The sequence below is a fragment of the Melanerpes formicivorus genome, unplaced genomic scaffold (assembly GCF_026170545.1).
Source record: "Melanerpes formicivorus ecotype bairdi unplaced genomic scaffold, bMelFor1.0.p_v2 SCAF_154, whole genome shotgun sequence".
NCBI lineage: Eukaryota > Metazoa > Chordata > Aves > Piciformes > Picidae > Melanerpes > Melanerpes formicivorus.
In genome coordinates this window covers 395,841-540,019 of record NW_027142506.1, presented here as the reverse complement: position 1 = coordinate 540,019, position 144,179 = coordinate 395,841, and the positions used below count along the sequence as shown (strand labels likewise).

General features: G+C 47.8%; 1 protein-coding gene across 1 annotated transcript; it reads right to left on the bottom strand.

The window, feature by feature from the left end:
* Window positions 1-41,156: 41,156 nt before the first annotated feature.
* WARS2 (tryptophanyl tRNA synthetase 2, mitochondrial) lies at window positions 41,157-108,039 on the bottom strand. Its single transcript, XM_068168679.1, is given in 7 exon segments — window positions 41,157-41,435; window positions 41,437-41,696; window positions 45,426-45,544; window positions 48,325-48,410; window positions 51,421-51,501; window positions 70,696-70,953; window positions 107,904-108,039. Coding segments are annotated over 7 exon segments (1,044 nt in total). The 5' UTR covers window positions 107,958-108,039; the 3' UTR covers window positions 41,157-41,249.
* Window positions 108,040-144,179: the final 36,140 nt, after the last annotated feature.

Sequence of the window (144,179 nt, the reverse complement as noted above, 5' to 3'; positions counted from 1 at the left end):
TGACAAGCATATATTTGAAGTAGAGGGAGAAGACTGAGTTATGTATAGAGGCTGACAATCCCAAGTCCAGCTTAATTACTTCCTTAAGAATGAGAAATGTGCTACGCGCGATTTAATTAGCAATTAGAAGTTTGCCTCCAGGTATACCTGTATAATAAATAACCACCCTCACTGCAATGATGACTAACACGTTCTCTCAGGCAGCTAAAAAAATCTTCTACATGCCAGCAATTTCAACATTCGTAATATAAAGCTCTGAAATACCTGGTTTTACGGAGAGCGGGGATCAATGGCGTGCTGCCAACGCAACTGCATCATAGAACAGACTTAGCTACACACGCAGTAGCTATTGATTACCCCAAAAAATAATGAGGAAAAGGCAACAGATAAGAGTTTAAATATTGCTCTTACAAAATCTCCTAGAGCTCACCACAAGAGAAAATAGTTCATCTAGAAAAGCCTTTCTAATTTTTTCCTGAAACTCCTAGATTTTTCACCTCAAGCTACGGATCGAAAAAGGCCACAGGAGGGAATTTCGTTCTTCTACCTGAAAAAATTCTGCTTATTGGAGAGGTTTTTCCCTTTTTACTCTCCCACATCTCTTACATATCTAAGCTACACCAAATAGCTGTGCTTGTGCCACGCTTTTACAAATTATTTTGGACAGTAGATTTCATCTATAGTAACCATTCATTACTCAGGGGGGAAAACAACAACAACAACAACAAACAAAAGCAACATACAAAAGAAGCAAAACCCACCAAAACCATCCACAAACCAAAAGAAGTCAGGAGGGTACCCAGATGCAGGAAGAAAGTCTAAAAATAGTTTCTAGCCCCTCCTCATGCCACAAGCAGCCAGTGAGTAGGCAATGAAGCCCTGCACCACTCCCTTTCCTGCCTCATTCTCCTCTTCCCTTCCCAACCACAATCCCCTTTTCTGCCTAGTTTTCTCTTCCTTTGCCCATGCTGTCTCCTCTCTTTCTCATTTCACCACCATCTCATCCCCAGGAGGACAGTAAGCACACACAACACTAAAATGAAGCTAACAGAAGGGTAACCCAGTGTGTTCACTGATGCGCTGTGGCCCTTGTCCCCACCAAGTGAGGCCCTCAGAGCAAAACAAGGCAGCCAGTCCTCATCCAAACGCAGCTACAGTACAGCTATCTTTTACTTTACAAGCTGCATCAAGGGAAGTTTAGGCTCGAGGTGAGGAGAATGTTCTTCACCAAGAGAGTCATTAGTCATTGGAATGTGCTGCCCAGGGAGGTGGTGGAGTCACCGTTCCCGGAGGTGTTCAATAGGGGTTGGACGTGGCATTTGGTGCCATGGTCTAGTCATGGGTCTGTGGTTACAGGTTGGACTCGATGATCCTCGAGGTCTCTTCCAACCTTGGCTATACTGTGATACTTGCCATTCTTCCACAGCTTCTCAGCCCAAAGGCAAGCCAGGCTCTACAGAAATCCAGGGACATCCTAGTCCCTGCTTGTGTCTGAAAGCACAACCAGTGGTATTTGACACAGCAAAAGAGAGGCAACAGATGCACCAAACTTTTTCCATCCCTTTTTGAGGCCGAACTGCTTTTCCTTTCCTGTGTCCTGTATGTGCTCAGACAAGGTTTTCTCTATTATTTTTTTTTCCTAAATAAATTATTCCCAAATTGCCCTTGATTATTGATGCTCAGCACCTTTAGGTAACCCAAGCAAACAGTTCAAAAGCCTTGAAATATTTTTCATAAGCAGTTGCTTCACAACGGGGTCTTTCATTCCAACAAGCGGAACAGGGTGGACTTCCACACCCCCGGAAGCCACATTATATGACTCTGTTTAGACAAAGGCTGCTAATTATTACTCATTTCTATAACAGCACACCACTAGTTACTTCCACAGCCTTTCTCCAGCTCTGAGCACCATTTCCTGAGTTAAGAAACAAATAGAATTGCTATGCACAGAATAACCCCAGCAGTCTCTAACGTGGCAGCGTTAGCTCTCTGACATGCCATCTGCGTGGCAGGGGCCTGGGCCACAGAACTGTGATGGAATGGAATGGAATGGAATGGAATGGAATGGAATGGAATGGAATGGAATGGAATGGAATGGAATGGAATGGAGTGGAGTGGAGTGGAGTGAAGTGGAATGGAATGGAATGGAATGGAATGGAATGGAATGGAATGGAATGGAATGGAATGGAATGGAATGGAATGGAATGGAATGGAATGGAATGGAGTGGAGTGAAGTGGAATGGAATGGAATGGAATGGAATGGAATGGAATGGAGTGGAGTGGAGTGGAGTGGAGTGGAATAGAATAGAATAGAATAGAATAGAATAGAATAGAATAGAATAGAATAGAATAGAATAGAATAGAATAGAATAGAATAGAATAGAATAGAATAGAATAGAATAGAATAGAATAGAATTAACCAGGTTGGAAGAAACTTTTGAGATCATCAAGTCCAACCTATCACCCAACACCATCTAATCAACTAAACCATGGCACTAAGTGCCTCATCCAGTCTCTTTCTAAACACCTTCAGGGATGGTGGTAGTACAGTCTTACATAGCAACCCTCCCAAGCACTGAAGCCAGCTGCTGGGTCAATGGAGACTTTGCTAGGTTTGTTTGATGGCAAATGAATAATATTTTTTCCTTTGCTCCAAGGAGCCTGACACAGGAAACACCCAAATCCTGTAATAAATCTCTGGTTTACCTTTCAAATCCTGGAGCAAAATAAAAACCATTAGATACCCACAACCAGGTGCTGTATTCTGTATTTTCCACAAGCTTCTGCCATGAAAAGATTGTGTTTTCTGAAGAAGAAAACTTGGCTTAAAAATATCAGCCTCATTGTCTTGCATGGAGCACTGTTGTATTGTATGAGACAATAAAAGGGCAGGAACTCCTTGAAATTGCCAAAATGGGCAAAATTTAGGAACCTGTATCTGGTCCAACCTGATTGTTTTCATACAATCATGAATTTGCAGGAAAATTGAAGGGCATAGAAAAAAGCATTCCTCCTGTAGCATAAAAATAGCTCAGGCATTAACCTCCCTTATGTGATTTTCTTCATATAGAGTGAAACTTATCCAGCAGATAAGAAGAAGAAATCATAGAATCATAGAATCAGTCAGGGTTGGAAGGGACCACAAGGATCATCTACTTCCAACCCCCCTGTCATGGGCAGGGACACCCCACACTAGATCAGCCTGGCCACAGCCTCATCCAGCCTGGGCTCAAACACCTCCAGGGACAGGGCCTCAACCACCTCCCTGGACAACCCATTCCAGGGCTTCACCACTCTCATGGGGAAGAACTTCCTCTTCACCTCCAGCCTGAATCTCCCCACCTCCAGCTTCATTCCATTTCCCCTAGTCCTATCACTACCTGAGATCCTGAGCAGTCCCTCCCCAGCCTTCTTGTAGCCCCCTTCAGATACTGGAAGGCCACAATGAGGTCACCTGGGAGTCTTCTCTTCTCCAGACTGAACAGCCCCAACTCCTTCAGTCTGTCCTCACAGGAGAGGTGCTCCAGCCCTCTGCTCATCCTCCTGGCCCTTCTCTGAACAATCCTGACAGTCATTCTAAGGAGGAGGCTACTTTCTGGCTATTTCTGTCTATTTAGGGAATCTCAGAAGAGAAATCAAGTGAAATCCCTACGGAGGTGGATAACCCCCATCACTGGAGGTGTTTAAAAGACACAAAAGTATGGTACTCATAGACATGGTTTAGCACCACCCTTGGTAGAGTTACAGAACGTTTGGACCCAATGATCTTGAAGGTCTTTTCCATACAAAATAATTCTATGATTCTAAGATCTCCATGGGGATCACACATCCTTAAGGCCACTGAAAAATAAGGTTAAAAAAAACCTGCATCCTCAAAAATTGGCACCATGAGGTCCTTTTGATACACAGATTCAACCAGTGGGATTGCTTCTGTTAGAGCCTGAGGAGATACATGGGAATACTCAACAGCTCTTCCTCTGCCATTTTTTTTTCACCCTAAAAAGAAAGGCTACTTAAAGCCCAATAAAAATGCATTTGCATTTTCTAAGTACATCTACATGCAAAGCTGAAAGAGAGATGTCAGGGCAGTGATGGAGTAATTCCTGCATGAAACCAAGCATTGGTTGTGTAACTGATGACAACAGAACCTATGCACACTTAACAACTGACTTTCTAATAAGATCCTGGTGTAGCAAGTAGAGGAAGACAGTATCTCCCTAAACCTCCCAGCTTATTCCCAAGGTCCATTCTTCCCCAGAAAAGTGTGGGGTGTCCCTGCCCATGGCAGGGGGGTTGGAACTAGATGATCCTTGTGGTCCCTTCCAACCCTGACTGATACTATGATACTATGAATTTATCTGCAGGCATTTCAGGAATAAAACAATGAAAACCTGTCTTTGAATATTGCCCAACCCTCTTTGTGATATGCACCACACATTGCTAAATATTCTCACGTGCTATACACTCTCCTTAGAATTATCATTATTATTTAGAGGACACAGTCTTAAGCTGTGCCAAGGGAGGTTTAGGCTGGATGTTAGGAAGAAGTTCTTCACAGAAAGAGAGATTGCCCATTGGAATGTGCTGCCCAGGGAGGTGGTGGAGTCACCAGCAGTGGAGGTGTTTAGGAAGAGCTGGGATGAGGCACTTGGTGCCATGGTTTAGTTGATCAGATGGTGTTGGGTGATAGGTTGGACTTGATGATCTCAAAGGTCTTTTCCAACCTGGTTTATTCTATTCTATTCTATTCTATTCTATGCTATGCTATGCTATGCTATGCTATGCTATGCTATGCTATGCTGTTCTATTCTATTCTATTCTATTCTATTCTATCTTCTGCAAGCATCCACATGGTCAGTCACCACTTTGGTGGCATATTTAGGGATACCACAGCTGGCTGTTTCCAACCGAAACAATTCTATGATTCTATCTCTGCCCCTGTACTCAGCACTGGTTAGGCCACACCTCGAGTCCTGTGTCCAGTTCTAGGCTCCTCAGTTTAAGAATGACATTGAGACACTTGAATGTGTCCACAGAATGGCAACAAGACTGGAGAGAGGCCTTGAGCACAGCCCTGTGAGGAGAGGCTGAGGGAGCTGGGGTTGTTTAGCCTGGAGAATAGGACACAGGGGAGACCTTCTTGCTGTCTACAACTACCTGAAGGGAGATTGTAGCCAGGTGGGGGTTGGTCTCTTCTCCCAGGCACCCAGCAGCAGAACAAGAGGACACAGTCTCAAGCTGCGCCAGGGGAGGTTTAGGCTGCAGGTGTGGAGAAAGTTCTTCCCAGAAAGAGAGATTGGCCATTGGAATGTGCTGCCCAGGGAGGTGGTGGAATCCCCATCCCTGGGGGGGTTCAAGAGGGGATTGGATGTGGCACTTGAAGCCATGGTTTAGTTAGTCCTGAGGTGTTGGGTGACAGCTTGGACTTGGTGATCTCTGAGGTCATTTCTAACCTTATTGATTCTATGATCTTCTTAAGAAGTCTATGACACAGTAATTCTTTACTCTCACTACAAGAAAAGACATTCTGACGTCTTCAGCTTTTCTCCTAAGTTTCTAAGGTGGAATTTTGAGAGAGCTCTCTATTTCCTGGAGCTCCTGAAGGTAGAGGCTGGCTTTGTAAATTCATTGGTCACAGGAAAAAATGTTAAAGCTAGCCAAGAGCGTGGCAAGATCTTGAGTGAAGTCAGAGAACTGTAAGTCATTCATCTTTATTCTGTGTGCCCCTGCCCACTATTTTGCAATCAATTTTTGCTGTGGCTGCCTTCCTCTGAGTGCTCTGGTTATTAGTGTGATTCATGTCAGGTCCTAACCACGTGGCGAAGTACTCTTTAGTAAACATAAATTGGTTCTTTTACAGGTTATTGGCAATAATTTCTTCCCAAACTCCTTTCTCAGAGCTACAAGTGTGTACACTGCTGAAAATGCTGGTTTAACAATAATGGAAGGTTTCTATTCCAATAAACCAAAAGCTTTAAGAGGAGCAAACAGATCCGGATGCAGCACAGTGAAACTGTGCACTGTGACAGGGACTGAATTCTACTGTGTAAGAATTCAGATGAACTTTTGGGGGTTTTATACAGATATAAATAGAGAGAGATAGAGATAGAGATAGAGATAGAGATAGAGATAGAGATAGAGATAGAGATAGAGGTAGGTATTAGATATGGATATAGATATAGATATTAGATATGGATCTAGATATAGATATTAAAGAGAGAGAGATAGGAATATATATTAGATATTGATATAGATATAGATATTAGAAATAGAGATGTTAGATATAGATATTAGATATAGATATAGATATAGATATAGATAGATATAGATATAGATATAGATATAGATATAGATATAGATATAGATATAGATATAGATATAGATATAGATATAGATATAGATATAGATATAGATATAGATATAGATATAGATATAGATATAGATAGATACACACATATATATATCATAGAATCATAGAATCAATAAAGTTGGAAAAGACCTCAGAGGTCATCAAGTCCAACCTGTCACCCAACTCTTCATGACAACTAAACTATGGCTTCAAGTGCCATGTTCAATCCCTTTTTAAACACCTCCAGGGATGGTGACTCCACCACCTCCCTGGGCAGCACATTCCAATGGCTAAGAACTCTCTCTGTGAAGAACTTTCTCCTCACCTCCAGCCTAAACCTCCCCTGGTGCAGCTTGAGTCTGTGTCCTCTTGTTCTATTCTATTCTATTCTATTCTATTCTATTCTATTCTATTCTATTCTATTCTATTCTATTCTAAAGGTAGGCCAAAACCAAAGTATTTTTTGTTTCTCAACAAAGTAGGGGGAGAAAAAAACAGGTCTTTAATTCAGAGTCTCACCAAAGTCACAGAAAGAATGGTGGGAGTGGGTAGGGACTTCTGAAGATCATCTAATCCAATTACCCTTCTAGAGCAGAATCACCTAGAGTAAATCACACAGGAACACGTCCAGGTGGGTTTGGAATCCCTCCAGAGAAGAATACTCCATAACTTCTCTGGGCAGCCTGTTCCAGGGCTCTGCAAGGATTATTTTTCCTGATGTTTATGTGGAACCTTCTGTGTTCCACTATGTGTCCATTGCCCCTTGTCCTGTCACTGGACACGACTGAGAGGAGTCTGGCTTCATCCTCCTTATACTCACCCATTAAGACCCCCCAACAATCATATCCAAATGCTCCCTCACCGTCTCCACTTTTACACAGCTCAATCTTCAAATGGAAAATCCTCCTCTAAATATCTCTGATGCTGCAAATTACCGTCTGCTGGCCTGAGACATTCAAGTTGCACCCTGGGAGGTTTAGGTTGGAAAACAGAAGAAACTACTTGACTGAAAGGGTTCTCAAACACTGGATCAGGCTCCCCAGGGAGGTGGCTGAATTCCACCCCTGGAGGTGGTGTAGAGGTGAAGAGCTGGGATGCTGAGGGACATAGTTTAGCACCTGACATGGTAGAGTTAGGTAATGGTGGACTCAGTGATCTTCAAGCTGTTAGTCAACCAAAGCAATTCTACAATTACATTTGCTAGGCACAGCCTTGCCTCTAGCAGCTGTAAATTTGCATTTAAAAACAGACAGCAAACACGGGACTGCCCACTTGTCACAGAGCTTTGACTTCTCCTCAGTTTCTCAGCACTGTCAGATCAATAGCTCAGCTGAGTAAATGGCATATGGAAATACCACGGGAAATATTTTTGCAACCAGTGCTTTTGTCACTTCTTGGATGGATTTGCTGATCCATTGTTTCCTGATCTTGCAGAATATGCCATTAGAGGCTGCCCCTGGCATGGATAAGGCTGTGAGAGCTTCAGCTGGTGCTAAAGTGTGGCCAGCAGGAGCAGGGAAGTCATTCTCCCCCTGTGCTCAGCACTGGTTAGGCCACACCTTGAGTCTTGTGTCCAGCTCTGGGCCCCTCAGTTTAGGAAAGATGTTGAGTTGCTGGAAGGTGTCCAGAGAAGGGCAACAAGACTGGAGAGAGACCTTGAGCACAGCCCTGTGAGGAGAGGCTGAGGGAGCTGGGGTCGTTTAGCCTGGAGACCAGGAGACTCAGGGGAGACCTTATTGCTGTCTACAGCTACCTGAAAGGAGGTTGTAGCCCCAGGTGGGGGTTGGTCTCTTCTCCCAGGTAACCATCACCAGAACAAGAGGACACAGTCTCAAGCTGTGCCAGGGGAGGTTCAGGCTGGATGTTAGGAAGAAGTTCTTCCCAGAAAGAGAGATTGGCCATTGCAATGTGCTGCCCAGGGAGGTGGTGGAGTCACCATCACTGGAGGTGTTTAGGAAGAGACTTGATGGGGTGCTTGGTGCCATGGTTTAGTTGATTAGATGGTGTTGGGTGATAGGTTGGACTCCATGGCCCCTTCCAACCTGGTTAATTCTATTCTATTCCATTCCATTCCATTCCATTCCATTCCATTCCATTCTATTCTATTCTATTCTATTCTATTCTATTCTATTCTATTCTATTCTATTCTATTCTATTCTATTCTATTCTATTCCATACATTTCCTCCAAGAGTTTTAACATTTCTTAATCTGCTTTTAAAGCTACTCCAATTTAGCAACACAGTGTTCATGTTCCCCAGCCCTCTTCACCAGAGCACACTACAGTTTTACCCACAGCAAAGGCAATGGGATTACATTTTGAGATAGCAGGCTAGTAGGAATTGTAACCTCTTTTGAAGATTACTGGGAATAAGCAGCAAAAAGCTACACTATTTTTGATGTTTTAAAAGGAAAGTGTCTAAGTACCCAGTACTCTTAAGCTGTGATAAGTCTAGTTAGAATAAGAAGTCATAACAGACAAATATTTCCATGTTCTGGTCTGCAGAGCTCCTCTGGGCAGTATTGGGCACTGGAATGTTGGGAAGCTACCAGCTGCCTTGCTTTTCCCTGCACACACAGGTGCCCATTTCTGCTCTTCCCAGTGGTGCCTCACACTTCCCAGGCTGGCAGATATTGACTCACTCCAACTTTGCTGTCAGGAATTATATGTAGCTCCCCACCCCACTGCTGCAAAGTAGCTGTTGTTCAAGAGGATATCTGAGAGCTGAGGGCTAAGGGCTAGCATTCCATTAACAGGCACTGGCAAGCTCAGTCTCTCCAGGAAACTCTACTGATTTGGGGAATGTCAGGTTTGGAGAACTGAGGCTTCTTTCATTGGACTTGATTTTACATCACTAGTGTAAAATACAGGCACTTGGAGTGGGCACTTGGAGTGATTTAGATTACACTTGAATAGCTCTGTCTTGCAACAGGAACAGAGGTAAATGTCACATGAGCTACTGTCAGTATCTCCAGGAATATTCCAAGCACTCTCAGACTGATATTAGTTGTTAGCCATTGGAATGGGCTGCCCAGGGAGGTGGTGGAGTCACTGTCCCTAGAAGTGGTCAAGAGGGGATTGGATGTGGCACTTGGTGCCATGGTTTAGTAGGCATGAGGTGTTGGGTGACAGATTGGACTTGATGATCTTTGAGGTCTTTTCCAACCTTGTTGATTCTATGATTCTAGTCTAGTGCATTTTTTAAACTGATTTAAGCTTCTTCATCTAGATCAGAAGGCAGGGGGGAAAAATGGACACCACACTCCTTGGCCTCTGAGGACATAAAACTGCAAGCAAAGATTCCTAATTTGACTGATTAGAATAGGAGCAGTAACCTGTGAGAATAAAGGTGCCTTAAGTGGCCCTGACTGTGTTGCAAAACCACACAAACGCTCTTTCCTGAATGTAGCACTCTTGGAAGTCACCTTTCAACTCTTCCAGCTGAAAAAAGCATCAGTTTTCCTTAAAGAGAGACACAGATAAAGCAGGACACTTCTGCCTGAGGAGAGGCTGGCCGGCCTGATATTTGATATAAGAACTCAGTCCCAAGTGGGAGGAGGGAGAAGTGATTGATGGTTTGTAAGGAATTACTTGACTTTTTCTTGTAACAGAAGCTTTTTTGGATTCTCCCAAAGTTCTTGTCAAAGACAAGAGACAGCTTTTGAAATAGCAGCTTTCCCCCTGCCCAGCAGATGTGTGACAAAAACACACCGTGGAGTTAAAATACTTAGTAAAGAAGGATGGAGAAAAGGAAAGCCAGAAGATGTTGTCTGACATGCTGCCTTTTTTTTTTTCTAGCCCCTCTGCTGTTCTGTAAAGTTTGTCCCTGTTATTCTAATGCCTGCCCTCTTTAATACAGCATGAGCACTTCACCTCCCTGCAGGAAGAATTTCACACAGCCAGCAGCAGGAGTTCACCCATTCAGTACATGTATTACAACAGAGACAAAAACTTCTCGCTCCCTGTCTCCTCCAGATCCAAGGTCAAAGTTGTATGAACTTGACCAAGGCAACCCTTTCCTGAGTGCCCCCATGCCCAGGGCTCTCCTGGCTCTCATCTGGACAGCTCCATCTGCCTCCTGCAACTGTCTCCCCTGAGAAAGGAGGCGAGCATCAGCTCTGTAGCCAGCATATGAGGGTGAGATTTGGGCATTTCCTTCCACTGCACACGCAAGACAGCAATGGACCTGAGCTCAGTATCCCCTCTTTAGGAGGCAAACTGATGATCTAACAGGTGGAATAAATTCATATGACCCTTGTGACACACATATTTGCTAGACAGGCATTGCATCAATAAATCCTAGTCCCAAGCACTGCTGCCCAAGGCTATCTTACGCTTCATTGCTACAGAGCATTGTGCATCCACAAACCTCAAGGATCATTCAAAGGAGACTGTGTAGGCATCAAGAAAGAATCAAGAAGAAGTTCTCTGGCCACTCTTGAAATCCTAGCCCCATCTACCGAGCACTCAAACAATAGCCAAAGCAAGCAACCACACGTGGAATCAAACGATGTCGCTCCCCACTCCCAAGTTTCAGAGGCATTGCTCAGAAAGAACATAATCAAAGAGTAAGGATTTTGTCACTCTGAGCACTCAGAAGCAGTGGTATAAGGAAAGAAATTTCATTTCTCCTTCTCTTCAATTGTGTTTGCCTCTCCAGAGCGTCAGCAGGCTGCGCAGCTAGGGCCACAAGGACAAAAAGCAAACTCTTTGCAGCAGAGAGGGATGGGAATGGATATTCCTGCCAGAATAGGTAGGAGAACAACACACCATGGTAAAAAAAAAAACAGAGGTTTTACTCTTGCCAGCCACGGGAGAAGGCTTTGCTGAGCATTTGGGTCTTAACCTTATGGATAAGCAGCAGTGTTAGAGATGTTGCAGGTCTCAAAACGTTCTCCGTGTGGGGTTTTTTTTCCCTCTCCTTGCGAAACTTTGGAGTAGTTGGTTGATGTTGATTTAGAACAACATTTACAACACAAAGCCTTTTGCAGACTGGCAAAAGGAAAAGCCTCTAATACGGTGTTTGGGTTGGTCTGGTTTGCTAGGGGGGGTTTTAGCTGATGCATGCAATTTTAATACATGCAACAAAAATACAGATGGGACGTATGGTGTGAAGACTGCACTGGAGAAACGTGTTTAAGAAAGCTCTTGAATGTGCTCCTTTGTGAGGGACAGGATGGTCCCAAAGCTGAGAAACTCCATGTTGTTAGCCCCAAAGCTGAGAATTTCCATATTTTTGGATGCACATTTTTGCTTTGCCTCTGCAGTGCCTCGTGTAGCATCTCGCCATGCTGAGACCTCAGTCGCCTAAGGGAGAAGCCAGAGGGAGATGTCCCCCTCCAGAAAAAAAGTAATAGATCTTAAATTTAAACTGAGAAAAGGAGCAAGAAGGCTCTGCCTGGCTCTGTCTGGCTCTGTCTCTGTGATTCTGGAGTGGCAGAGAGAAAGACCAAGGAAAGCCACCACTGTAAACCACGGTAAATAATCTGCACATCCAGGCAGGCAACGCCTGGGCCCGCAGTGACCTTTTCTGCTGCTCAGGTTTGGTCTATAAATACCCAGAAGATATCCGAAGCCATTGTTTTGCTGCCCTCTGAAACCAAACCTGCCAAGGGGACGGAGTTCGAGCCGGGATGGGAGGAGAGAGGATCTCCCGCCGACCCAGCCTCGAAGCTCGCCCCGTCTCCCGGGAAGATGCGGCGGTGAGAGGGGGAGGGCGTGACTCTCGGGCACTCGATATCTACTGAGGATCCCAAATATCGTCATTGAAAGGTTCGGGCACGGCTGGCAAATCGCACACAGGGGATGAGGGGTTGCGGCAAAACGAAAAAAAAAGAGGAGCACTGCCTCCCAAGACATCCCCCGCCAGGGAAGGTTGGATTTTGCGGATGCCCAGCGCAAAGTTGTACCGAGAGCGGTTTAGCCCCTACGGCGGGGTCTGAGCGGGGCTGGCCCCTCGATACCCCCTCTCCGGGGCACCGAGAGCCACTCACGAGTACGGGGACGAGGGGAACATCCCCCCAAGACGTGAGGAGAGAAAAGAACTGCCAAAAAGAGAGCGAAGCCTTACTCTTTTCTTTCCCTTGGAGGAGTTTGTTTGTCGGCGGCGCCTGGTTTTCCAGACTGTCCCGAGCTTAAGTGGAGGTGGGGGGTAGGGGTTTGTACGGGAAGATTTAGTTATCACACACAAAACCAACACACAATTCCCCGGTTCAGACTGTGATATTTGCACAGTCATACCACGAGCAGTCATTTTTCCTTTCCCTTTGCGTGCTTGAGGGCAGCGACTTTGAGGCTGAACCTTTAGAACGCTATAAAAAAAAAAAGGGTTTTCTTTTTCCTTTTTCTTTTTCTTTTTCCCTAATTTTTTGTTGTTGTTGTTGGGGTTTTTTTTTATATCACCAGAGATTTGGCAAGTTTAAAATACTTTAGGTGTAAAGTTTTGCTCTTAATTGGCTCTTGTAAAGATGGAATTCGGTGGTCGCTCCAGAGCCGCTAATCAATTTTCACCCGGCAGCAAAGGTGCACCGCCGAGGATTTGAGTTTAATGAAGTGACTGCGCAAATTACCACCGCGGACTTTATTTAAAGTCTATCAAGCCCCTGAAAATTATTCCTCAAACTGTTCCTGATTTCCTTTTCTTTATGGAAAACACCACCTTTGCCTTTCTAAGGTTTCAGGCATTAGAAAGCCGTTCTCTCTTGTTCACCAGTCCGGCGCAGGGAGAGGACTTTTCCCTTTATTTTTTGGTGGGTTTGGGGTTTTGGTTTTGCTTTTGTTGTTGTTGCCGTGGCTGGTTGGCTTCCTTTTTAAGTTATTATTACTATTATTTCCAATTAATTAAGAAATGGGGAAATTAAACTTCTAAAGCGCCATGAAAGTGTCCGATTGTGGCTGAAAGATGACGGGAAGCGGTTCGAAAAGAAGACGGTTGATGCCCAGATCTGCTCTGTTAAAAGCGGGGTTTCGTTCCCTTATTTAGGGGAAAACTCGGACAATTTGAACTATATTTTTTTTAGGGGCTGATATTTTAATATTTAGATGATTTCTATCCGCTCTCCTTTGCGCCCGTGAGCTCCAGGCAGCCAACTTTACCCTCTTTTCCTCCAGGATCCGCAGCGGAAAGAGCAAATTGAAATGCGGATTCCTGGAGAGAAGAGGGAGGCGAAGTCCGCGGAATTCCGGAGGTTTTCTTCACTCCTTTCCAAAAGAAAGAAATAAAACCTAAAATGGTTTGGGGAATTTTTTTACAGTCCGTCATTTTTACACCTCGATCTCTGATTCTTTCTCCATTTGTTTTTGCTGGGTTGGATTTTACTTTTTGGGGGGTGGGGTGGTGGTGTTTGGTTTTGGTTTTGTTAGGTTTCGTTTTATGTCGGGTTTTGAGGAGCTAATATTTATTATAGCGCGGGAAATAAAAATGAAAAATAAATAAGAATAGTGTTTTTTTTCTCCAAGTGAACTTGGAAATTTCTGTCCTTTATCTTAAGGGGTTGTGCACGGAAATTGTTTTGGCCTTTTCTTTTCCTCCCGACTATTGGAAAAAAAAAATGAAACTAAGATAAATTACCTACAGCTAGCTTTCTACTCACGGTATAATTGTGAGAGCGGGGATTCTCCTCCGTCCCATTTTAAGGCGCTCGGGAGTGGGGTAGCGGAGGTCGAAAAAGGCTGCCGGTGCACCTCCCAGCTTCCCCGCTGCTTTTGGGGGACCGCTGTTTTAGGTGGGAGCGAAAGGGCCGGCGGGGGTGAGTGCATCAAGGGCTTGGCTTGAGCCAAATGGTCCCTCCGAGCTACCGCCTCTTTTTAAAGGAGAATAAAGAAGCAAATAATAATTTGAAATTAAAAATAGAGATACCACTGAGCTTCCTCTCCCCAGATAACCAAAGGGCGCCGGTGCGGATCCAAACGCCCCAAATTACTGAGACGTGCCAGGCTCGGTAGCGGGGGTCGGACCGCTCCGAGTGCCCCTTCACCCGCTACGGGTTCAGATCCTTTTGCCTGCCGGGAACAGTATCCATGGGTGAGGGGACGTGTCCCTCTGCCATCCCAGGCCAGGCCTGATCCGGAGGAAATGGATCAAGCCCCCAGCTCCTCGCTGTAGCTGTTTTCGGGTAGGAGCTCGCCGCGGGGCGTGGGTGCTCCTGGGCGCAAGGCTGGTATTGCGTGTCCCCTTCCTCGTCCTTCTCTTCCTCCTCCTCCACCTAACCTTCCGGTTTAGGGTGGCACGGTCTTCGCAGAGCGGACCCTGGGTGGCGGCCGGTGTCTCAGAAAGACGCAGGGAAGAGGGAAAGGACGACTCCTCCCGTCAGGACACCAGTGTCGTTCCCCCGCTCCTGTGCCCCCGAACCCATAAGACATCCCCGAGATCGTCGGGAAGCTGCGGGACGAGGCGAAACTCGTGTCCCGAAACACTCGAGAAGAACTGTGGCAACCGGCCGGGAGGAGAGAAAAAGAAGGAGGAAGCAAGAAGGGACACGCTACTCTCCCATCCTGGGACATCATGGAGTTATAGGAGGGAAAGAGCCGCAGCGACGAGGAGAAAGCTTCCCGTAAAACTCCGAAAAATAATTCAAACAAAACAAAACCAAAAAAAAAAGGAAAAAAAAAAAAAAAAAAAAAAAAGGAAGAAAGGAAAGATAGAAGCAAGGAATCTCCGCAAAATCCGCCCTTCACCCCCCCACACACACCCCCGGCCTTTTCCTCTACCCCCCAGCGCCGGATGTTTTCCGGGATTCGGCGGGCAGCTCCCGGCCAGGGCTCGGCGAGCGGTGGCGAAAGGAGCGAGGCTGAGGGACTGGGGGGAGTGTTCCAAAAAGAAAGGAATTGCACTAACCGGGGTTGAGGTCCAGGCACTGAGTCGGGTCTTCATTGTCCCCTAGCTGGCCATTGGGGCTGAGGCTTTCCATGGACAAATCCAGCCCCTTGTCCTCCCAGTCTCGCAGTTTCCTCTTTTTATTTGTCCCGATCAAGGCTTCCACCGAGAAAGCGTGGGCTCGGGAGCTGAGGGCCACCGCCGATCTTCTCCTCTCGCTCATCTTATTTCCCCCCCCCCAAAAAACACACGCACAACCCAGACCCTGGGGCAGAAGAGCGAGCAGTGGGGCTGGGAGCGCAGCAGAGCTCGGGGAGCAGAGGCAGAGCCTCTCGCCTCTTTCTCTCTCCCCCCACCCCCCCCCACCCCCCCACCCCCAACCCCTCCCTAGCTGCACCCCCCAGAAGAACCAGCCCTCCAGTCTCCTTCAAGGCAACTACATGAGGCTGCGGATACTCCGGAGGCAGAGCCGGGAGGGTGTGTGCTCAAAACCAGGTCCCCACCACTTGCTCAGAGGGGCTGCAGGCTGGATTTCATCTTTCTCTCTCTCTCTCTCTCTCTCTCTCTCTCTGGTTTTTTTTTCCCTTTCCCTTCTCCTCTTTCCTTCTGTCTCTCTCTGATTGATCCAAACTTCTGGGATTTTTATTTATTTATTTATTTATTTATTTTACCCAAGACTGAGGCAGGCTGTGTGCGCCTGTCAAGGGGAAAAAAAAAAAAAAAAACCCACACACACCAACAAAAAAAAAAACCACCACCACCACCAAAACCTGTCCCCGGCCAATGGAAGGGAGAGATCGGGAGAGACCCAAAAGCTGCGACCCAATGGGGAGGGAGACTCTCGGGCTTGAGGGTGAGGAATTTTTGGCCATCTGAGTCCTGGAGCACTGGCAGGGAGAGAATTAACTCTTTGGAGAGCAGGGGGAGCAATAAGAAACCCGTAGCCTTAAATGCAGAGAGGTAACAACTCCCCTACTTCTCTCCGCCGCACCCCGTGTTTCCCGGGGGCTACTGCTAAACTAATCCCCACTCACAGTACCTGAGAGGGGCTTTAAGCGCCCCAGGGAGGGTGCTGGTTGACGAGGGGGTTGGGTGTTTAGAATGTCATTCATGCCATGTATTAACTTGCGCTTGCTTAGTGGAATCGGTGTTTGGCTGCGGCAGCAGCAACGTCTCCTGGGGTGGGGAGGGGGTGTTGAAACTTCAAAGTGCTGCGTGTCCGTGGAGTGGAGAGGGTTGAGGGGGCTGCGTGGGGACCCAGGCAGCTTCGGCTTTCTTTTGGGGAAGGAAAATAATCAAAATAATCCTTGTGGGGTTTGGTTTGGTTTGGTTTGGTTGTTGTTTTGTTGTGGTGGTGGCGTTGGGTTGGTTGGGTTTGGGTTTTTTTGACTATTCGCCTGTTCCCTCTGTCCCGAAAGCCTCCGTGTCGAGGAGGTGGCTTCCACGCTCCTCGGTCGTGCGTGGAGCGGGGGGTGGGGCGGAGCTGACAGTGAAAAGACACAAGGACTGCGTTTGGGAAAGCGAAGGAACCGCTGGGTGTTTTCGTTAGCTGGTGGGAGAGAGAAAAGAACCAGGGAAATGCTAGGGGAAATAGAGCGGCGAAAGCTCCATCCCGAGAGGTAATACATGCTCAAAATCTACTGTCAATGATTATATATTAAATGAGAGAATTAATCTGGCTGGAGACAGGGTGGGAAAGCGGACGAGCATACACACCACATCCCAAGAAGGGACTATTTTTCGGGCGGCGTTTCTCCGGCGTTCCCCTAAGATGCTTCCAGGAGCTATGGGAGGAGAGGGAGATTTTCCTTAGGCAGTGGGGCTGGACACGTGTGAAAGGGGCACGGAAAAGGATTTCAGGTGAAAATAATAAATAAATACATAAATAAATAAGTAAATAAAGAGAGAGAGAGAGAAAGAAAGAAACAAAACGTTTCCCTAGGAAATCCCGGCAAAGCCAAACCTTGTTATTTAGGCCAAGAAGCAGGTTTTTATGCATCCCCATCACCCACCCGCCACACTCTCTCACCCTCCCCCTCCTCACCACTCCTTTCCCTCCCCTCCTCTTGTACATTGGCTTTGACAGGTCACTCGTCCCGAGACTCAGTGCTGGGTAGCGTGGCATTGTCGCACGGCTTTTCACGCGTACGTGTCCTGGATCTTCCCCGCTTCCCGGCTTCGGGAACAACGTGGAAAAAGGTTGCGGGTTTGGAGGAGCCGACGAACGGGATTGACTGAGGACCTGGGACCTGGAATGGGTTCATTTTTTTTTTTCCAGCGGGTCGTCTTGCCCCTGGCTGTCTGTGCTTTGCCCGGCAAAGGAATGTCTCCCAAATAAATGTTTTCTTCAAAAAAAAAAACCCCATTAAAATCCTTATTTTTGAAAGCCTTACAAACGCTGGTCTGGGAGACAGACAGCAAGGAGGGGGGGTTTAAGTCGTTGGGAGGAGGAGGGTTAGAAAAAGAGCCCAGGACAACAAGATTATTTACAGAGTTTTAGCGAGAGGCAGGGCAGTTTAAACGAAAATCGGCGGGGCGGGGGGGTGAGGGGTGGGGGGTAAGGCTGATGTAAGACAGCAAGGACACTTTTTCTGCAGCACTAAGTGTGGGTTTAGGGGTGGACAGCTTAAAACAGCCCCGTCTCCTTTTCGGGGCTCTTACCGCGGTGATCTCCGCGCTGCTCCCCGAGGTCTGGAAGCAGCGTTCGGACCCCGAGTAGCGAGATACAGCTTCGACAGCAGCAAAGGGAAACACGGATGAACTTCCATGCCTATATGGCAGCTAAATAGAAGACCTCAGCGAACGGATGCTTTTGTTAGGGATAGGAGTGCCGTTTCCCCACATTCCCGATGTCAGGGGGCTGCGGGGACATACAGCCGCTCCCTTCCCTCATCCTTGCCGCTTCGCTGATGCCCGGGTGATTTAGGGAGAGTTCACCTTCCTTCTGCCTGTCTGTGCCAGGCGTTGGAAAAGCCATCAACACAAAATCTTTACTGCTTCTCTATGCAAGTGGAGAGAAGGGACAACCCTCGCAGCGACCCTGCGGCCCCTGAACACACAGGGATGCGCTGGGGAGGAAAGGGGAGGGATGGGGCTGGGAGAGAGGTGGATGGGGGGGGGGGAACCAACACTGGCCCTTCGCAGGGATCTCTGCCCTTGTCTTTGAGAGGGAAGCCCACGCTCCTCGAGCAGGGGGATGGGGATTTCGGCTCAGCTTTTGCCCGAAAACCTCGCTGATCAAAGTAAAAGGCAGCCGGCACCTGATCCCCGGGGCTCTCCTCGGCCAAAGCGATGCTCGGGACCGAATCCCCGCTCCCCATGGAAAGTGGCGTAAAGCTGGAGTCGGTCTGGGATTAATCTGGATCCGACTCTGACCCCCGGCAGCCGGAGGTGAATGCGTTCCCTTTGCCTGCTCTTTTCTTCCAGACCCTTACTCGCAGGGGTAGCTCCCATTAAATCCAGGAAACTGCTCCCTGGAATAAAGTGGCGGGAGCAAAGGGTCGCAGGGCCAGGCCCTGGGATTTATAAAGAAATCATTCACTCCTGCTTTTCCAGTTGTGGCAGAGAGAGTCTGAAAATATTTGTTTATATATGGAAATATTTGGGAAAGAAAAAAAAAAGTAAAAGAAAAGAAAGAAAGGAAGAAAGGAAGAAAGAGAGAGAGAAATGAGGGGAGCCGGCTGCGGGGAGGGAGTGCTGTCCAGATGTGCAGGAGCTGAGCCCAGCCGTTTGCAAATCTGCTTCCACACCATGGAAAACTTCATCGAAGGTCTTTTAGCCAGACTTATCCCGGGGATTTATTGTTTTGTTGGGTGTTTTGGTTTTTTTCTAAGTTAGTAACTGGGGGGGGAAAAAAATGTTAAAACAGGTCAGTGGGTGCAGGCTGGAGGCTGTAACATTGGGAGCGAGGGAAATTTACTGGACTTTCAAGGCAGCATCGATTCACTTTTAAAACGGATCTGGGCGATTTCGAGGCTGGAGCTTTCCTCAGAGGCGAGTTTAAAAGCGAATTGGAGCGAGGTGATGTTCCCGGGCTGTGGGGGCTTAGTTGTTGTGACTGCAGCAAACAAAGAAATAAAGACGCCTGCGATTTATTTTTACGGTCTGCACAAACGGTATTGTCGAGCATTATTAACTCGTTCATAATTATATCCCTATTACACCGCCGATTCTTTCCCGCCCGGGTGTTTTTTTGTCGCTCAGGCTTTGAGAACTGAACCACCGCAAGATATTTACGGTCTGAAGTGTTTTTTAAATGGGCTTTGTTTGCGTTTTTAGGGAATAAAAAAATTCTCTATTAGCGTTTAAACAAACACCATGCCAGTCTCTTAAGCCTTCCAGATGTTTGCAATAAAATGTCAGGTTTTTGCCTTTGGGACCCGAAATAAAATTTAACTACCTTCACTCTGTAATTATTCTCTTAGCTCTCCCTTCATAAATTTATCTGCTTTCTATCAGGAGAGAGAGGGGGGAGAAAAAAAAATCCGATTATACACTTGAGCTATAAAAAACAGCCACTGCTTTCCCTCCATTTCTTTCAGGGTTTCTTCCCTGCTTGTTTAAGGCGCCAAGGCGTGGACATGATTTTTGTCTCTCCTATTTTCGGTGCATCAGAAGGCGACCAGGCAGAACAGAATACGCATCGGGAAGTTTCCTGAGCTTAAGGCAACCAAAATCCCCCGCGTCCCCAAGCCCGCACACTCAGCCCTATCTCCACCCCAGTGTTCCCGAAGGGAAGGCGAATCGGGAAGCTAAAACTGACGCTAACTTTCCTCCAGCTCCGGGAGTCGCTTCTCCGCAGGCACTAATCAGACCTGGAGCTGTTTCAAAAATAGGGAATTAAGAGAATCATAGAATCGTTTCGGTTGGGGAAAAAAACAACCCCAACAACCTTTAAGATCATCTAACTCTACCAAAGTCTGGTGTCATGAATAATTAAAAAATAATTAAAAGTACTCCCCCGGCAAACAAAGAGGAAAGCCCCAGCTGGAGCCCCCTTTTTGTCTGCTCTGCTCCTAACTTGGGACAACACGGGCAGAGTTAAGAGCCACCCAGATTGTGTTTACCAAGCCAGACTTCACAACAACCTGAAAGGATAAAGCGTGTGTGTTTGTCTGTGAGGTTCTAGGTGAGGTCTGCCTTCCTTTGTCGCCTACAAGCTTCCTTCGCCTAGTTGGCCCCAGGGTCGCGGAGTTTCTGTGGCTTTCAGCCTCCCGGTCCCCTCCTCGCTCCCTGTGTCCTTGCAGTCTCCCAGGACACCTCCCTTCACACCCACGGGAGCCTCCCAACCCATTCCTGCCTGGCTGCCACTGTTTCCCGCTTTTTAATCATTAACCTGATTTTCCTTTTCCTTCGGGAGAAAACAAAAAATGCCCTTTGCAGATTTTCTCCCTGCCTTGTGCGGAGGGCTCTGCTGACAGGTGAATTGGCTTGAGGCAGGAGCAAAGGTCTCCCCCCCAAAAAAAGGCTTCGCCCTCTTCGGCTCCTCTGAGCGGAACGACGAGGAGGTAAATAAGTGTCTAAGCAACCACGGCAGTATGTCCACAGCTCCCCATCGCCACGTCGCCTTCCTGACATCCATACCTACTCCCGCCCTGCTCCTGAGGTGGGGAAACTGGGTGAGGTCGCTCACACGGGGAGGCTGGTGCCGAGAGGAAAGGGAGGGTCCCACGTTCAGCGGGTCATAGAATCCTATGATCGTTTCAGTTGGAAAAGAGCTTTTCGAGGTCGTCGGGGTTCCCTGGAAGCCTCCTTTTTCTCCACACACCCCCCCCCATCTCCCCCCTCTGTCCCCCCAGCCCCCTCCCCCCCACATCGTTTGCAGGTGGACTCGGGGGTAGTGTTGGCCAGCGGGAAGGGGATGAGAGAAATCTTAAAGCGGTTCTTGGCGGGGGGGGGGGGGGGGGGGAGGGAAGGAGGGATTGCATTTTTTTGTTTGTTTAGGATTTTGCGGTTACTTTGCTTTGTTGCTTGGGTGGTTGGGTTTTTGTTTGTTTGTTTGTTTCTGTTTGGGGGGGATTTTGTGTGGTTTTTCCCCAAGAAGTAAATCGCCCTTATGGGATTTGGGAGGAGATGTGGAGGTCTGGGATAGCTCAGAAAGAGCCGAAGAGATGAGGGGAGCACCGGGAAAGCCGATGACTGCTCCCAGCCGAGAGCCCGGCTCCATTTTTCCTCCGGGAGAGAAAAAGAACTCGGTTTTACATTGGTAGCAAACAGCATTTATGTGAAGAACGGTTGGACTTGATGATCTTCGAGGTCTTTTCCAACCCAAACGATTCTATGATTCCATAATCCTTCGCAGATTATTGATGCTGTTTGTAATTTTGGGTAGATTGAGAGGGGTTGAAATTTGGGGAAGTTTTTTTAGGGGGGTTGTTTTCATTTATTTCCCCCATCCCGGACGAAACCTTCTGCGCCCCAAACCTCTGCAGGATTGCAGAGATCTGGGGCTTCACCCACACACCGAGACGAGATCCAAAGTTTGTATTCCAGGGAAATTGGATACCGAAGTAGGCACAGCATTTAAATGCATGTTCAGTAAAAAAACCAAACCCAAACAAACATAACCCCCCCACCCAAACCCAACCAACCAAAAAACCCCAAAAACCCAACACCCCCAAACCCTAAAGACCCAAACAAGAAAAAAAACCCGAACAACCTCCCCCCCACACACACAAACACAAAACAAGTAAACAAAACCCCCAGCAATACATATCTGTAGAATTTAATTACATCCTTTTTCTCTTCAAGGCACAGCTCTTTGAACCAAGACACTCCTGTGCACTCCCTTTCCTCGTACAAGATATGTTAGATTGTAAAACAAGCTCGTTTAGGGCTGATCCTAAAAAGCAGCGGACTTTAGCGGGATAGTTCCGCGGGATGAACCCAAAAGGATGAGCGATGTGATCGGTTTGCTATCGAAAACAGAGAGCAGATCCCTCGGACCCCGGGCCGGGCTCCCTTTCTGCATCGCAAACCTCGCCAGCTCTTGCTCCGAGCCCGCAATTTATCCAGATTAATCATTAAGAGACTTTTTTATTAGTTTCTAATATTGTTCTAATTAGTTTCTAGTAACAAAAAAAGCTGCAGGTTACTGGGCTATCTCAGGATGAAGTTTTGGGGTGCTCTGCCCTGATGTGCTCTCTGCGCGCCTCGCAGTGGTTTTTGTTTTGTTTTGTTTTGTTTTGTTTTCCGGCTGCAAGATGGAAACCTTGGAAACGATTTAGCCGTGAGGTACCTCCTGATCCATCTGCACCTTCATCCTCCGCCTCGGTGAAGCCTTCTCGGCTCCCCACAGCCCATTACCATCCCGGTAATTCCCAGCAAAGGCGAGGAAACCTGCAAAGGTGCCCTTCCCTGCATCTCCCGCCTCGATGGAGGCTGCTTTTCTGTCACAATATTAATGCTACGGGTGAATCTCTCTCCTCTCTCCCTGCCCAGGAACAGACGGGCACCCACGAAGGATGTGCGATGTTCCTGTCGAAAATCCTCTCCTTGTCCCCTTGCCCACCCACATGTCCCTCGCCCTCGTCGGAAAGGAGGGGAGGAAAGGGGAACAGTGTCGCCCAAGGTGAAGAGAGAGACGTGTTGCGTCCCCGGAGGAGGACCCTGAGGGGCGAACCTGCACCCCTACTATCGCCACCAAGCCGGGGAGAGTTGAAAGATCCCTTCCCAGGATTTTTGGGGCTGGGGCAATGAGGTCGAGCATTGGGCTCAGTAGCCTCGGCGAAGCCGGATCGGGGCAAGGGTGGAAGCGTCAGGGGCCATTGGAGGACAATGTTTTTAAGGGTACGAGGGGTGCTGAGAGTGTGGGCAGCTGCCATCTCCTGGGGACTGAACGACAGAGACATCCCCGCAGCAGGGGACACGCGGGTTTAGTGCAGGCAGCCCCAGGCCGGCAGCGTTTCGTGAAGCTGTCCTTGGCGCTGGAGAGAATCCACCGGGAAGGTTGTTGCGTGTGGACCCAGCATGGTACAGCAACTGGCCTACAGAGGGGGAAGCGCAACAAAAGCAGATTTAGAGCTGACTTTGGACTTGGGTCAGGCGGGACCAGTGTGACGAGAGCGGCTGCACAGCAACCAGACAAAGCCAGCCTGTGCCACACTGCAGCCGCTCTCCGGGAATGGGGGATCTGCCTTTGGAAAACAACAGAAAAAAAACTAGAACACAATAGCAATTAAGCGCTCATCTGAGTGTGACTGCTCGTTTGGCAGGGACTGTCTGGAATCCAGAGGTTTTCCTCTCGCCAGCACACACACTTGCCCCAGTTTTCCCTCCTCCGTCAATGCGAGAGGCGTCCCGCACCGGGACGTCCTGCAGATGGAAAACTACGGGGATGAGACCCTCAGGCTTTGGGTGTCCCCAAAATCCCATGCTTAAGGAGGACAAGTGTGGCCTCTTTTAAAATAGCAGGGCCGAGCAAACAGCCTCAGAGTCGAAAAATTCCCGTAGCAACCCCGAGTGGAAGTTCTCTCCTTCACAGATGTCAGTCCATTCATAGGAGAGAATCACAGCATGGTTTGTGTTGGAAAAGGTTTTTAAGATCATAGTGTTTAACCATTATCCAACTCTACTAAGTTTGGTGCTAAACCATGTCCCTCAGCACCACATCTTTGCGTTTTTCAAACATTCCCAGGGATAAGGATTCAGATTCCGCCCCCTTTGCCTGGATAATCCTTCCCTGCCGCATTTGCTCTCTCTGCCTTGATGTGGTTTCCCCTCTTTTGCCTTTCAGGATTAGAGAAATCTCTATCCCTTCCTCTTTTCCCTGCTCAGCCAGGTTTTGGAAGAACGTTGGCTAAAATTTCCTCAACTGCTGCCCTCATTCCCCCGCGATGGCAAAGTCATTCGTAGACTTGCAAAGGCTGCATCGAGAAAGATTTCGAGGCATTTTATTGTTTGTCGGCATCCCTTTGATGCGGTCTGTAGACACCAGTATGTTGATGTTCCCCTGGGACTCAGCATCTCCTTTCTATCGCTTCTTTCCCTTGCCCCCATTCCACTATTCCTGCCCTTCTTAAAACGTGAGTTTGGAATGGTCAGGACGGATCCCACCAACTCAGCCGGGGATCACTGCGATCCCCTTTTCCCGAGGGAGGGCAGCAAGGAGCGGGCGGGTCGGTCTGCGGCGGGGCTGGACCCGGCTGCTCCCGGGGTTGCCCGCGGGTCACAAGCAAACTCACGCAGGGAAACAGCCACTCACACATGATACTCCAGCCTTCCTCCTATTTGATTTTTTCCTTGGCAAAATAAACCCGCGACCTCCACACGCGTGGGTGCTTCCCTGGAGTCCAGACGGATGGCTTGACTTACACAGGTGTAAAGACCAGGATGCCGGTCCAGGAAGGACCGTGCAGGGGAGGGGCAGATGCTGGCTGTGCACCAGCGAAACCATAGGGCTCGCCCTCTCCTCCCGTCTGCTCTGTCCAAGAGGGACGGGACCTTTCTCGCCTTTGCAATGTCCCCAGATACACTTTTTAACAGCTTCTGGGCTCCGCGCCACCCGACACAACAACGCCATGAACACTCCAGGCTTGGGGAAGAGTGGCTGGAAAGCTGCCCGGCAGAGCAAGCTCGACAGCTGGCTGAATATAAGCCAGTGTGTGCCCAGGTGGCCAAGAAAGCCAGCAGCATCCGGGCCTGTAGCAGGAACAGTATGACCAGCAGGACCAAGGGGAGGTATCGTCCCCCTGTACTCAGCGCTGGTGAGGCCACACCCTGAGTCCTGGATTCAGTTTTGGGGCCCTCACTACAAGAACACAGTCCAGAGAAAGACAACGAAGCTGGTGAAGGGTCTCGAGAATAGGTGTTGTGAGGAGCGGCTGGGGGAACTGGGGATTGTTTAGCCTGGAGAAAAGAAGGCTGAGAGACCTCTCTACAACTCCCTGAAAGGACGCTGGAGTGTGTTGGTCTCTTCTCCCTCCTAACAAGTGATAGGAGGAGAGGAAACGGTCTCAAGTTGCAGCAAGGGAGGTTGAGATTAGATATTAGAAGGAACTTCTTCACTGGGGGGGTATCGGGCTCCCCCGGGAAGTGGTGGTCACCATCCTTGGAGGTATTCAACACCCGTGGAAACATGACACTTCGGGACCTGGTTCAGTGGGCATGGCCATATGTGGTCGACAGCTGGATTTGATATTCCTAAAGGCTTTTTTTTTCCCCCCAGCCTTAATGATTCTATGATTTTATGACCTATGCTCATCTCTCTGCTCAGCATCGTGTCCCTTCACCAGCACTGAGGCAGGCGCAGGGAGCGGGGAGGTCCTGCTGCACACACTGGCAGAAGCTTTTCCCTTGTGAACGAGCTGGGCTGGAAAGCCAGCCCTTCAGCAGATTGCCAAAGGCCCGTTTGGAGGGAAAGCCCCTTCCTTCCCCACTACCCCTCTCGCTGTTGCCTCCTTGGGCCCTCCTTGCCCCATGAGCTCATTCCCAGCATGTTTGCCATTACACTCGGAGTTATTCGACCATTTTTATACAGATAAAAAAAAATAATAATAACAACACAAAAAAATCGCTGCTTTGTGAGATCAAAGTAAGTCTTTTCTGGTGCATCTGGAAACTGCAGAAGAGAGGGAAAAAAATTGGAGCAGCAACAGTTGTGCAACTTCAAAGTGTTTGAGGGTTGTTTTTTTTAACACTGATTTTTTTTCACCCCCCCCTTCCTTCTTCTCCTCCTCCCCGATCTTTCAAGCAGCAGATAAAGACCGTCGTCTTTATTTCATCGTCGTTATTTCCAAAGAAATAACCTGCTTAAAGAGCTGTGCAAACCCCGGAGGAGGCAGAAAACACCTTACACGGCTTTTTTTTTTGGTCTTTCCGTCAAATGGAAGTAACAGGAGGCTCATCTTTTCTGCCAGCCCCGTTCCCGGCGCTGCTAAACAGCGGGATGTCTTCTAACGTGTAGGGAAACGAGTTTCAGGCTCGGGCGGTCACTAAAGGCTTGAGTTTTTTTGCAGAGGTTCCTAACAACCCAGTGCATTCCCCGTACAACACAACAGCCGAATGTAAACCAGCAACTCGCAGAGGGAGGCGGTGAGGTGAAAGTTCCACCGCCAGATTCCTTCTAGCTGACAGGGGTCTGCCCGGGGTGGAGGGAAGCAGAGTCCCGGGAACGGCAGAGCAAGGTTTGCTCTGCTTTTTAGGAGGGATATGCCCGTTCTGGGATCCTCGGGATTACGGATCCCAAGAAGGGAGCGGGAAGAGAAACAGAGTTTTCCTCCAGCCCCGCTTTCCCGGCTGGATCTCTTCTTCGGGAGCTCGGTGGCCCTCATGCGTGTGCCATCTCTTTAGTGATTTCAAAGAGAATTACCATGACATTTCCTTTCCCCTCCCCGTTGTCCCTTAAGTCCCTGGGTCCTCGTGGCTCAGGAGGCTTTAAATGGTTTCGACCCTGCCCGTCTGACCCAGTGCCTCCCTAGTATTTATCCCTTTTGTCGTCGTCGTCCGATCCCAGTCCCCCCCCGCCCCGTTCCCCTCCTCCCCCCCAGCCGATTTCAGGACCGTGCCTTTGAACTTGGAGCAGCAGAGAAGGAACCCCCACGGGCTGGGCGGTTCCCTGCCAAAGAGAAAGAGCCGACCGCGACTCTTCAGTGTCCGGAGACATATCCTGGAGACTCCCGGGAACAGAAACCTTGGTTATGTTGTTCAGACAAGAAGAGGAGTGACCCAGAGAGAAGCGCTTTGCTCTCTGCTCAGGACAAGAGCGGCTCCCAGTCTCCTCTCCTCCAGCACCGAAAAAAAGAGGATGAGCTGGGAGTTACCCAGAGCAAAAAGACCCCAGAGTTGACACCAGAGGCAGGAAATCTAGGCCTTTAGTTTTGGATGTGTGATCCTTTCCCTCCTAACACACCGGCGGTAGAGCTCCGTGACCCTCAGTTCCGTTTCGTGACCGTGGCCTCGCCGGTGGATCGGACCCGGCTGAGTCACACACACCTTCCTCCCAGTGAAGGTTTGACGTGACCCGCTTTTTATTGCAGCTGCACCTTCTCTGGTTTTCGTATAGGGGTTTTCCCACCTCCCCAGTCCCGTCCCGACCCGTCCCCCCCGCCTCATTTTTAGTTTTTAAAGGCGCGGCTCGGGCGCTGTGATATTGATTAATCATCTTTGCTTGCTGTAAAGACTTCCAGGCTCCATATCCCCTCTTTAGGATTCACAACGGATCCCGGTCTCAAAAACGACGCTTCCAAGGGTCTTTCAATTTTAACTGCGGCTGTGGGAAAACGATTTAGCAAAGACTTACCCCACCCCTAGAGACTGGGACTTCGCAGAAGCCTTGCTTGCTGGGGAGGACACATCGGCAGCACCTCATCAGTCGTGGTGTCCTACCAAGGTGCTTCTTGGCCAAAGTGGAGGCTCTCAAGATTTTGTCTTTACAGCACGGTCCCCTTAGGGCCGCAAAACCGGAGCAGAGCTGCAATAAGAACTGTGATATTCGACCTTCCCTCACTCGCTACGAATAATCGTCGCCAATGGCTCGGGATCGGGAACTCCACAAGCTCCAAGAGCTTCCCTCCTCCAGAGCGAGCTTCAGAGCGGCTCGTCCTTTCGGAGAGCCCTTTTGCTTCAGCATTCTGCCCTTTCTTAAATAGATCACTCAAGAAACAGAGCTTGGGGTAGGGGCATTAACTACGCTCTTTCTCTAACCGCCATCCCGAGATTTCCAAATCCTTCGTGTCCCGTTCGCAGCGGCAGCTACGGCCACAGAAAAAAAGGGGGAAATACGAGGGAGGGGGGGAGGAACGGTTTCAGAAACGGGCTCACGTTGATTTCTGGAGATTAAGGGAACCAGACAACAAACCCGTAACCTATTTTAAGTGTGCCTAGAAGAAGATGAATGTTATCTCTTTACACACAAAACACCTCCTTTTCACGCCAAACACCTCCTTTTCACACGTCGTTTGCATGCTAATGAGGCTCGGGGGCTTTTTACTGGTTAAGGTGTATATATCTAAATAGAAATAGGCTCCCTTCAAAGAAGCCGCCTGAATTTTAATCGGTCTGAATGGGTTTTGGCCTTGGCTGTTCAGGAGGATATGTCTCGCTCCGGGGGACAGGCTGGGGGGGAAAACCCCCACAAACCAATCTGATTTGACTCTCCCAGAACGCCCTGCCCCAAAGCAGACAGATAGAGGGACAACGGGCAACGGGCAGGGATGCAGATTGTGATAGTTAGAAAAGGAGTTTGACTTCTGCTTGGAAAGAGTGATGCGGGGTTGGGGGTAGGGTGGGAGAGCAGTTGAGAGAGTGGAGTTCACTGGGATTTATTTCCTTGGAAGGACACATGGCTTTTGCAGGCAGTGTGGAATCAAAGCCACACCGATGCTTCCCTGTCAAGTGCAGAGGAGGAGGGAATAAAAGCGGAGTAAACTTCCTGAGCAGCAGAGGATAGAAATCACACTCCAGCCATGATGGCCTGGCAGCTCTGATACGGCACAAATAGGGGGTTTACAACCAGGGGCTACAACACTCATACTTGTCCCCTCTGCCTTGGCCAGTGGGTTGTGTGGAGACCAGAGACAACTCTTCTAGATGTCTTCAACAGAAAGCAGGCACAAACATGGCAGCCTAATGCATCCACACACACAGAGGATCCTCCCTCCCTCCATCCCTCCTTCCCATTTGTCCCCTCTTGTATCAACCACTTCACACATAGCTTCCTTCTCTCTGTTGCTTATTTTTCTTTTTCACACAAATCATAGAATCAACAAGGTTGGAAAAGACCTCAGAGATCATCAAGTCCAACCTCTCACCCAACACCTCATGACTAACTAAACCATGGCTTCAAGTGCCACATCCAATGCCTTTTTCAACACCTCTAGGGATGGTGACTCCACCACCTCCCTGGGCAGCACATTCCAATGGCCAATTACTCCTTCTGGGAAGAACTTTCTCCTCACCTCCAGCCTAAACTTCCCCTGGCACAGCTTGAGATTGTGTCCTCTTGTTCTGGAGCAGGTTGCCTGGGAGAAGAGAGCAGCCCCCACCTGGCTACAACCTCCCTTCAGGTAGTTGTAGACAGCAAGAAGGTCTCCCCTGAGCCTCCTCTTCTCCAGGCTAAGCAACCCCAGCTCCCTCAGCCTCTCCTCACAGAGCTGTGCTCAAGGCCGCTCCCCAGCCTTGTTGCCCTTCTCTGGACACGTTCAAGTGTCTCAATATCCTTCTTAAATTGAGGGGCCCATGGGATCTTAACTCTTATTCCTGACCTGCTTGTCATGGCCAGCAGCCACTCCATGCTCATCTTGTCCACAGCAATAGCAATAACCATTTTTCCAGAGCATTTTTGTCTTAAGGACAGACTCCCTCTGCTTTAAAGTACATTCACTCGAGATCTGGTCTAATCCCTGTGCCTAAACACACCTCCCAGACTACCCTCAGCACTTTAGAATGTGAAAGGAGTCAAGCATGTTATAAAGATGCCTTTCCCAGCTCAAAGCTGCCCAGCTCACAAGAATTGGGGGGGGGGGGGGGGGGGGGGGGGGAGTGGTGCAGGGGATGGAGAGAGAACCTAAACCATATGTGTAACAACACCACATTGTGCTCTGCACTGTAAGGTAAAGAGTTTTGCATCACTGATTCCATGGAAGTCATTATCAAAGAAAATGAAACCCTGGGAAGATTCTCTCTGTGTTTGCCTCTGCAAGACTGGGAGTTTTGGGGAAGCTGAGATAGGAGATATCCCACTCAGGTGAGCACCAGCATTGTAAGGGGAGGGAAAGTGGCTGCTCCAAGCCACGGGAGTGATGTGCTATCCAAGCCCTGCTGGCTACAGTGCTCCAAGCCTCAGCTGGAACTGCTGGAAGATTATTGGGATTATCACCCAGGAGGAATGATAATGATCAGTGGGATTTAGCTAAGGCAGCCAGTCCTGTACCCTTCACATTGGAAGAGTTGCTGGGTGCTATGGCTTCATTTCTGCAAACATGTGAACTCTCAGATTGGTTTCTCTTTAATTTTCCTCCTTTTTTTTTTGGTGGGGAAGTTGCTGTAATTTTTCCTGCTGAGATGCTCCAAAATGAAAGAGCCTCCCTCCCACCTGATGAACATTGCCTCTGGGGTATGTTCAGGTGAACCTGGAGTTTAGAATAGAATAGAATAGAATAGAATAGAATAGAATAATAGAATAGAATAGAATAGAATAGAATAGAATAGAATAGAATAGAATAGAATAGAATAGAATAGAATAGAATAAACCAGGTTGGAAGAGACCTTCAAGATCATTGTATCCAACCTATCATCCAATACCACCTAATCAACCAAACATCTGGCTCATCCCAAAGAGCTCAAGCCATGGGGAATGTTACATGTTGGGCTGCTCAGCAGCTCACAGATTTATTCCCTGGCCTCAACACAACAACTTTGGGGCCATTCTTGTTTCATGTCTTTATCAGTGATCTGAATGAGGTGATTTAGGCACCCTTAGTAACTTTGCACATGACACTAAGTTGGGAAGGAGTGTTGATCCACCTGAGGGGAGGAAGGCCCTGAGGAGAAGCCTGGACAGGATGGATTGATGGGCTGAGGCCAGCTGTGTGAGATTCAACAAGGCCAAGTACCAGATTGTTGTGACTTGGGTCACAACAATCCCACAAATGCTCCAAGCTTGGGCTAGAGTGGCTGGAAAGCTGCCCAGCAGAGAAAGACCTGGAGCTGATCAACAGCTGGCTGAACATGAGCCAGTATGAGCTGAGGTGGCCAAGGTCAACAGCATCCTGGCCTGTATCAGGAATAGTGTGACTAGCAGGACTAGAGAAGTGATTATCCCCTTGTATTTCAGCACTGGTGAGGTCACACCTTGAGTCCTGAGTTCAGTTTTGGGGCCCTCATTACTAGGACATTGAAATGCTGGGGTTGATCCAGGGAAGGGCAGTGAAGCTGATGAAGGGTCTGGAGAGCAGGTCTTATGAGGAGTGGCTGAGGGAAGTGGGTCTGGAGAAGAGGAGGCTGAGGGAAGACCTCACTGCTCTCTATAACTCCCTGAAAGGAGGCTGGAGCCAGGTGGTTGTTGGTCTCTTCTCCTGAGGAACAAATGATAGGAGAGGAAATGGCCTCAGGTTGCAGCAGGGGAGAAGTTTAGGTTGGGTATTAGAAGCAAATTCTTCACTGAAAGTGTTCTCACCCACTGGAATAGGGTCCCCAGGGAGGTGGTTGGATCCCCATCCCTAGAGATGTTTCAAAGAGGCAGAGGTGTGGTGTTGAGTGACATGGTTTAGCACCAGGCTTGGCAGAGTTAGATAATGGTTGGACTCAATGGATCTTAAAGGTCTTTTCTAACCCACATGATTCTGTGATTCTACAACTACCCTGAACTTGGACAGGGTCTGCCCTGTTTTCTGCTCAGAGATCTGCAGGAAGGTGAGGAAAGATCCCTTCAGGATGCTAGGATGTCAGGGTGACTTTCAGTGCTGGGATTCTATTCCATGCAGTGAGCAAAAGCATCGGTCCTGAGGGAAGGGAGGAAGAGGCCAAGGGGCTTGGGAAAGCGACACACAATTTAAGCATTAAGATAGCCTCCTGTGTGTTTGTTGTGAGGTTTTGGGGAGGCTTGGTGAGTGTCCAGAGCTTCATCCGCTTGTATCACTCCCCTCACCACAGATAGAACAGCAGGACAGGTGCAACAGCAGCCTCTGCAAACCATGTTGCTAGGCTAGGGGGTCCTTGCTGAGCCGGGGAGATGGAGAGGATGGAGATGGGGCTGGAGATGAGGCTGTGCTCCCTGCCGGAGCCAGCTCCCCGACCCCGTGGCTGCCGCCTGGTGGCTACCGCCCGGCACTGCACCGGGCCGCTGCCTGTCTTGGGGGTCCAACCCGGGATGCGGTTTTCCCCTAGCGAAGGGAAAGCTCCTTCCCTGCTGTCTGACCCCTGTGACACCATTCCCCATCAAACCTGTTTTTCCCACTGGTTGTTTTCCGGGTGGGAGGAGGCTTGGCAACGCAGGCAGACAGGGGCATCCCACCCCAGTGACATCCACCAGGAGAGCAGAGGAACCAACTCCTTGAGAAACACAAAACAAACCCCAAACAACCCAAACAGTTTACTATTCAGGAAATTCAGTAATGATTCCCCCCCCCCCCCGCAGGGGCATTACCCTTCTTTTGATATTAGATCCTTGCTGGAGGCCCTTGCTTTCAGGCAGCAGGGAGGAAGAGGTGAAGATTAAGGAGCTGTGTAGAGACTGTAGCATGAGGTTTTTAAAGGACATTTCCAGGCATTTCACAGTGGAACAGAAAGTATTGAGCTAGAAAGTGAGAGCCTGCAGGTTTCTGTGAAGCAGATGAGTTTGACCCATCACTCATGACTCTGGATTGAAATGTCTGCCCCCTAAGCATATGTCACTGCATTTGTTCACTGCTAACAGAGCATAGTTTCATAGTTTCATAGTTTCATTCAGGGTTGGAAGGGACCACAAGGATCATCTAGTTCCAACCCCCCTGCCACGGGCAGGGACACCCCACACTAGTTCAGGCTGGACAGAGCCTCATCCAGCCTGCTCTTAAACACCCCCAGGGACGGGGCCTCGACCACCTCCCTGGACAACCCATTTCAGGGTTTCACCACTCTCATGGTGAAGAACCTCCTCCTCACATCTAGCCTGAATCTCCCCACCTCCAGCTTCATTGCATTCCCCCTAGTCCTATCACTACCTGAGATCTTGAGAAGTCCTTCCCCAGCCTTCCTGTAGCCCCCTTCAGATACTGGAAGGCCACAATGAGGTCACCTGGGAGCCTTCTCTTCTGCAGACTGAACAGTCCCAACTCCTTCAGTCTGTCCTCACAGGAGAGGTGCTCCAGCCCTCTAATCATCTTTGTGGCCCTTCTCTGGACACGTTCCAGCACCTCCACATCCCTCTTGCAATAGAGGCTCCAGAACTGGAGGCAGTACTCCAGGTGGGGTCTCAGCAGAGCTGAGCAGAGGGGGAGGATCACCTCCCTTGCCCTGCTGGCCACACTTCTCCTGATACAGCCCAGGATCTGATTGGCTTTGCTGGCTGCAAGTGCACATTGAGAGCTCATGTTGAGCTTTTTGTCCCCCAGCACCCCCAAGTCTCTCTCCTCAGGGCTGCTTTCCAGCCAGTCCCTGCCCAGCCTGTATTTGTGCCTGGGATTGCCAGGCATCTCAGGATGAAATACTGCAATGGTTTAGTACCAGCCTTGGTAGAGCTAGATCTTGGCTGGACTCAGTAATCTTAAAGGACTTTTTCAACCAAAATGATTCTATGACTTAATGCCAACTGAAGGCATCAACTGGAATGCTTAAAATACTTAGCAAATACTAGAATAGAATAGAATAGAATAGAATAGAATAGAATAGAATAGAATAGAATAAACCAGCTTGGAAAAGACCTTTGAGATCATCAAGTCCAACCTGTCACCCAACACCTCATAACTACTAAACCATGGCACCAAGTGCCCCATCCAGTCTCTTCCTAAACTCCTCCAATGATGGGGACTCCACCACCTCCCTGGGCAGCACATTCCAAAGGCCAATCTCTCTGGGAAGAACTTCTTCCTCACCTCCAGCCTAAACTTTCCCTGCTGCAGCTTGAGACTGTGTCCTCTTGTTCTGGTGCTGCTTGCCTGGGAGAAGAGACCAACCCCCACCTGGCTACAGCCTCCCTTCAGGTAGTTGGAGACAGCAAGAAGGTCTCTGAGCTTCCTCTTCTCCAGGCTAAGCAACCCCAGCTCCCTCAGCCTCTCCTCACAGGGCTGTGCTCCAGACCCCTCCCCAGCTTTGTTGCCCTTCTCTGGACACATTCAAGTGTCTCAATGTCCTTCTCAAATTGAGGGTCCCAGAACTGGACACAGGACTCAAGGTGTGGCCTAACCAGTGCTGAGTACAGGGGCAGAATGACTTCCCTGCTCCTGTAGGAACTCAGCTATGGAAACATCAGTGGCTGATCTAATCTGCTGCTCTGAACATACATCTAACCAAGAGGCAGTACTAAAAGAGCACCTTCATTATGTTCAAGAACCAAACCCACCTGGGGCCATCCTGTTGCTATTGCCAGTTTTGTCACGCTGCTCAAGCCATATGGGTGAGTAGAACATGCATCAGAGCAGTAATGAAGTAGATGAATGAATCATTCAGAATGGACCTCTGGCTTTTACCTACCCTACAGTAACCACTGAAATTGGTACTGCAGCTTATCAATCCCAAGCTGGTTGGGGAAATCCTCCTTTTGGAGTAACATTCAAAGGCTTTTGATCTGAGGATTGGATTTGGCTTTGGCTAATGGTTTCCAAACAGGTTTCTGATGACATAATAGTCTAGCAAACTGCACAGACCAGAGGAGTTAAAATTTCATGTTATAGTCCAATCCTCAACAAATCATAAGCAGAGTTCCTACATCAGCTGACATAAAGGCTTGCAACAGCAGCATTTACAGCTGTGCTGTTGTCAGGGTTGTGATGGCCCTAACCAAGGATAAGAAAACACTTACTCTGATAGTGTATAGTCCCAGAACCTTTAGATACAGGCCAGTCCTTAAGGCACTCATTGCACTGTCCTTTCTCAGGGCTCACTCATATAGAATGGAATGGAATGGAATGGAATGGAATGGAATGGAATGGAATGGAATGGAATAGAATAGAATAGAATAGAATAGAATAGAATAGAATAGAATAGAATAGAATAGAATAGAATAGAATAGAATAGAATGGAATGGAATAGAATTAACCAGGTTGGAAAAGACCTTTGAGATTCTCAAGTCCAACCTATCACCCAACACCATCTAATCAACTAAACCATGGCACCAAGTGCCTCATTCAGTCTCTTCCTAAACACCTCCAGGGATGGTGACTCCACCACCTCCCTGGGCAGCACATTCCAATGGCCAATCTCTCTTTCTATGAAGAACTTCTTCCTAACATCCAGCCTAAATCGCCCCTGGTGCAGCTTGAGACTGTGTCCTCTTGTTCTGGTTCTGCTTGCCTGGGAGAAGAGACCAACCCCCACCTGGCTACAACCTCCCTTCAGGGAGTTGGAGAGAGCAAGAAGGTCTCACCCTGAGCCTCCTCTTCTCCAGGCTAAGCAACCCCAGCTCCCTCAGCCTCTCCTCACAGGGCTGTGCTCCAGACCCCTCCACAGCTTCGTTGCCCTTCTCTGGACACTTTCCAGCAACTCAACATCTTTCCTAAACTGAGGGGCCCAGAACTGGACTCAAGGTGTGGCCTAACCAGTGCTGAGTACATGAGCAGAATGACTTCCCTGCTCCTGCTGACCACACTGTTTCTGATACAGGCCAGGATGCCCTTGACCTTTTTGGCCACCTGGGCACACAGCTGGTTCATGTTCAGCTTACTATCAACCAGTACCCCCAAGTCCCTTTCTGGCTGGCTGCTCTCCAGCCACTCTGACCCCAGAACTACCTAACCTTGAATGGAGGCAACCACAACCCTGTGAAAGAGTTTTGCTTGAAATCATAGAATCATTTTGGTAAGAAGAGACCTTTAACATCATTGAGTCCAACCATTATCTAACTCTACCAAGGCTGGTGCAAACCTTCTCCCTCAGCACCACATTTCTGTGTCTTTAAAACACCTCCAGGGATGGGAATTCAACCACCTCCCTGGGGACCCTGTTACAGGGTTTGAGAAAGCTTTTAGTGAAGAAGTTTCTTGTCATATCCTATGTAAACCCTTCCTGCTGCAACTTGAAGACATTTCTTCTCCTACCATTTGTTCCTATGGAGAAAAAACCAACACCCACCTGGCTCCAACCTTCTGTGGAGTTGTAGAGAGCAGTAAGGTTTTCCCTCAGCCTCCTCTTCTCCAGACTAACAACCCCACTTCCCTCAGCCACTCCTCAGACCTGTTCTCCATACCCTTCACCAGCTGTCTTTCTCTGTACCCACTTCAGCACCAAAATGTCTTTCTTGTAGGGAGGGCCCCAAGACTGAACACAGGATTCAAGGTCCACTGGCCTCCCCAGTGCTGAGTACAGGAGGATGATCATTTCCCTGGTCCTGCAGGCCACACAATCCCTGATACTGTTGTCCTTCTTGGCCACCTGGGCACACTGCTGGTTCTGCAACTACCTGAAGGGAGGTTGTAGCCAGGTGGGGGTTGGTCTCTTCTCCCAGGCAACCAGCATCAGAACAAGAGGACACAGTCTCAAGCTGTGCCAGGGGAGGTTCAGGCTGGATGTTAGGAAGAAGTTCTTCCCAGCAAGAGAGATTGCCCATTGGAATGTGCTGCTCAGGGAGGTGGTGGAGTCATCATCCTGGAGGTGTTTAGGAAGAGCCTGGATGAGGCACTTGGTGCCATGGTTTAGTTGATTAGATGGTGCTGGGTGATAGGTTGGAATTGGTAATCTCGAAGGTGTTTCCCAACCTGCTCCTCCCCTCCCCTCCTCTCCTTTCTCCTTTCTTTCTCCTTTCTCCTTTCCCCTTTCCCCTTTCCCTTTCTCCTTTCTCCTTTCCCCTTTCTCCTTTCTTTCTCCTTTCTCCTTTCTCCCTCCTTTCTCCTTTCTTTCTCCTTTCTCCTTTCTCCCCCTTTCCTTTCCTTTCCTTTCCTTTCCTTTCCTTTCCTTTCCTTTCCTTTCCTTTCCTTTCCTTTCCTTTCCTTTCCTTTCCTTTCCTTTCCTTTCCTTTTCCTTTCCTTTCCTTTCCTTTCCTTTCCTTTCCTTTCCTTTCCTTTCCTTTCCTTTCCTTTCCTTTCCTTTCCTTTTTCCTTTCCTTTCCTTTCCTTTCCTTTCCTTTCCTTTTCCTTTCCTTTCCTTTCCTCTTTCCTTAAAAAGCTGTTGTAACTCTTCTGTGTTACTTTGCTAAAGCAAGTGCTACTGCAGTACACCATCTACAATGCCTGTGTACAGACATGTTCTGAAGAGGAAACAGGCAGGTAGAAAAGCAAAGAGATTGCAGTAGCTTGCTCTCAAAGAACTTTTACTAAGAGCTGTGAGTGCACGCTGCTTCAAGCTCAGATCCTGCTCGCCAAACTCTTCCCAGATGCCAAGTAAATGGCTCAAGGAATGCGAAGTGGCAGCCAGCCTAGGTCCAGCTAGACTCTTAACCTGAATGCCAAGATGGTTAACTTCCCAGAAAAGCCATGCTCTAAGAAAACTGAAATGGGCAGCAGAAACCTGCAACTAGCTACATTACAGCTGTCTCTTCTCTCAGGGGACTCTGATGACCATGGCTGTTAGTGGGACTGGGATTACTGCACTGGGCCAAGGCAGCCTTTATTTTGAGAATTCCTCCACAGGAACTGCTGAAGTAACAGGGCTAAGGCAACAGGCAGTAGGTGGACATACTCATTTTACACAAGTTGAACTTTCCTGAAGAAGACAAAGCAGGCACATTCCCTCACTTGAAAGGCAAAGAAGATTTAACCGATATGGGAAAAATCCTCATCATGTCTTGAGGGAGAGAAAAGAGTGAGTCTGATTTAAACTCTGCTAAACACATAATGTATCAAACCCCTGAAGCAGAGAAAGGGCTCTTTGAAGATCATCTTTCCAGCTTCACCTATGTGACTGCCTGCAAAAACCTGACAGTTTTGGAATGATCTCTCAGAACAGTTTGGGCAATGAGCCAGAGTTGCTGTGTGTTAGGTGACTTGAGTATCACAAGTGTAAACACCTTGAAACTATGATTTGTCTTCTAAATACATGCTCCTGTCTTTGCTAGTGAAAAAGTGCGGGGTTCTGCACATTGGCCACAACAACCCCATGCAGCGCTACAGGCTGGGGTCAGAGTAGCTGGAGAGCAGCCAGGAAGAGAGGGACCTGGGGGTGCTGATTGATGGTAGGCTGAACATGAGCCTGCAGTGTGCCCAGGCAGCCAAGAGGGCCAATGGCATCCTGGCCTGCATCAGGAACAGTGTGGCCAGCAGGACCAGGGAGGTCATTCTGCCCCTGTACACTGCACTGGTTAGGCCACACCTTGAGTCCTGTGTCCAGTTCTGGGCCCCTGAGTTTAGGAAAGATGTTGAGTTGCTGGAGCGTGTCCAGAGAAGGGCAACAAAGTTGGTGAGGGGCTTGGAACACAGCCCTGTGAGGAGAGGCTGAGGGAGCTGGGGTTGCTTAGCCAGGAGAAGAGGAGGCTCAGGGGTGACCTTATTGCTGTCTACAACTACCTGAAGGGGGGTTGTAGACAGGCAGAGGTTGGTCTCTTCTCCCAGGCAGCCAGCACCAGAACAAGAGGACACAGTCTCAGGCTGCGCCAGGGGAGGTTCAGGCTGTAGGTCAGGAGGAAGTTTTACACAGAGAGAGTGATTGCCCATTGGAATGGGCTGCCCGGGGAGGTGGTGGAGTCACCATCACTGGAGGTGTTCAGGAGGAGACTTGATAGGGTGCTTGGTTACACGGGTTAGTTGATTAGGTGGTGTTGGATGATAGGTTGGACATGATGATCTTGAAGGTCTCTTCCAACCTGGATATTTCTATTTCTATTTCTATTTCTATTTCTATTTCTATTTCTATTTCTATTTCTATTTCTATTTCTATTTCTATTTCTATTTCTATTTCTATTTCTATTTCTATTTCTATTTCTATTTCTATTTCTATTTCTATTTCTTCTATTTCTATTTCTATTTCTATTTCTATTTCTATTTCTATTTCTAAAGAGGACTGGATAGAAATCAGATACATTAAAGATTCCCAGTCTCTTCATGAGTGTTTGTGTAAGGAATGGTATGGAATTGAATTAACCAGGTTGGAAAATATCTTTAAGATCATCAAGTCCAACCTACCACCCAACACCATCTAATCAGCTAAACCATTGTACCAAGTGCTTCATCCAGTCTCTTCCTAAACACCTCCAGGGATGGTGACTCCACCACCTCCCTGGGCAGCACATTCCAATGGCCAATCTCTCTTTCTATGAAGCATTGCTTCCTTACATCCAGCCTAAACCTCCCCTGCTGCAGCTTGAGACTGTGTCCTCTTGTTCTGATCCATGAATACACTCAACCACCAATGAGGTCTTTCTGAAACTATTAAAATTCCTAATTGCAGTGCACCATGAATATTAACTAAGAGTTTGTAGCATGAGCTTAAATGGAGTCTTTGTCATAGATGTGGTGCTGAGGGACATGGTTTACCACCAGACTTGATAGAGTTAGAGAATGGTTGGAGTTGGTGATCTTAAAGGTCTTTTCCAACCAAAATGATTCTGTGATTCTGAGATGAGTTGTCTGTCTGTAACAAGATCACATGCACAGCTTGAAATGATTACAAGTCTTTCTGCTAGATTCTTGTTTAGCCTGGAGAAGAAGCTCAAGGGAGACCTTACTGCTGCTTACAACTACCTGAAGGGAGGTTGTAACCAGGTGGGGGTTGGTCTCTTCTCCCAGGCAACTAGCACCAGAACAAGAGGACACAGCCTCAAGCTGTGCCAGGGGAGGTTTAGGCTGGAGGTGAGGAGAAAGTTCTTCCCAGAGAGAGTTGTTAGCCATTGGAATGTGCTGCCCAGGGAGGTGGTGGAGTCACCATCCCTGGAGGTGTTCAAAATGGATTGGATGTGGCACTTGAAGCCATGGTTTACTTAGTTATGAGGTGTTGGGTGATAGGTTGAACTTGATGATATTTGAGTTATTTTCCAACCTTATTGATTCTATGATGCTGGTCACTTTGCCTGTATCTCAGCTTCTTGCAGTGGTCAGTATAAAACTCCAAAACCCCACTTGGGCAACCTTATATTCTGTTCTGTGGGATTTCTTTATGAATTGTGATTGCTTTTGCTGTCACTCTCTTGACTACTCAGACAAGCTCAAAGCTGGGTGTATGAGGACAGGTTAACATGGCATATATTAGAATGAGTTAATTGGGACATGCTCCACTGTTGGCCTACAAATATTCTCCACTGAGTAGGCAGACTATGCTGCTCTGAGATAAGGAACCAGCAGGAGGGAGTCTTCAAGGCAAGGCTGATGAGGAGAGCATGCAAGGACAATTGGGAAAACAATAGCTGGAACTTTAGTACCCTCACCAGTGTCTGTGGCCCCCCAAACCTAGCAGATGCATGTGCAGGAACTTTCAGTGCTATGTACGTGGTGGTGGAGTTTGGCACCTCTCTCCACAACGTGCAGGGACTGGGGCTGGACCACCATACAATAACAGGGGCCAGTTCCCCCCAGGAGCTTGGGTGACTGTAAGATTGAGGGCCTACATCACCCCCACAGTATCAGAGTATCAGAGTATCAGAGTATCACAGTATCGCTTATGTTGGAAAAGACCTCGAGGATCATCCAGTCCAACCTATCAACACAGACCCCATGCCTAGACCATGGCACCAAGTGCCACATCCAATCCCCTCTTGAACACCTCCAGGGTCGATGACTCAACCACCTCCCTGGGCAACCCGTTCCAATGACGAATGACTCGCTCGGTGAAGAACTTCCTCCTCACCTCGAGTCTAAACCTCCCCTGGCGCAGCTTGAGACTGTGTCCCCTTGTTCTGGTGCTGGTTGCCTGGGAGAAGAGGCCAACCCCTTCCTGGCTACAATCACCTTTCAGGTAGTTGTAGAGGGCAATCAGGTCACCCCTGAGCCTCCTCTTCTCCAGGCTAAACAACCCCAGCTCCCTCAGCCTCTCCTCATAGGGCTTGTGTTCAAGGCCTCTCCCCAGCCTTATTGCCCTTCTCTGGATACGTTCAAGTGTTTCGATGTCTTTCTTAAACTGAGGGGCCCAGAACTGGACACAGTACTCAAGGTGCAGCCTAAACAAAGCAGAGTACAGGGGCACTATGACCTCCCTGCTCCTGCTGGGATCCCACAGGGATGCCTATGAAGAATCACACCTACTAGCCTCTGATCAGCACAGATGCAAGGGGGAAAAGCAGTAGCACCTGGACCCTGGCTTGTATAACTACACTGGGTGTGGGATGTGTTTGGGAATCAATAAGGGCACACGCTGAAGGCTTTGCTTCTGTAAGTGTGTGAGTGCCTTTGTCCATGGAATCCGACTGGTCCCACTAGAAATATGAACACTTTTTCACACTGGCTTCCTGATAAATTTTTAATGCAAACCCCTTCAATATCCTATTGGATGTTTTTCCCAGGAAAAAAAAACCCAAGGTTTTGATTCAAGAGAAGATGCAAATAACAAAATATCTGTCCCAGGAAACACAAGTTCTGTAGCTGCTCAGCAGTTTCTACTGAAATCCCACCAGTCTTCTGATCTCTTGATAGATGGGGGCAGCCAGTTCCTTGGCTTTTTCTGCCCCATCCTCCAAAACTTTCATCAGATGGGATTTGTCTCCCTGCAGTTTCTTGATTTCGCTCCTGATCGGCGCGAACTTCTGGATAACCGACTCCGCCACCACCATTTTGTACCGCGCGGGTGTCAAGGCCGAGAGCTTGGTGCAGCACTTCTGTGATGCTAAGTCCTGTCACTGCAGCATGAATGGACACCAAATTGGAGACACCAGGGCGGGTGGCTGGCTCGTAGCTCACCTCAGAGGTGAAGTCAGTGACGGCTTTGCGGAATTTCAGCGCTATCTCGTCGGGGCTGTCCGCAATGCTGACCGTAGCTAACTTCTGCGGGTCTGACTTGGACATCTTCACTGTCGGGTCTCTGAGGGATTTTATTTTGTTTGTACCTTAAAAAGAGAAAGGGAGAGTTATAGAATAGAATAGAATAGAATAGAATAGAATAGAATAGAATAGAATAGACCAGACCAGGTTGGAAGAGATCTTCAAGACCATCGTGTCCAACCTATCATCCAACACCACCTAATCAACTAACCCATGGCACCAAGCACCCTATCAAGTCTCCTCCTGAACACCTCCAGTGATGGCGATTCCACCACCTCCCTGGGCAGTCCATTCCAATGGGCAATCACTCTCTCTGTGTAAAACTTCCTCCTGACCAGGCGTAGGCAATCATTTCTTACAACTGCTAAGAACACTTTGAGGCAGCAAGATGATGAAGCTCTCTGTTTTACCCTTTCTCATAAGCTAAATGAAAGCCTGATCCATTTCTCCCCTCGTGAAACAGAACTTCTGCTGGGACACTTCCCAGAGGGAGTCATTAGCCATTGGAATGTGCTGCCCAGGGAGGTGGTGGTGTCACTGTCACTGGAGGTGTTCAAGAGGGGACTGGATGTGGCACTTGAAGCCATGGTTTAGTTAGTCCTGAGGTGTTGGGTGACAGGTTGGACTTGATGATCTCTGAGGTCTTTTCCAACCTTACTGATTCTATGATTCTATAATTTCCTAACACTTTTGGTAGCTGTTTTTCCCTGAAAACAATCTCTTCCTTTGTATTCCTGGCACTGGGGACAAGTTACCTGGAAAGCCTGGACTGCACATGCCTGAAGGGTTCTGAAACAGGTGAAGTCCACTGCTATAAAAGAATCCCACAACAGTTAATCTTCTTACTTTAGGAAACTCTTCCACCCCAGATCTCTTGGCAATTTTCATAAACAAAGACAGTTATAAAAACAGTTATATTCAGTCCCTAATTGAACACTACTTAGCTCTGTTATAAGGGAAAGCACTGTTCAAACAAAGAAAGGTGTGGGTGTTGTACAAGAAGGGGGCCTACAGGAAGGCTGGGGAGGGCCTTCTCAGGATCTCAGGTAGTGATGGGACTAGGGGGGATGGAATGAAGCTGGAGGTGGGGAGATTCAGGCTGGACCTGAGGAGGAAGTTCTTCCCCATGAGAGTGGTGAAGCCCTGGAATGGGTTGTCCAGGGAGGTGGTTGAGGCCCTGAACCTGGAGGTGTTTAAGCCCAGGCTGGATGAGGCTCTGGCCAGGCTTATCTAGTGTGGGGTGTCCCTGCCCATGGCAGGCGGGGTGGAACTGGATGATCCTTGTGGTCCCTTCCAACCCTGATTAATACTATGATACTATGTGTGTACATGAAACAGAATAGTAGCATTAGGGGAATAGTGCACAGCACAGCTTCAACCAAAGCTTTCACCAAGAAAGTACTCATAGAGTACACTGTCACTGATAAAGTACTTATACTACATATTTTCAGATACAGTATAGAATAGAATAGAATTAACCAGGTTGGAAAAGACCTTAGAGATTATCGAGTCCATCAAGACCATCTAATCAACTAAACCATGGCACCAAGTGCCTCAGCCAGTCTCCTCTTAAACACTTCCAGTGATGGTGACTCCACCACCTCCCTGGGCAGCACATTCCAATGGCCAATCTCTCTTTCTGGGAATAATTTTTTCTTAACATCCAGCCTGAATCACCCCTGGCACAGCTTGAGACTGTGTCCTCTTGTTCTGGTGCTACTTGCCCGGGAGAAGAGACCAGCCCCTACTTGGCTACAACCTCCTTTCAGGTAGTTGGAGACAGCAAGAAAGTCTCCCCTGAGCCTCCTCTTCTGCAGGCTAAGCAACCCCAGCTCCCTCAGCCTCTCCTCATAATGCTTGTGTTCTAAGCCCCTCCCCAGCTTTGCTGCCTTCTCTGGACACCTTCCAGCAACTCAACATCTTTCCTAAACTGAGGGGCCCAGAACTGGACACAGGACTCAAGATGTGTCCTAACCAGTGCTGAGTACAGGGACCTGTTCCTGCTGGCCACACTGTTCCTGATGCAGGCCAGGATGCCATTGGCCTTCTTGGCAACCTGAGCTCACTGCTGGCTCGTGTTCAGCCTACTATCAACCAGTACCCCCAGGTTCCTTTCTGCCTGGCTGCTCTGACCCCAGCCTGTAGCACTGCATGGGGTTGTTGTGGCCAATGTGTAGAACCTGGCCCTTAGATGTGGTCAGACTCATGCCCTTGGACTCTGCCCATCTGTTCAGTCTGTCCAGGTCCCTCTGCAGAGCTCTCCTACCCTCTAACAGATCAACTCCTGCCCCCAGCTTGGTGTCATCAGCAAATTTACTGATGATGGACTCAATGCCCTCATTCAGATCTTCAATAAAGATATTGAACAGGCTGGGGCCCAGCACTGATCCCTGGGGCACACCACTAGTGCCTGGCTGCCAGCTGGATGTAGCACCATTCACCACCACTCTCTGGGTTGGCCCTCCAGCTCACACTACATATTTTCAGATACCAAATACTCTTGTTTCCCACATACTCCTCACAGACTGCACACATACTCAGCAAAAGGATAAGAGCTCTTCCAGGCTACCATTCAGACTGCCCCAAAAAGCCATCTCTTCTGAATCACCCTTTAGAAGAGTTTCTCTCTTTTCTGTACATTTGAAGGAGTTCAGGTACTCTCACTGTCTGCAGCTTGTGAGCCTGTACTCCTCTGTTCATCTAGGATATGTTATTGCTTTGCACATACCTGTGAACTTATGAAGATATCTTTTCATGAGGAAAGTGAAAAACGCATCATTTTGTGTTTTGCTTTGAAACAATAATGAAAGCCAGCAACAAACTGAGCTTTTTACTTCTCAGGAAGCATCTCGTCTGCATCACAAGCTACACTCAGCTCCTCATTATTTAATTGCTCGTTAGAAACCAAAGAGCTTGCAGCACCTAGCGCTCTTGAACCTCCACTCTGGGTCTAACACTTTTGCCACTGAGGCTTGAAAGTTGAGAAAGGTTTATTACTGCCTGCCTTCTCGAAGGTGAGAGCTCCCTGCCCTTTTGGGGGCGAAGGTCTCTGCTGTGCATTCCTCTGCATTACTCACAACAAAGATGCAATGCTCCTTCCTTGCCCAATTCTTCACGTTCCTTAGCAAACATGCCATTCGCGCCATCTGACTCCTCTTCACCTCCCGGCCTATGACCTTATCGCTCAAAAATGGCTGAGATTTGCCTTATAAGTCTGCCTGCGTCTCAGATCAAAACCTGAAAGTCTCAAGCTCTGCAAGAGGCCCTGAGTGAAATATGCAAGCACAGATATGAAACGCGCGTTACCGTTTCTGACCGCTGTCCCAGCGAAGCCACAAGCCATTTGGTGTGCTTAATGTAAACATTTACCACTCAGGCACTGAAAAGCTCTGCTTGCCAAAGGTGGCATCTTGTGGCTTACATCTCTCCTGAGCAAGCAACACGAAGCAGAGACCCTCCTCTTAAAAGGTCCAACACTTGAAAAGCAAGGCTGACTGGCAGCAGCAGAATGCATCTGGCCCCCTGGACTAGAATACCAGACGTCGCATACATTCCTCTACTGGGGATTTGTACAGCCTGATGTCTAGCTTGAGAGTTCAATTTCACAGCTTCTAGCCTCTTCTTGTCAGTTTTTAAGTTTTCCACTCCCTTTGCATTGGTTTGCTGCTTTTTCTTGGTACCTGCAGCTAATTCCACAATATTTAAGTCCACCGTCACCCTTGAAGGGCAGTTGAGGGGGGAAGGAACAAAAAGGAAAGCCCAACCCAACAAACCAAAAACCAAGACAAGCTCACTTAAAATGGTTTTGGGCACAGGAAAGAATTCTCCATATTTCTTGTTGAAATGTTGTGCTATATCTTGGGCTAGTTCCAGGTGCACGACTTGATCTTCTCCAACGGGAACATGTGTCGACCTTTTAATAGAAGACAGATACAGGAAACTCAGCAAAGCTCTCTGGTTCTGCAGAAATGTTACTCAAGACTGTCACAGCTTCTGCCATGACTGAGGGCCAGACTGAGCCAAGCAATCAGTCCCAGCTAGATATAGGTGCGGTGGGAACAACATTCCAAAGTGACTGTATCCCAGGATTTGTGCTGAAATACACCTTTTGTGCTGAAGTACACCTTCAAGGGCAAAAATAGCTCTCTGTGAAAACATATATGGTAAAGATACTTGGTCAGAGCAAAGCCTTCAACTCAGCTCAAAGGAAGGTTTTCCTACTGTCTCCTGCTGTCTCTTCAGAGATCAAAAAGCATGTGTTACAGTGCACAAAGTAAGAAAGATCTGCAAGGCATAAAGGGCAGGCATCTTGCCTTGTCAAATCTCAGGAAAACATTACTGTTGTTGAGAAGTGAATTTATCAAGGGGAGGAAAGAAGAGAGCAGCCCTTCCTCATGGGTCACCACTGCACAACTATCACGTGGGCCAGCGCCTCTATTGCCACAAGTGTTATCATTCATCGATTAGAACTGTGAGGATCAAAGGATCATTTGATCTTCCGTACTGAACTCAAAAGCTTGAAGGCAGTTCTGGAAGAAAACACAATCTGCATCAGAGGACTTGAGGAGGTGAAGAATCCAGTACTTCCCCTGGTGATTCTTTCCCACAGTTAATCATACTCGCTAAAAATGCATGATCCTTTTAGATGAGGCAGACCTGAAGTCTTGCCAGCTTTTGATTACTCTCCCTTCCCCCCCAAGCAGATTGTTTTTTTTCTAAGCCTTGTGGGGTATTCAGCTCTGAATCCTGGAGCCATTCCAGCATAAGAAAGTTCACTTATGCATCTTTTTTAAGTTCCCAGAAAATTTTGGTTCAACACGGTACTCCTTCCTCCCAAGCTGGAATTGCTGGGCTGACATCCAGGAATCTCTTCGTCCACCTCTATCCCCCGCCCCCCCCCGCCACCAAACAGCCATCAAGGCAAGCCAAGAAACAGTACAGTAGCCAACAGGAAATAATAGTGGCCTACAACTTACAGAAAGAAACCCAATATATTTTAAGCAGGTCAAAAGAAATGGTTCCATATGCCAGAATGGTTCCATATTCACAGAGGTTGCCACTAAACTGAAAACATATTGCCTTTAGAAAGGCCTCTGCTTCAGTCTTTGTATTTCCTTCTTATTTATTTATTTTAGGGCTTTTTTTTTGGTGTTAAGTTTTTAAACTATTTCTGTCCTGGTTCTATTGTTATCCCTTTCTATCATATATTTACCTTCCATCCATTTCCCTGTCTCTTTGATCCATGGCTCATCTGAGTGAGCAGTTTCTCCCCCCCCCCCTCCGGCTCTTTTAATTCCTCTTCACGACTGTCATTCCCTTTTTTTGGTGTTTCCACTGCTCCCTGATTACTGTTCCCCATATTATGTTTTCACACTGAAACATTTCTTCTTGAAGATATTATGTCAAATTTCTTCAAAGGGATGTTGTTTCTCTTTTGCTTCCTTGTTTTGGGCTCTGTCTGGACAGCCTGCTGTTAATACACATGGTAGCAAACAAGCCACAGGCTTCAAGGAAGGATGGATCACATGAGCCTGGTGGATTTGGAAGAGGCATACATGGGTGAGCTCTATCTGAAAAATCTGTTTGAATTTCACCCTTAAATACTGCTTCACCACAAAATGAGCCTCACTGCTTAGAAGATGACTTTCATGTTCAAATTGTTGCTTACTTCCCATTATTTTTAGTTAACATCCAAGTGAATTAGAGAGACCACCTACTGGTTTCCTAACACCACTGTTTTTCCCTAATAATGATCACTTAGGATTTAATTTCTCTGGATATATTTTTCTGGGTTAACAACAGGCTAACCTTGCTCACTCTGTCCTCCTAAAGTCCTTGTCCTCAGTGTTCTGTGTTACTCCTCACAAGATCAGAACAATTCCACGCAGCACGTGCACTCAGAACGTGACAATAATTATCACATGGAGCACTGGCTCTAACATTTATTCACTGAGACAGTTTAAAACATATTATGAACTACAGCCAGTCACAACAATGCACTGTAAGGTCCCTCAGCCAAGCTACAAACTTGGGTATGCCTTCACAGAATCTGGTATGGGCCAGGATGCTTTTGGCCAGCTTGGCACATGCAGGGTCACGTTCAGCAGGCTGTGGATCAGCATCCCCAGGTCTTTCTCTGCTGGACAGCTTCTCAGTCTGCCCCAGGCCTGCAGTGCCACACAGGGTTGCTGTGACACCAAAATATTAGAGTGTGTTTCCATTGCAGAACACAGTATACCCCAGAGAAAATCCAATTAGCTCAGGTATCCCAATTAAGTGAATGATTTACTTTTTCATCAGTACCAACATGCCCACAGAGGATCCAACACAGGCTGGGTATAGCCCATGCAGCCAGCTGAAGTATTTCTACACTGAACCCCATAAAGCACAGCTGTTACATGAACATGTAATATGTATAATTAAACACCAATGTGCTATAATTTCCCAAGACTTACTCTGAAGTGACTAGCTTTTTCTCTTGCACAGGCTTGCCAGTGGTTTTCAAACCAAGCTAGACTTTCAACCAGCCACTTGAGAGGTGAAAAAAAAACAGAAGCTGTCATCCATTTCCAACCTTCTGATCTAATCACACCCAGCTCCCCCAACTTAATAAGTTAACATGTTGACCTGATGAACATTCATTCTCATGCAGCTGAACAGACATTGCCCACAGGCTGACAGTCTGCCTCTTACTTGTAGAGCAAAATATCTGCTGCTTGAAGCACGGGGTAAGTCAACAAACCCGCAGTCCCTTCGTTACTCTGGCTGGCACGCTTTGCCTGTGTGCAAAAGGAAAACAAAGAGGATTCAGCTTTTGGCTAACAGTATCACACTCTGAGAGCTTAATTAATTAACTAGAATTCTGACTAATCTGGGTAACTTACTGTGCTGTAGAGAAAGGTGTGCCCTGCAAAATCCACTCCTTGTGGACTCACAGAGCCCATTTTATGACCTGTATTGATGAATTTCCCTGCATATCCCAGACATCACAGTGTTTTTCTCTCTGTTTGCAGCCTTACGAGGTGATCCTCCCCCTCTACTCAGCTCTGCTGAGACCCCACCTGGAGTACTGTGTCCAGTTCTGGAGCCCCTATTACAAGAAGGATCTGGAGGTGCTGGAAGGTGTCCAGAGAAGGGCCAGGAGGATGAGCAGAGGGCTGGAGCACCTCTCCTGTGAGGACAGCCTGAAGGAGTTGGGGCTGTTCAGTCTGGAGAAGAGAAGGCTCCGAGGTGACCTCATTGTGGCCTTCCAGTATCTGAAGGGGGCCTACAGGAAGGCTGGGGAAGGACTTCTCAGGATTTCAGGAAGTGATAGGACTAGGGGGAATGGAATGAAGCTGGAAGTGGGGAGATTGAGGCTGGAGGTGAGGAGGAAGTTCTTCCCCATGAGAGTGGTGAAGCCCTGGAATGGGTTGTCCAGGGAGGTGGTTGGGGCCCTGTCCCTGGAGGTGTTTAAGGCCAGGCTGGCTGAGGCTGTGGCCAGGCTGATCTAGTGTGGGGTGTCCCTGTCCATGGCAGGGGGGTTGGAACTAGATGATCCTTGTGGTCCCTTCCAACCCTGACTGATACTATGATACTATGAACAACCAGGCTGGGGTACTGTACTTAGTGTTGACAACCACTCATTTGTAAATAGCATTTTCAGAAGGAAAGCAAATTCAACACTTTATAGCAAGTCTATGTAAAGGCATTAATATCTGTGTTTCACAGGCAAGAGATCAAAATGTAGTGACCACACAGGGTCACAGGGAGAATCACTGACAGCTAGGAGAACCCAGAACTCCTTAGAATCACAGCCCAGCATTCTTGACATTTAGTTCATGCTGTTCCCCACAACCCACCCACTGTCCTTGAGTCCTTTAATGCACCAGGATATGGAACATTCACATCAAGATCATCAGGCTACAGCTACTCATTCTGTTCTAGTAATAACTTACCCTTTCCCCCCACCTGCTGTTAACAGTACACTAAACCTCACAATAGACCTTTAAACAATCCACCTCTTAAAAATCTTCTGTTCAAACAGCTTCAGATTTTCCTCAGTCTCTCATACAGACCCTGTCTTCTGTCTGCATTTCCAAGGTTCAGGGGACCTAATGTGGCAAGCCTAGCACCTGCAACACCTCTCTGGAGATGTTGAAAGTCAATCCAGTCAAAGTTGGATTTAAGAGCTTAACTTTAGAACCTAAAGCTTGAAAAGGTTGGCTTTAATCTATGCCATGCATTAACACTGGTTGCTGTATTTGAGTTTTACTGTTTTTATTTAATTAAGAAGAAAAACAGGAAAAAAGAAAACATCTGGAGGTATTTAAGACTGCTCTGAACTCTGCAAGCCAAAGTGCTCTTAAGGTTTTTTTTTTTTTCCCTTTCTTTTTTGATACTTCTCCCTCCTGCCTCTTAGTTTCTCTGTTTAATAAAGGCCAAAACAAAGTGCAAGGAAATTGAAGGCAAGAACTCCACTGATGCAGTCACACTCATGCAGCACCAAGATGAAGAAGATGAACATTTGGACACTGTAAAGGCAAACATTTCACTTTATCACTCAGGATGTATTTAACATTTATAACTTCTATATCCCACTCCCAACTTGGGGCCACAACAACCCCATGCAGAGCTACAGGCTGTGGTCAGAGGAGCTGAGAGCAGCCAGGCAGAGAGGGACCTGGGGGTACTGGTTGATGGTAGGCTGAACATGAGCCTGCAGTGTGCCCAGGTGGCCAAGAAGGCCAATGGCATCCTGGCCTGCATCAAGAACAGTGTGGCCAGCAGGAGCAGGGAGGTCATTCTGCCTCTGTACACTGCACTGGTTAGGCCACACCTCGAGTCCTGTGTCCAGTTCTGGGCCCCTCAGTTTAGGAAGGAGGTTGACTTGCTGGAAGGTGTCCAGAGAAGGACAACAAAGTTGGTGAGGGTCTTGGAACACAGCCCTGTGAGGAGAGACTGAGGGAGCTGGGGTTGCTTAGCCTGGAGAGGAGGAGGCTCAGGGGTGACCTTATTACTCTCTACAACTACCTGAAGGGAGGTTGCAGACAGGTGGATGTTGGTCTCTTCTCCCAGGCAGCCAGCACCAGAATAAGAGGACACAGTCTCAGGCTGCACCAGGGGAGGTTTAGGTTGGATGTTAGGAAGAAGTTCTATACAGAGAGAGTGATTGCCCATTGGAATGGGCTGCCTGTGGAGGTGGTGGAGTCACCATCACTGGAGGTGTTCAGGAGGAGACTTGATGGGGTGCTTGGTGCCATGGTTTAGTTGATTAGGTGGGTTGGATTGGTTGATGGGTTGGACACGATGATCTTGAAGGTCTCTTCCAACCTGGTCTATTCTATGTAATTCTATGTAATTCTTTTGCACCCTCATCTGCAAAATCCACAGAGCAGCTGCTTATCACAGAGGCAAAACAAACAAAAAAGCTCTTCCTGAACCTCCTGAACCACCAAGGCTTGAGGTTCCCACCGCAGAATCTTGCAGTTGTTCTGCACTGTGAAATAAGCATTGAGATAACTTCAAGCAAAATCAGTTCCACAACACTAAACAAACCTCCTGTTTAGCACAGTTCCTCCAAGTGTCTGCCAAAACCATGACCTTGTAGCTGCCAGCAGGAAAAATGTTCACTGACGGCAACAGACCTGGAAAGACACATTTTCCTTCTTCCACTGCAGGACTAGAGAATCACTTAACACCTACAGCAAGGATCAGCAAGATACAGGTGGTGCTTCACAGACAACAAGCATTTAAAGGACAGCAGTTCAACACTGTGTGTTTCCTTTCAGCATCTGAAACTGTCCGTACCTTCCACTGGGGCAAGCGCAGCAGCCGTGGCACGTTAGTTAAGCACCCAAGAATCCAGGCAAGTTGTGCATGCTCAGAAACCTGCAGGCAGGAATTCAGAATCTGTTTTAATGCTCTGCATTCATATGGAAAATTTCACAAAAGACATACAGAAAAGTCAAAATCCCTAAGTGTGGCCTGCAGGTTGAGGGAGGTCATCCTCCCCCTCTACTCAGCTCTGCTGAGACCCTACCTGGAGTACTGCCTCCAGTTCTGGAGCCCCTGTTACAAGAGGGATGTGGAGGTGCTGGAAGGTGTCCAGAGAAGGGCTACGAGGATGAGCAGAGGGCTGGAGCACCTCTCCTGTGAGGACAGACTGAAGGAGTTGGGGCTGTTCAGTCTGGAGAAGGGAAGGCTCCCAGGTGACCTCATTGTGGCCTTCCAGTATCTGAAGGGGGCTCCAGGAAGGCTGGGGAGGGACTGCTCAGGAAGTGATAGGACTAGGGGGAATGGAATGAAGCTGGAGGTGGGGAGATTCAGGCTGGAGGTGAGGAGGAAGTTCTTCCCCATGAGAGTGGTGAAACCCTGAAATGGGTTGTCCAGGGAGGTGGTTGAGGCCCTGTCCCTGGAGGTGTTTAAGGCCAGGCTGGATGAGGCTGTGGCCAGGCTGATGTAGTGTGGGGTGTCCCTGCCCATGGCAGGGGGGTTGGAACTAGATGATCCTTGTGGTCCCTTCCAACCCTGAATGATACTATGATACTGTGATACTATGATAACACTGGAGATCAGAAAACTGTTTACCCATGTCTATTAAATCCTTCAGTGAGGTCAAGTAACAAGCCATGGGCATGCTTTGGACATTGAATGCACTGAATGGACCTGATGATCCCTTCAGCTCACTTCCACCATTAGGAAATTTGCAGATGTCACCAAGTTGGGAGCAGGTGTTGGTCTGTCAGAGGGTATGATAGCTCTCCAGAGGGACCTTGCCAGGCTGGACAGATGGGCAGAGTCCAAAGGCATGAGATTGAAAACATCTAAGTGGTGGGTGCTGCACTTTGACAACACCACCATGCAGTGCTACAGGCTGGGGTCAGGGTGGCTGGAGAGCATCAGAACAAGAGGACACAGTCTCAAGCTGTGCCAGGGGAGGCTTAGGATTGAGGTAAGGAGAAAGTTCTACACAGAGAGTTGTTAGCCCTTGGAATGAGCTGCCCAGGGAGGTGGTGGAGTCACCATCCCTGGAGGTGTTCAAGAGGGGATTGGATGTGGCACTTGGTGCTATGGTTTAGCAGTCATGAGGTCTTGGGTGACAGGTTGGACTTGATGATCTTTGAGGTCTTTTCCAACCTTATTGATTCTATGATACTATTTTATACTGTATCCAGTTCCGGGCCCCTCAATTTAAGAAGGATACTGAGCCACTTGAATGTGTCCAGAGAAGGGCAACAAGGCTGGGGAGAGGTCTGGAGCACAGCCCTGTGAGGAGAGGCTGAGGGAGCTGGGGTTGTTTAGTCTGGAGAAGAGGAGGCTCAGGGGAGACCTTACTGCTGTCTACAACTCCCTGAAGGGAGGTTGTAGCCAGGTGGGGGTTGGTCTCTTCTCCCAGGCAAGCAGCACCAGAACAAGAGGACACAGTTGCAAGCCGTGCCAGGGGAGGTTCAGGCTGGATGTGAGGAAGAAATTCTTCATAGAGAGAGTGATTGTCCTTTGGAATGTGCTGCCTAGGGAGGTGGTGGAGTCACTGTCCCTGGAGGTGTTCAAGAGGGGATTGGATGTGGCACTTGAAGCCACGGTTTAGGCATGAGGTGTTGGGTGACAGGTTGGACTTCATGATGTTTGAGGTATTTTCCAACCTTACTGATTCTATGATTCTATGATTCCAACCTCTACTGTACTGTGACACTGTGATACACCCAAGCAGCACTAATTATCAATGATAGGGACAAAGGGATTGAGTGCACCCTCAGTAAGTTTGCAGATGACACTAAGCTGGGAGGGAGCATTGATCTGCTTGAGGGTAGGATGGCTCTTAGAGGAACCTGGAAAGACTGGATCAAAATGCTGAGGCCAACTGTACGAGATTCAACGAGTGCTGGGTCCTGCACCTGCATCAAAACACTCCCATGCAATGCTCCAGGCTTGGGGCAGTGGCTGGAAAGCTGCCCAGCAGAGAAAGACTTTGGGGTGCTAATCAACAGCTGGCTGAAGATGAACCAGGGTGGTGGAATACCCTTCTCTGGAGGTGTTTCTCAGAGACATGGTGTGGAGGTACAGTGCTTTTGCCTGAGGAGATTATTCCAATGGATGATTGTTCTCATTGTGACAAATTTTCTTGTTTAGGTTGGATGATAGGAAGAAGTTCTTCCCAGAGAGAGAGACTGGCCATTGGAATGTGCTGCCCAGGGAGGTGGTGGAGTCACCATCACTGGAGGTGTTTAGGAAGAGACTGGATGCCATGGTTTAGTTGATGAGATGGTATTGGGTGACAGGTTGGACTTGATGATCTCAAAGGTCTTTTCCAACCTGGTTAATTCTATTCTATTCTAATCTAGTCAGAATCTCCCCAAGAGTACTTGCAGATGTTACTCCTTGTCTTCTCCATGTGGTAACTTGTTAAATGTGTACTTTTTATATATTCTTATCTATGTAGTTGTAATGGGTTGGGGCAAACCCCCTCCCCACCACGTGCAGAAATGACGACTCAGACAAACAGCACTTCCCTTCTCCCCACCTGAAGGTACAGCCAAAACCCCAGGGCTCTTTTTTCCCCTCCATGGGCTGGCCAAGGTCTGAGACTGCCCCTCCCCCTTCTCCTCCTGGCATTAGGCGTAGCCAGGCCTAAGAGGCCTTGAGATACTCCCCCACTATTACCTGATAGGGAGCATCTCCCCTGGGAGCAGAGAGGGAAGAAAGAGGAAGAGAAAGACTTTGCAGATGGATTTGTAAGGCACAGGATATTATGGGTATGAAATACACAGCTCCCTGTGTCCACCCACTGGGCTGGACCCTCAGGACACTGGAGGTGTAGCTTGTGTGGCAGGAACAGCCTAAACTGCCACACTTGCACAGGTCATGAAGCTCAGGTGTGCTTTGGGTGGGGGATGCTCTCCAGCTTGTCCTTCCATGGATGTTACTGTGTGCTGACATAGTTTTGAATATGCTTTAGTACTTTGGGGGGGATATTACACTGTCCAGAAAATAATAGTCTGTAGAGTGAAAGATGTTGATTAGATGGATGTTTGTCATTTCTTGCCTTGGCATTTTATAGGTGGAACATGGAACAGACCAGAGTTCAGTTCAATTCAATGACCTTATGATTTAGGGCCTCCTGCTAAAAAGCATGCAATCACAGAATCATTTTGGTTGGAAAAGACCTTTAAGATCACCAAGTCCAACCATTCTCTAACTCTATCAAGTCTGGTGGTAAACCATGTCCCTCAGCACCACATCCACGACAAAGAAGACTCCATTTAAGCTCACACCACAAACTTTTAGTTAATATTCATGGTGCACTGCAGATAAGAGAGGAATTTTAATAGTTTCAGAAAGACCTCATTGGTGGTTGAATGTATTCATGGATAAGAACAAGAGGACACAGTCTCAAGTTGCAGCAGGGGAGGTTTAGGCTGGATGTTAGGAAGAAGTACTTTGTAGGTTGGACTTGATGATCTCAAAGGTCTTTTTCCAACCTGGTTAATTCTGTTCTGTTGTTAAATAGAAAAAGCCTGATAAAAGAGGGAGGAAAATGCACAGAAGGGTAGAGATTTCAGCTGGGAAAAAAAATTCAGTACTGGAGCCTAATGAGTTAACATTCATCACCCAAATTGCAGTGACTGACTGTATGTTGGTCTGCAATTCAGGAGGTCCTAGGCATAAACCACAAATCATTTGTCAGCCTAAATCAGTTTAAGCTACTGTGTTTTGCTTGGCAAGAGGGGCAGGCAATTGCTGCAGTTGGTCGGCCACCGAGCATCAGCTCATGTGTGGTTACTCATTAAGCTACAGTACTCCATCACTTTGATTGGATGACTTTGGACACAAAGGACCCAGAAGAAGTGAAGATGTATGTGATACTAGTAAAAGAAAGGCTCAGTCTATTCTTCCCTTCTGGAGCAGGACAATACCAACGGATCACTATTAGAAACAGCCACAAACTCAAGCCTGTTTCCTGTCCTGAGCCTGGTTAATTCTGAGCCTTAAATAACCAATCAAAACCTAAGAATCTAAGAAATAATATCCTACTGGATCACAACAGAGGTAGCTGTAGCCTACCACTCTGCTTCCAGGAAAAACAACAGGGGACAGCATTTAGGGCATGCACATTAGCCTATCACTTCCTACAGTATCTGCCAAGGGACAGGGTTTAGCATAAGACTTAGTGGAGTTTAATGTCTGGACTCAATGAGCTTAGAGATCTCTGCCAATCAAAATGATTCTAAGATTCCTCCTCCAGCATCCATAATAGCTGTGCAAAGGAATATGAAAAGACATTATCCTTGGCTCAGTCCTGTTTGCAGATGACAGCAAGCTGGGGACAGGAGTTGATCTATTAGAGGGTAGGAGAGCTCTGCAGAGGGACCTGGACAGGCTGGACAGATGGGCAGAGTCCAAGGGCATGAGAATGAACACATCCAAGTGCCAGGTTCTGCACATTGGCCACAACCCCAGGCAGTGCTACAGGCTGGGGTCAGAGTGGCTGAGAGCAGCCAGGCAGAAAGGGTCCTTGGGGTACTGGTTGATAGTAGGCTGAACATGAGCCTGCAGTGTGCCCAGGTGGCCAAGAAGGCCAATGGCATCCTGGCCTGCATCAGGAACAGTGTGGCCAGCAGGAGCAGGGAAGTCATTGTGGCCTGTACTCAGCACTGGTTAGGCCACACCTTGAGTCCTGTGTCCAGTTCTGGGCCCCTCAGTTTAGGAAAGATGTTGAGCTGCTGGAAGGTGTCCAGAGAAGGGCAACAAAGTTGGTGAGGGGCTTGGAACACAGCCCTGTGAGGAGAGACTGAGGGAGCAGGGGTTGCTTAGCCTGGAGAGGCGACGCTCAGGGGAGACCTTCTTGCTGTCTACAACTACCTAAAGGGAGGTTGTAGCCAGGTGGGGGTTGGTCTCTTCTCCCAGGCAACCAGCACCAGAAGAAGCAGACACAGTCTCAAGATGTGCTAGGGGGGGTTTAGACTGGATGTTAGGAAGAAGTTCTTCCCAGCAAGAGAGTTTGGCCATTGAAATGTGCTGCCCAGGGAGATGGTGGAGTCAACATCACTGAAGGTGTTCAGGAGGAGATATGATGGGGTGCTTGGTGCCATGGGTTAGTTGTTTAGGTGGTGTTGGGTGATAGTTTGGACACGATGATCTTGAAGGTCTCTTCTAACCTGGTCTATTCTATTCTATTCTATTCTATTCTATTCTATTCTATTCTATTCTATTCTATTCTATTCTATTCTATTCTATTCTATTCCATTCCATTCCATTCCATTCCATTCCATTCCATTCCATTCCATTCCATTCCATTCCATTCCATTCCATTCCAATAACCAATGTTATCAGCTTAAGAATTACTTGTAGGGTGCTCCTCCAATTCCTTTTTAGCACTCTTATGTTGTTTCAAAAAGAAAAAAAAGAGATTTGCCAATTTGATATGAGGTCTTCTTTCTACTTTGGGCAAGTTTTCCCTTCTGAAAATGCAGCAGTTTCCTGTGATTTCCCCCAGCCTTGTGGAACCATGGAAAGGGATTTGTTGAAGAAGAGAAGGCTCCGAGGTGACCTAATTGTGGCCTTCCAGTATCTGAAGGGGGCCTGCAAGAAGGCTGGGGAGGGACTGCTCAGGATCTCAGGTAGTGATAGGTCTAGGGGGAATGGAATGAAGCTGGAGGTGGGGAGATTGAGGCTGGAGGTGAGGAGGAAGTTCTTCCCCATGAGAGTGGTGAAGCCCTGGAATGGGTTGTCCAGGGAGGTGGTTGAGGCCCTGTCCCTGGAGGTGTTTAAGGCCAGGCTGGCTGAGGCTCTGGCCAGGCTGATCTAGTGTGGGGTGTCCCTGCCCATGGCAGGGGGGTTGGAACTAGATGATCCTTGTGGTCCCTTCCAACCCTGACTGATACTATGATACTATGATCTCATGAGCGGTGCCACACGTTTAACTGTTGCCTTTGTTTGCTTTTATTTCTAATACCTTTGGGTTGTTCTAACACAGGGCCTCCAGGAGAACTGCAGTTTCCCTGCCTTTTGTTTTTCTGACAGCTGCTCTTCATTCTTACCTAGCTTCCCTTTTGGAAATAAAGGATTCCTACAGCTCGTTTGCTCTGCTCTCTCCAGCAACAATGCTGAACACTGCTGGAATCAGATTTCTACTACTGGGAGCCCTCCACTCAAACATCCTGAGCTAAGTCCTCTGCACCACCCAAAAGCAAATGCAGAGTGGCATAATTTTCAACAGATTGTAAAACTAGGAAGCAAAATTTATGGCACCCCAAAAATTTATCTCTGTCTCATCCTCATGAAGGCTTTATGTGGCTAGCTGAAATGGAATACCACTGCTTCCTGTCCTAAAATTCCCTCATCTCACATATCATCTCCTGAGCTCTATCACCATCTTCACTGGTGGTCAGTAGTTCAACCCCAATAATGAGTTTTCTGTCAGAGTCTGATATCTTCACCTGCAAGGAATTTTATTGCCCTGTAATTGAAAGGAGGTTGTAGTGAGGAGGATGTCAGGCAATTATCCCTGCTAAGAATAGAATGGAATGGAATGGGACGGGATGGGATGGGATGGGATGGGATGGGATGGGATGGAATGGAATGGAATGGAATAGAATAGAATAGAATAGAATAGAATAGAATAGAATAGAATAGAATAGAATAGAATAGAATAGAATAGCAGAGAATAGAATAGCACAGAATAGCATAGCATAGCATACCATAGCATAGAATAGCATAGCATAGCATAGAATAGAATAGAATAGAATAAACCAGGTTGGAAGAGATCTTTGAGATCATCGAGTCCAACCTATCACCTAACACCATCTGATCAACTAAACCATGGCACCAAGTCTTTTCTTAAACACCTCCAGGGATGGTGACTCCATCACCTCCCTGGGCAGCACATTCCAATGGGCAATCACTCTCTCTGTGTAGAACTTCTTCCTAACATTAACCTAAACCTCCTCTGGCACAGCTTCAGACTGTGACCTCTTGTTCTGGTGCTGGGAGAAGAGAGTCCAACCCTACGACACCAACCCCCACCTGGCTACAATCTCCCTTCAGGGAGTTGTAGACAGCAAGAAGGTCTCTCCTGAGCCTCCTCTTCTCCAGGCTAAGCAACCCCAGCTCCCTCAGCCTCTCCTCACAGGGCTGTGCTCCAAACCCCTCCCCAGCTTTGTTGCCCTTCTCTGCACACCTTCCAGCAACTCAACACCTTTCCTAAACTGAGGGGCCCAGAACTGGACACAGGACTCAAGGTGTGGCCTAACCAGTGCTGAGCACAGGGGCACAATGACTCCCCTGCTCCTGCTGGCCACACTGTTCCTGATGCAGGCCAGGGTACCCTTGGCCCTCTTGGCCACCTGGGCACACTGCTGGCTCATATTCAGCCTACTATCAACCAGTCCCCCTAGGTCCCTCTCTGCCTGTCCACTCTCCAGCCACTCTGACCCCAGCCTGTAGCACTGCATGGGGTTGTTGTGGCCAATGTGTAGAACCTGGCACTTGGATGTGTTAAATCTCATGCCCTTGCACTCTGCCCATCTGTCCAGCCTGGCAAGGTCTCTTCCAACCTGGTTAATTCTATTCTATTCTATTCTATTCTATTCTATTCTATTCTATTCTATTCTATTCTATTCTATTCTATTCTATTCTATTCTATTCTATTCTATTCTATTCTATTCTATTCTATTCTATTCTATTCTAAATTCTGTTGTGTTCTGTTCCATTCCGTTCCATTCCATTCCATTCCATTCCATTCCATTCCATTCCATTCCATTCCATTCCATTCCATTCCATTCCATTCTCTAATGATAAGCTTAGCTCCTCACCAATAGAGACACCAGGAGTGCTCTCTCCCCCAAACACTCTATTATGAAACTACTAAACAATGTAGAAAAACAGAATGACATCTCCAATGAATAATATACACAACCTGTGACAGTTCCCGAACTCTCAAACCAACCTCCAAGGCTGTCTCAATCATTGGTACCTCTGAAAACCAGCTATTCCATTAAATCACTCATGTCATCCTCAGCTGCTTTTGTGTCCTGAAGAAAGATCCTAATACCCTGCTTTCAGTATAAATGTCAGAGCCTTGGGAAATAGTTCTTGCAGCTTGACTGAATATATTTGAAGGAGAAGCAGCCTGTAAGTCCTCTATTTATTGTTTCCTTTACAAAGCCAACTATTTCCCATTTAGCAGCTTTCACAAAACAGCTTAACCAGATCTCCCTGTTTTTTCCTGACAGCCCTTTGCTTTTCTCAGTAAACACATTGTTTCTCTTTTTTCCCCCCATTCTTGTCCACTTGAATGCACTTTTCTTTCCTAAACTGTTACAAGCCTGTAAAAACCATCAGTGCTTCTCAAAGGGTCAAGATGGTCATCTCTCTGCTATTCCCAGTGACATATTTCCTCCTCTAAAACCACTGCATTAAGCATCCCCCACAACCTGGCTTACTAATGACTAATCCAAGAGTTACTTTCAGAACACTCCACTTACATTACTTCCTTGTGGTCTGACAAGCTCCAGTCTGCAGAGTCAGATCCCTTTTATGCTTTATTTAGAGCTCACTTATTTATAAGAGGTGACCACTTTCAGATCAGAGAATCATTGAATCAATAAGGCTGGAAAAGACCTGAAAAATCATCAAGTCCAACCTATCACCCAACACCATCTAATCAACTAAACCATGGCTCCAAGTGCCACATCCAGTCTCCTCCTAAACACCTGCAGTGGTGGTGACTCCACCACCTCCCTGGGCAGCACATTCCAATGGCCAATCTCTCTTGCTGGGAAGAATTTCTTCCTAACATCCAGCCTAAACCTCCCCTGGCACAGCTTGAGACTGTGTCCTCTTGTTCTGGTGCTGGTTGCCTGGGAGAAGAGACCAACACCCACCTGGCTACAACCTCCCTTCAGGGAGTTGGAGACAGCAAGAAGATCACCCCTGAGCCTCCTCTTCTCCAGGCTAAGCAACCCCAGCTCCCTCAGCCTCTCCTCACAGGGCTGTGCTCCACACCCCTCCCCAGCTTTGTTGCCCTTCTCTGCACACCTTCCAGCAATTCAACATCTTTCCTAAACTGAGGGGCCTAGAACTGGACACAGGACTCAAGGTGTGGCCTAACCAGTGCTGAGTCCAGGGGCACACTGACTTCCCTGCTCCTGCTGACCACACTGTTCCTGATGCAGGCCATGGAGGGAAAGGCATGGATACTGTGAGTAGATCTGAAAGCAAGCAAAATCAGCAATGCTGGAATGCTGCTTACTGAGGTTTACTATATAACACTGTGTGTGGGCAGCTGATGGGGCTTTCCTGCAAAAGCAGATGCAGTGGTTAAGTTTTAAGGTGGATTTACTCAAGATGGAACTCATGGCTCTTCTTTGTGTGGGACTGAAAAGTTGCTGCTGAGCTGCTAGGTGGAAAGAGCTTCCCCTCAGCAGTGCAATCTCAGTAAGGACTACATCTGAAATAGGCAATGCACTGCAAAAGTGTTGACAGTGTTTTGACAAACAGGTCTGGGAAGGTAAATGTGGAAAGCTGTGTACTAAAAGATATCCAATCAGAGAGGCAAAAGTGCCTTAAATTTCAAAATAAATTAAACATTCTTGAGGATTTTTGTCTCTTCCAGAAGTGTCAGTGCTTCCAAAAAAAGTCAAGAGGCCTTCTGGGAGAAAGTGCTGCTCACACTTATTTTTCATGACTGAGAAGGTAAGATTTTATTAATGCCTAAGGTTGCAAGCAGTATTTTCAAGAGTCTTGGTAATGAATCTCCATAATTTACAACTAGAGAGAATAACAGGGCCATAAAGAAGAAAAAATAGACTGCTCTTGAATCAAATGCATGCAGTAACTGCCCAGCCAATGAGACACTTTCAAGACAGAAAATTGGACATGGTATCCCAGATTCCTGTTCAAAGAAATAATTCAAGTGTGCATTCAACAACTCCAAGTGCTGGGTGCTGCACTTTGGCCACAACCACCCCATGCAGAGCTACAGGCTGGGGTCAGAGTGGCTGAAGAGCAGCCAGGCAGAAAGGGCCCTGGGGGTACTGGTTGATAGTAGGCTGAACAAGAGCCTGCAGTGTGCCAGGTGGCCAAGAAGGCCAATGGCATCCTGGCCTGCATCAGAAAGAGTATGGCCAGCAGGAGCAAGGAAGTCATTATGCCCTGGACTCAGCACTGGTTAGGCCACACCTTGAGTCCTGTGTCCACTTCTGGGCCCCTCAGTTTAGGAAAGATGTTGAGTTGCTGGAAGGTGTCCAGAGAAGGGCAACAAAGCTGGGTAGGGGTTTGGGGCACAGCCCTGTGAGGAGAGACTGAGGGAGCTGGGGTTGCTTAGCCTGGAGAAGAGGAGGCTCAGGGAGATCTTATTGCTGTCTCCAACTCCCTGAAGGGAGGTTGTAGACAGGCAGAGGTTGGTCTCTTCTCCCAGGCAGCCAGTACCAGAACAAGAGGACACAGTCTCAGGCTGCACCAGGGGAGGTTTAAGCTGGATGTTAGGAAGAAGTTCTATACAGAGAGAGAGATTGCCCATTGGAATGGGCTGCCTGGGGAGGTGGTGGACTCACCATCACTGGAGGTGTTCAGGAGGAGACTTGATGGGGTGCTTGGTGCCATGGGTTAGTTGATTAGGTGGTGTTGGATTGGTTGATGGGTTGGACGTGATGATCTTGAAGGTCTCTTCCAACCTGGTCTGGTCTATTCTATTCCTATTCTACTCTATTCTATTTCATTCTCATTCTATTCTATTCTATTCTATTCTATTCTATTCTATTCTATTCTATTCTATTCTATTCTATTCTATTCTATTCTATTCTATTCTATTCTATTCCATTCCATTCCATTCCATTCCATTCCATTCCACTCCATTCCATTCCATTCCATTCCACTCCATTCCATTCCATTCCATTCCACTCCATTCCATTCCACTCCATTCCACTACATAACATAACATAACATAACATAACATAACATAACATAACATAACATAACATAACATAACATAACATAGCATAGCATAGCATAGCATAGCATAGCATAGCATAGCATAGCATAGCATAGCATAGCATAGCATAGCATAGCATAGCATAACATATAACAAGTACCTAATACTATGAGATGAACCAGGTAAAGTAAGGAAGAAATAACACAAAACCAACCCCCCAAATTTCCTACTGAACCACAACTTTTCTTCCCACTGGGCTCTAGCTATGTCTCTCCCAGCCCTGTGGAAGAGAAAACAGAAGGGATGAGGGAAGCAGAATCATTTTCTAAATTAAACAGCCCCAGAACTTCCTCTAATGACAGGAAGTTTTCAATGGACCATGCTAAATGAATGCACTTTAATGAATTTATAAGCTATGATGCAATGGAAGCTTTTAAGGCCCTCTGAAAATTGGAGGAGAAGTAGCGTGAATCCCTTCAAACCCTGCCCACAAAACAAACCAGCTGGAGACTTCTGGAGAAGAATAGCAGTGAAACACTTAGTGCACACATTTATATTGTTGTGTTTTGGCTTTGGGAATTAAGGCTAAGACCAGTTGGCAGATTCCCACCTCCCACGTTCCTGCCTCAATTGCCTCGCGCGCTGCGAGAAGACTGCAGCTGATTATGCTCAGAGAATAAATCACCCCAGCCAGAAGGCTGAAAAGTGCAATTTTCACCCAGAAACTCCACGTTACATTGTCCAGAACCTCACAAGACTCCACAGAGAGGAGTCAGCACAGCCTATCAGCCACTGCCTGCTGAGGCAGTCGGGATGGCATGTCAGTCTCTCTTGGGACAATCAGCATGTGTCTGCTACAATAGGTAAAGCGGGCAGGAAAGAACAGCCTAAGGCCACAGCAATGCAACAGCACTTTCTGAAGTTGTTGTGACTGTGAAGCAGATGGGATGCAAGATGGTTATGGGTAAGAACACAACAACCCCATGCTGTGCTACAGGATGGGGTCAGAGTGGCTGGAGAGCTGCCAGGCAGAGAGGGACCTGGGAGGACTGGTTGACAGCTGGATGAACATGAGCCAGCAGTGTGCCCAGGTGGCCAAGAAGGCCAATGGCATCCTGGCCTGCATCAGACACAGTGTGGCCAGCAGAAGCAGGGAAGTCATTGTGCCCTGTACTCAGCACTGGTTAGGCCACACCTCAGCTCCCTCAGCTTCTCCTCACAGGGCTGTGCTCCAGACCCCTCCCCAGCTTTGTTGCCCTTCTCTGGACACCTTCAAGTGTCTCAATGTCCTTCTTAAATTGAGGGGCCCAGAACTGGACACAGGACTCAAGGTGTGGCCTAACCAGTGCTGAGTATAGGGCACAATGACTTCCCTGCTTCTGCTGGCCACACTGTGTCTGATGCAGGCCAGGATGCCATTGGCCTTCTTGGCCACCTGGGCACACTGCAGGCTCATGTTCATCCAGCTGTCAACCAGTACCCCCCAGATCCCTCTCTGCCTGGCTGCTCTCAGCCACTCTGACCCCAGCCTGTAGCACTGCCTGGGGTTGTTGTGGCCAAAGTGCAGCACCCAGCACTTGGATGTGTTCAATCTCCTGCCCTTGGACTCTGCCCATCTGTCCAGCCTGGCAAGGTCCCTCTGCAGAGCTCTCCTGCCCTCTAACAGATCAACTCCTGCCCCCAGCTTGGTGTCATCTGCAAATTTACTGATGATGGACTCAATCCCATCATCCAGATCATCAATAAAGATATTGAACAAGATGGGGCCAGCACTAATCCCTGGGGCACACCACTGGTGCCTGGCTGCCAGCTGGCTGTGGCACCATTCACCACCACTCTCTGGGCTCAGCCTCCAGCCAGTTCCTAACCCAGCTCAGAGTGCTGCTGTCCAAGCCAGGGGCTGACAGCTTGGCCAGAAACTTCTCTGAGAGGTTATTCTAGTGTCCAACACACTCCACAACTGTGTTTTCCTCGATACCCTAACTAAATGTGCTTCACAGACAACCCTGTTTCAAACACTACCCTAAACATTTATCATCATCTTGCTTCTTCATATTTTCAAGTTATCACCACTTGTTTTCCTTAATGACTATTCCCCTCACCTGCAGTTCAAGCTTGTATATGGCAATGTAAGTGTGGGAACTACCATGTATGGAGACCAAATACACAGCCAGCCACTAAGGCCCTGTTTGGATGTGTTACAAACCCCTGTGATATACAAATGGTAGATTCTGAAGTATACAAAAGTAATTTTCATCAAAACAACACTTTCCATTTATAGGTAACTTGGCTGTATACTAGACCCATAAGAAGAGAGGCTACATACAGAACAGACCAGGTTGGAAGAGAATTTCAAGATCATCAAGCCCAACCCATCACCCAACACTATCTAATCAACTAAACCATGGCACCAAGCACCCTATCAAGCCTCCTTCTAAACACCTCCAATGATGGTGACTCCACCACCTCCCTGGGCAGCACATTCCAATGGCCAAACTCTCTTGCTGGGAAGAACTTCTTCCTAACATCCAGTCTAAACCTCCCCTGGTGCAGCCTGAGACTGTGTCCTCTTGTTCTGGTGCTGGTTGCCTGGGAGAAGAGACCAACTCCCACCTGGCTACAACCTCCCTTCAGGTAGTTGGAGACAGCAAGAAGGTCTCCCCTGACTTTCCTCTTCTCCAGGCTAAGCAACCCCAGCTCCCTCAGCCTCTCCTCACAGGGATGTTCTCCAAACCCCTCCCCAGCTTTGTTGCCCTTCTCTGGACACCTTCCAGCATCTCAACATCTTTCCTAAACTGAGGGGCCCAGAACTGGACACAGGACTCAAGGTGTGGCCTAACCAGTGCTGAGTACAGGGGCAGCATGACCTCCCTGCTCCTGCTGGCCACACTGTTCCTGATACAGGCCAGGATGCCATTGGACCTCTTGGCTGCCTGGGCACACTGCTGGCTCATGTTCAGCCTTTAAGCAACGCAAAAAAAAATGAAGTAGTTCAGAGAGTTCTGTATTAGAGACTTGATCTGCACAAGCACTGCTGTAAATAAAAAAACCCTAACAGCCAGCAATGTGCCCTTGTGGCCAAGGTGGGCAGTGGCATCCTAGGGTGCATTCAGAAGAGTGTGGTCAGCAGTTTGAGGGCAGCTCTCCTACCCCTCTCCTCTGCCCTCTCATCTGGAGTAGTGCATCCAGTTCTGGGCATCCCAGTTCAAGGATAAGAAACTACTGGAAATAGTCCAACAGAGAGCTACAAAGACAATGAAGGGACTGGAGGATCTGCCTTAAAAGGAAAGGCTGAGAGAGCTGGGGCTTTTTAGCCTGGAGAGGACTGCAGGGAGATCTCATTAGAGCTTATCAGTATCTAAAGGCCATGGAGACAGACTCATCTCAGTGGTGTCCAGTCACAGGACATGCAGCAATGGACACAAAAAGCAACACAAGAAGTTCCAAGTAAACATCAGGAAAATACTTCCCTTTGAGAATGGCAGAGCACTGGAACAGGCTGCCCAGAGAAGCTGTGGAGTCTTAGTCTCTGGAGGCATTCCAAACCTGCTTGGATGTGTTCCCATGGGATTTACTCTAGATGACCCTGCTCTAGCAGAAGAACTGAACTAGAAGCTCTTCAGAGGTCACTTCAAATCCCTACCACTTTGTGAGGCCACCTTAGTGTGGCCTTCCAGTATCTGAAGGGGGCTTACAAGAAGGCTGGGGAGGGACTGCTCAGGATCTCAGGTAGTGATAGGACTAGGGGGAATGGAATGAAGCTGGAGGTGGGGAGATTCAGGCTGGAGGTGAGGAGGAAGTTCTTCCCCATGAGAGTGGTGAAGCCCTGGAATGGGTTGTATCACAGTATCACAGTATAACTAAGGTTGGAAGAGACCTCGAGAATCATCGAGTCCAACCTGTCACCACAGACCTCATGACTAAACCATGGCACCAAGTGCCACATTCAATCCCCTCTTGAACACCTCCAGGGATGGGGACTCCACCACCTCCCTAGGCAGCACATTCCAATGACCAATGACTCTCTCAGTGAAGAACTTTCTCCTCACCTCCAGCCTAAACTTCCCCTGGCACAGCTTGAGACTGTGTCCTCTTGTTCTGGTGCTGCTTGCCTGGGAGAAGAGACCAACCCCCACCTGGCTACAACCTCCCTTCAGGGAGTTGTAGAGGGCAATGAGGTCACCCCTGAGCCTCCTCCTCTCCAGGCTAAGCAACCCCAGCTCCCTCAGCCTCTCCTCACAGGGCTGTGCTCAAGGCCTCTCCCCAGCCTTGTTGCCCTTCTCTGGATACATTCAAGTGTCTCAATGTCCTTCTTGAACTGAGGGGCCCAGAACTGGACACAGGACTCAAGGTGTGGCCTAACCAATGCAGAGTACAGGGCACAATGACTTCCCTGCTCCTGCTGGCCACACTATTCCTAATGCAGGCCAGGGAGGTGGTTGGGGCCCTGTCCCTGGAGGTGTTTAAGGCCAGGCTGGTTGAGGCTGTGGCCAGCCTGATCTAGTGTGGGGTGTCCCTGCCCATGGCAGGGGGGTTGGAACTAGATGATCCTTGTGGTCCCTTCCAACCCTGCCTGATTCTATGATTCTGTGACAGTGAAACCCTTACCAAATGCACATGCCTTTGGAGAACCCAAATTTCAGGGTTTTTTTTCACATGTGGCAAACATATTCCAGAGAAGGGACAGCAACAGACAGTAGAGAAAGAACGAGAACAATTAATAAACACCACCACCACCCCCCTCTTTCAGCAATTCCAGATCATTCTTGCCCAGGTCAATCCAGAGAAAGGAGGAAGGCACAGCAGTATCTACAGCAGTGGCTGCATGAGTAATTCCCTTATTACTAGCATGCTTGTGCAGTGCAGGAATTTAGTTCTGGTCTCACTGCTACAGAATTGGCTGCTACAAGTCATTAGTTGTGGCTGTGTTTAGTGATTAAATCCAAAAGCTGTTGGTTTGTAATAATTTCAATGCATGATGTTTGTGTCTCCAACAAAATGAGAAGTGTTAATCAGAAGTAAGTGCAGTAGCACTGCAGTGATCAGCAAATTTGGCTGGTTTTAAGGCAGAACTTGAGAAGCCAGCTCTTGTTTTGAAAACAGAGCAACCACTGAGGCAAAAATCAAGCAGTAAGCTTCCTTGACTAGCCAGAGCTGCAACCCATCTTACACTTTGTTTATGGGAACAAGCATTTAGGTATTATGACATTCCACCATGGACTTTTGCATTATCACACTAAAGCAATAATCACATTAGCAAGGTTCCTGTCTCCTTTCCTCACATCAAGAGCTACAGGAGGATATTCCTTTTAATTGCTTCCAGAGAAACATCTGGTCCTGCCAGTGCAGCATCCTTCACTACATGCAGTTGTACCACACCACAGTGCATCTCGGGCTCTACCTGATCACTACATACAAGCTTCAACAGACTTGCTTTGGGGAAGTCAACAAACTACTTCAACCCAAACCATTGTAGTTTAGGAAAGATGCTGAGTTGCTGGAAGGTGTCCAGAGAAGGGCAACAAAGCTGGGGAGGGGTCTGGAGCACAGCCCTGTGAGGAGAGGCTGAGGGAGCTGAGGTTGCTTAACCTGGAGAAGAGGAGGCTCAGGGGAGACCTTCTTGCTGTCTCCAACTCCCTGAAGGGAGGTTGTAGCCAGGTGGGGGTTGGTCTCTTCTTCCAGGCAAGCAGCACCAGAACAAGAGGACACAGTCTCAAGCTGTGCCAGGGCAGGTTTAGACTGGATGTTAGGAAGACGTTCTTCCCAGCAAGAGAGTTTGGCTATTGGAATGTGCTGCCCAGGGAGGTGGTGGAGTCACCATCACTGGAGGTGTTTAGCAAGAGACTGGATGCCATGGTTTAGTTGATTAGATGGTGTTGGGTGATAGGTTGGACTTGATCTTGAAGGTCTTTTCCAAGCTGGTTAATTCTCTTCTCTTCAGCTGGGAGGGAGTTTTGATCTGCTGCAGAGTAGAAAAGCTCTACAGAGGGATCTGGACAGGCTGGATCGATGGGCCAAGTATGAGATTCAACAAGACCAAGTGCTTGGTCCTGCACTTGGGTCACAACAACCTCATGAATGCTCTAGTTTTGGGGCAGAGTGGCTGGAAGGCTGCCCAGTAGAGAAAGACCTGGGGGTGTTGATCCACAGCTGGCTGAACACGATCCAGCCTGTGACCAGGTGGCCAAGAAGGCTAACAGCATCCTGGCCTGTATCAGTAGTGTGACCAGCAGGACCAGGGCACTAATTGTTTGTCCCCTTGGACTCAGCACTGGTGAAGCCACACCTTGCATCCTGGGCTTAATTTTGGAGGCCTCACTACAAGAAGTACATTGAGGTACATCCAGAGGGACCTGGACAGGCTGGAGAGGTGGGCACAAGCCAACCTCGTGAAGTTCAACAAGACCAAGTGCAGGGTCCTGCATCTGGGTGGAGGCAATCCCAGGCACAAATGCAGGCTGGGCAGGGACTGGCTGGAAAGCAGCCCTGAGGAGAGAGACCTGGGGGTGCTAGTGGAGGAGAAACTCAACAGGAGCTCTCAGTGTGCACTTGCAGCCCAGAAAGCCAATCAGATCCTGGGCTGCATCAGGAGAAGTGTGGCCAGCAGGTCAAGGGAGGTGATTCTCCCCCTCTGCTCAGCTTTGCTGAGACCACACCTGGAGTACTGCCTCCAGTTCTGGAGCCCCTATGGCAAGAGGGATCTGGAGGTGCTGCAAGGTGTCCAGAGAAGGGCTACGAGGATGAGCAGAGGGCTGGAGCACCTCTCCTGTGAGGACAGACTGAAGGAGTTGGGGCTGTTGAGTCTGGAGAAGAGAAGTCTCTGGGGTGACCTCATTGTGGCCTTCCAGTATCTGAAGAGGCTACAAGAAGGCTGGGGAGGGACTGCTCAGGATCTCAGGGAGTGATAGGACTAGGGGGAATGGAATGAAGCTGGAGGTGGGGAGATTGAGGCTGGAGGTGAGGAGGAAGTTCTTCCCCATGAGAGTGGTGAAGTCCTGGAATGGGTTGTCCAGGGAGGTGGTCGAGGCCCTGTCCCTGGGGGTGTTTAAGGCCAGGCTGGCTGAGGCTGTGGCCAGGCTGATCTAGTGTGGGGTGTCCCTGCCCATGGCAGGGGGGTTGGAACTAGATGATCCTTGTGGTCCCTTCCAACCCTGACTGATACTATGATACTATGAGGTGCTGGAGTGTGTCCAGAGAAGGGCAATGAAGTTGGTGAAGCATCTGGAGTACAGGTCTTGTGAGGAGTGGCTGAGGGAACTGGGGTTGTTTAGCCTGGAGAAAAGGAGGATGAAGAGAGCCCTTCTTGCTCTCTACAACTGGGTGTTGGTCTCTTCTCCCTCATAAAAAGTGATAGGATGAGAGGAGATAGCCTTAAGTTGTATCAGGGGAGGTTTAGATCGGATATTAGTAGAAAATTCTTGACTGAGAGGGTTCTCAAACACTGGAACAGGCTCCCTAGGGAGGTGGTAGAATCCCCATCCCTGGAGGTGTTTCAAAGACACAGATGTGGTGCCAAGGGACATGGTTTACACCAGACTTGGCAGAGTCAGATAATGGTTGAACTTTATGATTTTAAAGGTCCTTTCCAACTCAAATAATTCTATGATTCTGTACAAAGCAGGTTATAGTAAAGAAGGGAAAAACAAATCCCAGAGAAGGCAACTCCCTGGTAATGAAGGAACTGACACAAAAACTTACCACACTGATTACTTGTTGGAGATACTGTGCAGCTGAAAGATGAAGTGTTAAGTGCTGATACAAACCCATAGAAACATATTTTACTTGCCTTTAGGGTTTCACAGACTACATTTATGCATTTATGAGCTCAGCTTTAGTGACTAATGCAAGGCTTCCAGAGGTAAATTAACACTCTCCTAAGAGGTCTTTTCAGCATTTTACTCCTAACCCACACCAACTCCTAGGTCTGTTTGGGCCATTTCAAATGCACTTATCCCTAAATGGACTGCTCAGTTATGGTTTCAGACAGTTCCAAACACCAGCAAGGGACAAGGCTGAAACCCAACACTGCTAACATTTTCCAGGATGCCCAATACAAAAAAGGATAAAGGAGTTCAGCAGGGCTGTGCTGATTCATTAACCTGTGTGCAAGGCCACTTAATGTGGAACACATCTCATGTTACAGGAGCACTAACCAGTGACTGCTGGAACAGAAGGCACTTCTTCGGGTCAACGCCGCAGGCGAGGAGGGCAGCCGTGGTGTCCAGGATGTTCTGGCGCAGGACAGCTGGCTCCTTGGGCACGGTGAGAGAGTGCATGTCCATGATGCTATACAGCACTGAGCTGCATTCCTCCTGCAGATTCACCCAGTTCTGAATGGCTCCCAGGTAGTTGCCCAGGTGAGGCGTCCCAGTTGGCTGGATACCGGAGAAAACCCGATCCATGACCGCGCCCTGTTGCAAAGCATTGGTAAAGTTAACATTAACACACACAGGCTTTGGGCAGATCCCACTGGTGACTCCCCTCTTTAATATCACAGCATCACAGTATCACTAAGGTTGGAAGAGACCTCGAGGATCATTGAGTCCAACCTGTCACCACAGACCTCATGACTAGACCATGGCACCAAGTGCCACATCCAATCCCTTCTTGAACACCTCCAGGGATGGGGACTCCACCACCTCCCTGGGAGGCACATTCCAATGGCTAATGACTCTCTCAGTGAAGAACTTTCTCCTCACCTCCAGCCTAAACTTCCCCTGGCACAGCTTGAGACTGTGTCCTCTTGTTCTGGTGCTGGTTGCCTGGGAGAAGAGACAAACCCCCACCTGGCTACAACCTCCCTTCAGAAGGGAAGAACTTTCTCCTCACCTCCAGGCTAAACTTCCAATATCTTCATTGATGACCTGGATGAGGGGATTGAGTCAGTCATCAGCAAGTTTGCAGATGACACCAAGTTGGGAGCAGATGTTGGTCAGTTTGAGGGCAGAAGGGCTCTGCAGAGGGACCTCGACCGACTGGACAGATGGGCAGAGTCCAACAGGATGGCATTCAACAAGTCCAAGTGCCAGGTGCTGCACTTTGGCCACAGCAACCCCATGCAGTGCTACAGGCTGGGGTCAGAGTGACTGAAGAGCTGCCAAACAGAGAGGGACCTGGGGGTGCTGATTGGCAGCTGCCTAAACATGAGCCAGCAGTGTGCCCAGGTGGCCAAGAGGGCCAATGGCATCCTGGCCTGCATCAGGAACAGTGTGGCCAGCAGCAGCAGGGAAGTCATTGTGCCCTGTGCTCAGCACTGGTTAGGCCACACCTTGAGTCCTGTGTCCAGTTCTGGGCTCCTCAGTTTAGGAAAGATGTTGAGTTGCTGGAAAGTGTCCAGGAAAGGGCAACAAAGCTGGGGAGGGGTCTGGAGCACAGCCCTGTGAGGAGAGACTGAGGGAGCTGGGGTTGCTTAGCCTGGAGAAGAGGAGGTTCAGGGGAGACCTTATTGCTCTCTACAGCTCCCTGAAGGGAGGTTGTAGCCAGGTGGGGGTTGGTCTCTTCTCCCAGGAAACCAGCACCAGAACAAGAGGACACAGTCTCAAGCTGTGCCAGGGGAGGTTTAGGCTGGAGGTGAGGAGAAAGTTCTTCACTTAGAGAGTCATTTGTCATTGGAATGTGCTGCTCAGGGAGGTGGTGGAGTCACCATCACTGGAGGTGTTTAGGAAGAGCCTGGATGAGGCACTTGGTGCCATGGTTTAGTTGATCAGATGGTGTTGGGTGATAGGTTGGACTCCATGATCTCGAAGGTCTTTTCCAACCTGGTTAATTTTATCCTGTTCTAAAAACCTGGGGTAAACATATGCCATATCCCAGCAGATTGCTGTCTTAACACCCAGGAACATCAAAATGTTGTTTTCCTAGCTGTAAAGAATATTTTGAGAGGTCCCTGCAAGCAACATAGTCCTTGACCCAAAGGTCAAACAATAATTAAAGAGAACATCAAAGTTCTGAAACTACCTCTCTAGGCAGCACAGGAGTTTCTAAAAGGGCTCTACAGGGAAATACTTCTAGAGCTTGGGATTACCCTGGGAATACTGTGGATGCATCAGGAGCATGAAAACATCAAGAGCCAAAGAGAGGTCACTGAGAAGCAGTAAAACTAAAATAATAAAAAAGGAACATTAAGAAGCTGAGGTTGTGGGCAAAGGTGGAAAAAAATTAAGCCATGTATAGCTTGGCTAAGTGAGAGTTATCATCTTGGAAAGTTTATTTTCCTGCATCCCAGCCCTCCATCCATTTTCTCAGAGCCCCAAGCTGTCAGCATATGATCAATTACTTCTCTGACCTTTCCAAAGAATTCTACCATATTCAGAAGTAACTGGGCAGTGTTTGATGTGAAACTGCTTGCTACATGCCAAGCTGTAAGAGCATGCAAGACTGCCTGGCTTATAAATGAGGGTCCCACCAACACCAGCAGGGAGTCCCAGTCACAAAGCTGCACAGTGCAAACCCTCAGCCTTCGCTGTGCAGCAGGAACTCCAACCTCACCGTGCCTCCCTCCGGCTGTGTGATTTCTTTTCCTGATGGATCTTAGTAAGCAACATCTATAACAAGCCAGAGAGAATTTATTTACCAATGTAGAGGATTTTCATCCCTGTGGTCCTCTTACAAATGTATGGTGGAATAAAGTCACACAACTATGAAATCACAGCCATTGGCAGCAAAAGTCAGTACCAGGTACCATTGCCTGGGGGTGCTGATTCACGGCTGCCTAAACATGAGCCAGCAGTGTGCCCAGGTGGCCAAGAAGGCCAAAGGCATGCTGGCCTGTATTAGGAATAGTGTGGCCAGCAGGAGCAGGGAAGTCATTGTGCCCTGTACACTGCATTGGTTAAGCCACACCTTGAGTCCTGTGTCCAGTTCTGGGCCCCTCAGTTTCAGAAGGACATTGAGAGACTTGAAGGTGTCCAGAGAAGGGCAACAAGGCTGGGGAGAGGCCTTGAGCACAGCCCTGTGAGGAGAGGCTGAGGGAGCTGGGGTTGCTTAGCCTGGAGAAGAGGAGGCTCAGGGGTGACCTCATTGCTCTCTACAACTACCTGAAAGGTGGTTGTAGCCAGGTGGGGGTTGGTCTCTTCTCCCAGGCAACCAGCACCAGAACAAGAGGACACAGTCTCAAGCTGTAGCAGGGGAGGTTTAGGCTGGAGGTGAGGAGAAAGTTCTTCACTGAGAGAGTCATTAATAATTGGAATGTACTGCCCAGGGAGGTGGTGGAGTCCCCATCCCTGGAGGTGTTCAAGAGGGGATTGTATGTGGCACTTGGTGCCATACAAGAAGTCACACAAGTCATGGGGTTGGTAGTGAGACCTTTGAGGTCTCTCCCAACCTTGCTGATACTGTGATACTGTGATTACTATTAACTGTGGAAAAACTGACCTCAGAAAAGCTTAGCCTATTTCCTTCAAAACCTGCAGAAAAATTACCCTTGTTTTCAAACTAAGCCTGGTGGTTTTCAGATCAAGACAGTTTTCTTATCAGTGTTTGTGCTGACAGGTAAGAGCAGGTCTGGGCCAGCAGCCATGCCAATTTCTCCTGCTCACAAATGACTACACCTTTAAGCCCTGGTGGTAACCACTTGACCCCATCCCAAACATCTTCTTGACTTCTCATATATTCTGGAGTCAGCTCCTAAAAGTTCTTAAAGAATCACCAGCAAAGGAGGGGCAAGGTAATTGCCTCAGTGAAAAGCACATTATTTCTTTCAGCAGCAATTCTGACTTCCAGTTCTTGTGCTCCAACCCTTGACCAACCATGACTGCTTTCCTTCACACAAAAATAGTTATGCTCCTCAATTTTCTTGTTTGCCATTTGACACCTCTGCTTCCTATAAAAACACGTGAGAGTATTTATCACCACTGACAGATCCTACTCACTTCTCACTAAGTGATTACCTGGACAAGGACTGCAGCCAGATTCTTAACACTTCAGTGAAGAAGTTGCTTCTAATATTCAATCCAAGCCTCCCCTGGTGCAACTTGAGGTAATTTCCTCTCATCTGATTACTTGTTACTACACAGATTAGACCAGCCTCACTCCAACCTCCTTCCAGGTAGTTGTAGAGAGTGAGAAGGTCTTCCTCAGCCCCCTTTTGTCCAGACAGAACAACCCCAATTCCCTCAGTCACTCCTCATGAGAAAACTTGTTCTCCAGACCCTTCAACAGCCTCACTGCTCCCCTCTGGACTGCTGCAGCACATCAATGTCTTTCTTGTAGCAAAGGGCCTAAAACTGTACACAGTACTCAAGGTGTGTCCTCTTCAGTATCTTCTGATGTTATCACTTCTCTTCCCTGGGACCTTGAAGCTAGTGCCACACCACTGCAGAATCAGCTCTACCCCCTGGGGGAAGTTATACCAGAAAATGGGGTTGCTTAGCCTGGAGAAGAGGAGGCTCAGGGGAGACCTTATTGCTCTCTACAACTACCTGAAGGGAGGCTGTAGCCAGGTGGGGGTTGGTCTCTTCTCCCAGGCAACCAGAACAAGAGGACACAGTCTCAAGCTGTGCCAGGGGAAGTTTAGGCTGGATGTTAGGAAGAAATTCTTGACAGAAGGAGAGATTGGCCATTGGAATGTGCTGCCCAGGGAGGTGGTGGAGTCACCATCACTGGAGGTGTTTAGGAAGAGCCTGGATGAGGCACTTGGTGCCATGGTTTAGTTGATTAGACGGTGTTGGGTGATAGGTTGGACTCTATGATCTCAAAGGCCTTTTCCAACACAGTTAATTCTATTCTATTCTGTTCTAAAATGGGAATCTATGTGCAGTCAGCACAGACCTGCTCAGGTGCCAATATCTTGACCAAAAAAAATAGCTTGCACCCTGAGCCTCAGCAGAACAGTTCTGTCTACAAACTCTGTGGGTCCCCAAGTCACACAGACTCCATTCCCTTGCATGCAACCACAGTTCCTGCTTCACATGCTTCCCATGACATGTTCCTGATCTGCCTCTTCCCCTCCCCAGATAACCCTCCAGTCTGTAGATTACATCACTAGGAACATATTTTATGTATTGGCAAAATTTTGTGTCCTCATTTGATTGCAATATACTCAAGTAGGTATTGCCACTATTGCAAATGCAATAGTGGCATTTAAACAGGCAGCCTGAGAGTGATTTTCACCAAGAAAATACGAGACATCAGTGTCTCAAGATAAACTCTGCATTCTACTCCTGTACTCACCCCAAATATTTGAAGGGCAATAATGAAATAATTATAGATCACAGTATCACAGCATATTAGAGGTTAGAAGGGACCTCAAAGGAGGAGACATGATAGGGTGCTTGGTGCCGTGGTTTAGCAGTTTAGGTGGTGTTGGATTGGTTGATGGGTTGGACGCGATGATCTTGAAGGTCTCTTCCAACCTGGTTTATTCTATGTAGTTCTATGTAGATCATCCAGTCCAACCCCCCCTACCAAAGCAGGATCACTTAGGGTAGTCTGCACAGGAATGCAGCCAGGTGGGGTTTGAAAGTCTCCAGAGAAGGAGACTGGGCAGCCTGTTCCAGTGCTCTGTCACCCTCACTGTAAAGACGCTTCTCCTCGTGTTAAGGTGAAACCTTCTGCATTCAAGTTTGAACCCTTTGTTTCTTATTACTGTGCACCACTGAAAAGAGCCTGGCCCCTTCCACTTGACACCCAGCCCTCAGATATTTAGAATAGAGTAGAGTAGAGTAGAGTAGAGTAGAGTAGAGTAGAGTAGAGTAGAATAGAGTAGAGTAGAATAGAATAGAATAGAATAGAATAAACCAGGTTGGAAGAGACCTTCAAGACCATCGAGTCCAACCTATCATCCAACACCACCCAACCAACTAAACCATGGCACCAAGCACCCTGTCAAGTCTCCTCCTGAACACCTCCAGAGATGGTGACTCCACCACCTCCCCAGGCAGCCCACTCCCAATGGGCAATCACTCTCTCTGTGTAAAATTTATACATGTTGATGAGATCCCCTCTCAGTCTTCTCATCTCAAGGCTAAACAGCCCCAGGGATCTCAGTCTCTCTTCATAGGGGAGATGCTCAAGTCCCCTAATCAACCTCATGGCTCTCCCTTGGATTCTCTCCACCAGTCCTCTGTCTTTCTTGAACTGGGGAGCCCAAACAGAGTATTCCAACAAACCTAAGTAACGTCTCAGTTTTAACATCAATTAACATTATATGCTGCAAAGCAAACTCCCAAGTACAATGTAAAATGGACAAAGGTCCATATAAAGAGAGAACAAAGTTCTCTGTCCAGTAAAGAGAGTATCTGTGTCAGCAAGCATGGCATCTTTAATGGTGCTTACATGTAAACAACCATTTCTGAAAGGTTTGTTCAGCATATGGGCAATAAATATCAAGTTAAATATGAGGAACAAACAGTAGCAGCATTATACTGAGCCTAGGCTCAGCGATTGCTTAACCTAAAGTGTGGAACTTGCAGGAACAAGTTAAATCCAATAATGAAAACTGAGCTAGGCTGGACCTGGGTAAAGCACTAGCAAATACATGACAAAGAACAAACCCACCCTGGCTCCAAGCTGAGGGACCAATTTGACTAGGAGTCTTTAAATCCTTTGATTCCATTTAACAACATAAAGCATGACATGTTACAGCAAATTGGGCAGTATGAAATATTCCATTGTGTGAGCAGGAGTTTGTGTTTAAAAAAATACAAGTCCCCACAAAACACCCTTAAATGAGTCCTGGATTTCTAGCACTAAAAATATACAGAGAACATTGCCCCTTTGGAGACAGTTTATGTTCCATGTTTGTTCACTCTGTGAGAAGCAGCGGGCAGCATAGCAACGTGGCAGGGGAGTTCTGCCTGGTACCATGAAATCATGAGGCTGGAATGCACTTCAATGAAGCTGTTAGGTCAGGGGATGCGAGCTGTGTGCTCCCAAGGATTGGAGTTGGAAAAGGATAAAAACAAAAGGAGTGAAGACTTCCCAACGGAGCAGAGTGAAAGCCACAAGACATGCAGCTCCAGCCCACGGGCACTCACTCATTCAGACATCTGTAGTAAGCACAGTGTGAGCCTGCTGTTCATGTGTTTAACTCTGTGTGGTGTGTGCACCTACACCATAGTGCTGTATGTTGATCTCCACTCCTGTTAAAAGCACAGTGTATGACAGATGGTGTAACACCTACTATTGGTTTTGTCTCAATCGGACGTCTGAGCAGCAATTCCAAACACCACAGCGCAGTTCTCAGCAGCATTTCTAAATGAAGAAAGGCACTGAGGTACTGGAACAGGTCCAGAGAAAGTCAACAAAGCTGGGGAAGGGTGTGGGGAACAGGTCTTGTGAGGAGCAGCTGAGGGAACTGGGGTTGTTTAGTCTGAAGAAGAGCAGGCTTCAAAAAGACCTTGCTCTCTACAACTCCCTGAAAGGAGGCTGGAGCCAGGTGGGTGTTGATAGTATCATAGTATCAGTCAGGGTTGGAAGGGACCACAAGGATCAGCTAGTTCCAACCCCCCTGCCATGGGCAGGGACACCCCACACTAGATCAGCCTGGCCACAGCCTCTGCCAGCCTGGGCTTAAACACCTCCAGGGACGGGGCCTCGACCACCTCCCTGGACAACCCATTCCAGGGCTTCACCACTCTCATGGGGAAGAACTTCCTCCTCACCTCCAGCCTGAATCTCCCTACCTCCAGCTTCATTCCATTCCCCCTAGTCCTAGCACTACCTGAGATCCTGATCTCTTCTAAGAGACAGGATGAGAGGAAATGGCCTCAAGTTGCAACAGAGGAGGTTGAGGTTGGCTATTAGAAGAAACATCCTCACTGTAACAGGCTCCCCAGGGAGTTGGTTGAATCTCCATCCCTAGAGGTGTTCCAGTGACACAGCAATATGGTGCTGAGAGACATGGTTTAGCAGCAGCCTTGGTAGAGTTAGACAGTGGTTGAACTCAACCTTAAGGTTCTTTCCCAACCAAAATGATTCTATGTTTCTATGAAGCTTGGCACCAAACTCAATTATGATTCAGGTGTTCTCCTACCTAACCTCCTTTTCCACAATGAGGTAAACAACTACTACTCCTTACACGGAAAAACTATCAATGTCAAAATGCTCTCAAATTAGGCATAAGCATCACATCCTTGCCCCAGAGCAGGAGGGCTGAAGTCTGGCCCCAACACTCTGCAGTATGGCCTCATCCCTTTTTAATGCAAAAAAAATAGACTGGAAAAGATGAGAGCTTCCAAAATCTAATACTGCTCTCCTTGACCAAAGCAAGAGCTTTTCTCAGTATGCCATACATCCTGTTCAGTATCTTTATTGATGATGTGGACAAGGGCATTGAGTCCATCATCAATAAATTTGCAGATGACACCAAGCTGGGGGCAGGAATTGATCTGTTAGAGGGTAGGAGAGCTCTGCAGAGGGACCTTGCCAGGCTGGACAGATGGGCAGAGTCCAAGGGCATGAGATTGAACACATCCAAATGCCAGGTTCTACACATTGGCCACAACAACCCCAGGCAGTGCTACAGGCTGGGGTCAGAGTGGCTGAGAGCAGCCAGGCAGAGAGGGACCTGGGGATACTGGTTGATGGTAGGCTGAACATGAGCCTGCAGTGTGCCCAGGCAGCCAGGAGGGCCAATGGCATCCTGGCCTGCATCAGGAACAGTGTGGCCAGCAGGAGCAGGGAGGTCATTGTGCCCCTGTACTCTGCACTGGTTAGGCCACACCTCGAGTACTGTGTCCAGTTCTGGGCCCCTGAGTTTAGGAAGGAGGTTGACTTGCTGGAAGGTGGACAGAGAAGGGCAACAAAGTTGGTGAGGGGCTTGGAACACAAGCCCTATGAGGAGAGGCTGAGGGAGCTGGGGCTGCTTAGCCTGGAGAAGAGGAGACTCAGGGGTGACCTTATTGCTCTCTACAACTACCTGAAGGGAGGTTGTAGACAGGCAGAGGTTGTTCTCTTCTCCCAGGCAGCCAGCACCAGAATAAGAGGACACAGTCTCAGGCTGCACCAGGGGAGGTTTAGGCTGGAGGTCAGGAGGAAATTTTACACAGAGAGAGTGATTGCCCCTTGGAATGTGCTGCCCAGGGAGGTGGTGGAGTCACCATCGCTGGAGGTTCTCAGGAGGAGACTTGACAGGGTGCTTGGTTGCATGGGTTAGTTGGTTGGGTGGTGTTGGATGATAGGTTGGACACGATGATATTCAAGTTCTCTTCCAACCTGGTCTATCCTATTCTATTCTATTCTATTCTATTCTATTCTATTCTATTCTATTCTATTCTATTCTATTCTATTCTAAAATCAGGAGAAGCTTAGCACCCACTTGAGGAAGCAGGAGAAAGTTGGCAATATGCAATTCTCAGGATTGGTATCAAAAAGCATTTGTACAATTACATAAAAGAAGACATTAAAAAATTAGTTGGTTAGAGTCTGATTTCGACCTGCTGCCTGAGACACCACACCATAAAATGATGGCATTAACCCTGCCCTTGAAGTGGAGAGGCAGAATATCTCAACTTCTCAATCAGTGATGGGGGAGATGGACGCTTAGGATTTTTCAAGATCCTGACTAGCCAGAGAGAGAGACAGAAAAATCAAACCCCAAAAAGTCTTTTTTCACTTGTATCCTCTGAATAACTGAAGGTAAGGACAAAGCTTCACACTGACTAATTTCTTTGGACTTTTGCTCATAAATCAATCTGAGCAAGGTAAGTAATGAGAAACAGACTTCTGACTACCTACAGTACATACAGTAAATAGCTTCATCTTTACATTAACAGAGAGACTTGCTTGCAAGCTCACCTTTGGGCTGAAACACAAGCAAGAGATTTCTGACCCCATACCCACACTGCTACAGAAAATGATGACAGTATTACAATAGCAGCTGCAACAAAACTGACCCCACAACCCACACTGGTGGTTACTATTCACATGCTATAGCATTTAGCTGCTCTGCTTCATCTTAACAGCTATTTAGTTGGGGCAGAACAGGTGAAGAGCCAAGCGAGATCTGCAGCATCAGAGCTAATTCTAAATGCAGGTGGTGGGCATGACAGAGAGAGCAGGAAGTCAATGGGAGAATCACTGCTGACATCAACAACTGGAAAGATTGATGGCTTCCCTCTCTAGTTTTCCCCACCGTGCAGGCACGCAGGGGGTGGGGGAAAGGGACGGAGAAGCTGCTGTGCTGGCAACATAACACACCACACAGCCTCCACAGCACCAGCACTGATTAATGAGGCTGGAACAACTCAGGAAACAGTAAAGGATCATACACAGACTTTGCTCTTCTTGTTAAGAGTTTTGTCCATCCTTGCTCATTTTGCCCCAGCAGTCCCCAACTCGTGCAAGTTTCAACGGTCCAGAACAAAACGTGAAAGTCAAAGGGAGGAAAGAGCAACATTAAGCAAACACACAACAAAACCACACAAATTGGAAAGTTTGAAACTTTGGCCATGCAATTTTGATCCCTCTCAAAAGGGACCAGAAAGGGAAGAAAAACACCATCCAACTCCTAAAACCTTGCCTCAATCTCAGAGACTAAAGAAATTCTTTGGCTGACAGAAGATCCCAGGTACTGCATCTTTTGCATCTATCTACAAATGGCTTTTTCCCACCTCATTGATACTCTGCAACTTCAAAGTTCTTAACACTAAAATGATAATACTTGTCTGTTAGCAGTGGCCTAGCTAAACTTATCTTCAGACAGCTAATAAGCAACAAAGTGAAGGGAAACCAGACAAGCCAGGTTGTACTAGCTAAAGCATGAATTTTAAAGCCTAACTGGGACAGCTGAAGTGTTAATGTTACTAGAGAGAGGAAAAAAAAGAACAAAGGAAAAGGGAAACATGGAGGCAGTCCACATACTAGTCTGTGTATGTGTGGGGTGTAGCAGGAATGATATGAGCAGCAGGACCAGGGAAGCGACTGTCCTCCTGGACTCAGCACTGGTGAGAGCACGCCTTGAGTACTGTGTTTAATTTTGGGGGACATCACAGTATCACAGTATGACTTAGGTTGGAAAGGACCTCGAGGATCATCGAGTGCAACCTATCAACACAGACCCCATGACTAGACCATGGCACCAAGTGCCACATCCAATCTCCTCTTGAACACCTCCAGGGATGGGGACTCCACCACCTCCCTGGGCAGCACATTCCAATGACGAACGACTCGCTCAGTGAAGAACTTCCTCCTCACCTCAAGTCCAAACCTCCCCTGGCGCAGCTTGAGACTGTGTCCTCTTGTTCTGGTGCTGGCTGCCTAGGAGAAGAGACCAACCCCCTCCTGGCCACAACCACCCCTCAGGTAGTTGTAGAGGGCAATGAGGTCACCCCTGAGCCTCCTCTTCTCCAGGCTAAACAATCCCAGCTCCCTCAGCCTCTCCTCACAGGGCTGTGTTCAAGGCCTCTCCCCAGCCTTGTTGCCCTTCTCTGGACACATTCAAGTGTTTTGATGTCCTTCTTAAACTGAGGGGCCCAGAACTGGACACAGGACTCAAGGTGCAGCCTAACCAATGCAGAGTACAGGGGCACAATGACCTCCCTCCTCCTGCTGGCCACACTATTCCTAATGCAGGCCAGGATGCCATTGGCCCTCTTGGCCACCTGGGCACACTGCTGGCTCATATTCAGGCGGCTGTTGATCAGCACCCCCAGGTCCCTCTCTGTTTGGCAGCTCGCAGCCACTCTGACCCCAGCCTGTAGCTCTGCATGGGATTGCCGTAGCCAAAGTGCAGCCCCTGGCACTTGGACTTGTTGAATGCCATCCCGTTGGACTCTGCCCACCTGTCCAGTCGGTCGAGGTCCCTCTGCAGAGCCTTTCTACCCTCTAACTGACCAACATCTGCCCCTAACTTGGTGTCATCTGCAAACTTGCTGATGACTGACTCAATCCCCTCATCCAGATCATCAATGAAGATGTTAAAGAGGATGGGGCCCAGCACTGATCCCTGGGGCACACCACTGGTGACTGGCAGCCAGCTGGATGTGGCACCATTCACCACCACTCTCTGGGCCCGGCCCTCCAGCCAGTTCCTAACCCAGCACAGAGTGTAGTGGTCCAAGCCACGAGCTGACAGCTTAGCCAGCAGTTTGCTGTGGGGGACGGTGTCAAAGGCCTTGCTGAAGTCCAGGCAGACCACATCCACAGCCTGCCCCACATCCACCAGACGGGTCACCTGATCATAGAAGGAGATCAGGTTGGAGAGGCAGGACCTGCCCTTCCTAAATCCATGCTGGCTGGACCTGAGCCCTTGGCCATCCTTCAGGTGCGCAGTTATTGCCCCCAGGATAATCTGCTCCATCACTTCCCCTGGCACTGAGCTCAGGCTGCCAGGCCTGGAGTTTCCAGGTTCCTCCATCCTACCTTTCTTATGGATGGGGACCACATTGGCCAGTTTCCAGTCACATGGGACCTCACTGGTGAGCCAGGACTGGAGGAAAATGATGGAGAGCGGCTTGGCAGCTCATCTGCCAGCTCTCTCAGCACCCTAGGATGGATCCCAAATTACATAATTACAAGAAAGACATTCAGATGCTAGAGGAGGTGCAGAAAAGAGTCAACAAAGCTGGTGAAGAGTCTGGAAAACAGGTCTTCCAAGGAGCAGGTGAGGGAACTGGGGTTGTTTAGCCTGAAGAAGAGCAGGCTTCAGAAAGACCTTGCTCTCTACGACTACCTGAAAGGAGGTTGGAGCCAGGTAGGCTTTCATCTCATCTCACTATTAACAAGAGAGAGGATGAGAGGAAATGGCCTCAAGTTGCAACAGAGGAGGTTTAGGTTGAATATTCGAAGAAACTTCTTGACTTACAAGGATTTTCAAAACAGGCTCCCCAGGGAGCTGGTTGAAGCCCCAGTGCTGGAGGCATCTAGAAGACAGCAATGTGGTGCTGAGGGACATGGCTTAGCACCAGCCTTGGTAGAGTGAGATAATGGTTGGACTCGATCTTAAAGGCCTTTTCCAACTAAAACAATACTATGATTCTACTACAGAGTTTACTTCATTTCTTTCTTTTTAAGCAATTACTTCTCTGCATATTTGCTATAGAAACCTTTAAAGCATTTTTATCTTGATCTGGTAGTTCAAGACAACAAATGCATCTGGTACCGATGCTATTTCATCACAGTTCATTCTTAAACTTGCAGATTAAAGATCAAACAGCAAATTGGGAAGAAACATACTAAGACTGGAGCAAGTTTTCAAGTAAGTAGCTTCTGAGAGAAGATTAACTGAACTAAATGAATAGTCAAACAGTGCTGCCTGGTACCCCTCTCTCATATGTTAAATGCATCTACATTTAAACTAGAGATTTTACTATGTATATTCAAAATGAGACACACATTTAAGCTAGGGCTATGGACAACACATGCTAACCCCACCCTCTGATTTTAACTCTGCCCTCTAGGGCCAGCAAAAGAACACAGTATGACTGCATTTGGGGTTAGGCTGCCCTCTCATGCTGCCTTGCTAAAGACAACTAAGCAAATGGATTCTTTAATGCGGTGCTCTGCCTCCTGCAAACGTGTTCTCGCATTCGCCTTCATGAACTCCACGTGCCACTCAATGTGCTCATGACAGCTGTACTGACAGCTGCAAGGATTATCTACAGCTCACCCCCCCCACGTATCAGAAGGTACCCTGGACCTGAGGCTCCCACAGATCTTTTCCTCCTGTGAGGACTGAAAGAAGGTTACATGAACTCTGTCTGTGGGACTCTCGGCAGCCAGCAGAACGCAAAAGGGAAGAGCTGGCTCAAGTGCTCTGCATGCAGCCCTGATATTTTAAATCATTATGTCACAGAACCACAGGTAGGGGTTGGAAAGGAACTCTGGAGGTTATCTATTCCAACACCCTGAGCTAAAGCAGCATCACTTCACAGTATCACAAAGGTTGGAAGAGACCTCAAAGATCATCGAGTCCAACCTGTCACCCAACACCATCTAACCAACTAAACCATGGCACCAAGCAACCCATCCAGCCTCTTCCTAAACACCTCCAGTGATGGTGACTCCACCACCTCCCTGAGCAGCACATTCCAATGGCCAATCTCTCTTTCTGGGAAGAACTTCTTCTTAACATCCAGCCTGAACCTCCCCTGGCACTGCTTGAGACTGTGTCCTCTAAATGTATCTAGGTGGGTTTTGAAAGCCTCCAGGGAAGAAGACTCCCACAGCCACTCTGGGTAGCCTGGTCCAGTGCGTCAGTACTTTCACAGGCAAGGAGTTTTTCCTTATGTTTAAATGTGTGTTCTAGTTTGTGCCTACTACACCTTGTCCTATCACTGGGCACCACTGAAAAGAGCCCAGCCTCATCCTCTTGACCTTCAACCTTTATATAGTTACAAGCATTGATAAGATTCCCCTCTCAGTCTCCTGTTCTCAGGCTGGAGGTTAGGAGGAAGTTTTACACAGAGAGAGTGACTGCCCATTGGAATGGGCTGCCCGGGGAGGTGGTGGAATCACCTCACTGGAGGTATTCAGGAGGAGACTTGACAGGGTGCTTGGCTGAATGGTTTAGTTGATTAGGTGGTGTTGGATGATAGGTTGGATGCAATGATCTTGAAATCTGATGGATTTGGAATGCTGGATGTGGCATGCTCGAGGTGAAAATTATATAGGTGCAGTACTGTAGGCATTGCTTGAAGAAGGTGGCACAAGTTAAAAAGAGAAGGAGTGGAGACCCAGGTTTATTACACTGTGGAGAATACCTCTAAGGCAAATCTATAGGAAAAACAGTTTATTGCTTATTCAACAATGTGGTCAAACAAGCAGCAACCAAGTCATTAATATTTAAAGACATAGATATCTTCTGGAAACAATCCTCTAAGGCACCCACCAGGTCTGCCTTCCTCCTAATCCAGCTGCAGCCCCACAGGCTGTCAAAGTACAGTACCACAGTGGCACAGCAGCAGCAGGCAGAGAACCTCATGCTCCACTCCTGCATCTCACCTAAGTGGAGTTACTCTGCACCAGGCAGCTGAACTTCAGTTCTTGGCCAACCACAGGAGCAAATAAGGAACAGAGAAGAAACTGCAGCTCTAAGAGCAGGCAGTAGTATCTCTCAAGAATCAGTGATGCCAGATCAATCCAATAACATTCTGTAGCACAAAAGATACTAGACTGGAGAAGTATTAAAAGCTATATTCTGATTTTTGCTAAGTTCCAATACTACCTCAGTTTCCCACCAGCTGGGGAAATAGCACTTAGAAGATAAGATAGACTGCAGGTAGAAATGCAGAAGGAACAAACAAACACACACCAACCACCCACAAACTGGCACTTACTGACAGCTTACAGTGGTTGTGGAAAGACACACCAAATACAGGTTTTCTCTTGGGTTCAGTATCTTCATTAGCAAACCAGATGATAAAATAAAGAGGAGTCACTAGATCTGCAGATGACACAAAGGTGGATGGATGAGAAGGGTTCAAAATTACATTGATCAAGCCAAGAAATGGTCTGAAAAACACCAAGATGATAGCTACCAGGCAAGAAGACAGGGATCTATACAGAAAGGACTACCCCACTGCACACACACAGGAAGGAGACCAGCTTCCCAGGCAACAACTGTGGGACAGGCTGTAGGGTTTATAATAGTTTAGAAGGTAGAAATCAGTATCATGATGCTGCATAACAACCCCTTCTATAAAACACAGCAAAAGTTCATAGTATCATAGTATCAGTCAGGGTTGGAAGGGACCACAAGGATCATCTAGTTCCAACCCCCCTGCCATGGGCAGGGACACCCCACACTAGATCAGCCTGGCCACAGCCTCAGCCAGCCTGGGCTTAAACACGTCCAGGGTTGGGGCCTCAACCACCTCCCTGGACAACCCATTGCAGGGCTTCACCACTCTCATGGGGAAGAACTTCCTCCTCACCTCCAGCCTCAATCTCCCCACCTCCAGCTTCATTCCATTCCCCCTAGTCCTATCACTACCTGAGATCCTGAGAGGTCAGTAGATTCAGTATCACTAAGGTTGGAAGAGACCTCAAAGATCATCGAGTCCAACCTGTCAACAAGGGCAACAAAGCTGGGGAGGGGTTTGGAGCACAGCTCTGTGAGGAGAGGCTGAGGGAGCTGGGGTTGCTTAGCCTGGAGAAGAGGAGGCTCAGGGGTGACCTCATTGCCCTCTACAACTACCTGAAGGGAGGTTGTAGCCAGGAAGGGGTTGGTTTCTTCTCCCAGGCAAGCAGCACCAGAACAAGAGGACACAGTCTCAAGCTGTGCCAGGGGAAGTTTAGGCTGGAGGTGAGGAGAAAGTTCTTCACTGAGAGAGTCATTGGTCATTGGAATGGGCTGCATGGGGAGGTGGTGGAGTCACCATCCCTGGAGGTGTTCAAGAGGGAATTGGATGTGGCACTTGGTGCCATGGTCTAGTCATGGGGCTGTGGTGACAGGTTGGACTGGATGATCCTTGAGGTTTCTTCCAACCTTGGCGATACTGTGATACTGTCACCACAGACCTCATGACTAGAGCAGGGAGGTCACTACTGCCCACTGCAGGCTTGAACTCACGACCTTCCCATTAAGGGTCTTATGCACTACCAACTGAGCCACATCCTGTCCCTCCCCAGCCCTCTTGTAGGCCCCCTTCAGATACTCTTGAAAGGAATTAAAATGCAGAAGACACAAAACAATTTTTTACTGAGGAAGAGGATGGGCTCAAGCTGGAGCCCTGGGACATGTCTTAGGTTCTGTGTTTCAAAACAGTGATAAGAGAGGGCCCAGAGATGTAAAATTGAGCATAATGAGAGATGTCAGAATAAAGACTACACAGAGGGAAGCCTGAAAGAACTGATATTTAGTCCAGGGAAAGGAAGACTGCGGAGGGACAAAGTCTTAAACATGTCTTAAAAATGCAGTCTTCTACATTTGACTTTGGGGACCATGGTTAACAGGGTAAGAAACAATGACCTTAACTGGCAGTCAGAAAGATTCAGAACAGATGGACAGAAAACTCTCCAATAGTAAGAAAAAGAAAACATTTCAAAAGAGTGCTTTAAGGAGTCACTAAAAAAAACAAACCCTAAAAACTAGACAGTAGGCCCCCCAACACACCAACACCCCCTCAACAGCCCCCCAACACGCCAACATACTATCAACATACACCCCCCAACACCCCCCCAACACACCAACACCCCCCCCAACACACACACCCCCAACACACCCCCAACACACCCCAACACACACACCCCCAAGACACCAACATCCCCCCAACACACAGCCCCAACACACCCCCAACACACACACTCCAAACACACCAACACCCCCCCCAACACACACATCCCAACACGCACCCCCAACACACCAACACCCCCCCCAACACACAGCCCCAACACCCCCCCAACACACACACTCCCAACACACCAACACCCCCCCAACACACACACCCCAACACGCACCCCCAACACACCAACACCCCCCCCAACACACAGCCCCAACACCCCCCCAACACACACACTCCCAACACACCAACACCCCCCCAACACACACACCCCAACACGCACCCCCAACACACCAACATCCCCCCAACACACACACCCCAACACGCACCCCCAACACACCAACACCCCCCCAACACACAGCCCCAACACCCCCCCAACACACACACTCCCAACACACCAACACACCCCCAACACACACCCCCAACACACCAACACCCCCCCAACACACAGCCCCAACACCCCCCCAACACACACACTCCCAACACACCAACACCCCCCCAACACACACACCCCAACACGCACCCCCAACACACCAACACCCCCCCAACACACACACCCCAACACGCACCCCCAACACACCAACACCCCCCCAACACACAGCCCCAACACCCCCCAACACACACACTCCCAACACACCAACACACCCCCAACACACACCCCCAACACACCAACACCCCCCCAACACACAGCCCCAACACCCCCCCAACACACACACTCCCAACACACCAACACCCCCCAACACACACCCCCCCCAACACCCCCCCAACACACCCCAACACACACACTCCCAACACACCAACACCCCCCCAACACACAGCCCCAACACCCCCCCAACACACACCCCCCCAACACACCAACACCCCCCCCAACACACAGCCCCAACACCCCCCCAACACACACACTCCCAACACACCAACACCCCCCCAACACACACCCCCCCAACACCCCCCCAACACACCCCAACACACACACTCCCAACACACCAACACCCCCCCAACACACCAACACCCCCCCAACACACCCCCCCAACACACCAACACACCCCCAACACACACACTCCAACACGCACCCCCAACACACCAACACCCCCCAAACACACCCCCCCAACACACCAACACACCCCCAACACCCCCCCAACACGCCAACATACCCCCAACACACACACAGCCCCAACACACATCCCCCTACACACCTACACCCCCCCAACACACACTCCCAACATACCAACACCCCCCAAACACACACTCCCAACACACCAACACCCCCCCAATACACACACCCCCAACACACCAACATCCCCCCAACACAAACCCCAAGGTGTAGACAAAGACACAGAAGCCACCAATTTTCATTTGGGGCAGGGGGAAGCGCCTCCAGTTCAGTCTCCTCTGGTCCTCTGAGTCTATGATCTTATATAGGCATGACAAAGGTCAGTGTGATGACCAAAGAGGATGGAAGAGAAATCAGAGTTCTATTTAGAATTATAGAATCATTTTGGCTGCACAAGACCCTTTATGATCACTAAGTACATCCATTATGTAACTCTATCAAATCTGGTGCTAACCCATGGCCCTCAGCACCACATCTCTAGGTCTTTTAAACACCTTCAGGGATGGGGATGCAACCACCAAATAACTACCTGATACAGACATTACTGACAACATGTAAAGAAAAATATATTGCATTTCTGATTTATAAGCAGAGGTTATTTGATATATGAAACATTGATCTGCTTCTAAGTTAAGAGATGAAACCATTTCAAGTACCCAAAACATAACATTCTTAAAGCAAAACACAAGCTAAAGAATGCCCCCATAACTAAACACTGCCCTCCCAGAGAAATTAAAGCTTCTCTTTGACATTTTTGATCACAGTAGTATCCCAATCTCTCAGAAACATGGCATAGAATAGAATAGAATAGAATAGAATAGAATAGACCAGACCAGGTTGGAAGAGACCTTCAAGATCATCGCGTCCAACCTATCATCCAACACCAATCCAACCAACTAACCCATGGCACCAAGGACCCCATCAAGTCTCCTCCTGAACACCTCCAGCGATGGTGACTCCACCACCTCCCTGGGCAGCACATTCCAATGGGCAATCACTCTCTCTGTGTAAAACTTCCTCCTAACCTCCAGCCTAAACCTCCCCTGGCACAGCTTGAGACTGTGTCCTCTTGTTCTGGTGCTGGCTGCCTGGGAGAAGAGACCAACCTCTGCCTGTCTACAACCTCCCTTCAGGGAGTTGTAGAGAGCAATAAGGTCACCCCTGAGTCTCCTCTTCTCGAGGCTAAGCAACCCCAGCTCCCTCAGCCTCTCCTCACAGGGCTGTGTTCCAAACCCCTCACCAACTTTGTTGGCCTTCTCTAGACACCTACCAGCAAGTCAACCTCCTTCCTAAACTCAGGGGCCCAGAACTGGACACAGGACTCAAGGTGTGGCCTAACCAGTGCAGTGTACAGGGGCACAATGACCTCCCTGCTCCTGCTGGCCACACTCTTCCTGATGCAGGCCAGGATGCCATTGGCCCTCTTGGCTGCCTGGGCACACTGCAGGCTCATGTTCAGCCTACCATCAACCAGTACCCCCAGGTCCCTCTCTTCATAGTTTCATAGTTTCATAGTTTCATTCAGGGTTGGAAGGGACCACAAGGATCATCTAGTTCCAACCCCCCTGCCATGGGCAGGGACACCCCACACTACATCAGGCTGGACAGAGCCTCATCCAGCCTGCTCTTAAACACCCCCAGGGACGGGGCCTCGACCACCTCCCTGGACAACCCATTCCAGGGTTTCACCACTCTCATGGTGAAGAACCTCCTCCTCACATCCAGCCTGAATCTCCCCACCTCCAGCTTCATTCCATTCCCCCTAGTCCTATCACTACCTGAGATCCTGAGAAGTCCTTCCCCAGCCTTCCTGTAGGCCCCCTTCAGATACTGGAAGGCGACAATTAGGTCACCTCGGAGCCTTCTCTTCTCCAGACTGTACAGCCCCAACTCCTTCAGTCTGTCCTCATAGGAGAGGTGCTCCAGCCCTCTGATCATCCTCGTGGCCCTTCTCTGGACACCTTCCAGCACCTCCACATCCCTCTTGTAATAGGGGCTCCAGAACTGGACACAGTACTCCAGGTGGGGTCTCACCAGGGCTGAGTAGAGGGGGAGGATCACCTCCCTCGACCTGCTGGCCACACTTCTCCTGATGCAGCCCAGGATCTGATTGGCTTTGCGGGCTGCAAGTGCACACTGAGAGCTCATGTTGAGCTTTTTGTCCACCAGCACCCCCAAGTCTCTCTCCTCAGGGCTATCCTCCAGCCAGTCACTGCCTAGCCTGTATTTGTGCCTGGGATTGCCTCGACCCAGATGCAGGACCCTGCACTTGCTCTTATTGAACTTCATGAGGTTGGCCTGTGCCCACCTCTCCAGCCTGTCAAGGTCCCTCTGGATGGCCTCCCTTCCCTCCAGCGTGTCTGCTGCACCACACAGCTTGGTGTCATCAGCAAACTTGCTGAGGGTGCACTCAATGCCACTGTCCATGTCCCCCACAAAGATGTTGAATAAGATAGGTCCCAGGACTGATCCCTGAGGGACTCCACTTGTCACTGGCCTCCACTGGGACATGGAGCCATTGACAGCCACTCTTTGGGTGCGGCCATCAAGCCAGTTCCTCTCTGCCTGGCTGCTCTCAGCCACTCTGACCCCAGCCTGTAGCACTGCATGGAGGACATCTCATCATTCTTGCTCCTTCTTCGACCTCTGGTTGAAAGAGAGTTTATCATATTTTTTTCCCTATGTTCTGGTCAAATGAGGAATCTGCTTGCTACCAGCATTGCCCTATGGGATATAAACAAAGCCTATCAACTTACATCTAGAGGGATGCTTTTTGAGAAACATTTTTTGTTTGGAATGACTCTACTGCTTCAGAACATTGTCCTAGAAACTCTAAGAGTAGTTCATTTCCTCCCTGTTATTTTATTTGGCAATTTCCTGTAGCAAGGAAAAGTTAGCTTCATGCCACATGGGGCCAAAATTAACACAGCTGTTCAAAAGCTTTCACCTTGTGGTCACTGCCTGAAATTCATCTCTCAGGTGAAAAGAGCAGTTTTAAAACCTGTTGAGAGGCCTTAGGAGGTGCAAGTCCCAGTAAATTCCCCAATGGTGCACACTTGCCCAAATTAAAATGCCACAGTTGGACCTCCTTGTCTGCACTGGAGAGAATTTTATCAATCTATCAGTACAGGTTGGGAGATGACCTACTGGAGAGCAGCCCTGGAGAAAGGACCTGGTGGTGCTGTCTGACAACAGGCTGACCACGAGCCAGTGTGCTCTCACAGTCAAGAAAGGCAATGGCATCTTGGAGTGCATTCAGAACAGCGTGTCAAGAAAGGTTCTTGTACCCCTCTACTTGGCCCTGGTGAGGCCTTAGCTGGAATGCTGCATCCAGTTCTGTACTCCTCAGTTCAAGGACAAGGAACTACTAGAGAGAGTCCATCAGAGAGATGCAAAGATGGTAAGATTGGAGCATCTGCCTTATGAGGAAAGGCTGAGAGAGCTGGAGCTGTTTAGCCTGCAGGAGACTGGGGGGAGACAAATTAATGGTCATCAACAGCTAAAGGTGAGTGTCAGGAGGATGGAACCAATCTGGTCTCAGTGGTGTCCAGCAACAGAACAATGGGAAGTGGACACAAACTGCAACACAGAAGCTTCCATGTAAACACCAGGAAAAAAAGTCTTCACTTGGAGGGTGGCAGAGGACTGGAACAGGCTGCTGAGAGAGGTTGCGGAGTCTCCATCCCTGAAAGCATTATAAACCCACCTGTATATGTTCCTGTATGATTTATTCTGGGTGATTCTCTTTGAGGGGAAGTTGGACAAGATGATCCCTGTGTGCTGCACTGGTTAGGCCACAGCTTGAGTCCTGTGTCCAGTTCTGGGCCCCTGAGTTTAGGAAGGGACTTGCTGGAACGTGTCCACAGAGGGGCAACGAAGTTGGTGAGGGGTTTGGAGCACAAGCCCTGTGGGGAGAGGCTGAGGGAGCTGGGATTGCTTGATCTGGAGAGGAGGAGACTCAGGGGTGACCTTATTGCTCTCTACAACTACCTGAAGGGAGGTTGTAGACAGGCGGAGGTTGGTCTCTTCTTCCAGGTCTCTTCTGGCCAGCGCCAGAACAAGAGGACACAGTCTCAGGCTGTGCCAGGGGAGGTTTGGGCTGGATGTTAGGAGCAAGTTCTACACAGAGAGAGTGATTACCCATTGGAATGTGCTGCCCAGGGGGGTGGTGGAGTCACCATCATTGGAGGCATTCAAGAAGAGATTGGACATGGCACTTGGTGCCATGGTCTAGACATGAGGTCTGTGTAGATAAGTTGGACTCGATGATCCTCGAGGTCTCTTCCAACCTTAGTTATACTGTGACACCTGTTTTATTCACATTGGCCCATGGGAAGGCAGGCAAATTACCAACTCTCAATTTGGATGTACATAACACCCCTAAGTGTAAAAGAAGCTGTTTGTACTGCAGGGATCCCAGAGAAGTACCGCACTCCATTTTGCTTTGAGTACTGCCAAGTATCCTACCACAGGCTTAAAATCAGTCTTGCATGGCAAACTATAAAAAAAAGTCCCTCTGAAAAGCATGACAGCACCTTTGGCTGTTCTGCCTGGCTTAATGCTCAATGAGCATGAAAAGTGCTGACATCACTTCCAACTCTGCAAAGATCTCAAATGTAGCTATCTTCCAGGGGGAAAAAAAAACCCTCAACAAACAAGCAAAATGAAGCCACAGTGGAACTGCATGAAGAGCAGAAGTCTCTCTTGGTGGCAGTAATTACATGGGCTAACCTGTTGCCAGCAGAGATGCAAAATGAGATTGGGGCAGGAATTCAGAGGGATGAACCCTCATTCCCTTTCCTTGCTCAACAAAGCAGCTTTGAAACGTCTGAAACGGTTTCGCTCCTCCAGGCGAACGGAAAGCACCCTATGGATGCCTATTAAGTAAAGTCTTTCCACATCTTGGCAAGGATGTGATTTCAAGAAAAATATTTGCAAATGGATAACCCAATTCAAGCAGGAGTCAAAGACCACCTTTGGAAGGAACTCTGATGTGTCTGTAAAAAAGATTACATTTAGGAAGAAGAGCATAACTCGGTTCTGTCATCAAAAGCTTGCACCGCCTGACGCTTCCTTACTGTTGTTAATACAGAAAGCAATGCTGGCAAGCAGAAGAGTGAGCGCCTAGGAGACCTAGGGATAAGGCAGAATCCCTGAAAAGAACTCTTCCTGCTGTTGGATAAACTCAAAACAGGCTATTTAACAATTTTGTTGCCTAAACACAGGGATATTATGATATCTACAAGTGTGACAACAAGAAATAGTTGCTATGGCTGCATGTTAGGAAGAAGTTCTTCACAGAGAGATTGGCCAATGGAATGTGCTGCCCAGGGAGCTGGAGGCGTTTAGGAAGCCAGGTGGGGGTTGGTCTCTTCTCCCAGGCAACCAGCACCAGAACAAGAGGACACAGTCTCAAGCTGCACCAGGGGAGGTTTAGGTTGGATGTTAGGAGGAAATTCTACACAGAGAGAGTGATTGCCCATTGGAATGGGCTGCCCAGGGAGGTGGTGGTGGAGTCACCATCACTGGAGGTGTTCAGGAGGAGACTTGATGGGGTGCTTGGTGCCATGGGTTAGTTGATTAGGTGGGTTGGATTAGTTGATAGGTTGGACGCGATGATCTTGAAGGTCTCTTCCAACCTATTCTATTCTATTCTATTCTATTCTATTCTATTCTATTCTATTCTATTCTATTCTATTTGTATGTTTCTCTGCAATTGAGGCAAGTCTTCTGCCACTTTTAAAGCCTCAGCCAGGATTCACACATTTACATGTCCAAACCTCAAAGTAAATTATTGTTTATAGGAGGTAAGTGTACCCAGTCACCACGTCTACCAACAGCCCCTAAGAACATTTCTCTGGGCAGCAATATTTGCATACAAATCAGAATTGAAAATACAAAAGAGAGATTGGCCATTGGAATGTGCTGCCCAGGGAGGTGAAGTCACCATCACTGGATGTTTCTAGGAAGAGACTGAATGAGGCACTTGGTGCCATGGTTTAGTTGATTAGATGGTGTTGGGTGATAGGTTGGACTCGATGATCTCAAAGGTCTTTTCCAACCTAGTTAATTCTATTCCATTCGATGTCAATCTTTGATGAGATCACCAGGAAGCCTAGAGTCTTTTTTTTAATGTAGGCATGTTGCCTCTCTTTTCCAAGGCACAACTAATGTGGCAGACTCCAAAGCCAGAGCTATGCAGCTGGCAAAAGGTAAAACTGATGACAGTGAACCTGGGAAGTTATGAACGTGTTATCATGGCCATGCTTTTGAAAGCTGGCCAGCACCTTTCCAAATGAGATTAACTCAGCACTGGTTAGGCCACACCTTGAGTTCTGTGTCCAGTTCTGGGCCCCTCAGTTTAGGAAAGATGTTGAGGTGCTGGAAGGTGTCCAGAGAAGGGCAACAAAGCTGGAGAGGTGTCTGGAGCACAGCCCTGTGAGAAGAGGCTGAGGGAGCTGGGGTTGCTTAGCCTGGAGAAGAGGAGGCTCAGGGGAGACCTCATCATTCTCTGTGAATACCTGAAGGGAGGTTGTAGCCAGGTGGGGATTGGTCTCTTCTCCCAGGCAAGCAGCATCAGAACAAGACGACACAGTCTCAAGCTGTGCCAGGGGAGGTTTAGGCTGGAGGTGAGGAATAAATTCTTCCCAGAAGGAGAGATTGGCCATTGAAATGTGCTGCCCAGGGAGGTGGTGGAGTCACCATCCCTGGAGGTGTTTAGGAAGAGACTGGATGAGGCACTTGGTGCCATGGTTTAGTTGATTAGATGGTGTTGGGTGATAGGTTAAACTTGATGATCATGAAGGTATTTTCCAACCTGGTTAATTCTATTCTATAAATTCAGCAACCAGACTGTGAGGACACTACAAAGACCAAGCAGTAATCTTTGATTGTCACTGAGTTTATGTTACTGTGGTGTGTTGAAGTTTCCCCCAGCATTAGCTCAGCCAGACTAAGTCAGTTAGAAGCAGAAACTATACTCTACAATGGAATGCAATGAATATATACAAAATATACAGGAGTTATAATATTATGCAGATATTTACAATTAGCAAATAGCACAGAAACCCCCCTGGTCCAGAAGACCAGGGAAGCCGCTCCACTGCCCCACCAAACCTCTCTCCCTCCTTGTACCAGAGGAAAATAGGAGCTGAGAGAAAGGAGTGTTAGCTGTTATGTGAAGGTCAGCCAGAAGCATTGTTATCTCCCAGGCAAAGCAGAACAGTCAAGGAGAGAAAAGAATGGGAATGGAAGTGAAATGTGAAGAGTTGTTATGATACAGCTGCTGTTATCCCAGACATTTTGTCCAATGAATTTGTTTAGAATCATCTTTTGTTTTCCTTTGTACACCCAATGGTGATTTATTTATATTTTTCTACATTGATGCTTGAAATCTGCAGCCAAATTTTAAAGGCAGAGCCTAAAAGTACCAGAAATGAGTTACAGGATTCAGACACACATAAAATCTGTCTCTTGAAGTGGGAAAAAGTATAAAGAATCACAGAAGTGTTTGAAATTGGCTGGAAAGATCATTAAGTCCAAACATCAATCTAACACCACAATAGCCTTTAAACCATATCCCAGAGTGCCATGTCCACATGTTTCTTGAACACCTCCAGGAATGGTGACTCTACCACCTCCCTGGGCAATCTATTCCAATGCCTGACCACTCTTTCTGTAAAGGAATGTTTTCCTAATAAACTAAACCTCCCCCAGCAGAGTTTCAGGCCTTTCCTCTCATCCTATCACCTGATATTAGGGAGAAGAGACAGAACCCCACCTCACTACAACCTCCTTTCAGGTAGTCATAGAGAATGATGAGGTCTCCCCTCATCATGCTGGTTGATGGTAGGCTGAACATGAGCCTGCAGTGTGCCCAGGCAGCCAGGAGGGTCAATGGCATCCTGGCCTGCATCAGGAACAGTGTGGCCAGCAGGAGCAGGGAGGTCATTCTGCCCCTGTACACTGCACTGGTTAGGCCACATCTTGAGTCCTGTGTCCAGTTCTGGGCCCCTCAGTTTAGGAAAGATTTTGAGCTGCTGGAAGGTGTCCAGAGAAGGGCAACAAAGCTGGGGAGGAGTTGGGAGCACAGCCCTGTGAGGAGAGGCTGAGGGAGCTGGGGTTGCTTAGCCTGGAGAAGAGGAGGCTCAAGGGAGACCTTCTTGCTCTCTACAACTCCCTGAGGGGAGGTTGTAGCCAGGTTGGGGTTGATCTCTTCTCCCAGGCAGCCAGTACCAGAACAAGAGGACACAGTCTCAGGCTGTGCCAGGGGAGGTTTAGGCTGGAGGTCAGGAGGAAGTTTTACACAGAGAGAGTGATTGCCCATTGGAATGTGCTGCCTGGGGAGGTGGTGGAGTCACCATCACTGGAGGTGTTCAGGAGGAGACTTGACAGGGTGCTTGGTTGCATGGTTTTGTTGGTTGGGTGGTGTTGGATGATAGGTTGGACGTGATGATCTAGAAGGTCCATTCCATTCCATTCCATTCCATTCCATTCCATTCCATTCCATTCCATTCCATTCCATTCCATTCCATTCCATTCCATTCCATTCCATTCCATTCCATTCCATTCCATTCCATTCCATTCCATTCCATTCCATTCCCCTCTTCTCCAGACTAAACAATCCCAGTTCCTTACAAGACCTGTTCTCCAGACCCTTCACCAGCTACGTAGCCCTCCTCTGGATCTGCTCCAGCACCTCAGGGCTCCCTCCCCACAACACTAATTCTTCATTCAGATATCATGCAGACATCATTGAAGCAATCAGGCAAACTTAAGCTTTCCCTTCTGCCAGTTTCAAGAAATAGAAACAACCTCTAGTGTAAGTAAAAGAACTCAGAAGGAAAAGAGGACATTTCCCTTCTAGTAGCCATTGTCACATTTCAGCACCAGAATGAGGGAAATGAAGTTGTCTATACACTTCATAGTATAATCATTGTGTATTTGTGTCTCTATGCATGCATGTCTTTCCAACACAATGAGAACTTCAGCACACCCTCAAGGTGGACCACCTCTGGTGGCAAAAATGCATTTAATCTTATCCAGTGGTTACATGGAGTTGCCTGATGAAACAGAAAATGGTAAAATTTGTTACACTTGTTTGAGCTGGGGACTCCAAAAATGGTATTCTTACCATCAATGGCTCAAATAATCAAAAGGAAAAGAATTTCAATTCACTACTTTCAAACCCAGAAGATGTTGGAAAATATATGATCTAAGGTGACTTAACTGACTTAAGTTTTAGGGGTTTTACAACAGAATATAATAAACCAGGTTGGAAAAGACTTTTGAGATCGAGTCCAACCTATCACCCAACACCATTTAATCAACTAAACCATGGCACCAAGTGCCTCAGCCAGGCTCTTTCTAAATGCCTCCAGTGATGGTGACTCAAACACATCCCTGGGCAGCACATTCCAATGGCCAATCTGTCTTGCTGGGAAGAACTTCTTCCTAACATCCAGCCTAAACCTCCCCTGGCACAGCTTGAGACTGTGTCCTCTTGTTCTGGGGCTGGGTGCCTGGGAGAAGAGACCAACCCCCACCTGGCTACAACCTCCCTTCAGGGAGTTGGAGACAGCAAGAAGGTCTCCCCTGAGCCTCCTCTTCTCCAGGCTAAGCAACCCCAGCTCCCTCAGCCTCTCCTCACAGGGCTGTGCTCCCAACTCCTCCCCAGCTTTGTTGCCCTTCTCTGGATACCTTTCAGCAGCTCAACATCTTTCCTAAACTGAGGGGCCCAGAACTGGACACAGTGAGGTAACTGGACCTTGTCTAATTTGTGTTAGCTCCACAAAATGTTTGTTCATCTAACCCTGGAGCCCCAGCACAAACCACAACTTATGTCATGGAAAAAGTAATTGTTGAGCTTCTCGGATGGCACTTGCTGTATTAGTGAAGGGAAGTTCTATCTGCCAACAGCATTCAAACAAGACCTCCCATCAGCTGTCTAGAGGCAGAGGTAATCGACCACAGACTGCACAATGCACAATATGTTTGTCCCAACATACGCACCAGAGAAACTTACACAAAACATCAACATCCAGGACTCCCAGAGTAGCATCTTTCATTAAACTCACTGTACAAAAAACCCCAAGTTAATAAACCCAGAAGCCTCTCAAGAGAAAAAAAAAAGGCTCAGTGAAGAGACTGAAAGCAAGGGTCAGAGTGGGAAAGAATGGTGGGACTCTACCCAAGGCCTGCCAAGACGCCAGAATAAAGGGCTGTTTCCTGCTAAAACAATCTACGTTTGCCAGACCTTATTGTTAGAACTCCATTATGGAAATGAATAGGACCCCTTCATGCCTCAGAGAGCCTTCATTTCTGTCTACAATGGGGGATCACTCCTGTAGAGCTCCAACAGGAGCCAAAACCCACAAGAGACAAGGCATTAAGCATGGCAGATTACGAGATGTGTCTCTACATATGGAATACCTGATAACTCTGTGTGGAAACCTCAAACTCAGTGAAGATGCAAGAAACATATAGTCTGGCTGCACACTTACTTCCCTTCAGCTCTGAAAAGTGATACACAAGCTAACGGGTTTGTTACAGTATCCCACAGTATCACTAAGATTGGAAGAGACCTGGAGGATCATCGAGTCCAACCTGTCCCCACAGACCTCATGACTAGACCATGGCACCAAGTGCCACATCCAATCCCCTCTTGAACACCTCCAGGGATGGGGACTCCACCACCTCCCTGGGCAGCACATCCCAATGGCCAACAACTCTCTCTGGGAAGAACTTTCTCCTCACCTCCAGCCTAAACTTCCCCTGGTGCAGCTTGAGACTGTGTCCTCTTGTTCTGGTGCTGCTTGCCTGGGAGAAGAGACCAACCCCCACCAAGCTACAACCTCCCTTCAGGGACTTGGAGACAGCAAGAAGGTCTCCCCTGAGCCTCCTCTTCTCCAGGCTAAGCAATCCCATCTCCCTCAGCCTCTCCTTACAGGGCTGTGCTCCAGACCCCTCCCCAGCTTTGTTGCCCTTCTCTGGACACCTTCCAGCAACTCAACATCTTTCCTAAACTGAGGGGCCCAGAACTGGACACAGGACTCAAGGTGTGGCCTAACCAGTGTCGAGTACAGGGGCAGAATGACCTCCCTGCTCCTGCTGGCCACACTATTCATACAGAGTGAAAAAGTCTCCCCTCTGTCTCCTCCAGTCTAAACAACCCCAGTACCCTCAGCCACTCCTCATAAGAGAAAGGAAAGACTTCCATTCCAACCTGGATAAGTGACACCAGAGGGTTAATCAAAAGGCTGCTAAATCCATCTGATTTCTGAAGGATTTGGTTAACTAAATAATTTTTAGTATCTATGTCCAAAACCTATGGTAAACAAAACAAGCCCAACCAACCAAACTCAACACGTTACCCCCCCCCCCCCCCCCAAAAAAAACACCCAACCCACAAAAACTAACAAACAAACAAAAGTACCAACTCAGGAAATGAGGGAGGGAAAATGAGGGGGATTCCTAGACATGAATCCACACAGAAACTAGTTGTATTTGGAAAGCAGTTCTGAAGTCAGACCTTTCTGAAGGTCTGTGAAGGACAACATAGTGAACATCATGACACAGCATGAGTCTTTGCTGTCTAGCTTTTTTTTTTCCTAGTCAAAAGCACTTTGCTACCTCTACCCTTCATGGTCCCAAGAAGAGATCACAGATAGAGTCATTTCAGCTTGAAAAGCCTTTTAGGAGCACTCAGTCAAAGCATTATCTAACTCTACCATGTTTGGTGCTAAACTTTGTCTCTCACATATCTGCGTCTTGGAAACACCTCCAGGGATACTACACCACCTGGATGCTACACTGGGGACTGCTGAAATCACAAATCAAGGCAGGCACTTAAAGAACTCTCTGCTCATCCATCAATATTAGTACATAACTGCCTGGACATATGTTCTGAAGCTGACCTGCTGCAGTAACCTGTGTATGTGTGCTGTCTGTTACATTCATCTGGGGACTCATTTCATTAATGGTTAGCAAAGTGACCCCTATGTGACAGCAACAAATTAAGTATGGGAACATGGATGCTTTCAAATTGTTTGCATTTCATTCCTAACACATCTGAGTGAAACTAATATTTGAACTCTCTCTCCCACTGTAGCTTTAACTACAATCTTTGAAATCCTTAAGGATTAGGACTGGTAATTTCAGTCACTTCCTTTCTCTGGAACCCATATGGTAACTATAGGTAAAAAATGTCAAGATTTAATTTGCAATCTGGGAAAAGAACTTCTCTAAAACAACCCTTCCATTTTTACCTAATTGCCTTTTTCACAGCCATCTTCATTTAAAATTATGAAATGCCATGGTTTAGTTGATTAGATGGTGTTGGGTGATGGGTTGGACTTGATCTCAAAGGTCTTTTCCAACCTGGTTAATTCTATCCTGTTTTATTCTCAACACGACCAGTCACTAAGCTGACTAGGGCAGAAACAATCAGGTGGCCTGAGATAAGAGAAAGAACAAAAGAACAGAAAGAACAATACTTCCTCAAAACAATTAATGAAATTTCATCAGAACAAACCAACCTGAAGATCTCTTTTTAAAGTACCAAGAATAATGCCCAGAATCACTGAGGTTCACAGAGGCAAAGTATCAAAAGACCAAAAAAAGGACCAAGGTCATCCTTGTGTTCAAAAATACAAATAAAGAATCATAGAATCATTTAGGTTGGAGAAGATCTTTAAGATCATCAAGTCCAACCATTAGAATAGAACAGAACAGAACAGAATAGAATAGAATAGAATAAACCAGGTTGGAAGAGACCTTCAAGATCATCGTGTCCAACCTATCATCCAACACCACCCAACCAACTAACCCATGGCACCAAGCACCCTGTCAAGTCTCCTCCTGAACACCTCCAGTGATGGTGACTCCACCACCTCCTCGGGCAGCCCATTCCAATGGGCAGTCACTCTCTCTCTGTGTAAAACTTGCTCCTGACCTCCAGCCTGAACCCCTCCTGGTGCAGCCTGAGACTGTGTCCTCTTGTTCTGCTGCTGGCTGCCTGGGAGAAGAGACCAACCTCTGCCTGTCTACAACCTCCCCTTCAGGTAGTTGTAATTAGCTATCTCTACTAAGTCTAGTGCTAAACCATGGCCCTCAGCACCACTTCTCTGCATCTCTTAAACACTTCCAGGGATGGGATGCATCATAGAATCAGTCAGGGTTGGAAGGGACCACAAGGATCATCTAGTTCCAACCCCCCTGCCATGGGCAGGGACACCCCACACTAGATTAGCCTGGCCACAGCCTCGTCCAGCCTGGTCTTAAACACGTCCAGGGCTGGGGCCTCAACCACCTCCCTGGACATCCCATTCCAGGGCTTCACCACTCTCATGGTGAAGAACTTCCTCCTGACATCCAGTCTGAATCCAACATATCTATTGGAGCATTCTTACAGTAACTGTAATAGTGATAAGTACTTTGCTACTAGAATAGAAAAATGCTGCCATGGTATCCTGACTACTTCCTGAAGGCAATAACAGCTAAAAGTAGTCTTCCAGACAGGAGCCTGGAAAGCCATCTGGTGATGGATGAGACTCTGTAATCAAAAGCAGCACCTTGTCATTCTATTTCACTTGGACAATAATGAGGGTAGTAAACTACCTTTGGTGTGTCTCAAACATACAGTGTAGCAGGAGCTGTGCAGAACAGTGACTCTGAAAGGGCTGTGTGCAATGCTGACTAGGCTCCTTTCTGAACAAAGTAGAAGTCCAGTAAGGAGCAGAGAGGAGGAAAAGAAACACCCTGTCCAAGAGCTTGAGTTCACACTAGTGCAGAAATGCTCCATAGTTAGCTGCTAGCATTTGTAGTACTGCTGACAGGCAAGATTTTCTTCCCTAAGCACAAGCAGTCCCTTATAATGACTTAATTCAGATTCTTTTCATCATCACCTATTATGGTGAGAATTGAAGGTCAGAAGTGGAGAAAAGAAAGCCTACACATGCTGGGATCTGACTGCTGTCCACTTCTGATCTTAAATGATTTGGGTGTGGCAACAGTGAGACTATAAAGATTAGCTGAAGATCCTGATGTAACAGCTAACCCATAACATTGACTGACAGAACATGAGCCTTGATGTAGTAAGATTTAACTGAACACTTACACCGATAACAACTACTTCTAGAGCTTTGCTGACAGGACTAAACCTAATTCATATTTTATGAGGTCAAACACCAGCAGAGGACTGATTCATCTTAGATGAAATTTTGCTAATAACAGGTTATGCTCATAGTCAGTTTCCTCAGAATTCTACCAGTAATTCCCAGGGGCCCTTGTTAGTTGCCATTTTAAAGAGCATCTCATCAAAGAAACAGACTTGCTAAAATTACTTTCTATAACTCTGACTTAGAGACCACTGAAGAACAGTAAATGGAGTAATCAGAAAATAAGCACTTAAAAGCCAAGATACACAACATACAATTACTGTGTCCAAGGAAATGCTGCTTTCTCCTTAACCACCTATTTTATGCATACCTATTCTAGTTATGTACTAGAAACATGTACAACAAAAAGCACAGAGGAACTCTTGATGGGATGCTTCATGCCATGGTTTAGTTGATTAGATAGTGCTGGATGATAGGCTGGACTTGATGATCTCAAAGGTCCCTTCCCTTCCCTTCCCTTCCCTTCCCTTGCCTTCCCTTCCCTTCCCTTCCCTTCCCTTCCCTTCCCTTCCCTTCCCTTCCCTTCCCTTCCCTTCCCTTCCCTTCCCTTCCCTTCCAGTAATGGAAAAGTGGTGGAAAAGTGCAAGTCAGGGCAAATTAGAATAGAATAGAATAGACCAGACCAGACCAGACCAGGTTGGAAGAGACCTTCAAGATCATCGTGTCCAACCTATCATCCAACACCACCTAATCAACTAACCCATGGCACCAAGCACCCTGTCAAGTCTCCTCCTGAACACCTGCAGTGATGGTGACTCCACCACCTCCTCGGGCAGCCCATTCCAATGGGCAATCACTCTCTCTATGTAAAACTTCCTCCAAACCTCCAGCCTAAACCTCCCCTGGCACAGCCTAAGACTGTGTCCTCTTGTTCTGGTGCTGCTTGCCTGGGAGAAGTGACCAACCTCTGCCTGTCTACAACCACCCTTCAGGTAGTTGTAGAGAGCAATAAGGTCACCCCTGAGCCTCCTCTTCTCCAGGCTAAGCAACCCCAGCTCATTCAGCCTCTCCTCACAGGGCTGTGTTCCAAGCCCCTCACCAACTTTGTTGCCCTTAAGGCACAACAGAGCCAGGTTAACTTAACAGGAGATTTCTCTATTACTCAAGATAAACTAGAATCACTTGCCAGAGGACTGAAGGCAGGGATGATACCTGCTAGGATACTGAATGGATTCCAAAGAGCCCCCATGAGCTGCTGGAAAGATAAGCATATACAAAACCTTCCAATACTTTTCAAGGAAATTTGCAATTCTTCTTCTGAAAATGAGAAGTGCTTTGAGGCATTTTTGAAACATCTGCATGTTGACTGCTTTGACCAACATACAGGGATGTAAATGAAATCAGAGCACCCAAAGAGGTCTGGAGATCTCATGAGGGTCTACAAGGCAAAGTACAAGGTCCTGTACCTAGACTGGGGCAGGGTAGTTGTAGACAGGCAGAGGTTGGTCTCTTCTCCCAGGCAACCAGTACCAGAACAAGAGGACACAGTCTCAAGCTGCACCAGGGGAGGTTCAGGCTGGAGGTCAGGAGGAAGTTTTACACAGAGTGAGTGATTGCCCATTGGAATGGGCTGCCCAGGGAGGTGGTGGAGTCACCATCACTGGAGGTGTTTAGGAGGAGACTTGATAGGGTGCTTGGTTGCATGGTTTAGTTAGTTAGGTTGGATTGGATGATAGGTTGGACATAATGATCTTGAAGGTCTCTTCCAACCTGGTCTGGTCTATTCTATTCTATGGAACAGAATTACAAGAGGGATCTGGAGGTGCTGGAACGTGTCCAGAGAAGGGCCACAAGGATGATCAGAGGGCTGGAGCACCTCTCCTATGAGGACAGACTGAAGGAGTTGGGGCTGTTCAGTCTGCAGAAGAGAAGGCTCCGAGGTGACCTCATTGTGGCCTTCCAGTATCTGAAGGGGGCTACAGGAAGGCTGGGGAGGGACTGCTCAGGATCTCAGGCAGTGATAGGACTAGGGGGAATGGAATGAAGCTGGAGGTGGGGAGATTGAGGCTGGAGGGGAGGAGGAAGTTCTTCCCCAGGAGAGTGGTGAAGCCCTGGAATGGGTTGTCCAGGGAGGTGGTTGGGGCCCTGTCCCTGGAGGTGTTTAAGGCCAGGCTGGCTGAGGCTGTGGCCAGGCTGATCTAGTGTGGGGTGTCCCTGCCCATGACAGGGGGGTTGGAACTAGATGATCCTTGTGGTCCCTTCCAACCCTGACTGATACTATGATACTATGACAAGGTCATTGCATATGCTATGTGGAGACTCTTTAGGTCCTCTATAAGGCTAAAACTCAAAGTACTCTTATACAGAAATTCTGAAATGAAAAAAATTAAGTGGAAACCTCATGTCTGCTCATAGTAACACTGAGGAGGAAGCAGAGAGTTACAAAGTAAGAGTGGTTTTGAAAGTTTCATATGGGATAACAGGTTCTCCCTCTTTCCCTCTATCTCTGCAACAGTAAGGGCAGAACCAGGGTCATTTGCAGGCTATTAGCTGTCTTGATAATTGAAATATGACTCAATTTCTTAAGTTTAACCTAAAGAAATCCTAATTCTGAAATAACCAAAGAACTCCTGAAACATGCAGTTTAGTTTACCTGGACCTACTGCTATATACACACCAACCTTTTGTGTATCAGTGTGTTAGCTGGAAAGTCACAGAATAACAAATGTGTGGTTGAGGATAACAGAGGGACTTCAGTTCACAGTATCACAGTATAACTTAGGTTGGAAAGGACCTCGAGGATCATCGAGTCCAACCTATCAACACAGACCTCATGACTAGACCATGGCACCAAGTGCCACGTCCAATCTCTTCTTGAACACCTCCAGGGACGGTGACTCAACCACCTCCCTGGGCAGCACATTCCAATGACGAATGACTCGCTCGGTGAAGAACTTCCTCCTCACCTCGAGTCTAAACCTCCCCTGGCGCAGCTTGAGACTGTGTCCCCTTGTTCTGGTGCTGGTTGCCTGGGAGAAGAGGCCAACCCCTTCCTGGCTACAACCACCTTTCAGGTAGTTGTAGAGGGCAATGAGGTCACCCCTGAGCCTCCTCTTCTCCAGGCTAAACAATCCCAGCTCCCTCAGCCTCTCCTCACAGGGCTGTGCTCAAGGCCTCTCCCCAGCCTTGTTGCCCTTCTCTGGACACATTCAAGGGTCACAATGCCCTTCTTAAACTGAGGGGCCCAGAACTGGACACAGGACTCAAGGTGTGGCCTAACCAATGTAGAGTACAGGGGCACAATGACTTCCCTGCTCCTGCTGGCCACACTATTCCTAATGCAGGCCAGGATGCCATTGGCCCTCTTGGCTACCTGGGCACACTGCTGGCTCATGTTCAGGCGGCTGTCGATCAGCACCCCCAGGTCCCTCTCTGTTTGGCAGCTCTCAGCCACTCTGACCCCAGCCTGTAGCTCTGCATGGGATTGCCGTAGCCAAAGTGCAGCACTCGGCACTTGGACTTGTTGAATGCCATCCCAGTTGCTGCAAGGTCCCAGAGAGCATGGGTAACACCAAGAAACTGCAAGCCATCTTTCATATAAACATTTTTTGGGGAAAAGACCTTTAAGATCACAAAGTCATAGAATCAATAAGGTTGGAAGAGACCTCAAAGATCATCAAGTCCAACCTGTCACCCAAGACTTCATGACTACTAAACCATGGCACCAAGTGCCACATGCAGTCCCCTCTTGAACACCTCCAGGGATGGTGACTCCACCACCTCCCTGGGCAGCACATTCCAATGGCCAAAAGTGAAGAAGTCCGACCAGCATCTAACTCTACCAAGTAACCATGTCCCTCAGCACCGTATCTCTGCCTCTTTGAAATGCCTCCAGGGATGGGGATTCAAGCCCTCCCCTGGGGAACCAATTTCAGAGTTAGGAACTTTCAGTCAAGAGCCTTCTTCTAATAGTCAGCCTCAACCTCCCCTGATTCAATCTGAGGCCTTTTCGTCTCATCCTATCACTTCACAGTATCACAGTATCACAGTATAACTTAGGTTGGAAAGGACCTCGAGGATCATCGAGTCCAACCTATCAACACAGACCTCATGACTAGACCATGGCACCAAGTGCCACATCCAATCTCCTCTTGAACACCTCCAGGGATGGGGACTCCACCACCTCCCTGGGCAGCATGTTCCAATGACGAATGACTCGCTCGGTGAAGAACTTCCTCCTCACCTCGAGTCTAAACCTCCCCTGGCGCAGCTTGAGACTGTGTCCCCTTGTTCTGGTGCTGGTTGCTTGATTCTACAGGGAAGAAACTAACACCCATCTCACTACAACCTCCCTTCAGGGAGAGGCAGAGGGCGAGGTCTCCCCTCAGGCTCCTTTTGAACCGATGAAATGATCCCAGCTCCCTCAGCTGCTCCTCATACGACCTGTTCTCCACACCCCTCACCAGCTTTGTTGCCCTTGTCTGGACCAGCTCCAGCACCTCAATGTCTTTCTTGCAGTGAGGACCCCCAAGACTGAAGTCAGTGCTCACGCTGTGGCCTCAGCAGCGCTCAGCCCAGGGGCGCAAACACTTCTCTTGTGCTGCTAGCCACAGGCCAGGATGCTGACAGGGGTCAGGATGCCGGGAGCAGCCGCTGCCACCCCTACGCAACACGTGCTGACACAGGCTTCCCTCTCTCCTTCGCGGAATAAAAGCCCCTACGGCTCCTGCTCGTCTGAGATAACCAGCCGGCAAGCGGGGAGGTCGGGACCGAAAGGCCGGCACCGCCAGGAGCAGCTGGAGCTTTCCCCCGCCCGGAATGACCCGGCCCCCCCCCCCCCCCCCCCCACTGGTGCCCTGGCGCATGCGCAGCGCCAGCCCTCTGCAGGAGAGGCGGGAGAACGCTTGGGCCGCCCCAGCGGGAAGAAGACCCAGCTCCCACGCGTGACAGAAGAAGAGTTCCAAGCCGGTTACCTGGCCCAGGTTCCCGCGGTGCAGGGCCCGGCTGAGGCCACTCAGCGTCGCCATGGGAAAGCCGGGAAGGAATTGGGGGGGAGGGGGGAAAGGAGAAGACGGAACAGGACAGAGAAGATTTGCGCATGCGCGCAATAGCCTGTTCCTGCCGGTCGCGAGGCGCATGCGCAGTCCCGCGCTGGGGTGGGCGGAGCGGCCCGCAGGAGGGGCGGAGTTACCCCGCAGCCGGGGGCGGTGGGAGCCCGGAGGAGTGGCGCTGGGGCAGCTCGGGCTGGTAGGCTCTGCCTTGTCCGTCGTGCCAGCTTCAGGGCATCGCCTCTTCTTCTTTCGCGGTTTCGGATTCATGCGCAGACTGCTCCTGAAACTGCCGCTCTCAGCTATCCCGTAGCCGTTCGTTCCTTTAGGCTAACTGGAACTGCCAGCTGCGGCATTTGCACAGAAAGATCCTCGATTAACAGCTGGCAGAACATGAGCCAGCGTGTACCCAGGTGGCCAAGAAAGCCAACAGCACCTGAGCCTGTTGCAGGTATAGTGTGACCAGCAGGACCGGGGATTGTGCTCCTATAGTCAGCACTGATGAGGACAGGGCTGCTGGGTTCAGTTCTGGGGCGAATAGAATAGAATAGAGTAGAATAGAATAGAGTAGAATAGAATAGAGTAGAATAGAATAGAGTAGAATAGAATAGAGTAGAATAGAATAGAATAATAGAATAATAGAATAATAGAATAGAATTAACCAGGTTGGAAAAGACCTTGGAGATCATCAAGTCAAACCTATCACCCAACATCATCTAATCAACTAAACCATGGCATCAAGTGCCTCATCAAGTCTCCTCCTAAACACCTCCAGGGATGGTGACTCCACCACCTCTCTGAGCAGCACATTCCAATAGACAATCACTCTTTCTGTGAAGTTTCTGTGAGTTTCTGGGGTGGGTCCAGAGAAAGGCAAGGAAGCTGCTGAAGGGTCTAGAGAACAGATTTTTACAAGGAGTACCTGAATGAATTGGGATGGTTTAGTCTGGTGCAAAGGAGGCTGAGGAGAGACATTGCACTCTCCTACTCCCTGAAAGGAAGTTGCAGTGAAGTGGATGTTGGTCTTTTCTCCCTAGTAAAAAGTGATAGGATGAGAGGGAGTGGCCTCAAGACTGAATGAGTCTCCCCAAGGAGGTGGCTGAAAGCCCCATCCCTGGAAGTATTTAAAAGATGCAGAGATGTGGTGCTAAGGGACAAGTGTTTATTCAGTGTTACATTTCAGCAAAGATGTGTCAGACATGTTATGGAAAGTAACTAGGCAAGAATCACACAAAGCTGATCAAATTGTAGGAGACATCAGGGAAGAAGCTGAAAAGGTGGAAAAGTCCAGGTGATCGTTTTAAAGGAGATTTTTAGAATACCAGAAGAGCACACACCAAATGACTAAGGGCTGATTAGGTGAAATTATGTCTTAATTTGAATTGAGAGATTTTTGGTAGAGTTCTGTGGTGAGCTGTTCTTTGCCCTCCTCAATATGATCCCTGGTAATATGGAAATAGATCATAATTTATGCTGAAATTTGCCCCTGACACAAATATTTTCCGACTTGTAAATAACACTAAAAACACGGCTCAGACCATTCTGATAACAGGAGTGCATTAAAAAGAAAGCATGTTTTAAAATGAAACTGAAACCAAGGTAAAAGATTGAATTTAAGTTGGGTTGCTTTTAGAATAGAATAGAGTTAAACAGGTTGGAAAAGACCTTGGAGATCATTGAGTCCAACCTATCACCCAACACCATCTGATCAACTAAATCATGGCACCAAGTGCCAGGCTCTTCCTAAACACCTCCAGTGATGGTGACTCCACTACCTCCCTGGGCAGCACATTCCAAAGGCCAATCTCTCTTGCTGGGAAGAATTTCTTCCTAACATCCAGCCTAAACCTCCCCTGGCACAGCTTGAGACTGTGTCCTCTTGTGCTGGTGCTGGTTGCCTGGGAGAAGAGACCAACCCCCACCTGGCTACAACCTCCCCTCAGGGAGTTGGAGAGAGCAAGAAGGTCTCCCTTGAGCCTCCTCTTCTCCAGGCTAAGCAACCCCAGCTCCCTCAGCCCCTCCTCACAGGGCTGTGCTCCAGACCTCTCCCCAGCTTTGTTGTCCTTCTCTGGACACCTTCCAGCAACTCAACATCTTTCCTAAACTGAGGGGCCCACAACTGGACACAGGACTCAAGATGTGGCCTAACCAGTGCTGAGCACAGGGCACAATGACTTCCCTGCTCCTGCTGGCCACACTCTTTCTGATGCAGGCCAGGATGCCATTGGCCTTCTTGGCCTCCTGGGCACACTGCTGGCTCGTGTTCAGCCTACTATCAACCAGTACCCCCAGGTCGCTTTCTGCCTGGCTGCCCTCCAGCCACTCTGACCCTATCAAGTAGCAGTGCATGGGGTTGTTGTGGCCAATATGTTCTTAAAGGTCTTTCCCAACCAAAGTGATTCTATGATTTTATGGTTATGTGAAAGGGGATTTGGGCCAACTGGAGAATGCAGAGAATTGAGACCAGGTAGGGTTTGATTTGAAGAGTAGACTAAGAGGATAAGAGTCTTTAGCCATTGAAATGGGCTGCCCAGGGAGGTGGTGGAGTCCCCATCCCTGGAGGTGTTCAAGAGGGGATTGGATGTGGCACTTGAAGCCATGGTTTAGTCCTGAGGTCTGTGGTGACAGGTTGGACCTCATGATCTTTTAGGTCTCTTCCAACCTTGGTGATTCTGTGATTCTGATTCTGTGATAAGTTGAACAGGCAACCAAAACCCCACAGAAGACTCCAGGCAAGCCCTTTACATTGTCATACATAAAGAGCTTCACTTGGGATGTCTAGGTTGGCATCATTTGGCAGCACATGTGAGAGGTACTCCTTGTAGTATGCCAGCCCACTGTCTCCTGCTGACAATGTGCTGGGCCCACTGCAGTTAGCAAGGAGCAAGAGACCTCCTAATGCAGTGTCTTCCTGGGGAGGTGGTGGAGTCACCATCATTGGAGGTGTTCAGGAGGAGACTTAATAGGGTGCTTGGTGCCATGGTTTAGTTGATTAGGTGGTGTTGGATTGGTTGATGGGTTGGACGCGATGATCTTGAAGGTCTCTTCCAACCTGGTTTGTTCTATTCTATTCTATTCTATTCTATTCTATTCTATTCTATTCTATTCTATTCTATTCTATTCTATTCTATTCTATTCTATTCTATTCTATTCTATTCCCATTCCATTCCATTCCATTCCATTCCATTCCATTCCATTCCATTCCAAAGCACATCTTTGGAATTCTTGGGAGCCTGGAGGTTAGCAGTGAAGCTGGCTGGAGAGGTTGAATCATTGTCATTTCATTTTACATTGTACCCCATTGAATTTTACATTGTACCCCATTTAATTTTACATGGTACCCCATTTCATTTCACATGGTACCCATGCTGGAGAGTAATCTTTGACCATTTTTGTATGTCTGTTCAGTGCAGCTTTGGCAGGGTAGTTGTTTGAAAGCACTGATTATCAGGCAAAGGGCATGAAGAGCTGTTACATAATGCTGAGACTCAAGACTCAGGTCTTTTCCAATCAAAGCAATTCTATGATTCTATGATTATCTTTTGTGTGTTGAAGCTGCTGATTGCAGAGAGCTGTATCCTACGAAGTTCATTGAAAACCACTGCACTGGTAGCCACGGAGAAGTAAAAACACCTAGAATCTTCTGCAATCTGTAAACCTTTTCTCCTTCTAATGTGTTGGGGGGGGAAAAAAGAACTCTTTCCTACATGTTCTTTTGTATTACCATCAGTTCTGGTGACTGTGTTCTTTGCATTCATTTTGAATCTGTGTTTCCTGTCATGAGCAGATTAAAACCAGAAGAGAGCGGAGTGAAAGTTTTCTATTGCAAACATCTGTGCCTGAAAGCGGATTGTATTTCCATGTCCTGGAACATCAAGGGGAAAAGCTTGCCCTCCCCAGACACACACCTTTGGTTTGCAGCAATAAGGAGTTTATAGACAAGGTTGCTTTACTACAGTAAATAGAAACCCCAATTCTGCTATTATTTCCGGTGATTAATCCCGGCTGGGTGTTTGAGGAGCCCTTCGACCATCTCTCCCAGCAGAGAGCTTGCTTAGTCTCTCTCTCTCTCTCTCTCTCTCGCCTGACATGATTTTGGGTGTAACATGAGCAATGCTTTTCATAATTCCTGTCTTTTGTATGTTCAATTCTGATTTGTATGCAAATATTGCTGCCCAGAGAAGTGCTCTTAAGGGCAGTTGGTAGACGTGGTGACTGGATACACTTACCTCCTATAAATAATAATTTACTTTGAGGTTTGGACATATACATTTGTGAATCCTGGCTGAGGCTTTAAAACAGGCAGAAGACTTGCCTCAATTGCAGAGAAACATACAAATAGAATAGAATAAACCAGGTTGGAAGAGACCTTCAAGATCATCGTGTCCAACCTATCAACTAATCCAACCCACCTAATCAACTAACCCATGGCACCAAGCACCCCATCAAGTCTCCTCCTGAACACTTCCAATGATGGTGACTCCACCACCTCCCTGGGCAGCCCATTCCAATGGGCAATCACTCTCTCTGTGTAGAACTTCTTCCTAACATCCAGCCTAAACCTCCCCTGGCGCAGCTTGAGACTGTGTCTTCATGTTCTGGTGCTGGCTGCCTGGGAGAAGAGACCAACCTCTGCCTGTCTACAACCTCCCTTCAGGTAGTTGTAGAGAGCAATAAACAATAAGCAATAAGCTGCACCAGGGGAAGTTTAGGCTTGAGGTGAGGAGAAAGTTCTTCACTGAGAGAGTCGTTTGTCGTTGGAATGTGCTGCCCAGGGAGGTGGTGGGAGTCCCCATCCCTGGAGGTGTTCAAGAGGGGATTGGATGTGGCACTTGGAGCTATGGTTTAGTCATGAGGTCTGTGGTGACAGGTTGGACTTGATGATCTTTGAGGTCTTATCCAACCTTGGTGATTCTGTGATTCTGTGATTATTACAGGAATTAATATAAAGATGAAGAAAGCTTCAAAGTTTTAACTAAGCTTGGCAAAGTTAAGAAAACTGTGTGGGAAATGTCTCAGAAACACAAAGGTTTGGAATAATAGGGAGTGGTTAGAAATTCACACAATCCAAACCTCTGTTTTTGTAGCTCTGGTTGATAGTTTTCATAAGAGAACTTCACAGTGGCCTTTGTACAATGGCAGTTAGCATAATGTCTCTCTGCAGGGTTTGTGTGACAGTGTGAACATTTGCCTACATGTCACGTGTAGAACTGAATTGAATGGAAAGGAATGGGATGGAATGGAAAAGGAATGGGATGGAATGGAATGGGATGGAATGGGATGGAATGGGATGGGATGGAATGGAAAGGAATGGAATGGAAAGGAATGGGATGGAATGGAATGGGATGGAATGGGATGGGATGGGATGGAATAGAATAGAATAGAATAGAATAGAATAGAATAGAATAGAATAGAATAGAATAGAATAGAATAGAATAGAATAGAATAGAATAGAATAGAATAGAGTAGAATGCAATCAACCAGGTCCTCTTGTTCTGGTGCTGGTTGCCTGGGAGAAAAGACCATCCCCCACCTGACTACAACCTCCCTTCAGGGAGTTGTAGACAGCAATAAGTTCTCCCCTGCGCCTCCTCTAAGACCAGCCAAAAGCAGGCAGATCATCTCTCCCGAGCAAAGCAAAACCAGCCAGAGATCAGAAGAGAAAAGAGAAGAATTGTTATGGTGCAGCTCCTCTTATTCCAGATATTTACCCAGTGAATTTGTTCAGAATCATCTTTTGTTTTCCTTCTCACTCCCAAGAGTGATTTATTCATATTTTTCTACTTTTCTGCTCAAAATCTGTAACTGGATTTTAAAGGCATAGCCCTAAGCCCACCACAAATAGGCTTTGCACGTTTCAGTTACAGCTGTGCTCCCTTAATCTTTTCAGGTTTTCAAGTTCTTCTGTTCAAAACATGCCACAAGGCTATTGCTATTCTCAGTATTGTTTGTCTGCTTCTACTCAACCATCTGCTAAAACCGAAACAAGCCTTGCTAAGAAAGTTTGCAGATGATGCACACATTGGCAGAACAATAAATAACATCTATGTGTCTGAGAATAGTGTTAGCTGCTGTAGCACACTGAGGGCTCACGTGCTTTCTATCTGATCTCTGTCTACCACTTTCAGTGTCAGTGGTTTCCAGAGTTCCCGACTTGTAAGAGTGACCTAGGCGTTTTTTTGAGTGCAATCACACAGCACTTACATGATGGAAGGAGGAGGCTCAGGGGAGACCTTACTGATCTCTGCAACTACCTGAAGGGAGGTTGTAGCAGGTGGGGGTTGGTCTCTTCTCTCAGGCAACCAGCACCAGAAGAAGAGGACACAGTCTCAAGCTGTGCTAGGGGAAGTTTAGGTTGGATGTTAGGAAGAAATTCTACACAGAGAGAGTGATTGCCCTTTGGAATGTGCTGCCCAGGGAGGTGGTGGAGTCGCCATCACTGGAGGTGTTTAAGCGGAGACTGTATGAGGCACTTGGTGCCATGGTTTAGTTGATTAGATGGTGTTGGATGATGGGTTGGATTCGATGATCTTTGAGGTCTTTTCCAACCTGGTTAATTCTATTCTATTCTATTCTATTCTATTCTATTCTATTCTATTCTATTCTATTCTATTCTATTCTATTCTATTCTATTCTATTCTATTCTATTCCATTCTATTCCATTCCATTCCATTCCATTCCATTCCATTCCATTCCATTCCATTCCATTCCATTCCATTCCATTCCATTCCATTCCATTCCATGATATGCTCCAGTCCTCTAATGAGCTTTGTGGCCCCAATCAGTGGTGGGAAGTGACTAATCAGTAGGTTATTTTGAGTGCAGAAAGCAGAGAGTGATAGAGTCTATTTCAATATGTCTTCATTACTCTGATGGAAGAAAGTAACAGCAAACCCAGTCCAAGTATCTCACAAACCATAGGTGTTCTGCTTTCCCCAGATGGGAATACAACAGGCAGAGTACAGGAATGAATGGGCATGGCAATGATAAAGTGGGGGGAAGACCTCAAAGATCATCAAGTCCAACCTGTCACCCACAGACCTCATGACTACACCATGGCACCAAGTGCCACATCCAATCCCCTCTTGAACACCTCCAGGGATGGGGGACTGCTCCACCTCCCTGGGCAGCACATTCCAATGACGAATGACTCTCTTGGTGAAGAACTTTCTCCTCACCTCGAGCCTAAACTTCCCCTGGCACAGCTTGAGACTGTGTCCTCTTGTTCTGATGCTTGTTGCTAGAGAGAAGAGACCAACCCCTTCCTGGCTACAACCTCCCTTCAGGTAGTTGTAGAGAGCAATGAGGTCACCCCTGAGCCTCCTCTTCTCCAGGCTAAACAACCCCAGCTCCCTCAGCCTCTCCTCATAGGGCCTGTGCTCAAGGCCTCTCACCAGCCTCATTGCCCTAGACTCATCTAATACCCGACCTCAGCCTCTCCTGGTGCAACCTGAGGCCAATTCCTCTCATGCTATCATTAACACAAAATAACCAGGGAAGTGTATATTGAGCTGTACATTAAAGAGCTGCTAAATCATTATGAGTTCAACAGGTGTTAAACCCCTGATCTCGTTTTAGAAAACCTTGCAAGCATCCCTAGTAAAGTTTGCACATGACACACAGGTTGGTGGATGATAGCCAGCCCTTGAAAAAAGTCAGGTGCACACAGCTGGGGTTGTTTAGCAGGAGGGAGAACTCATTCAAGCAGTGACTGAGAACACAAACGCAGTGGGTCACACACCTGGAAATAAAAACTAGCATAGCATAGCAATAGCATGGCATGGCATGGCATGGCATGGCATGAAAGAGAAGAGAGAAGAGAAGAGAGAGGAGAGGGAGAGGAGAGGAGAGGAGAGGTTCGGAGAGGAGAGGAGAGAGAGGTTCGGAGAGGAGAGGAGAGGTTCGGAGAGGAGAGGTTCGGAGAGGAGAGGTTCGGAAGAGGAGAGGAGAGGTTCGGAGAGGAGAGGAGAGGAGAGGTTCGGAGAGAGGAGAGGTTCGGAGAAGGAGAGGTTCGGAGAGGAGAGGTTCGGAGAGGAGAGGAGAGGTTCGGAGAGTGAGAGGAGGAGAGGAGAGGTTCGGAGAGGAGAGGTTCGGAGAGGAGAGGAGAGGAGAGGGTTCGGAGAGGAGAGGAGAGGTTCGGAGAGGAGAGGTTCGGAGAGGAGAGGTTCGGAGAGGAGAGGAGAGGTTCGGAGAGGAGAGGTTCGGAGAGGAGAGGTTCGGAGAGGAGAGGAGAGGTTCGGCAGAGGAGAGGAGAGGAGAGGAGAGGAGAGTAGAGGAGAGGAGAGGAGAGGAGAGGAGAGGGGAGGGGAGGGTGAGGGGAGGGGGAGGGGAGGGGAGGGGAGGGGAGGAGAGGGGAGGGGAGGGGAGGGGAGGGGAGGGGGGGGAGGGGAGGGGAGGGGGAGGGGGGGAGGGGAGGGGGAGGGGGGAAGGGGGAGAGGTTCGGAGAGGAGAGGAGAGGTTCGGAGAGGGAGGAGAGGTTCGGAGAGGAGGAGGAGAGGTTCGGGAGAGGAGAGGAGAGGAGAGGAGGAGGAGAGGAGAGGAGAGGAGAGGAGCAGGAGAGGAGAGGGAGAGGAGAGGAGAGGAGGAATAGGCCAGGTTGGAAGAGACCTTCAAGATCATCACATCCTACCTATCATCCAACACCACCAACTGGACACAGAATAGAATAGAATAGAAAATAGAGTAGAATAGAATAGAATAGAATAGAATAGAATAGAATAGAATAGAATAGAATAGAATAGAATAGAATAGAATAGAATAGAATAGACCAGGTTGGAAGAGACCTTCAAGATCATCAAGTCCAACCTATCACCCAACACCATCTAATCAACTAAACCATGGCACCCCAAGCACCCCATCCAGTCTCTTCCTAAACACCTCCCCACTGATGGTGACTCCACCACCTCCCTGGCAGCACTCTCTCCCCTCCACTGCTCCTCCAGGGAGGGTAATCCTGGCTTCCTCTTCAGTGCAGAAAGCAAGCACACTGCTTCCCACCTCCCTCTCAGTTTGTCTGTCAAGAGGATCTGGCACAATAGGTGCCCTCATCCCAGATGCTCTGTATGAATGACCATCCTTGCTGTAACTTTTTGTAGCTGAAAGTTGTTTCATTGTTGTTGTTGTTGTTTTCCTCCCCATGCAGCACTGGTCCCTTTCGGACTGGCCACCATCATCCATTGTTCTCCGTGAAACAGAAAACCGCTGTTGAGCTCTGGGGAGCTGGTGGCTGCCTATACTGTGAGGCATCATAAAACACAGACCCCTTTGGGAACAATGGGGAAAATCTGTCTCAGCCCTGGGGCACCACTGGAGGCCTGCCACTGCTCTGCCCCATCCAGAGGACTGGGCAGTGGGAGGCGTGTTGAAGTGAGGCAGTTGTCGACTGAGCAACCTCTGGGCCCTGCCTGAGGGGGAAAATAAGAGAACATGGAACAGAGGGGAACACAAAAACCAACCAAACCAAACAAAACCCCAAAGCAGAGGGAAACAGAGGGAAACACAAAACTCAAACCAAACCAAAACAAAACCCCCAGAGCAGCCTAATTACATTAAGCAAGTGATGTAAAGTCTTGGTGCAAAGTCACAAGGAGCTCCACTTTCATGGGGAGCTAGCAGAGCTTTAGGCCAGTTTTGTATGGGAGACTGAAGTTCTTTTTGCAGCTCTATCATTGATGCCTTGACTTTCCCTCAAATACTAAGAAAATTACATTCTTATTTGAGAGGTTCAATGGGAAAAAATATTTGTCACAGGATAATAACATTTCATCTGAGTGATGTGATATTTTCCTACCCTCCATTTTCATGGGGCAGTCTCCTGCCTCACATGCTGCTGGAATCAGTGTTCTTTTTGCTAAGGTAGGAGACAAAGACAGGTATAATGTCTTTGGCCATTTTTTAAGTGCCTGATTTATAAGCAAGTTAATTTATTCAAGTCATGTTTCTGAAATAACCAAAAATTTGTGCAGGGATCAAATTCTACACATTGTACTCTCTTAAGGAGAAGACACTGTATTTTTGATAAAGACTAAGCAATAAAGAATTCCTGAGCTTGAAAATTCTGTCCTGACTCTAGAGCCTTTAACTGCCTCTAAAGCATGAATGGAATAGAATTAACCAGGTTGGAAAAGACCTCAAAGATCATCAAATCCAACCTATCACCCAACACCATCTGATCAACTAAACCATGGCACCAAGTGCCTCATCCAGGCTCTTCTTAACCACCTCCAGTGATAGTGACTCCACCACCTCCCTGGGCTTCACATTGCAATGGCCAATCTCTCTTTCTGGGAAGAACTTCTTCCTAATATCCATCCTGAACCTCCCCTGGCACAGCTTCAGACTGTGTCCTCTTGTTCTGGAGCTGGTTGCCTGGGAGAAGAGACCAACCCCCTTCAGGGAGTTGGAGAGAGCAAGAAAGTCTCCCCTGAGTCTCCTCTTCCCCAGGCTAAGCAACCCCAGCTCCCTCAGCCTCTCCTCATAGGGCTGTGCTCCAGACCCCTCCCCAGCTTTGTTGCCCTTCTCTGGACACCTTCCAGCAACTCAACATCTTTCCTGAACTGAGGAGCCCAGAACTGGACACAGGACTCAAGGTGTGGCCTAACCAGTGCTGAATACTGGGCACAATGACTTCCCTGCTCCTTCTGGCCACACTGTTCCTGATGCAGGCCAGGATGCCATTGGCCTTCTTGGCCACCTGGGCACACTGCAGGCTCATGTTCAGACTACCATCAACCAGCACCCCCCAGGTCCCTCTCTACCTGGCTGCTCTCAGCCACTCTGACCCCAGCCTGTAGCACTGCCTGGGGTTGCTGTGGCCAATGTGCAGGACCTGGCACTTGGATGTGTTCAATCTCCTGCCCTTGGACTCTGCCCATCTGTCCAGCCTGGCAAGGGCATTGAGTGATGGAAAATATTTTAAAATATGATGAAGTGTGGTAGCACACATCAGCAAAAATTTCACACAGGCTGTACTGTAGCAACACTGTGATTGATTTTGAAACCAAGCAGCGTGATTCAAGGAAATAAACAGGCAATATCTTACTTAACAGGAATTTGAACCATTCAGGTAATTATTGCTGTCTATAACTATCTTAATGGAGGTTGTAGCCAGGTGGGGGTTGGTCTCTTCTCCCAGGCAACCAGCACCAGAACAAGAGGACACAGTCTCAAGCTGTGCCAAGGGAGGTTTAGGCTGGATGTTAGGAAGAAATTCTTCTTAGAGAGAGTGATTGGCCATTGGAATGTACTGCCCAGGGAGATGCTGGAGTCACCATCACTGGAAGTGTTTAGGATGAGACTTGATGGGATGCTTGGTGTCATGGTTTAGTTGATTAGATGGTGTTGGGTGATAGGTTGGACTTGATGATCTCAAAGGTCTCTTCCAACCTGGTCTATTCTATTCTATTCTATTCTATTCTATTCTATTCTATTCTATTCTATTCTATTCTATTCTATTCTATTCTATTCTACCTATGTCAACTTGCAATCTGTTAAAATATGACATACATAAGCTTCCAGATCTTGTTATTGTCACATTCAGAGCTCTGTAAGATGAACAGTCATTTGCTGCCATTATTCTTCATAGCAGAAAATTCCCTCTGGAGCAGAAGTCCTAGCCCTGTCATAAAGCATCACAAAAACCTTCTGTAGTCGTGCCTGTAGCCATTTCAGTGGCTTTGTACTTAAACTGATAAAGTTGATTTTTAAAGATTCACTGTATGCTCTCTCCTCTTCAGGAGCAGTGGATTCATCTGTGATCCATCTGTGTTGACTGACAGCTGGCTGAATATGAAGCAGTGTGTGTCTGGTGGGCTAAGAATGACAAGAGCATCCTGGCTTGTATCTGGAATAGTGTGGCCAGCAGGAGCAGGGAAGTGATTGTATCCCTGGACTAGAAGTGGTGAGGCCACACCTTAAGTACTGTCTTAGTTCTGGGGCCCTCACTGCAAAAACACACTGAGACATCCAGAGAAGGGCACTGAAGATGGTGAGGGGTCTGGAGAACAGGCCTTGTGAGGAGCAGTTGGGGGAACTGGGGTTGTTTAGGCTGGAGAAAAGGAGGCTAAGGGTAGGACCTTCTCACCCTCTACAGCTCCCTGAAAGGAGGTTGGAGTGAGGTGGGTGTTAGTCTCTTCTCCCTAATAACAGGTGATAGGACAAGAGGAAATGGCCTCCAGCTGCACCAGGGGAGGTTTAGATTGCCTATTAGAAGCAACTTCTTCAGCAAGGGGTTCTCAGAGACTGGAATAGGCTGCCTAGGGAGGTGGTTGAATCCCCATCCCTGGAGGTGTTTAAAAGAGGCAGAGATGGGGTACTGAGGGACATGGTTTAGCATCAGACATCAGGGAGAGTTAGGTAATAGTTTGACTCAGTTCTGTGAGTCTGTGATCTTTAATGATGAAGCTTTGTTCTCAGCTGAGGCACTAAGTTACTGACATTAGTTACTTAGTTAGTAACTAACATTAGTTAGTTACTGACATTACTCCTTAATGTGAGTTTGGGAGCTGAGAGGCAGCTTTTTGGTTTTGAATCATCCATACGACCTACTTGGGGTGCTAGGTGTGCTCCCAGCCTTCCACACTGGCTAAGGATCACCCTATGTTTTGTAATCACTTAAAAGATGGAGGCTACTGCCCAAATTAAATGTTGAAGGCAGGGTCAGGGGATTGATTAGAGTGAATGAAGCAGTGGCAAGCAGGAGGAAGCTGGCAGGGAGCAAACCTCAAAACAACAGTACAAGGAATGAAATGAGTACACAATGGCCTTGAACAAAAGCCAAGGGTATGAGCTTTGGTCTGACTGCAAGCAGATCTGGGCTTCACGAGCAAAGCAATGGATTCTTGTTCAATCTTACTGTATTTCAAGAAGCAGGACTTTTGTTTGTAGCAAACCAGGATGACTTCAAAGAAATACCTGGCTCTTGTAATCAACTTCTCATTCGAATGGAATCAGCCTGCGGTGTCATTTGTATGGGGTAGCTGCTCAGGTCATGATGGAGTCAGACAACGCAACCAGAGGGAGAAAACAAAGAGAATAAACTGGGAAAGAGAGCAGAGGGAGACCTCAAGAAAGAAAAACAACACAGCAAAATGGAAGGACAACGAAACCTTGCAGGAAATTCATCTAAGGCACGTAGAGATAAGAGAATGGGTATGTTCATCAGCGCGATAGCCAGTCAGCTGGGAGATGTTAGCGACTCTGGGGAAGAATAATCCCTAAAGGGTCCCCATGCTCAGATTTCTGTTAAAAGAGAAGACCCTGTCCCTCCTTATCGTTGCCATGTCAGAAAAGCAGCCCTGTGAACGCAGGCAGCAGGCACCGTGCCGGGGCGTCAGAAGGCGCGGAGCTGCGGCCCGTTCGGAGCACGCCGTCTCCTCTCACATCTGCAGAGCATTTAGGCTGCTTGCATCTGGTTGTGTTTGCGCAAATATAATTCCATATTCACTAATAATTCCCGAGGCTAAAGGCCCCTCTCCTGTAACCTTGTTAATATTCTCACAAGGCCTGGTGTGAACGCCTCACAGCATTTGGATTAGAATTCAGTCTGGTGGGGTTTCCCCTCCCGCCCCCACCCTGTCTCTTACTTTTTCTCTCTCTGGTACTTTTCTGGCCTCCAGTTTCCTGGCCACCCACATGACGAGACATTCTCTCTCCTGCTCTCTCCCCATTCTCAGTTTCAAGGAATTTCCTTTTGTCAAAGGCAAAGTGTGATTGACATATTTTCCCCCTCTTAAGTGCAGTCTTCTTAATACTTGATTTAACTATGTCCTTATGGGGCTTGTATAATCATTACCTAGGTGAGAAAGAGACCCCCTGCTCCCTCTCTACCATCCAGTCTCAGGCTTCAAGTGCCAGACTGCTGGCTACTTAGTGCTTTTTACATGTTTTTGGTTTTGTGTTTTTCCCCCCCCACTTTTATAGACCTTTTTATTAATTTGGTGGTGATGAGGGGTTGCAGATTGACAGCAATGGAAACTGAAGTCATTTGTTTGTCCACAAAACAGGTACTGCCAAAACAGCAGAACTGCCTCCTTCCCCACCACTGTGCCTCAGGATCCCCTTTCAAAGCATCTCCACTAGAGGGGAGGATCCAATTCAGTTTTCTAATCAGTCCTCAGCCCTGATGCTAAGACTAAAATGGCAGCCAGAGTCATAATTATTTTGCCCATTCACTTGTGGTCATTCCTTTCTTTAGCATGACTGATGATGGATTCCTGTTGCTCTCCAGCTTATTTTCCACATGAACTGCAAAGCATGGGTAGAGATCAAGGTGTGCCATGGTGGTGGGGGCAAGTGGTTGAAGGAGAGCAGCTGTGGGGCTTGGGAATCATAGAATCATTTCAGTTGGGAATAAACCCTTTAAGGTGATCAAGTCCAACAATTGTCTAACTCTACCAAGTCTAATGAAAAACTCTGTCCATCAACACCACATCTCCAACTCTCTGAAACATCTCCAGGGATGGGGATTCATCCATCTCCTTGGAGAGCCTGTTCCAGGGTTTGAGAACCCTTTCAGTGAGGAAGTTTATTCAAATATCCAACCTAAACCTCCCTTGCTGCAACGTCAGGCCATTTCCTCTCATATCACTTGTTACTAAGGAGAAGGGACCAACACCAACCTGGCTTCGACTTCCTTTCAGGCGGTGGTAGAGGGAAGGTGGATGATCTGCTGGCAGGAAAGAAGTTGAGTTCCCATGCTGATAACCTTTATGATCCCCTGGTTAATTTTGTGTTGAGCACCCTGCCATTCTGCTCCAGTTTTACCTGTATCATATACAGGGGGACAGGAAAGCAAAACTCTGCATTGTGGTGGGTGGTGGTAGGCTGCAGGAATTCAGTTGAAGAAGTTGTTCAGACTGGGGCAAACATTTTCACTACAATATAAGACTTATTAATAAGTTTTCTTATTAAACATTTGCAAAACCTTACCACACCTTTTTGAGTGGGCAGCATGTGCGCCCAGGTGGCCAAGAAGCCATCCTGGCATGCATCAGGAATAGTATCGCCAGCAGGAGCAGAGAAGTCATTGTGCCCTGTACTCAGCACTGGTTAGGCCACACCTTGAGTCCTGTGTCCAGTTCTGGGCCCCTCAGTTTAAGAAGGTCATTGAGACACTTGAAGGTGTCCAGAGAAGGGCAACAAAGCTGGGGAGAGGCCTTGAGCACAGCCCTGTGAGGAGAAGCTGAGGGAGCTGGGGTTGCTTAGGCTGGAGAAGAAGAGGCTCAGGGGAGACCTTCTTGCTGTCTACAGCTACCTGAAGGGAGGTTGTAGCCAGGAGGGGGTTGGTCTCTTCTCCCAGGCAAGCAGCACCAGAACAAGAAGACACAGTCTCAAGCTGTGCCAGGGGAGGTTTAGGCTGGAGGTTAGGAGGAAATTTTACACAGAGAGAGTGATTGCCCATTGGAATGTGCTGCCCAGGGAGGTGGTGGAGTCCCCATCCCTGGAGGTGTTCAAGAGGGGATTGGATGTGGCACTTGGTGCCATGGTCTAGTCATGAGGTCTGTGGTGACAGGCTGGACTCGATGATCTTTGAGGTCTCTTCCAACCTTGGTGATTCTGTGATTCTGTGTAAGAGCAAGCCAGTTTTGTTATCCATTGAACAGGAATAGGATAGAAATAGAAATAGAAATAGAAATAGAAATAGAAATAGAAATAGAATAGAATAGAATAGAATAGAATAGAATAGAATAGAATAGAATAGAATAGAATGGAGTGGAATGGAATGGAATGGAATGGAATGGAATGGAATGGAATGGAATGGAATGGAATGGAATGGAATGGAATAGAATAGACCAGACCAGGTTGGAAGAGACTTTCAATAGTCCTGGAAACATTGTTATACCCAGCATATAAGGAAATGTTTATGGTCAGGTGTGTTGTACAGGTATGTCACATAATTTGAATGCCTTGTTTTCAGTTTGCTACATTTGAAATAACTGTGGTTAATTTTCCTGTGCTAGGGATGAATCTGTTTATCTTTCATCCTGCTTTCCCCTTTCTTTGAAAAAAGGAGGGAAAATAATTAACTGAGGGTTCAAAACAACAACAAAATACTTAAGTAGACTTTATTCTGATCTATATGCTAAAAAAATAAAAAATATAAAGCCCTGAGAAAGATACCAGTGAAAGTTAATTATTGTCATGGATATGCGCTCAGAAATGCACGGCAGATCCATCAACGAAAATAATAAGTTTATTTATATATATACAAACTCTGTAACGGGGTATTTACAATCGCCCTTCACAGGTATCAATATTCGGTTAGTGGAACTATCTTTACAGAATGTTATGTATGGGCATTTAAACCAAAATGGTTCACAGAACTTAGAATCTAAACTGGGTCAGAGAGTGGCAGGGGAGGGGTTGATCAGTGACCGGCAACCCTCCACCCGGAGCAATATAAACACTATCCTAACCGAAGCTCTACAAAGGGCTTGGCTTACTCACAAGCTGAGAACTTTGTGGAGTCTTTCCTCAGTAATATTTATAATCCAGACAACGTGGCACGGATGTGCCGTAATAAGGAGGCAGGAAATGGCGCTGGCCGCGTGGCCGCACCGCGTGGCTCTGCTGTTCTCTCCCAGGATGCAAAATTCCTCGTTCAGAGCGGGGGGTAGTGGCAGGTCAGCAACGCTGGTTCACACGGTCTACCAGGTTTTCTCCTACGATGGATCACGCAGCGGTTGATCCCACGGAGTGCTGTCCACGGCACCGCACACAGCTGGGCGACAGTGGCAAAAGGACCACGAGGCCTCCCGAAGCACTGGCTGGCACGCACGCACACACAGGCTCCAACACCGAGGTGGGGGGGCTCATTTGCCAAACGACCCCTATTTACCATTTGCCCCAGTGAATACTGGCCCAATAAGCATCTGTTGCCAACGCAAACATTAACCAATGAACTACCAGCTACCAAATATGGCCTGAGTATATGCTATACTCGGGGAAACAAATATATAGCCTGCCTCTAGTACTGCAGGGGTGAGACCACGCCCAGGTAGGCTGTTTACCTGGACTCAGTGGCGCCAGGATTCCCCCTGCTGCCTCCAGAAAAGAGGGGGGACAAAGGAGGGTTAACACATACAGAAATATATCCTACCCAAATGTTTGGGGCACAATCCTGATCATAAGCATCCTTCACTACAATTATCCCTACCTGATTTGGAAGAGAAACTTGTCTTTTGATCAGTGGTTGAGGCAGGGGATCCCTCTGATGTCGCAAGTGTATACTTAGAATCATAGAATCAATAAGGTTGGAAAAGAACTCAGAGATCATCAAGTCCAACCTGTCATCCAACACCTCAGGACTAACTAAACCATGGCTGTAAGTGCCACATCCAATCCCCTCTTGAACACCTCCAGTGATGGTGACTCCACCACCTCTCTGGGCAGCACATTCCAATGGCCAATCTCTCTTTCTCGGTATAGAACTTTCTCCTCACCTCCAGCCTAAACCTCCCCTGACACAGCTTGAGACTGTGTCCTCTTGTTCTGATGCTGGTTGCCTGGGAGAAGAGACCAACCCCCACCTGGCTACAACCTCCCTTCAGGGAGTTGTTGACAGCAATAAGGTCTCCCCTGAGCCTCCTCTTCTCCAGGCCAAGCAACCCCAGCTCCCTCAGCCTCTCCTCACAGGGCTGTGCTCCAGACCCCTCCCCAGCTTTGTTGCCCTCCTCTGGACACCTTCCAGCAACTCAACATCCTTCCTAAACTGAGGGGCCCAGAACTGGACACAGGACTCAAGGTGTGGCCTAACCAGTGCTGAGCACAGGGCACAATGACTTCCCTGCTCCTGCTGGCCACACTGTTCCTGATGCAGGCCAGGATGCCATTGGCCTTCTTGGCCACCTGGGCACACTGATGGCTCATCTTCAGCTTACCATCAACCAGTACCCCCAGGTCCCTTTCTGCCTGGCTGCTCTCCAGCCACTCTGTCACTTTCCTTGGAAATTCTGCTGCATTTACTCAAGTTATGAGCCTCAGACATTACCAAGTACCATTTCCCACAAAGCCATTGGTAATGCATGCTCTCTGGAGTATTTCTGCTCATTCTCAAACTGAAGGTGGGGATGGCAGCCTTATCTTCCACTGGAGTATTGGGGCACATGATGTGGCCATGCTGTCTCAGCAGAGGACATGAAGAGTGTGGTTCCAGTACTTGTCTGACAGAGCATGGAGGGAAGAAGGAACCTTTCTGACAAGACTGCAGAAGGCAGGAATCTGGGATTGAGGTACTGGGAATGAAGACACTGGGAAAAAGAACTGCTGGGCTCAGTATCCTGATGTTGTAAGAAAGGGTGAGAGGCTTGCAGGTGGTACAGGAAAAATGATGGAGCAGAGGCATGGACTTCAGATGGTTGTCTCTGGAAATAGAACAGGAATTTCCACACTCTGGAAATTTAAAAAACCCTAAATATAATGGGGAAAAAAAGAACCCCTAGAACAATAATTATTCAGGCACCAGGGCAGAGTTTAAATGATATGCAGTAAACAACACCTGAAACATCTATTGGAAAGATGACCTCAAATACAGAGGTTTTTTGACACAGAATCACAGAATGTTAGGGACTGGAAAGGACCTCAAAAGTTATCATCCAGTCCAGCCCTCCAGGATCACACAGGAATCATCCAGGTGGGTTTTCTCCAGAGAAGGAGACTCCACAACCTCTCTGGGAAGCCTGTTCCAGGGTTCTGCCACCCACACAGTGAAAAAGTTTTCCCTTATAGAATCATAGAATCACAGAATGGTCTGTGTTGGAATGGACCTGAAAAGGTCATGCAGTCCAACCCCCTCTGCAGTAAGCAAGGGGCATCCTCAACTAGATCAGGCTGCCAAGAGTCCTGTTGACCCTCACTTTGAATATCTGCAGGGATGGGGCCCCAACCCCCTCCCTAGGCAACCTCTTCCACTGTTCCACCACTCTCATGGTAGAGAACTTGTTCCTCACATCCAGTCTAAAGCTGCTCTGCTCTTGTTTGAAGCCATTGCTTCTCATCCTATCACCACAGGCCTTTGTAAACAGTCTCTCTCCATCCTTCTTGTAGGCCCCCTTCAGGTACTGGAAGGTTGCTGTTAGGTCTCCCTGGAGCCTTCTCTAGACTGAACAAATCTATCTCACTCAACCTGTCTTTGTAGCAGATCATTCTCCTGGCACTCCTCTGGACCCACTCCATCAAGTCTGTGTCCTTGCTGGATTGAGGGCTCCAGACCTGGACACAGTGGAAAATTATTGTATGTCTATATAACTGAAGTGGTTAAGGTAGCTCATAGATAGGGCTGAACTATGGTCAGACTTCTTCCTGCTGATCAAAGAATCACAGAATGGTAGGAACTGGAAGGGACCTGTGGGGATTATATGCTCCAACTCCCATGCCAAAGCAGGTTCACCACAAGCAGTTTGCACAGGAACATGTTGAGGAATGTTTTAAAAGTCTCCAGAGAAGGAGACTACACAACCTTTCTGGGCAGCCTGGTCCAGTGCTCCAGCACCCTCACAGGCAAGATTTTTCCCCCTATGTTTAACTGAAACATCCTGTATTTCAGTTTGTGTGCATTACCCCTGGTCCTATCACTGGGCACCACTGAAAAGAGCCCCTCCCCATCCTCTTGACCTCTACCCTTTAGATATTTATAAGCACTGATAAGCTTCCCTCTTAGTCTTCTCTTTTCCAGGCTAAAGAGTCCCAGATCTCTTAACCTTTCCTCTTGAGTCCATAACAGATTCTTAGCATCCAAATATTTGACACTGGGTGCTGGTTGATAGTAAGCTGAACATGAGCCAACAGTGTGCCCAGGTGGCCAAAAAGGCCAATGGCATCCTGGCCTGCATCAGGAAGAGTGTGGCCAGCAGGAGCAGGGAAGACATTGTGCCCTGTACTCAGCACTGGTTAGGCCACACCTTGAGTCCTGTGTCCAGTTCTGGGCCCCTCAGTTTAGGAAAGATGTTGAGTTGTTGGAAGGTGTCCAGAGAAGGGCAACAAAGCTGGGGAGGGGTCTGGAGCACAGCCCTGTGAGGAGAAGCTGAGGGAGCTGGGGTTGCTTAGCCTGGAGAAGAGGAGGCTCAGGGGAGACCTTCTTGCTGTCTCCAACTCCCTGAAGGGAGGTTGTAGCCAGGTGGGAGTTGGTCTCTTCTCCCAGGCAAGCAGCACCAGAACAGGAGGACACAGTCTCAAGCTGTGCCAGGGGAGGTTTAGGCTGGATGTTAGGAAGAAGTTCTTCATAGAAAGAGAGATTGGCCATTGGAATGTGCTGCCCAGGGAGGTGGGGGAGTCACCATCACTGGAGGTGTTTAGGAAGAGCCTGGATGGGGTGTTTGGTGCCATGGTTTAGTTGATCAGATGGTGTTGGGTGATAGGTTGGACTTGATGATCTCAAAGGTCTTTTCCAACCTGGTTGATTGCATTCTATTCTATTCTATTCTATTCTATTCTATTCTATTCTATTCTATTCTATTCTATTCTATTCTATTCTATTCTTCTATTCTATTCTATTCTACTCTACTCTACTCTATTCTATTCTATTCATAGTTTCTTAACAAAATATTATACAGTACACAGAGTATACCATAAAGGCTGGGACCTATGCTGCTGCAAAGCAGGTTGGATTCTATATCCCATCGATGACTTATGTTAATGAACAACTATTTACCTTAGCTCTGACTCCCAACCACAAGGGCACAACAGAATGCCTCTTTAACACAGCCATCCTCTGTGTACTCTGTAGTGGGATGGCACCAAAGGCTAATGATGTAAAGAAAAAATCCTTTCATTCTTGTCTCCCTTTCTTCACACAGACATGTGCAGCTGTGGCCCATACCTGCTGAAAATAGTCCATCACCACAATATGGCAATGCATAGTTTCAATCATTCTTGTAAGAAATCTTTTATCTTGGCTTCACAGTGTCTGCCAGTAATCTATCTCCATTGTCAGGGCCTTGTTGAGTGAGGGATTGTTTCAAGAAGCATAGTCCAGGGTGCTTTTTTTCCCTAGCATGTGGCTGGTAAGGAGTTAACTAGTGGATGGCTTCGAGCAGCTTGTCAGATCAGAGCCCTCAGCCTTGCTGCTGCCTGCCTTGCCACAGCAGCCTGGTCCCTAGCTTGCAATTTGTGCAGGAACTGGTGTTGGGCACTTGAGTACAGATATTGGTAAAATATTGTGTGCAGGGGTTGTGGGAAAGTGCCAGGTTCCATCACTGCAGAATAAATGAGTTAATGAGGCTGTGGCTGAATCGCTTTGAGAAGGTGATGTGAGAACTGTTGTTTCCTGCTCTGAGACAGCTCCACATTGCTGCAGTGGTTTACCTCTCACTCAGGTTGTCACTCAGCTTGTCACTCAGGTTATCACAGTTGTTTCCACACCTGCAATTATCAGAAGCTTTTGAAAATACAGGCTACAGTTTCTGGAGTGTGATTTGCAGTGAGTTCTTCATGGGCTACTGAGCTGTGGGAAGCAAGGGAAGAAAATCCCCTCGGGCCTCTGTGGTGGAAAAATCATGGGGAATTCAAAGAAGCAAAGAAATGATCCTGCACCTTCCCTGCAAAACTGAAATCTTTGAGTCTGTCTCTTTCTTAACTGACTGTTGGGTAGCTGGTGGAGGGAAAAAGCAGCTTGGGTAAGTTGTTGATAGAGTGTCTCCGTGTATCAGATGTCATCCAGGCGTTGTCTAAAACAGTTCCTGCCTTTGTGTGCTCGCGGCCTTGAAGAACGGTACCAAAAATCTGGGGTGGCAAATTGGGAATGGGATGAGAATAGGGTAGGATAAGATAGGATTGGGTAGGATAGGATAGGATAGGATAGGATAGGATAGGATAGGATAGAATAGAGTAGAATAGAGTAGAATAGAATACAATAGAATATAATTAACCAGGTTGGAAAAGACCTTTGAGACCATCAAGTCCAACCTATCACCCAACACCATCTAATCAACTAAACCATGGCACCAAGTGCCTCATCCAGTCTTCCCTAAACACCTCCAGGGTTAGCGACTCCACCACCTCCCTGAGCAGCACATTCCAATGGCCAATCTCTCTTTCTATGAAGAACTTCTTCCTAACATCCAGCCTAACCCCCCCCGGCACAGCTTGAGACTGTGTCCTCTTGTTCTGGTTCTGCTTGCCTGGGAGAAGAGACCAACCCCCACCTGGCTACAACCTCCCTTCAGGGAGTTGTAGAGAGCAAGAAGGTCTCCCCTGAGCCTCCTCTTCTCCAGGCTAAGCAACCCCAGCTCCCTCAGCCTCTCCTCACAGGGCTGTGCTCCAAACCCCTCCCCAGCTTTGTTGCCCTTCTCTGGACACCTTCCAGCAACTCAACATCTTTCCTGAACTGAGGGGCCCAGAACTGGACACAGGACTCAAGGTGTGGCCCAACCAGTGCTGAGTAAAGTAGAATAGAATAGAATAGAATAGAATAGAATAGAATAGAATAGAATAGAATAGAATAGAATAGAATAGAATAGAATAGAATAGAATAGAATAGAATAGAATAGGTGGTGGAGTCACCATCACTGGAGGTGTTCAAAAAGAGACTGGATGAGGCACTTGGTGCCATGGTTTAGTTGATGAGATGGTGTTGGGTGATAGGTTGGACTTGATGATCTCAAAGGTCTTTTCCAACCTGGTTAATTCTATTCTATTCTATTCTATTCTATTCTATTCTATTCTATTCTATTCTATTCTATTCTATTCTATTCTATTCTATTCTATTCTATTCTATTCTATTCTACTTCACTCCCACCAGTAGAGCAGGATCACCTAGAGTAAATCACACAGGTACAAGTCCACGTGGGTTTGGAATGCCTCCAGAGAAAGGAAACTCCACAATCACTCTGAACAGCCTGGTCCAGTGCTCTGCCCTCCTCAAAGTAAAGAATATTGTCCTGCTGTTTTCATGGAACCTCCTGGCTTCCAGTTTGTGTTCATTGCCTTATGTCCTGACCCTAGACACCACTGAGAAGCAGTTTGACAGCTGTAGTGTGAACACTGATGGATAGCAAGGACAAACAACTCTGTTAAGGTATGGAATAAGAAGACCCGGACAACAGGTCTTCTGAGGAGCAGTTGAGGGAGCTGGGACGATATAGTGTGGACAAAATGAGGCTGAGGGGAGACCTTCTTGCTCTCCTCAAACTCCCTGAAAGGAAGTTGGAAGGACATGGGGATTGGTCTCTTCTGTCCAGTAAATAGTGATAGGATAAGAGGAACTGGCCTCAAGTTGCAACTGGGGGTGGTTTATGTTGGCCATTAGAAGAAACTTCTTTACAGTAAATGTTCTCAAACCATAGAAGAGGCTCCCCAGGGAGGTGGCTGGATCCCCATTCCTAGAGGTGTTTCAAAGATGCAGAGATGTGGTGCTGAGGGACATGGTTTAGCACCAGCCTTGTTAGAGTTGAAGCCATGGTTTAGTTAGTCCTGAGGTGTTGGGTGATGGGTTGGACTTGATGATCTCTCAGGTCTTTTCCAACCTTATTGGTTGCACTTGATGGTCTCTGAGGTCTTTTCCAACCTTACTGGTTGGACTTGATGATATCTGAGGTCTTTTCCAACCTTACTGGTTGCATTTGATGATCTCTGAAGTCTTTTCCAACCTTGTTGGTTGCACTTGATGATCTCTGAGGTCTTTTCCAACCTTATTGGTTGCACTTGATGATCTCTGAGGTCTTTTCCAACCTTGTTGGTTGCACTTGATGATCTCTGAGGTCTTTTCCAACCTTGTTGGTTGCACTTGATGATCTCTGAGGTCTTTTCCAACCTTATTGGTTGCACTTGATGATCTCTGAGGTCTTTTCCAACCTTATTGGTTGCACTTGATGATCTCTGAGGTCTTTTCCAACCTTGTTGGTTGCACTTGATGATCTCTGAGGTCTTTTCCAACCTTATTGGTTGCACTTGATGATCTCTGAGGTCTTTTCCAACCTTATTGGTTGCACTTGATGATCTCTGAGGTCTTTTCCAACCTTATTGGTTGCACTTGATGATCTCTGAGGTCTTTTCCAACCTTGTTGGTTGCACTTGATGATCTCTGAGGTCTTTTCCAACCTTATTGGTTGCACTTGATGATCTCTGAGGTCTTTTCCAACCTTATTGGTTGCAATTGATGATCTCTGAGGTCTCTTCCAACCTTATTGATTCTATAAGAACCACTACTGCTTATATCATTCAAACATTGGAGTAGGCTCCCTAGGGAGGTGATTGAATCTCCATCCCTGGAGGTGTTTCAAAGCTGTGGTGCTGTGGGACATGGTTTAGCACCAGCCTTGGCAGAGTTAGAGAATGGTTGGGCTTGATGATCTTCAAGGTCTTTTCCAGCCAAAATGATTCTATGATTGTATGACAGTGAATGAATTCCTAAACTAAAACACTTTCCCCTAGGAAAAAGGAAAACTGGGACATAGCAGATGGTGTTTCTGTTCAGACAGAAATGATCAGGATCTCCCTTCTACATCAATTTTGAGCTGCCCACAGAGATGAAGATGCTGTTGGGAGCTGAAGTGTGAGACAAAGACCCTCCTTTAGCTGTTCCAGAGGCAGCCTGTGTTACTGTGGATGCTTTGGACACTGAATGGTATTGTTCTGGGAGCTGCAGACTGCATTGAGAGGATCTATACACAGTGTCAAATCCCTCCTGTCCTGACCCCTTCTGACTCCTGGACATCTGTGAGGGAACAACCCCTGTGAGGGTGTGTGTAAAGAGCAGTGAAAGGGTAATCTCAGCATAACCAGGGAGTTCCTCCAAGTTCCTGGGTGTATCGAATGAAGGTTGCCCGGCGTTGCTGGCTGAAACGCTGCAAATACAAATACAATGAGGGCTCTGAAGAAGGCAGAGCAGGCTCAGCACCCACAGCCCATGTTTATTTTCTCCAGAGATGAAGGGGGACTGCAGGTCAGCAGGAATTGTGCATTCTGACTTGTATTTATTGACTCAGAAGTCCTTGCTGACAGACAGACAGACAGGCAGGCAGGGAAGGGTTCCATTACAGTGACGTAGTTTCTTTCCCTCTTCACCCCCAAGGTTTTCTCTGCTGACACTCTTTACACATTGCTGTGGCTTCTCCAGCTGGTGCTGGGGCGAATGGCAGCTGCCTTTCACCTCTCCAAAGGCTGTGTGGGGAACACAACTGTCAGGCTTTCAGTGATGTGCTGCGGCTCATCTATCAGAGATGTAGCAACAACACAGAGCTCATGGTCAGCCTCCCCTCTGAGACCTGGCTTAAGACTGGAGGTCTGGGTCAGATGCTGAAAGTGCACTCTGGGTGGCTACTGGAGATCGGTGTACAGGGTCTGTGTGAAAGAGAAATGTATCCTTGTGCTGTCCTCAGTCATGTTTTCACCTTCTGTTCCCTGATACAGTCACTACTAATTAGGTCTTTGATTGCCCTGCTCTAATATCATGCTTTAGGAGAGACTTAAATCTTTCTGTAGGTGATGGTGAGGCAGATTTACCATCAGCTATTTGCAGCACCCTGAGCAGCCTCTGTTTGAGATGGAGGTCATGCCTTCAATACTTGTGATTCCTAGCATGGTTCATCCATAGGGTCCCTTTGGATTCAGGACCATGCTGTAGACTGTTGCAAGCAGTACAATCACCTCTGCTTCTAGCCACATGGGCATCCCTTTCCAATGAGCCCTTGCAGGGAATGCAAAACACTGGACCTCTCATCCTTTGTCAGAATGGAGTTGAATTACCTCCTGTTTGAGTTCAGTAAAGGGAAGGTGTCAGCTTCTAAAGGATGCAGCAGGCAGGGGTACAGGATACATAAAATGCAGCAAAGCATTTCCCATCAGTTTGGGAAAGATGATGAGTTGCTGGAAGGTGTCCAGAGAAGGGCAACAAAGCTGGGGAGGGGTCTGGAGCACAGCCCTGTGAGGAGAGGCTGAGGGAGCTGGGGTTGTTTAGCCTGGAGAAGAGGAGGCTCAGGGGAGACCTTCTTGATGTCTACAGCTACCTGAAGGGAGGTTGTAACCAGGTGGGGGTTGGTCTCTTCTCCCAGGCAAGCAGCACCAGAACAAGAGGACACAGTCTCAAGCTGTGCCAGGGGAGGTTCAGGCTGGATGTTAGGAAGAAATTCTTCCCAGAAAGAGAGATTGGCCTTTGGAATGTGCTGCCCAGGGAGGTGGTAGAGTCACCATCCCTGGAATTATTTAAGAGGAGACTGGATGAGGCACTTAGTGCTGTGGTTTAGTTGGTTAGTTGGTGATGGGTGATAGGGCGTACTTGATGATCTCTGAGGTCTTTTCCAACCTGGTTAATTCTATTCTATTTTTAAATAGATCAGACTGCAGGTTCTTTACTCACTTTGAAAGCATCACACTCCAGCATGCCTAAGGCAGTCACACTTATCTCTTGCTTAATGAAATTTATGTTAGGCATGCTAAGAAGTTGTCCTGTGAATGTCTTTCTGAATATGCTGTCTCTGTAAAGACAGATGCATATGAGTGAGATCCCTGGCATCAGATGATTTAGTCTACTTCTTGATTACAAGTGCAAGATTATGTGCAGCAGTGCAGGTTTTGTTTTAACAGTCTGGAATGGTGAGCTCTCTTCCACATTTGGGTTGGGGCTATTTTTCTAGTAATTCGATTCATGCAGTGAGACATGGCTGCCACACTTTCTGGTCTGGGACAGAATGCTTCTTACATCACCTAACATATATGGAATTCTTTTCAGGCTCTACCTCATTAAAACCTGATGCTTAGATCTCCTGCCTCTCTAATGCACAGGGCCAGATCTGGGCATATTTTCACTTTGAGAAGATTTCCTCTCCTTTTCATTAATGACAGCTGTACATCTGACTAAAGACTGGAGATTTCTCTTTGCACTGTGGGATGTTTACTGGCTTGGTAACCTGTTTGTGAAGAGCCACATGCTTTTGTTCCCATAGTAGAACAGAACAGAACAGAACAGAACAGAACAGAATAGAATAGAATAGAATAGAATAGAATAGAATAGAATAGAATAGAATAGAATAGACCAGGTTGGAAGAGGCCTTCGAGATCAAGTCCAACCTATCACCCAACACCATCTAATCAACTGAACCATGGCACCAAGCACCTCATTCAGTCTCTTCCTAAACACCTCCAGTGATGGTGACTCCACCACCTCCCCAGACAGCACATTCCAATGGACAATCACTCTCTCTATGAAGAACTTCTTCCTAACATCCTGCCTAAACCTCCCCTGGCACAGCTTGAGACTAGCTTGAGACTGTAGTAAAGCTCCTTTAAGCATAATCTATTTTGCCTATTGTGGTCTTCCCACAGTAAAGGAGTAAAGAGGAGTGAGGGGTAAAGAGAAGTGAAGAGGATGAGGAGTTCAACATATGTAGAGTGGAATACAATGATGGGATGGCACTGCAAGGAATGTGCTTACCTGGCTATGTCTGTTTGCTGCTGAGAGTGTCTCATGTCAAAGGGCTACAGGAATGGAGCTCACTTTGTGATGCAGCATATAGAGCATCTTCAGGGTGCACATCAACTCACAGTTCTAAGTGATCCAAACCAGCCCCTAAGCATTTTGTCATGTAACCTTACTGAACTTCAGGTGTAATGGCAAAATATAGAGTCATAGAATCACAGAATCATTTGGATTACCTCATTGCCCTCTACAACTACCTGAAAGGTGGTTGTAGCCGGGAAGGGGTTGGTCTCTTCTACAAGGCAACCAGCACCAGAACAAGAGGACACAGTCTCAAGCTGTGCCAGGGGAAGTTTAGACTCGAGGTGAGGAGAAAGTTCTTCACCGAGAGAGTCGTTCATCATTGGAATGTGCTGCCTGGGGAGGTGGTGGAGTCACCATCCCTGGAGGTGTTCAAGAGGGGACTGGATGTGGCACTTGATGCCATGGTCTAGTCATGGGGTCTGTGTTGATAGGTTGGACTCGATGATCCTCGAGGTCTCTTCCAACCTTAGTAATACTCTGATACTGTGATGCTGTGGATTGGAAAAGACTTTTAAGACCATCAACCTAACTCTGCCAAGGCTGGTGCTAAACCATGTCCCTCAGAATCACATCTCTGTGTCTTTGAAACACCTCCAGGAGTGGCGATTCAAGCACCTTCTTGGATGCCTATTTCAGTGTTTGTGAACCCTTTCAGTGCAGAAGTTTCTTCTATTATTGAATCTAAAGCTCCCCTGGTGCAACTTGAGGCCATTTCCTCTCATCCTATTACTTGTTTTTCTCTACTGTGCAGGTTTCCAGCCACTCTTCCCCAAGCCTGCAGCATTGCATGGGGTTGTTGTGACCCATTTCTTGCCATCTGCTTCTGAAGAGCCTCTAGGCATGTATTCAAAGTTACAGACTTTGTGGGTTGTTGTAATGGTTAGTGCCATCCTATACTCCCTGTGGTCCTCATTCCCAAAAATACATGTAAGTGACACGATGCCACATCAGGTGATTTGAACCCAGCTATTGATCACCAAACTGGCACAAACAGTTGTGGGCTCGGGCTGAGGAGAACCACTCAAAAATGTCCCCACAGAGCTCTAAGGCTGACCTCAGCAGAAAGGTGGGGAGCTGGTGCTTTCCCAGGGTATAATGCAATCCAGCTATACCTCTGTGGTGGTTTCAGCCTTAACTGGGATTTAAGAGCACAGAGTGGGTGGCAAGGCTGAGAATCCACCCCCCCTGCTTCCCCTCCCTCTCTTTCCCAATAGAGAGGAAAAGAAAGGGAAGGAGCAAATCTACCAAGAAATAATTTGGAGTCAGCTTGGAAGTAGAGAAGTAAAGAAATTTCTTACATATATAAAACCAGTCCTTTGAGGAGGCATGGATGTAGCAGGGAGGACCACGTGGCAGAGAATAGAATAGAATAGAATAGAATAGAATAGAATAGAATAGAATAGAATAGAGTAGAATAGAATAGAGTAGAGTAGAGTAGAGTAGAATAGAATAGAATAGAATAGAATAGAATAGAATAGAATAGAGTAGAATAGAATAGAATAGACCAGGTTGGAAGAGACCTTCAAGATCATCATGTCCAACCTATCATCCAACACCACCTAATCAACTAACCCATGCAACCAAGCACCCTGTCAAGTCTCCTCCTGAACACCTCCAGTGATGGCGACTCCACCACCTCCCCAGGCAGCATATTCCAATGGGCAATCACTCTCTCTGTGTAAAACTTCCTCCTGACCTCCAGCCTAAACCTCCCCTGGCGCAGCCTGAGACTGTGTCCTTTTGTTCTGGTGCTGGTTGCCTGGGAGAAGAGACCAATCTCTGCCTGTCTACAACCTCCCTTCAGGTGGTTGTAGAGAGCAATAAGGTCTCCCCTGAGCCTCCTCTTCTCCAGGATAAGCAGCCCCAGCTCCCTCAGCCTCTCCTCACAGGGCTGTGTTCCAAGCCCCTCACCAACTTTGTTGCCCTTCTCTGAACACGCTCCAGCAAGTCAACATCCTTCCTAAACTGAGGAGCCCAGAACTGGACACAGTACTCGAGGTGTGGCCAAGCAGGAAGCCATCAGCAACTCTTTTTCGTCCTCAGAAAGCAGAAGTAAAAGAGCCAAATGGCTGCAGTGACTTCCTTTGTATAGGCTTGCTGGACAGGGCGGGGGAGTGGAACAGACTAACTCAGTTCCCCAGTGGGAAAACACTCTCCAGGGAGAGCAAGGCTCTCACAAGCCCTCCCCCCACCTGCTTTCAGGATGGGCATAACCCATGACAGAAGAAATAATTAATTTTTGTTGTCTAAAATTAGCAAGGGTGCACTCACCTAATCCTAGGGGGAAATGTAGATTTGTCACTGTGTGGGCATACATATTTAAACTGGAAAATCCAAAGCTTTTGGGATCAGGTGCTCAGGAGGAGACTAGATGGGGTGCTTGGTGCCATGGTTTAGTTGATTAGGTGGGTTGGATTAGTGGATAGGTTGGACATAATGATCTTAAAGGTCTCTTCCAACCTGGTTTATGCTATTCTATTCTATTCTATTCTATTCTATTCTATTCTATTCTATTCTATTCTATTCTATTCTATTCTATTCTATTCTATTCTACTCTACTCTACTCTACTCTACTCTACTCTGTTCTATTCTATCAGGTTTTGCAACATACTTTGGTTGGGTTATGCAGGCAACCAGCACCAGAACAAGAAGACACAGTCTCAAGCTGTGCCAGGGGAACTTCAGACTTGAGGTGAGGAGAAAGTTCTTCACAGAGAGAGTTGTTAGACACTGGAATGTGCTGCCCAGGGAGGTGCTGGAGTCACCATCACTGGAGCTGTTCAAGAGGGGATTGGACGTGGCACTTGGTGCCATGGTCTAGTAGTCCTGAGGTGTTGGGTGACAGGTTGGACTTGATGATCTTTGAGGTCTCTTCCAACCTTATTGATTCTGTGATTCTATGAATTGGGAATCATAACATCTGAAGAGGCAAATGGCAGTTCCTGATGCTTTTCTGTTAAGGTTTGATGGTTTCTCCCTTTGCCTAGTTTTCCTTCTGTGTGTATGCTGCGTGACCCTGCTTTATTTCCCTGTCTCTCACCTCCACCTAACATGCTTGTTATTAACATCTACTGTTAATCCTGTAAACTTAATTTTCAGAGGGGCAGTGCAAAAACCCAAACCAGCTGTTTCTGCTTTCAACTGGAGTTCAGCACCTCTGAAAATCCGACACTAATGTTTTCTAGTTGGAAGAGCAGATTTGCTTCTATAGAAAGAATGCTTTGCATTTGCAATTTAAAGAACATCCAGTCCACGTAGGTTTTAAAGCACTGTACATGCTAGGTTTGCACAGGAGTCTGGCAGCCATTTCTAGGGAGCACCAAGCAACAAGATCTTGTAGTGAACAGCAGAGTTATTTTTTATTTAGAGATTACATAACTCTGACAAAATGGAAACCAGCCCCTGTGCTTCACTGTAGACCAGAACTTTCTCTTCCCAGATGGAGGATGACCTTTAATTGTGTCTGTTCCACCCCACATCCTCAGAAAACAAGGGCAGCTGCTACACACATGAAGGGAAGCAGGGACTGGAGCAGCCATGTTGGCTGAAGTAACCTTACAATAGCTACATGAATTAGACACCATTCATCAGTCAGGTCTTGCAAGTCTCCAGGAAAAAGAATTGATCTTAAATGTCACAAATGGAATTAGCCCCTGCCTACCTCTGTCCCTCTAGTGGCCAGTGTGGTAGCAATCCTGACACACCCAGCAAACCTGCCTGTCACAGTTAACCCATGAGAAATCCAGCAAGGTTTGATGCTAGCAATCCTGACACACCCAGCAAACCTGCCTGTCACAGTTAACCCATGAGAAATCCAGCAAGGTTTGATGCTAGCAATCCTGACACACCCAGCAAACCTGCCTGTCACAGTTAACCCACAAGAAATCCAGCAAGGTTTGATGCTAGCAATCCTGACACACCCAGCAAACCTGCCTGTCACAGTTAACCCATGAGAAATCCAGCAAGGTTTGATGCTGGCAATCCTGACACACCCAGCAAACCTGCCTCTCACAGTTACCCATGAGAAATCCAGCAAGGTTTGATGCTAGCAATCCTGACACACCCAGCAAACCTGCCTGTCACAGTTAACCCATGAGAAATCCAGCAAGGTTTGATGCTAGCAATCCTGACACACCCAGCAAACCTGCCTGTCACAGTTAACCCACGAGAAATCCAGCAAGGTTTGATGCTAGCAATCCTGACACACCCAGCAAACCTGCCTGTCACAGTTAACCCATGAGAAATCCAGCAAGGTTTGATGCTGGCAATCCTGACACACCCAGCAAACCTGCCTGTCACAGTTACCCATGAGAAATCCAGCAAGGTTTGATGCTAGCAATCCTGGCACACCCAGCAAACCTGCCTGTCACAGTTAACCCATGAGAAATCCAGCAAGGTTTGATGCTGGCAATCCTGACACACCCAGCAAACCTGCCTGTCACAGTTAACCCATGAGAAATCCAGCAAGGTTTGGTGCTAGCAATCCTGGCACACCCAGCAAACCTGCTTGTCACAGTTAACCCACAAGAAATCAAGGAAGGTTTGATGCTGGCAATCCTGACACACCCAGCAAACCTGCCTGTCACAGTTAACCCATGAGAAATCCAGCAAGGTTTGATGCTGGCAATCCTGACACACCCAGCAAACCTGCCTGTCACAGTTAACCCACGAGAAATCCAGCAAGGTTTGATGCTGGCAATCCTGACACACCCAGCAAACCTGCCTGTCACAGTTAACCCACGAGAAATCCAGCAAGGTTTGATGCTGGCAATCCTGACACAGCCAGCAAACCTGCCTGTCACAGTTAACCCACGACAAATCCAGCAAGGTTTGATGCTAGCAGTTCAAAGAGTGACACTGCAGTGGAGCTGCTCAGACAGCAGCAGCCTACTGGAGGAACAGGCAGATGGGGAGCTGATGTGCCCTCAGGCTCAGCCTGTCAGAGGAGGAGCTGCCATGCAGACTTCATGTAACTAAGACTCATGGCAAAGGCAGAGAAACTTAGAAACACACCAAGTATTCTGCCTTGAATTAATGAATCAAGAGTCCCCTACGTGCTTTATCAATAATTGTCCTCAAATCTCTGATGCCACTTACGCTCCCCTCTCTTTCAATCTTTGTTCTATCCACTCTCCTAAATGCTCAGGGATTTTTATTATCTTTCCCTGTGTCTTTAATGCCTTCCTGGTGCTGGGGGGTGGGTAGGATGGGGCTGGCACCCCTTCTGCGGAGCAGCTGTGTTTGCTTCCCAAGGATGTACAAGAGCTGGGAAAAGCATGATTTTTGCTGTATGCTGAAAGGCTTTCTCCATCAACCTGAAGAAGGACCTGATAAGTGGTGAAAAGGTATAGAGTTGTCAGCCCCCAAACAAAAGCGTTTACACAGTTGGGAAGTAACTGGACAGTGTCTGCGTCCTCTGATGAGCCGAGACAATTTCATTGCACTCAGCTATCTGTAAATCAGCAAGTCCTCTGCTCTGAAGGAGACATTTGATGTTTGCTCTGCTGTGCCTCCAGGTCTGGGGCTCTTGGTCCAAGAAATGATTGTGGTGCAGTGGTTGGCATGCAGTCACAGCAATGAAGACTTTATCTCTTCCTTTGACCAAGTTGTCGCTGAAGGCAGCCACACGCTGCAAAGCCATCTTAAAATACGGACCCACTTTGGCCCTGTTTATGTTAACTCTCTGTGAACAGTCAACCAATTTACTTTTATTGACAAGAAAATCTGTAAAAAGCAAATGTCAGAGATACATATGTGTGCATTTAAGTAAACTAGCTTTAAGTTCTCATGCATAAGCATTTGGGTTTGAAGTGCTTGCACATTCCCTCAGCCAAAGGAATGGAAACAATACAGTGTGATTTATCTGACCAGTCAAACCAAACCCAGACAGCTGCAGCACAGGCACTCCTGCTGGCTGTTATTTCCATGCCAGCAGAAGAAGAGAGTAGATGCCTCAGATGTCTGTATTTTTGTTGTGAGCTGGTCTCTTGGCTCTTCTTGCTGATGACTCAGAAGCCAGAAACAGCCTAACCTGCATCAAAGGTTCAAATGTGAGAAGTGTAGGAGGCCACTAAACCTGGCGCTCACTGAACAGCCACCTACCAGTGCTATTCATGGTAGTGATTGTGGGCATGGTGGTGTTGGGTTGGTGGTTGGACTTGATGATCTTAGAGGTCTTTCCAACCTTAATGACTCTATTCACTAAATTTGGCCTTCCATTGCTGTATTTAAACATCTTGGTAAAGGAACAAGTTGCGTGCTGTGCTGTATATGAAGTCTCACCCCACCCCACAACTGGGTTAAAACTTGTTAGAAGAACAGTTGACAAGTTCCATGCAGCAAGTAGCATATTAAAACAAAACAGTGAGAAATGTGCTGCCATTTAGTGTCACAGTGGTGTCCTCATCTGTCACAGGGGGTGCATGATGTGATCACTGGAATAACTACACCTCTGTATTGCTCCTGTGTGAATATTACACAGAATCACCAAGGCTGGAAGAGACCTCAAAGATCATCAAGTCCAATCTGTCACCACAGACCTCATGACTACATCATGGCACCAAGTGCCACATCCAGTCCTCTCTTGAACACCTCCAGGGATGGGGACTTCACCACCTCCCTGGGCAGCACATTCCAATGGCTAACGACTCGCTTGGTGAAGAACTTCCTCCTCACCTTGAGTCTAAACTTCCCCTGGCACAGTTTGAGACTGTGTCCTCTTGTTCTGGTGCTGGTTGCCTGGGAGAAGAGACCAACCCCCACCTAGCTACAACCTCCCCTCAGGTAGTTGGAGACAGCAGTGAAGTCTGCCCTGAGCCTCCTCTTCTCCAGGCTAAGCCACTCCAGCTCCCTCAGCCTCTCCTCACAGGGCTGTGCTCAGGGCCTCTCCCCAGCCTCTTTGCCCTTCTCTGGACACATTCAATTGTCTCAATGTCCTTCTTAAATTGAGGGGCCCAGAACTGGACACAGTACTCAAGGTATGGCCTAAACAATGCTGAGTCCAGGGGCAGAATGACATCCCTGCTCCTGCTGGCCACACTATTCTTGATGCATGCTATGAACAATTCAGAAACAAAATGCAAAAGCCTCATTAGAAAGAAAATCCCACCACCCAGAACCAACATCTGGATTGCTCAAGGGTGTGCCAAAATACCAGCTGTAGCCAGACCTGAAGATGTCTCAATTCTTCACATGTCTCAATTCTTCACCTCTACCAACAAATCTCCATGTGATCTTGAAGGTCTGATGCTGAGCAGCTAAGTCTTGACTGCATGAGGTAGCACAGCATGGGACCTGCAAGATCTCAAGAAGAAAATAAGCATGGTGTGAGGGGGGATAGCCCTGTGCACCTCTCAGATTTCTGGGAAACAATAGAAATCCATGCCTGGGATTCAGACAGGTCAGAATAGAATAGAATAGAATAGAATAGAATAGACTAGAATAGAATAGAATAGAATAGAATAGAATAGACCAGGTTGGAAGAGACCTTTGAGATCATTGAGTCCAACCTATCACCCAACACCATCTAATCAAAGAATAGAATAGAATAGAATAGAATAGAATAGAATAGAATAGAATAGAATAGAATAGAATAGAATAGAATAGAATAGGTTATGTCTGTGCTTGTCCTGTTGCTTCCTTTTCCAGTGTTCCCACCTGGCAACATGGTTTAGTTTGTAGATCCCTGTCCAGACTAGTTCTGTCCATTACTCTGGGTGCTTTTCCTCCACCTTCAAAGAAGGTCTCTTCAAAGAACCATAGAATGCTTTCACTTTGAAGGAAGTTTTAAAGATCATCTAGTCCAACCCCCTTGCAGTCAGCAGGGACATCTTCAGCTAGAGCAGGTTGTTCAGATCCCTGTCTGACCTGCCCTTCAATGTTTCCAGGGATGTGGTATCTACCACAGCTCTGGGCAAGTTGGACTAGGGTCTCACCACCATCATCATAAAAAATGTCTTCCATCTATGCAGTCTGAATTTCCCTCCTTTAGTTTAAAGCCATCATGCCATGCCCTGTCCCACCAGGCTGTGCTGGAATGGTTGTCCCCATTTTTCTTATAGGCCCCCTTTAAATACTGAAAGGCCACAATAAGGGCTTCAGGAAGGCTTCTCTTCGTCAAGCTGAACAACCCCAATAGTCTCAGTCTTTCTCCATAGGAGATGTGCTTCATCCTTCTGTCCATTTTTGTGGCACTCCTCTGGACCTGCCTCAACACTGTATTCCAAAGGAAGCCTCACCAGACCTGAGGGACAGACTCACCAACCACCTCCCTTGACCTGCTGCCCGTGATGCAGGCCCAGGATGGGGTTGGATCCTGGGTTGTGAGTGCACATTGCTGGCTCATGTCCAACTTTTCATCCACCAGTTCTCCCAAATCCTTCTCCACAAGGCTGCTTTCAATCCCTTCATCCCCCAGCCAGTATTGATGCTGAGGATTGCCCTGACCCTTGTGCAGGACTTTGTACTTGGCCTCATTGAAGTGCATGAGGACTTGGGAGAAAAGGTAATCCAAGGTTGTAGTGCGGTGTGAGTCAGTCTCTTCTCCCAAGTAACTAGCTATAAGACAAGAGGAAATGGATTCAAGTTGCACCAGGGGAGGTTTAGACTGGATAGTAGGAAAAATTGATCTCCTTAAGGAGTGGTCAAGCATCAGGACAGGCTGCCCAGCGACATGGTGAGTTCACCATCCCTGGAGGTATTAATAGATAGTGCACTTCAGGACATGGCTTGTTGGGTTGATGGTATTTCCAACCTTAATGATTTTATGA